The 144,179-nt window shown below is 35.5% G+C and overlaps 10 protein-coding genes across 20 annotated transcripts in view; 4 read left to right on the top strand and 6 right to left on the bottom strand.

The window, feature by feature from the left end:
• Positions 1–10,050, bottom strand: part of LOC123315073 (ribosomal protein S6 kinase 2 beta) — a 17,002-nt gene extending 6,952 nt beyond the window's left edge. Inside the window, exons 1-10 of one of the 3 annotated variants that reach the window (XM_044900630.1) lie at positions 9,861–10,037; positions 9,698–9,732; positions 9,098–9,181; positions 8,352–8,675; positions 7,949–8,158; positions 7,632–7,895; positions 7,388–7,578; positions 3,683–3,881; positions 2,969–3,139; positions 2,127–2,303 (exon numbers count right to left, since the gene is read on the bottom strand). In XM_044900630.1, the coding sequence (XP_044756565.1) occupies positions 2,127–2,303; positions 2,969–3,139; positions 3,683–3,881; positions 7,388–7,578; positions 7,632–7,895; positions 7,949–8,158; positions 8,352–8,675; positions 9,098–9,181; positions 9,698–9,732; positions 9,861–9,888 (1,683 nt within the window). In that variant the 5' untranslated portion in view covers positions 9,889–10,037. Of the gene's footprint in view, positions 1–2,126; positions 2,304–2,968; positions 3,140–3,682; positions 3,882–7,387; positions 7,579–7,631; positions 7,896–7,948; positions 8,159–8,351; positions 8,676–8,809; positions 8,834–9,097; positions 9,182–9,697; positions 9,733–9,860 lie in introns of those variants that run through there. The other 2 variants (XM_044900631.1, XM_044900632.1) reach the window with 2 other exon arrangements.
• A 2,777-nt stretch (positions 10,051–12,827) lies between these two features.
• LOC123314796 (oligoribonuclease, mitochondrial) lies at positions 12,828–33,719 on the top strand. 7 transcript variants are annotated; one of them, XR_006537869.1, is made up of 7 exons: positions 12,835–13,062; positions 13,426–13,581; positions 13,638–13,765; positions 13,852–14,049; positions 24,692–24,980; positions 32,339–32,465; positions 32,528–32,683. XR_006537869.1 is itself a non-coding variant. In XM_044900150.1 (6 exons), the coding sequence occupies exons 2-6, from the start codon at positions 13,464–13,466 to the stop codon at positions 28,474–28,476; spliced, it is 753 nt and encodes a 250-aa protein (XP_044756085.1). In that variant the 5' UTR covers positions 12,835–13,062; positions 13,426–13,463; the 3' UTR covers positions 28,477–28,591. The 7 variants fall into 7 exon arrangements, 6 of the variants coding, with proteins under 6 accessions (XP_044756083.1, XP_044756085.1, XP_044756082.1 ...); XM_044900150.1 differs by lacking the exons at positions 32,339–32,465; positions 32,528–32,683 and adding an exon at positions 28,457–28,591; XM_044900149.1 differs by lacking the exons at positions 12,835–13,062; positions 13,426–13,581; positions 13,638–13,765; positions 13,852–14,049 and adding exons at positions 14,063–15,009; positions 32,906–33,719 and having other exon boundaries at positions 32,528–32,607; positions 32,666–32,827.
• A 6,768-nt stretch (positions 33,720–40,487) lies between these two features.
• LOC123314885 (aarF domain-containing kinase 1) lies at positions 40,488–49,214 on the top strand. The gene is made up of 5 exons (XM_044900287.1): positions 40,488–41,069; positions 43,424–43,755; positions 45,338–45,587; positions 47,511–47,689; positions 48,664–49,214. The coding sequence occupies exons 1-5, from the start codon at positions 40,635–40,637 to the stop codon at positions 49,019–49,021; spliced, it is 1,554 nt and encodes a 517-aa protein (XP_044756222.1). The 5' UTR covers positions 40,488–40,634; the 3' UTR covers positions 49,022–49,214.
• A 2,775-nt stretch (positions 49,215–51,989) lies between these two features.
• Positions 51,990–60,811, bottom strand: LOC123314884. Of its 2 annotated transcripts, none has more exons than XM_044900284.1 (9): positions 60,671–60,811; positions 60,344–60,596; positions 60,078–60,265; positions 59,862–60,016; positions 59,462–59,755; positions 58,822–59,044; positions 58,596–58,767; positions 58,245–58,515; positions 51,990–53,148 (listed from the first exon to the last, which is right to left on the bottom strand). In XM_044900284.1, exons 2-9 carry the CDS (start codon positions 60,470–60,472, stop codon positions 52,637–52,639), a joined length of 1,944 nt encoding a protein of 647 aa, XP_044756219.1. In that variant the 5' UTR covers positions 60,473–60,596; positions 60,671–60,811; the 3' UTR covers positions 51,990–52,636. The 2 variants fall into 2 exon arrangements, with proteins under 2 accessions (XP_044756219.1, XP_044756221.1); XM_044900286.1 differs by having other exon boundaries at positions 58,245–58,512.
• A 4,121-nt stretch (positions 60,812–64,932) lies between these two features.
• On the bottom strand, positions 64,933–84,208 carry LOC123315525 (thymosin beta). Of its 2 annotated transcripts, XM_044901252.1 has the most exons (5): positions 84,050–84,208; positions 69,635–69,779; positions 66,657–66,770; positions 65,599–65,712; positions 64,933–65,461 (listed from the first exon to the last, which is right to left on the bottom strand). In XM_044901252.1, exons 2-5 carry the CDS (start codon positions 69,777–69,779, stop codon positions 65,322–65,324), a joined length of 513 nt encoding a protein of 170 aa, XP_044757187.1. In that variant the 5' UTR covers positions 84,050–84,208; the 3' UTR covers positions 64,933–65,321. The 2 variants fall into 2 exon arrangements, with proteins under 2 accessions (XP_044757187.1, XP_044757188.1); XM_044901253.1 differs by lacking the exon at positions 65,599–65,712.
• Positions 84,209–90,021: 5,813 nt separating this feature from the next.
• Positions 90,022–91,942, bottom strand: LOC123315819. Its single transcript, XM_044901684.1, has 2 exons — positions 91,305–91,942; positions 90,022–90,231 (listed from the first exon to the last, which is right to left on the bottom strand). The coding sequence occupies exons 1-2, from the start codon at positions 91,867–91,869 to the stop codon at positions 90,173–90,175; spliced, it is 624 nt and encodes a 207-aa protein (XP_044757619.1). The 5' UTR covers positions 91,870–91,942; the 3' UTR covers positions 90,022–90,172.
• An 8,297-nt stretch (positions 91,943–100,239) lies between these two features.
• On the bottom strand, positions 100,240–103,112 carry LOC123315594 (T-complex protein 1 subunit theta). Its single transcript, XM_044901348.1, has 7 exons — positions 102,951–103,112; positions 102,589–102,865; positions 102,161–102,471; positions 101,776–102,108; positions 100,870–101,088; positions 100,600–100,815; positions 100,240–100,547 (listed from the first exon to the last, which is right to left on the bottom strand). Exons 1-7 carry the CDS (start codon positions 103,008–103,010, stop codon positions 100,329–100,331), a joined length of 1,635 nt encoding a protein of 544 aa, XP_044757283.1. The 5' UTR covers positions 103,011–103,112; the 3' UTR covers positions 100,240–100,328.
• A 6,467-nt stretch (positions 103,113–109,579) lies between these two features.
• On the top strand, positions 109,580–111,171 carry LOC123315977. Its single transcript, XM_044901888.1, has 2 exons — positions 109,580–110,298; positions 110,370–111,171. The coding sequence occupies exons 1-2, from the start codon at positions 109,580–109,582 to the stop codon at positions 111,169–111,171; spliced, it is 1,521 nt and encodes a 506-aa protein (XP_044757823.1).
• Positions 111,172–112,340: 1,169 nt separating this feature from the next.
• On the bottom strand, positions 112,341–115,548 carry LOC123315976. Its single transcript, XM_044901887.1, has 2 exons — positions 115,003–115,548; positions 112,341–112,361 (listed from the first exon to the last, which is right to left on the bottom strand). The coding sequence occupies exons 1-2, from the start codon at positions 115,546–115,548 to the stop codon at positions 112,341–112,343; spliced, it is 567 nt and encodes a 188-aa protein (XP_044757822.1).
• An 8,485-nt stretch (positions 115,549–124,033) lies between these two features.
• LOC123315366 (WD40 repeat-containing protein SMU1) lies at positions 124,034–143,737 on the top strand. The gene is made up of 10 exons (XM_044901031.1): positions 124,034–124,171; positions 124,228–124,294; positions 127,422–127,565; positions 127,621–127,735; positions 127,789–128,207; positions 128,907–129,130; positions 129,299–129,400; positions 129,680–129,863; positions 129,919–130,071; positions 143,395–143,737. The coding sequence occupies exons 1-10, from the start codon at positions 124,146–124,148 to the stop codon at positions 143,491–143,493; spliced, it is 1,533 nt and encodes a 510-aa protein (XP_044756966.1). The 5' UTR covers positions 124,034–124,145; the 3' UTR covers positions 143,494–143,737.
• Positions 143,738–144,179: the final 442 nt, after the last annotated feature.

Genomic DNA, 144,179 nt, shown 5'->3' with positions numbered 1-144,179 from the left:
TTGTGGAAATATTCAGCTGAAATATAAGTCTTTTAGATTCAGATGAAACATTATATAAATTCTCTTACATTGAATATGTTCGCTATCGTCTGACGTATTGTGGATTTTAGAATATCAGGGTATAACTATTTGAATGAGCGGACCTGAATTCTAAATAGCACTTCCTGAAACCCTGTCCTTTTTTTCAATCACTTTCGGTATTTTCGAATTTTCGTAATAAAAATTGATATTAGTTGTGGCAACGGCGTTATGACATTAACGACATTTCATGAGTGCCAATCTAACTTCGTTCTAGTTACAAAAACTTGAGAAAATTATTTCATGGCCAACCGACTGCTAAAATAAATTTGAATGAAGTATAGTTGACATGATTTTAATTTATGGTGAATCCAAACAGAGTGCCAGTGCGGCGGGCAGGTTGTAGAGAAGACGATTTCCGTTAAGAAATCACCCAACTCCTCGGATGTTCATAAACTTGGTGCAGAGATGCAGGGATACTGGACGTTTGCACGAATCCCGGGGAGCAAATGTTGGCAGGCCTGTAACATCGCAAATGACAGAAATCGAGGAGCAGATTCTGGACATAGTTGCGGAACAACCGACAACAAGTACTAGATCCATAGCCAGGGTCGTTGGAGTGAGCCACAGTAGAGTTTAGAAGACACTAAGACAAGAGCAATTGTATCCCTACAATTTCCAGAAAGTTCAAGCATTCCAACCCGAAGAAAAGAATTCTGCCTGTGGCTTTTTAATCACCAATATCTAACAACATCCATTCTATTTACTGACAAAGCCACTTTCACAAGAAATGGAGTAAACAATTTCCTCAATACCCATGTACTTATGGTCTACACAAAATCCCCACGCTATCAGAAGAACAGATTTTCAGCAAAGGTTTTCCTTGAATGTATGGATCAGACTAATTTTTGGAATGCTTATTGGGCCATTTTTTTCTACCACCAAGAATGTCAGATGAAGACTTTCTGCATTTTCTCCAGAACAATTTGCCAGGATTACTAGAAGATGTTCCTCTCAATATTGGGCAGAGAATGTGGTTGTTACTGGATGGTTCGATAATGTGTTCCCGAATAGGTGGATAGAACGTGGTGGATCCATTTCTTGGCCTGCACGCTCCCCAGATCTCAACTCCTGTGATTTCTCCTTTGGGTTCATTTGAAAACATTAGTGTACAGTGACGGTGAGGTGGATAGTGCAGATGAACTAAGACAACGCATTGAAAATGCTTGTGAAATTATTTGTGGGCAAACTGATGTGATAGTTGCTGCATGTAACTATTCGTTATTACTCCGGGCAAGACTTTGTGCCCATCAAACGAATGGTGATCACTTCGAACAATTTCTGTGAAGAATTCGGAGCAATTTTATCGGTTTATGAACTGCCTTATTTTTTTACTTATAAGGCCTTTCCATTGAGGTATTTCAGAAATAATCTCCTAATAAATTTCGAAAAAGAAGATACAAATTTGCTATAAATTCTTGTGCCGAGAGGATTCTGACTGAATCCATATGGAATGATATATCCTAACAGACAGTTACTACGATCCATAGTCGTATTAAGATATTGATGCTTAAGGCTTTTAAATATTTTTTTATATTGAATATTTTATATGAGCAACTGCCGGCGAAATGATCCCTTTCAATGAGTTATACCACCTGTCAAAAAAAGCCTCACCTTAAAAAACACCCAGTATATATGGAGACCATAGACTCAATAATAAGAATAATACATATAATTAGGTCTATGATGAAGATTTTACGCAACACTTGCGCCCCTAGCAGCGAATTCATACGCGATAGCCCATATTGTAAGGCGCTTTGAAAACACAGTATCCAGCCGCCATCAAGACCTACACACATAAATTATTAAATAACATTTAAGCATAGAATTTACAGTTCAAATTTGTGCCTACATTGAACCTATGTAGTTCCAATTTGTTGAAATTTTACTGAATTATCAAAGTTGAGCTGGGTGCAAACTTAAACTCAGCTTAAACTTGAACTGCAAAACTGGACCTTAATCATTGTTTACTGAAACGTTACAAACTGCTGTAAGTGGGGATCCAGAAAAATAGTAAGAGCAAAAAGAAAAAATTTCCAAATATGTACCTGTTTTGCAAATCCCATATCACAGATAGTAACACTTTCAGGAGTACAATCCTCATTGGCAAACAGAATATTGGTTGGTTTGAGGTCTCTATGTACAACCCCATTCTCATGTAGATAGGCAACAGCATTAACAAGATATCTCAATATCGCCGCAGCTTCGATTTCTTGCAGAAAACGCTATAAAAGAATGGTATTTTTTACTAGGCAAAATTCAATTATCCTAAACGTATTTTATGAAAAATTATCTATTTGATCTTTCGGTATTTCACATGACCTGTCGCCAGCGGTAGACAATCTCGATCTAAGTTTATATCTCACTGAGTAGTTATCACTAGGACTTGATGTAATATCGCCCGGACGAGCTGTATTTATATCCCCACCCTAAAGTAGAACAGTAACGAAGCCAGCGTACATTAGTTCCTCCCCTCCACTTCGCAATGGTTTTACTTACGTCTCATCGATAAGGCGCTGTGTATCACAGTAATTTCTCCTCTTCTATGGATATATTATTTTTATGTTCTATTTATAGATCTCGATGGCTTCCATATTCATTCTCTGATAGTAACCCCATGTTGGACAGAACAGAAATAATTTCCAACATAAAGAGTTACTATCCCAGGATGAATATCACAAACATCAAGATCTACAAACATAAAATAATATCAACAGAAGAGAAATAGTGCCTGGCTGACGGTTATCGAAAGTAAAATGAATGCAGAGTGGGGAAGATATACATTCTGCTTACATTATGACAAAATGTTTCTGACATACCTAAGACACAATAACAATAACTCCTAAGTTTCATTTCAAATGTGATAATTGGGATCATAAATCCAACTCACTCTCTTCATCATGTAATCCAATAAATTTCCACCGCGTAATAGCTGAAGTACCATATAAACTTTTCCAGCATCTTCAAAAACTGTTTTCAAGCTAACAATTCCAGGATGATGACCATAACGTAAAAGAATTTCCACCTCTTCTCTACAATCGCACATTGATTTCTGAATAATCTGAAATTTATTTATGGATAACAATAAGAAAGGAAATTAATTTTCCGTGATATTTATAGAGATATTCTTTTTCATGGGACAATTCCCATAACATATTTCACATCAAAGTACAAGTTTTCATCTTAATCAGAGGCGTATTTTGGAAACATTGGGAAATAATTTTTTTGTGAGCCAAGAAGAATCAGCAATTTTTGAGGGAACCATAATAAACCACATTATAAATTTTTTCATTAATTTTTAGAAAAACATATACATTGTGAGTAAATAATAAATCAACAAGTTCTTAATATTCACTATTTTTTAGAAAATCCTTGAACAAGTCAATTTTTATTTTAAATTACGCAACTCTCTTTGGTTCATAAAAGGTTTGCTTGACTTTTCAATTGTTTTCATATGTATCAATCCTCTGGGATTAAAAGCTGTCATATTTAAGATTAAGACAAAACTAACAACCTGGGAATCACGTAGTTTTAGATTATGATAAGTTTTACATTCTATGATTTTCATATTATCACAATCAACAATTAATATTTACCAGCTCACCTTCACTGCATACTGTTGATTTGTTGCATTATGTCTTGCTAATTTACATATGCTGTAACTACCACATCCCAACACGTCCATAAGAGTATAATCATCAAAGAAATTCTTCTCAGTAGTTCTCACAGATTTAGATGGTGTCTCGAATTTTTGTTTCACAACAGTTCCGTTTTCCATTAGGCAGGGAGCAACGAAACTGAAACTGAAGGAAACATTTTCAAAGTTTACAAAATGCTTCCCAAAAAAATTAAGAGAGTAAAAAAAGATTCAAATTTTCAGGTGATTTTCAACAGGTTGTAAGTTTAGGAAAAAAAGACATGCAGCAATTTGAAAAAAATTGTAGCTCCAAGTATCTACTTTTCGGATCTGACACGACTTTTTTTATAATTTCTTTGGCTTAGAAAAATTCTACCCAACCTACATATGAACCATATACAGGGTGGGCAAAATTCGTTGTCTACTGAAGGGATCTCGAGAACTATAGCAGCTAAAAGAAAACGGTTGACATATTCTCGAGCTCTTTTTTCCTTAATATTCCAAATCTGAAAACAGATCCAGCCTAACGGTCATAGATTTTGAGTTATGAACGAAAATTGAGAAATTGTCATTTTCAATGAAGCTGAATAACTCGCTTATTTAAACTAGTATTCGAAATCCGTTGTTACATTCTACAGGCACTTTTTTATGAGGAATTCAAATATGATATTAAGAAATTTTTCTATCCGGTCATTCTCGAGATACAAAAGGGATTTCTGATTTTTCAAATGTAAACTATAGTTGGAAGTTCTTTCATCTTGCTGCAATTTTTTTGCTGATTTCAAAAATGTATCATATGTTGCTTTTCACATGAATGTTACACGAGAAAAAAATTTAATCCTCTTTCCTGCTTTTCGATTCTCTGTTGAATTATAAGTGGGCTGGGTTACCATAGCAACCATTGAATATGCATTATATTTTGTGAACCTGAGCCTCTATGATTGAAATCAGGGATTGCAGAATAAATATTTCGATGATTAATTTGCCATCGTTTGTTCCCGCGATGTTTATCATGCTTATCTTACGATGGTTCACAATTCGAACACTACCATTGACAGAAGTACCTATTTTTCATCATCTTACTTCCTTAAAAATTATAATTATAGATAGCTATCGTATTTTATTTATAATATTACTGACTCTTGAAGTTTATTTCATAAATAGAAAAACGATAATTGAATGAATTTTCTTCTTTAATAATCATACCCTCTTTAAAAGGATATCGATATCGATATATAAAAGAAATAATTATTCCTCAGTCGGTGATTCCTATCGCAGAATGTTGAGTTCGAATAGGATTATGTGCAGTTCACGAACCACAATGCATTTTCAACGGTCGCTATGGTTACGCCAGCCTACTGAAAATTCAACAGTGAATCGAAAAGCTGGAAAAAGTATTAAATTTTTTTTCTTACGTTATATTCATGTGATAAGCGACATATGATACATTTTTGAAATCAGCAAAAAAATTTCAGCAAGATGAAAGAACTTTCAACTATAATTTACATTTGAAATATCAGAAATCCCTGTCGTATCTCGAAAATGACTGGATCACAAAATTTATTGATATCATATTCGAACTCCTCATAAAAAAGTGTCTGTAGAATGTAACAACAGATTTCGAATACGAGTTCAAATAAGCGAGTTATTCAGGTTCATTAAAAATGACAATTTCTCAATTTTCGTTCATAACTCAAAATCAATGAACGTTAGGCTGGATCTGTTTTCAGTTTTGGATTAGTCAGGAAAAAAGAGCTCGAGAATGTGTCGTCCGTTTTCTTCTAGCTGCTATAGTTCTCGAGATCCCCTCAGTAGACAACGAATTTTGCCCACCCTGTACATATAACTTATTTATTTAGCTTGAATTTATTTTTTTCGACACCTAGGCACCTCTTGTTGAGATATTGGTCTTTGAAAGAAAGGATCATTTTGCCTTCAGTCACAGAAGAGCACACAGTCGCAATTAGCCCTGAAAAATTTATAAGTCTGTTCGCACCTTTTTTTTTCTTAATCCTTTCTCTTTCTTTTCTTTTTGTTTTTTCCCTTTTTTCGTCTTTTTGTAGATTCATTCCCGGCAACGGGATACAGCAATGAATAAAAATGAGCATTTTGCCTTCGATTATCAATATCTTGCACAGAATGTTCAAGGTGAGTTTCCGAAAATTGAATAAATTCTATACATACTTTCATCGACAATATCGAGTGAAGCAATAATGTTATATCTTCTTTTTACGATTCAATATACCCCCAAAAACTCTACCAAGTTTCAATTCAATCTAATCAGCCACTTTTTTGTCCCACTGAATTGAATTTTTGAAAAAATTTAAGTACCAAGATTTTCGCCCTGAAAAATCGAAAAATTTTCAGTCGATTTTTTTTTTCAAATTGACTGATGCGGAATTGGGAAAAAGTGCAAGAAGTGTTTTTACATTTTGATAATAATTATGAGCTTTTTAGAGCAAAAATGTTCCTCCTTGAATTTTTTCAAAAATTAAATTGAGTGGGAAAAAAACAACTGATTGGATGGAATTGAAACATTGTAGACTTTTTGGGAGTATATTGAACCGTAAAAGGGAAAACTTAATATTAGTGCTTTCCTCAATATTTATCTTTTTTATTTCATAAAGCCCGTTTTTGTCACTTCTATGGAATTTATCCAAGTTTCTGAAGCCCACCTTGAACTTTCTGTGCGATAACTGGTTGCGAACCAGAGGAGAAATGATCCTTTTCCACGAGATCAATAGCTCCAGAAGAAGTGCTCTTATCTGACTTAAAAAAAAACAGGAATTAAAGCTGAATGAAAAGAATCTAGTTCATATAGAGGTTGAGTCGAAATTATATTTGTGCAACCAGTTGGGAAAAGCATTATTTTTCATAATGAGCATAATTTGAAAAACAGTGTTTTACAACGTGTTTCACACAATTTTTTTTTTGATTTTGAATAGGATGTGGCTATTATCTCACATTGTATACCAAAAACGTCTATAAAAGCATTTCTAGCAGATTCTTTTCAATTCGTGACGAGAATATTTAATTTTTCACTCTGTTACTATGGAAGCAAGTATCTTTTCATCATCAGTTGCGAAATATACGTTTTCAAAACGTCAATTAATTTTTAAAGTGTCACATTATATGTCAAAATTCGAAAAAATATTTTCCAAATCTGTCCACTGAGAAAAAAAAATTACCAAGTGAAAAAAATAAAAAAAAATTAAAAAAAAAATTTGAAGTCAGATCCAAAAACTGAACACTTGGAGGTACAATTTACTGTATGATTTTTTTTTACTGAAAATCACCAAAAAATTGTATTTTTTTTTTCAACAAACCGTTCAATTATGTTTTTCATTACCATATAATTTCTTCTTATGTGAAGCACCCCTTAAAATCTAAATAGTCAAGAAGGTTCATGTCAAAATTGTTTTGTTTTTCTAATAAGCAAGAGCAATTCGAAACCGGTCCTTTGTTTGAAAAACAATAAATTTACCATAAGGATGCTACATCATGTACTTGACTTTTTTTAATTTTTAATGGTGCTCAGAAAGCATTTCTCTGTTGCAAAAGACCTCCGTTCACTTCTCAACTACGACTGATTCAAATTAAGATGGAAAAACATAAAAAAGTGTGAATTTATTGATGTATTGGGCAACAAGCCAAAATCTTGAAAAAACTCACCCTCTAAATAATTCATGGGCATTGGCACTTGCAGGTACACCAGGTGAATCTCTAGGAGTTTTACTGGTAAATTCAGAATCAAAATATGCATCTTCTGGACCACACACTGCTGGTTGAAAAGGAGGCCTAACTTTTTTAGCAAGTAAAGCATCAAAGTCAATTGTGGCAAAAAATTCGTGTTTCTTGAAATCCTGAAATGTGATTTCTTGATTGAGGAGAAAAATTGCCCTCAGTAAAAAATCACCTCTATTCCTCCAGGTCCTGCTCCTAATCTGTTACTTGGATTTCTCTTGAAGAGAACCCTCAACAAGCTTTGAGCTTCCGGACTCAAATTAGCAGGCATGGCCAACTTTGCCCTCAGAATTTGAGTCATAGTATCTTTACGATTTGCTGCTTGAAATGGTAAACTACCAGTAAGCATTTCATACATGAGGACTCCAAATGACCACCAGTCAGCAGCAAAAGAATGTCCTTTTCTATTGACTACCTCTGGAGCCATATACTCCACCTTAAACATTTGGATCCTCATTTTAACTTCCTGACAACCGTTGAAAATATTACCGTTCCACAAAAACTATAAGTTTTTCCTTCTTCTTCTTCTAATGGCATCTTTGACAAACCAAAATCAGTAAGAGCAATGTGCCCATCAGCATCAAGAAGTATATTTTCTGGTTTTAAATCCCTATATATAATTCCAATGGTATGAAGATGGTGCAATGCTAAGGCTAACTCTGCTAAATAAAATTTCACATCCTCCTCAGTGAACATTACCTTAAAAAATAAAATAATAGAACAGAGTTATCTAGAATAAGGAGTTAAGTTTATGCAGTCTCCCTAAGAACTTAAACTAACAAATCAACCTAATTGGCAAATGGCTAGCACATAATCTTGATCTTTCAACAGAGAGTTTCTACATTTCAGATTTCAGGAAGGCTCCATAAGCCTACTGCAAGTAAGTACACACCTCTTTATTCAGTCTTGAGAATAGGTCACCACCTCTAAGAAAATCAAGTATCAAATACAATTTTCCAGTTGTCTGGAAAGCGTAATGAAGTTTAACAATGAAGGGATGCTCAACATCAACTAAGATGTTACGCTCCATTTTTGTTCTATATCTATCTCTAACTCTTAATGTTGCTTTCCGTAGAACTTTCATGGCATATAACATACCAGCATCTGAGCCAACCACTTTACGTACAAGGAAAACTTTTCCAAAGGAACCCTCTCCAAGGACTTTGAGGAGTTCAAACTGACCTGGGTCTGTCTTTTCATGACCATCCCTGATGACCTACAACAAAAACACATCAGTCACTAAAGTTATGCCTACTAGGCTGAAGTATATTTCACAATTTTACTACAAATATTCTGAGCAAATAATAAATTAGACTAAGCATTTTTGACCCTTTTATAATAAATACGCACTAGTTTCATGATCAAATTAAATATTTCAATTATAACATATATTGAATCAAAATGATGTAGCTCCTGGTATGATTAAATTTGATAATGGTCATTAGATTCATCATGTATGAGTAATGCACTGAACAAATATCAAGAATGAGTAAGCACTAGTTTAAACACTTGAAACAAAACTTCATTATCAAAATCAAAATATGTAAGCAGGTAAGTATCTGATTTCTTTCCTGTTAAGAGTTACATCATTTTGATAAGTTGAAAATTAGAAGCATACTATAAAATTCTGAAACCTACCTCCCCAAGTTCAATTTCATGTTCTCCCTCATTACCATGACCCTCATCTGAATTTTGAGCTTCATCTCCTTCTCCAGATTGCGACTACAAAAAATAAATATGACTAATGAAGAAGTCTCACTTGAAATTATTGAAATTACACATTGATTGGAAAAAGCTAGTTAATTTGTTATTGTCAGGTAGACAAGACTGCATTTCCTCTCACAAAATATTTTCCAAATTTATACTTAAAATGAAGAATCAGTCTTGTCTCGAAGTTAGTATGCACTTAAGCTAACTTATTTGTAACGAAGCTGCTGCCAGTCTGTCATGAAAAGTTTGATGGTGCAAAGAATATGCAATATATTTGAATATCTAGAGAATAAACAGTAATTTAGAGCTATCTTTACGATGTCCCAAAAAATTACATGTAGTAAATAATGAATTTTTTTCAACAAGATAAAAAAAAGCTCAATATTAGAGAATGATTTCTCAATTCTAATTCGATAGAAGGAGGAAATTCCACACAGTATGGCAAATTTCAGAGAAATTTTCAGCAGAGCATGCAGTATACTATGGACATTCGCAATATCAATCTCATCCAAGAAAGAAATTACGTACAGATAAAATTCTTATCGTTCTTGAAATTCCAAAAGCTGCAAATAAATAATTCAATTAAGATCATCAGAGGCAATAAACTATCTTCGAATAAAAATAATGCTGGCATAAAGACTTGGAAGAAAATACAAAGAGAATAATCGGCAATCTGTATCTCCTTTATTACCTCCGTTTCGGCGTGTTGAACTTGCCATGGTTCAAATGCATTTGCTAAAGGCATATTAATATTTTTTGATGACCATTAGGTGTTTCCCAATATGATTTCAACTATTAATCGATCTAAAAATTATAAACAAATAGGCAATTTTACAATAAATGTCAGTCAGATGCATAGACGTCTGGAAATCTATGGTCAGATGTCATGTCAACAGCACAGACACATGTCAACAACAGAGAACACAGAACACTAATACAACATCAACGTCCCATCATGGAGGAAAATTACCTCCATCATTTGCCTCCATCCATTTGCCTCCGCCCTCCATGCATGGAGGTAAACGACCTCCATGCCTCCATGCCTCCATGGCTTTTTTTGTAGTATCAGTATTCTTTGGTCCCCGCTAACTTTTCTTGTACGAAAAGTCAAGAAGCTATGGCTTCTTCTAAAAAATATTTTCTGCAAATAAAACAACTGTATTTCCTCAAAGAGGAATCTTTGAGAGTTAATCTTTGATTTCCTAAAGCTTTCATCAGGGGCGGCTCGTGATAGATGTTGAGGCATATGGCCATAGACAAATAATATTATTTGATGTGCCTTGTGCATAGAAAAACTAATCTATTATAATAGAGAGTAATTGAGTAATAGAGAATAGTTATTTCCAAGTGCGGAAAGTGATACTTTTCCACACGAAACTGCCGTTGCCCGAACGATGCAAGCGGGTTCCACGAAACTTTGATTGACCGATCAACTATTTGACAGTCACTCGTTTTCCAAAACGAAAACACTGAAACGTTTTCATTTATAAATATATTGAAAAAGTAGCAATTGAGAATCACATATATATGGATGCGAGAATGATATACTAAATGACCATAAGTGAATTACCGATATATCGATTGAAAACAAATTGACGTTTATTCGCCAATCAAGCATTGATTCCCCGATCGAGCTTTGTGAACCGGGGGAAAATGTCCGATAAATAAGGGAGATTTTCTGAATTTATTGATGAGGAACTTCCCCAATTCCTCATTGAATGAGCCGCCTCTGGCTTTCATACCAGAAAACAGCAAAACAACAGAGAGCTACAAGCCGACGCATGCGGATCGCAAATGGGCGACTTACCGTCACCGTCCCTCCAACAAACGAAACGAAGTCCATAATGGAATTCCTGGAAAACTTCACAAGTTAGTACGTGTAGAATTGCTGCTATTATTGATGCGGCGTTGCCGATAATACAAAAATTTCAGGATATTTCCAAACCTAAGCTAAAAAGCAGAGTAATCTTAGGTTATAGGTTGAAATGTAGATTTATACGCACTACTAATGTAATAATAATATTAAGGTCTTTATTTCATCCAAAACCAATTCAAAAGGAACGAGGACGATATTCACTTCTTGCTTCTTGCACATTGATTTTCGATGAAAAAGCATTTGTCGAGTTCCAGAATCGCATTTTTTCCATCTTTTCCATCTGTTACGTCAATACCGTCCAATCAGAGCGTAGATCTACGTCTATCTACGAATCAGAGCAAAGTCTGCTCGCTCTCTTTCCTCCGAGATGTAATTCTGGAACTCGACTATTCTAGCAGAGACAACCTCTGATTCTAGCATTCATGGAATATCTAAATGATTTATATTAATTGAAGAAAATGAGATTAACCTTATAAAAACATTTCATAATTTAACCTATGGATTTTAATATGTGTTATTTTTGAGTTTGAAATCTTAAGAACCACCACCTCGATTTTATTTTTGCGTCAATTATGTTACGGTTATATGCGTATATTTGATAATATATATCACTTCAATCTATTAAAGCATAAAATAGGCATGTATAGGTATACCAAATTATATTCTCGTGTGAATAAATTAACGTCCAAAGCATAAATAAATACGTGCATAATTTTGAAATTGTTGTCGATTACTCCATTGGTTCTATATATCAAAGATTATAGAGTTAACTCTATAATCTTTGGTCTATATTTCCCTCAAAATGGTAAATAAAAATATCCTGTACCATGAAATGAATATGCTTTTGGCTTTTCGTCTGAAGAAGAACAGCTTATCCACTTTACAGAGAGGATAACACGAATACTCAGAAATCATCCCTACCTGTGCTAACTTGAAGAAAGATAGTCGGAACATGATAACATGACATGAATGGTTTCACTACTCAGTATTACCCGTATTATCAACCAGTGAATAAGTGGTGAACGCAGTGTTTCTTTCCACGTTTCCACAGCTGAAAATTTTCAAAACTGTGCTTTAATTTCACTTCAGGTAACATTTCTTTTAGATATTTTTTCATTTGAAATTTGTAAGAATTCTCTTTTTTTCTTATATACACCCTGTAAATGGATAGTTGCGATTGTTGCGAACAAATTTGAGGAGTGATTCCTTGTCAAAAATATTGTGGGTCTTTCATATATAATTTTCTATCTTACAGTCTGCTAAAGATGGCTATTGAAAATTAATTTTCATTTCATTTCGCAGAAACCAGAAAACTGACAAAAATGAAATTAAGAGAACATTGTATGGGAGCGATAAAAAAGGAACAAAAATAAATAAATAAAATTGGTAGTGACCCTTTATAATGTTATAGCATGATATCTACCTACTAGGTTAATTTAAAAGTTCTTCTTTTAGCAAGAAATTACAAGAAACTTCATTTGATCGAAATGAATTAAGTTATCAAAAATTAATTTTCAAAGGAATAATATGAAAAAGGTAAAAAAATTCTTGCAGAATTAATTTTAGGCGTGGGTTTTTCCACCCCTTGGGGAACACCACCAAATTTTTTTCATTGCCTTCTCGTTCCCGACGCTCCCGTAGAATGTTTGCTGAATTTCATTTCTGCCAGTTTTCCGGTTTCAGGAAAAAATTAATTTCTATTCTATTATGTATTAGAAATTAATACGAGATATTACGGAATTTCCGTTCCTCAGCGTGGCAACGTCGCTCTCATCCATTCAATGATTTTTCAACGGCATGATCGCCTTCGACCAGCCTAACAACCAGTTGTTTAGAATCTTCGGTTAAATTGGTTTGTATTTCTTCAAATCAGTTCTAACAACCATTTACATCTAGTTCAAATAATATATCTGTGATAGTTCAAAAAACCTGTGAACAGTGAAACTGTAATTAAGTATATTAATTTAACGCCTTCCCAAGCTAGCCACGCGGTTGTACATATACATCTGAAATTTAAGTAAGGAATGCTCTTTTCTTATGGTCATAATTAATACTCATCAATATATCCTGAATATGGATATTTCAAGGCTCTAAGCTTTCTGAGTACCTTAGATATTATAAATAACGAGAAGAAAATTCAATATAATCAAAAATTATTAGTATTCAGATTCCATCAATTTATGCATCATCTGACGAAAAATAGTTATTGAAAGTTTCATGATGCATCTTCTCTTGAAATTATCTATTAAAATTATTATGTAAAAAATTTTATGATAAATTTCTTAGAATATAGAATAACTAATCTATATAATTATGCTGTTCTAATATCAAATTAAATTTATATTCTGATTCTTCACTGATTTCGATTAATTCCTTTCAGATCTTCTTAAACCTTACATTGTACATTTCAATATAAAGATGGATTTCGAGCAGAGGAGAACATCTAATTTTCACTTCTACAAATTAGAAAGTGATACTTCTGGGTTCTCTAATGAAGACACAGAAAGTGTTAACAGCTTTCAAGAAGTTGAGACTGGTAGGCGACTACGATTGGAAGTGTGTTCCTGATGGTTTTTAATTACTTATTTGTAGACTTGGTCAGGGATTCTTCGGATACTGAACACTTTGGTAGCGAGTACGAGGTTGAAATTGAGTATGAGGTGGAAAGCTCATCTGAAGTTGACTTGAACTCTCTACTTGACACTTCTGGAGACTCTGATGTGAGTAATTAGCAAGACATCATGAAATAACTATTTTAATTCCTAAACATCTAGTATAACTAGTGAAATATATTTCTTCTTTATAGATAGAGCAAGATATGTTTATGGCAGCTGCTGCGGCCATTTGTGACAGCTCTTTTGAAAAATGGGTGACAGATGGAGAGGATTCGGACATAACTTCATCTGAAGATACTTCCTTCAATAGGACAGATTTCTGGACTTGTGTGAAATGCAAGTCCCCGAAAAATAATCCCCTCTACCATTACTGCGAGAAATGTTTCCAGGTAGTTATCTGAATGCCTCTCAGATTTGCATGTACTGGTTGGTTATTTTGGGAAATTCTCAAACAAGTTCAAACTTGTTCTGTATATGTGTCATAGTCTTTCTCAAATTTATGATGCAGTTGATAATTAACAAGATAATAGTATGTTATCTTAATTGCTCTTTTATCATCCATTATTCTACTAATTTATTTCTCTTTCATATAAGATAGACTGAATAATTTTTGTCTTGATCAATAGTTTTGTTTCAAATCAATTTCATTGAATTCATTTATGGAAGTTACATATATCGATATAATAATTGAACATCTTTAGTTACAGACTCACTACTTTTTCCTCATTAATGTCTCATTTAAAACATTTTCTATTAAATTACTTTGTCTTCTATACTTTATTTGAAAATTGAGACTTTCAATGTTTTTTCCAAGTACTAGTATCTAGGATTATATTTTTATTATCTGAAGAAAGGTTGATGAAACTCCAATTTTCCAGTAATTTTTCTTCATTACTCGAATTATTAATTTATGATTATCCTCACTTCATTCATCAACAACTTGTGTCTTAGTTGAGATTTAAAGAGCCAATGTCCAATTTCTCCTTCAAATTGCAATTTCCTCTTTAAACAGCATCAAAAACTCAAATATGAATCTAAAATTTTCTTGAAGTACCAACCAGTGCAATATATGGAAGAGTGTGGATGCCCTTGAATAGGCAGAATCATTCTCGATTAGGTATATTGTTAAAAGGCATGCAAATCTGGTGTGCCTAAAAACATTTGTTGAATATAAACTAGTGTTGTGTTGTGTGTAACCAGATTGGGAACATTATTTAAATGTTGATAAAAACGTTGCATATTATTTTCAATTAAGTTTGAAAGGCTCAACAAAGGATCATTTAATAATTGAAATATGACGTGAAAAAGATCTGCTGGCATTTTGTCATTCATGGGTGCGGCTGAAATCGGTAAGATTTTATAATTTTTTTTTTTCATTTATGGAAAGGATCTCAAATGAGTGCTCTCCTCTTCAACTTTGCCTGTTCTTTTACATGCACTTGCTGAGGAAGTACAATTTTGGCTCCTATCTATGAATATTTTCAAAAACAGTGACAGTAATTTATATATTTGTTCATTACTATTTAAGTATTTTTCAATCTATGATTATAAGTATTTAGTGAGGTTGAGGGTTGAATGACTCGAGGGGAATTTGAGGAAAATAATTTTGCTTCTAACCAAGCTTTCACAATATGCTATTAATTCATCAGGGCTTCCTAAAATAACGAAAATTACACATGAATCCACTCAAATACAATTACATTACTCACTATAAAAATGAATTTTGTCGCATATCACCCAGTGATATGCATCTGAGTTAATTTTTATTATGGCATACATGCCTCACTTTTAGGGGGGTTATTTCATTTCCATTACTCACTCTTACTGAAACTGAGGTGAAACATTTCACTAACATTAAGTATATTTGAAAAGAACTTATTACATATTCTTTTATTTCATTTCATTTAAAAAAGTGGACTGGATATATTTGACAACAAACTTCCCTTATCGAAGAGTTCATATACAGGTTGATTCATTAAGGGTGGCGACCAAAATTGATGAAATGCCAATATCTTTGCCAAGAACAGGGGATGTGAGTTTGAAGTATGTGCCTTTTTGTCGTAGGCCAATTGTTCCAACAAATTCCATGGTTAAAACTAGAAATCATAACTTGGAAACCGTTAGAAATAACTGTATAATTGTTTTTAATTAAATTCCTGAAGAGTTTTCGAGTCTTCTGCAGTTTTTTGAATCAACCTACAACCAAAAGACACTTCAAATTGGGCTTTATTTTTATGGTAACATTTTAGGCCTAAATAAGTATAATTTCAGGGCATGCCATTTTAAAAAAATGGATGTACGAGGTCATTTTCTAAAAATCGCAGTGTCTTTTAGGCCTCCTATAGAGTGGTCCAAAGAACTGAAGAAAACTCGAAAACTCTTCGGGAATTCTATAAAAAAGTGGTTTTCAAGATATGATCTCCAGTTAAAACCATCATAACCATGAAATATGTCAGGTAAAATGGCCTACGTCAAAAAGGTAGATAAATTATGACAATTGGGGTACTTTGAAATTGGAATTTCATGTAGATTCATCATATGATATGAAAATTGGGTATGCTCCTGTGAAAAAACAATATGGTATCGTTTTTCACCACATTCGGACCAGCCTATAAAGTTGAAAATAATTTTAGCTGAAGGACTTCGGTCGATTGTCTTTTGGATTGTTCCAATAAAGAACTGTTATATATATAATTTTAGCTTATGCGCTAGGTAGAGTCGGTTCCGCCAAAGTTCTCCTGGTCCAAAATCTCAGTTATTGACCGATCGTGCCCTGTTGACTCACCATAGGTATTTGATTTATGTCATGAAAGATATTTGAGGTTGCGCATTGCGCTCCTGAGAAATAAACAGTTTCTTACTTGCCCACATCAGTAATTTTTTTTCGCCGAATAACTCGAAGAAAACAGCCAATAGAACTACTCAACATAGTTATAGGGAAAGATACATTAAATTAACATAGAATTTGAAAGTACATTCTGAAATGTAAAAAATACATTTGAAATAAACAAGTTGATACATTTCAGGTATCTCATTTATTTCTACAAAATTTCAAATAGATCCAAAATATATTTTTCCCTAATCTTTTAATTAGTACTTCCAGTGGGACATCCTGTACACCTTGAGCACTCTTGAAAAAATTATGTTAAGAAATATTGCTAATGGTAGTGAAATGTTTAATGTAACTTTCAGTAAGAACAAAGTAAGCAAAATGAGTAATTTTCAATTGAATCGGTCAGTTGAAGAATAGTACTAGTCCAAAATTGCTATTAAGAGATAATCCCAAAAAACATTGTAGTTTCTCATTCGTTGATTTTACATTGTTTAAATGTTTGAAACAATGGAAATGGTTGGGTTGTACAGCTGCAAGCATTTTGGCCATCTCAGATGACAATGGCTATTTTTAGACTAGTATTGTTCTTCAACACCCTGTAAATGGATAGTTGCGATTGTTGCGAACAAATTTGAGGAGTGATTCCTTGTCAAAAATATTGTGGGTCTTTCATATATAATTTTCTATCTTACAGTCTGCTAAAGATGGCTATTGAAAATTAATTTTCATTTCATTTCGCAGAAACCAGAAAACTGACAAAAATGAAATTAAGAGAACATTGTATGGGAGCGATAAAAAAGGAACAAAAATAAATAAATAAAATTGGTAGTGACCCTTTATAATGTTATAGCATGATATCTACCTACTAGGTTAATTTAAAAGTTCTTCTTTTAGCAAGAAATTACAAGAAACTTCATTTGATCGAAATGAATTAAGTTATCAAAAATTAATTTTCAAAGGAATAATATGAAAAAGGTAAAAAAATTCTTGCAGAATTAATTTTAGGCGTGGGTTTTTCCACCCCTTGGGGAACACCACCAAATTTTTTTCATTGCCTTCTCGTTCCCGACGCTCCCGTAGAATGTTTGCTGAATTTCATTTCTGCCAGTTTTCCGGTTTCAGGAAAAAATTAATTTCTATTCTATTATGTATTAGAAATTAATACGAGATATTACGGAATTTCCGTTCCTCAGCGTGGCAACGTCGCTCTCATCCATTCAATGATTTTTCAACGGCATGATCGCCTTCGACCAGCCTAACAACCAGTTGTTTAGAATCTTCGGTTAAATTGGTTTGTATTTCTTCAAATCAGTTCTAACAACCATTTACATCTAGTTCAAATAATATATCTGTGATAGTTCAAAAAACCTGTGAACAGTGAAACTGTAATTAAGTATATTAATTTAACGCCTTCCCAAGCTAGCCACGCGGTTGTACATATACATCTGAAATTTAAGTAAGGAATGCTCTTTTCTTATGGTCATAATTAATACTCATCAATATATCCTGAATATGGATATTACTCAACATAGTTATAGGGAAAGATACATTAAATTAACATAGAATTTGAAAGTACATTCTGAAATGTAAAAAATACATTTGAAATAAACAAGTTGATACATTTCAGGTATCTCATTTATTTCTACAAAATTTCAAATAGATCCAAAATATATTTTTCCCTAATCTTTTAATTAGTACTTCCAGTGGGACATCCTGTACACCTTGAGCACTCTTGAAAAAATTATGTTAAGAAATATTGCTAATGGTAGTGAAATGTTTAATGTAACTTTCAGTAAGAACAAAGTAAGCAAAATGAGTAATTTTCAATTGAATCGGTCAGTTGAAGAATAGTACTAGTCCAAAATTGCTATTAAGAGATAATCCCAAAAAACATTGTAGTTTCTCATTCGTTGATTTTACATTGTTTAAATGTTTGAAACAATGGAAATGGTTGGGTTGTACAGCTGCAAGCATTTTGGCCATCTCAGATGACAATGGCTATTTTTAGACTAGTATTGTTCTTCAACTGACCAATTCAATTTGTTTTTTAGAAACCCTGATGAAGCAATAAAAATAACGCGAAAGCTTTCTTAGAACAATGTTTCTTTCCTCGATGTAGCATTAAGTTGTGAAATCCTTAACTTTTCAAGATATTTATTCATTATAATAATTAATGATTATTGAAATGAATAGTTTTCTGTTTGAGCTTGATCATTAGAAATTACCTTGATGTGAATTATGGATAAGAATTAGATGAAATGCTGCTTTCCCCAACTTTTCTGGTTGCAAACTTGAACTTGGGTGGTAGTATTTATTTAATTGTTATTCATTTATATGAACTATGTCTTTTTCTGTTAATACTCTTAAAGATGTATTGATTTTTTGCTTCTTAACAATTTTTAACACATACATATACAAGGAAACTGGAATAGAGGAGAGAACTAATCAAGAAAGAAATTCAATACACACAAGGAATTTAACAATTTGAATTTTTCTGAAGAACAGTTGTTACAGTAGTATTCAAAATCCAGATCAAATTGAGAATTATAAGGCTTGTTCGTAGAGTGGTTTGAAACGGTTGTGAACTGTACAGAGCAAGCGCAAATAGATTTTCGCTACCCTAAAATGGAATTGCGCTTGCTCTGTACAGTTCACAACTGTTTCAAACCACTCTACGAACAAACCTATAATTTTTTATCGAGGGATTCACTCCCTACCATTTGAATTTCATGAATTCCTCTACTGAAGTCGTTAAAAATAATACAGTTACAACGTCAAACTTTCAGAATCGGGTTATCAGGTAAAACTAAGAATTTTTATTGCCACAACCATGTGCCCTAACATACTTCATTAGGATGCAGGGTATTAATGTTTAAAATAAAAATACGTATATGTATTTTTTCAGAAAATATCGATACCATGCATTTCGAAAACGAAGCAGTAATTATGGGAGTAAAAAATTTTATGGTGGCTTTAGGCAGGCTCTCCAAGTACTAAGACCTAATAAGAAACAGACCATTGAAAATGACGATTACGTGTTCGGCATCTGCCAATTAGGTCAGTACTCAGTTCTTGGGGGCCTGCGTAAACCCACAACCCACCATTACTTTTTGCTTTTAAATCAGTCCTGAACTTTCGTAGGTTCAACACTGTAAATCTTCACAGGGCGTCCCATAATAAGTGGTCAGTAATTCACCAGTGTATTCTAGGATGAAAATATTGAGGGAAATTCAATTTCTTATTTATTGTACTTGAAAAACCTACTTTTTTCCTTTTTTCGATCGGATCCACCGTTTTTAAGAAAAACGAGTTTCAAAACGTCTGATCATCAAACGATATCACATTTGGATAATTCTCATCATATTCCGAAATTCAAGTCCTCCGCTCTTAAAACAGATTTTCATGTAATAATTATCCATCTTAGGTTTATATTTGAAAGGAAAGAAACTCTTCTTCAAATACCTCCAAAAACGAGAGATCAGTAATCGGAATAAAAAAGTTATGAATGACTTCATGTCGTAACGTAAAAATCATTCCATCATATTGTCCCTCGTCCCCAGCTAGTGATGGAACTTAATTTTTTCAACAGATTCATCAAAATTCTTCAGTATATAGAATATTACTAAAATACTGATATAGTAATGTTCGTGATATTTCAAATTTCATTTTAGGCCACTACAAATATATGAATAATAATAGGATTTAAAAAATCTGTTCATCAAAATAAAATCATTCCCTCGCCTTGTTAGAAATTTTCGATTTGTGGTCATACTGAATATATCAATATGAACTGAATATAATCCTATAGGAACGCAAAATTCATTGGTGTTATGGTAATTTTTGTTCAACTTTAACGCGGTTTTGTGCAACAGTGTATTCAATTACATACATATTTCGATAGTACATATCTTCACATCATTCCCTCACTGGACGTTAATGAAAGATTAGGTTATTAATAAATATTTTATTCCTTTTCAATGCCTGTTGAAGGGTAGTATTCATAGTTCATAATGCTGTCTCAAGGTCTAGTTATGTATGCATGTTCTCTTTGCTTTCTGGGAATTATTTGTAAACATAATCAGTGTGAAAAACCTTAACATCCTATGGAAACTTGTGTGCTCAAGCTTTTTTTGTTTTAAATTGCATATATTCTGCGAACCTCATATAGACAGGTATTTCTGGTATGAAAAAACATTTTTGTAAAACTGAAATTTCAGGTGAAATCCAAACTGAAATTTCGTAATTTGATGAGAAATACCCATTTATTTCAGGATATTACTAAATGAAATTCACCCAAGGGTTTTACCTTAAAAAGGCTGTAGCTCCGTATAGGAATATTTTTTCATTCAAATTTGATTGAATTTCCCCCAATATTTTTTATCGTTGAAGGAAGCGAACCCAGAGTGATATTGAATTGATGTTGCCGATACTTGATGAAAATCCTTAATTGAAATATAAACACTTTTCTATACCATAACTTACAGTTTCATCCATGATTAAAATAATGGATAACACTATAAGGCAAGCTGATTCTTTTTATTCTCCTTATTCTTCTAAACAATAATCTTCACCAACGTTACTTCAGCATTTATTCTTAAGGGGAAGTTATACCTCGAGGATCTATATCCATTCAAAAACGGCATTCACTAGTTCCTATTTACACCTGCAATTTCTTAGGTGAAGCCTTGTTTTTTTTTTTAATTGAAGTTAAAGGACGTCTTTATGTCACCCCGTCTCTTTTTTTCCAATTTAGTTGTTTTTTTATGAGAAAAAAAAACTTCAGTGTCAATAAAACTTGTTTTTCTACAAGCGTGCGCGTTCAACCTTTTTCCCGCACGCATTCTAAGTTGCAGAGAGTCACTTTCCCAAAAGGTGCGGGAAAAACGCCTGCTATTTCTTTCCCGCACGCATTTGCGTGCGGGAATGGATTAGCAGGGGTTTTTCCCGCACGCAAATATTATAGAGTAAATTAAATGCTATCATGTTTCTATGCACAGAACGTCAACGATGAGAAACCCATAGTAACGACATGCAGAATTACGTCTGTCATTATATATGAAAATCAAATGAGATATGATCTGTTTCGTGAAATGGATACATTTATATATTTCAAGCGCTTGTAGAAAAAATATTGTTCCTAACTCTTGCGGAAAGTGTCTTGCCCGCACTTGATAGGAAAATAACTATTTCACAGGTTTTTCGACATATTTCGATAAAAATAACGACGGGGTTACATCGGCGATCCAATTGTTTATATATTGCAAAGATTTTCATAGCGATATATGCCAAAATTACGCTGAAATTCAGGAATAACTGAAAATTATTCAATATTCCTAATACACTGTGCAAAAAATTAACGCACATTCTGAAAATCTTATTATATATATAATATATATATATATATATATAACTTATTTTTTATGTTCTCTCGGGAAGGTTTTGAACGAAACAAGACACATTAAATGGAAGAAAAATTCAGGATTTCACCGAATCTTATGTGAAAGAAGAGAAATGAACAATTTTCAAAATACTAAAATGCTGATAAGTGATTTAATACTTGGTTTTTCCACCCCTTGCGTTAATTACAGCTCGGCAACGACGGTTCATACTCAAAATGAGTGATCTTAAAATGTTGTGATCTAATCCTTCCCAGATTTCTCCGAGTTGGATTCCTAAGTCATTAAGAGTAGCTGGATGATTTTCTGAACTTCTCAGCCTTCTATTGAGGTTGTCCCAAACCTGATCAATCGTATTGAGATCTGGACTTCTTGCTGGCCATTCCATTCGAGAGACTTCAACCTCTTCAAGGTACTCCTGAACGATGCGCGCACGATGGGGTCTGGCATTATCGTCCATAAAAATGAAATTTTCACCAATGTATGGGGCAAATGGCACTACATGCTCTTCAAGAATGTTCCTTATATACTTATACTCATCTGTGAAGAGAACTCTTTCCCAATCGGCCTCTTCCCAATGGATATGCTCTCTCGCAAAATCCAAACGCGCCCTTCGATTGGCTGGGCCAAGAGCTGGGCCTCTTGCCGCGACACGAGGCCTTGAATCATATTCTCTGAGGCGATTTCTTATTGTCTGAGTGCTAATTTACACCTCATGAGTTTGCTCAAGCTGAATTTGAAGGAGGCGAGCGGTTGCAAACCGTTGTCTCAACGAAGAAACTCTCAAGTAACGTTCTTGAATGGCAGTTGTTACCCGTGGTCTACCCTGTCCTGGTCTTCGGACATTCAAACCTTTCTACAATTCTTGTGTATGTCCACCCTTCTGCTCGCAAAACTACCGCTTGGGCACATTCCTCTTGGGTCAAATTGCGTGTTTCGCGTTGCATAGCGATCGAGTGTAGAAATCAAACGAAAGAAAAACTATTAATCACTAGAATTGATCGAGAACAACTGATTTTAGAATGGAGACAATACATTCAAAATCTGATAATATAATCTTTTTTTATTCCTGCTGGGAAAAAACATCTGTATTGAAGAAAACCGTTGAAAGTGGATAACATATGCATGCATAATTCTGATAAAAATAATTATCATTGAGAACACCTTCAATTGTAGAATAAATTTGAGATTTCCATAATGTGCGTTAATTTTTTTGGGCGGTGTATCTCTCACGTGGTAATTTCTACTTTTCAACTGACTCGGTAAGTAATTCAGGCTATTGCTCAAAGATGTGATACATTCTCGTATTTGTAGTAGCATCCTTAAAGCGACCAATGTCGATCGTCTTGATCTCGAATCGTATGTACTACTTCCCCTTAAGAAGTCAAAGATCGTCAAGACTTTAGGATGTGAAATAAATTTACATCAATGAAGTACAGTGAACAAATTTCAATATAGGAGCAATTTATGTCACATCCTAAAATGATCTATTCTTTGACTTCTTAAGAATAAATGAGCTTTGATAAAGTCACGAATACTGTCGAAACTTTGGTGAAGATTATTGTTTAGAAGAATAAGGAGATTAAAAAATAACCCACTTGCCTGGTAGTGTTTTTCAATTCTTTTCTATACCTTTGTTGATGAAGCATATAGAAGGCGCGCTAGAATGACGTAACGTGTGGCAAGACCCGAGTTATTCGGAGTACTTCTTTTCTGGTGTTGCGCCTCCTTTCCATATTCTTGGATCAAGCCTTTTTCTGCTAGCTATGCCAATGCGTGCTAGGGTAAGAGGGACGTAGCGTGTCCCGAATACTGGCGAATACTTCCAATCTCATATTGCGCCTGCTTTATGTATATTGTAGTTGAGACACAACCTTCAAACTTTCATAGCCTACTTAACGATGATTATTCTTGGACACTCGTGAAAATCGGATGTCAAAAATAATATGTACATAAATTTTTCAATTTGTTATCCATCTAAACTTTTTGCAACGTCATTTTTATCATCTGATAGATCAATTCTCCCGCTAAGAAAAAGTAAATTATTCGAATATTATTTCAAGACTTGATCACTCTAAAGTGTAGTAAATATTCATATTGTATCTGGATATAGACTTCTTCATTAAATATTCTGAGGTTTAGCATATGATCAGGTGGTATAAAAAATGAACTTAAAACACATTAACTATTTTCACAAATGTTTCACACGACACGTGTTTCGCTATATAGCTAGGTGAAGGTGAACTCGTTTAGTGCAGTTCACTTTACCTTCACCCACCTGAAGCTGCTCGTGCGTTGGCGAAACACGTGTCGTGGTTTAAAAGCTCATTTTTGTGAAAATCGGATAATCTTTTTTAAGTTCAATTATGTATTTGCAACTTGAATATATATCTTCTTGGTCCAGATTCTTTATTTTTCTAGTCATATTTATTGAGGCCCCCTTCTGTTAAATACAAAACGAAATATTTAAAAATGACGGAGTTTCCTATTGTATAGAAAAAGCTTTATATAAATTTTTTTTCAATTATTTTATAGAATTCAAATTATTATTATTATTTTTTCTTTTTGTCCTCTTGATTATCTCACATAAAACCAGCAGATCAAATTTGGATTTTCATATTGAATGAATAATACTACATTCATTTGAAATTGGGAATTTACTGAAGATGGAAAATGTACAGAAGTACATTCATACAAATATCATGAGCGATGATGGACTTTAGCAGAAATGAATAAATGTGCTCATTAGGGCCATAATTAAACTAATGAACAATTATACTTATTTTGTTGTTTGATCTACAGGATAGAAAAACATTGTTTCCGCCAAGACCGAGACCAAAGAAGCCGAAGAAAAGTAAGACCACTGAACCGCCTGTTGAGTTAGATGCCCTACGTTCTTGCCTGAAAGGTTTGTCCCAAGACTCCGGGATAGGAAGCAGCCAGGAATGTCCTCCGCTAGGATTGGACAAGATTGTAATACCGCATCATCTCACAGGAAATGCACCTGATTCATCCTCAACCACCATCTCAAAGGAAGAAGTTATTCCCATTAGTCAACAAATTCCTGATGATAACGATAAACCATCAACAAGTAAGCAAGTAACTTTAAATGATATAGTTAAGAGCAATTCCAGTCGAAAACGTCAAATGTCAGAAAGTAGCATATCTGATTATGAAACGAAGAGACCCAGATGGAGGGACATAAAAAAATCGCCTATAAGAGATCGATCTTCAAACAGTTTAACAGGGTCGCCGCCGAGAAAAAGAAAATCTTCTTCTTGCGAACGAGTATTGTCGATCAAAAAAACTAAGTACTCCGATCAACATGAATCACCATCTTGTTTGATATCTGAATCAGAAGATGAAATATTAGAACCTCAGAAAACTATTTCTACTAATGGTAATTCTGCGTCTCAGGAATCTATTGATGTTTGTGGTAAAACTTCAGATCTTGGTTCGGAAATAAGTTCAGGTTCTGGAATATTTGATAAGACAGAAGAACTTCATACTCCATTGGTGGATTCCAAAGAAATGTGCATTTTTTGTAATACTACACCAATAAATGCTGGATTTCTACATGGAAATATTGCCCATAGGTGTTGCTGTTACAAATGTGCGAAAAGAACATGGAAAGCAATAAAAAGATGTCCAATGTGTAATCGAAAAGTTAACAAAGTAATAAGAGTTTATTGAAAAAAAAAATGTAATATTATCTAGGTGTATAGAAAAAATTATTATTTATTTGGTAGTTAGCTTGAATAATTTATATTAAAAAAAATTGATTTAAATGAAGAGTGTGTTGCCAAAGATAATTCTCCAAGTACAATAATATAAATCAGATGCATTGGCTCCATTAATGCTTGTTTTAAAAACAAAATGTTGATACAATTCAAATAGTCTATATGTTTGTGTTAATTTTATGAGGCCGGTATAATTTCAGACTACAATGTGCAATTATATGTCTTTTCAGATATACGTAACTATAAACCTTCATTTGTAATAAGAGTCCTTAATTGTTATTCAAAGAATAACATATTTAAAGAATCAAATTGTCAAGGCATACAAATTCTCTCATTTTTTTTAAATGTCCCAGAATGAATTCTGTTTTGCCATAACCCATAACTTTTTTTAAAACGAATGGAGCTCATGCATTTCATTTATTTTTTTTTTTTTTCCAATTTTCTGTCACTCTTTCATTTAGCATTTGAAAATTATATATTAATATATGAATTTTTCTCGAATAATTGAGGGACAAATATTTTTAGTTGGTTTGAATCGGACAGTTTGAAAGTAATAAAATATTTTTAATTTTCATTTTATTGTTTCATTTGATATTCAGTGAATCATAACATGGAATATAGCAATTCAAAGTTGATGTATTTCAAAGTATGACGTCGAAATTACATTGATCAATATATTTTTTTGGCTTCTTTTGTCTTAACAAAAAGGGTCTTTGATTGAATTTCATGAATTCATTTTGGTTGTTTTCTGTTTCATTATTTAATTTCGAACAAAATTGATATTTGACAAAAATTTAAATAATTGTATTGTATATGTCGCACTTGAATGTATGAACATAGTTATAGGTTGGTTTTCGATCAACCTTAATTACCTGTGAAAATTGGACACTTGTTGGATACCCTGAGCACACTTGGAATTTTCTTGCATCAAGAGCAACCTTGAATGCGGTATTTGCCATTAGTTACAATATTTTCTGAGGAAGTTCGTATTTGTATGGTTGTCACTATAAATGCTTATGAAAGTTTGTGTTTCTTCTTCCACAGGTATATGTCTATTTTACCCTCCATCATTTCTACTCATAAGATCTGGGATTAATAAAATCAAAAACATCAATGGATATTGTTTAAAATATAAAAATATGTTTCTTGAAAAGAATGGGTTGAGAAAGAGTGGTGTTCTATTCGTACTTTATAACTTATCATCATAATCATTATATTTAAGATTATTACATCAGGTTTCACAAAACTTTGATACAATTTTGTGGTCGTTTGGTTTCCAGAATGAAATCACAACTTTTACATTCCTTAATATCAATAGAAGTTGAAAGATTTCCTAGACAGAGGATCTGGAGCAATTTTTTTTGGTTGGATTCAAAGATTTGCGGATTCCCGAATATTGATTTATATATACAGGGTCTGTAGTTGGTGGTTGAAGCGTCTGCTTAGTATCACAAGGTACTGAGCTAGATCCCGGGCTAGAGAAGAAATATTCTAGTCTATACTGGTACGGTCCATCATTCACTGTTGAGTTAAAATTAACAGTGCTGTTCCTAAGGTGGCGTAAGGACACAGTACAAAGCCTACACAGAACAGAACTGGTTCTCCAAACTCGTACCAACTCACAAAGCTTCCGAGGTGTACTTCGGTACCTAGGGGGAAGCAGGATAATATAATAGGTAAAATGAGATGGAAGTTTTTCCATTGGCAGCTTCAGTAAAAAGTAATTTTTAGTTGTGGTTAGAAAACTGATCTCGCAAATGAGATCTGATCGAGTGAAGGATATCTACAATTAGTACAATTTCCTAATACCTTCACATATCAAATTTTTTGAGAGGACAACATGCATAAAATTGGGGAATTCTTCAGACAACATTGCTAGTCTTTTTGTGGAATATATTCAAAACTTCGCATTTCAAATGCGTCGTTTCAACTTTTTCCCTAAAGAACTTATTTTCAAGTAAAAAACAAATAGAATAGAATATCTTTATTTTCCATCGACCAAAATTTAGGTAGAGAGAAAAGTGTAAAGGGATCAATTAGATTTAGGATGTAGGTACCTAGTTCTCCAGATCAAAGCTTTGCTGCAAAAAATTCTTCAAGCTATAAAAGGATTGATTAACTGAGCTTTCTCCAGTAATGAACGATAACAGAAATATTTCGTATATCGGCTTAGTGGTACCATAAACTTTTATAGTCATTATTATGAGGAAAGAATTGTGGATTTTCGAGATTCGATGTAAAGGTATTGAGATGAAACTAGCAATCTTCAAGTTTGAACTTGCATCTGAGGTATTAACTCGAATTGAGGATAATTCCCCATTGTGAATTTATCCTAAATAATGCCAACCTTGTGACAGAAAACATCTCTTGGCTAACAGAATTCTGGTAAGTTAGAGGGTTGATTTTAGGAGGAAGAGAGCGAGAATTCACATTAGGACTAGAATTTCGATAATCAATCAAAAAAATTTGGTGAGTATTGTGGGGTAAAAAAGTGTAAGACGAACTCGCTTCTTCATTGTTGTGTGAGAGTGATGAGTATTAAGTTGACCGTCTATGACTTTGTTCGCGTTCACACTTGGGACGGTTTCGGATCATAGTTGCATGAACAACAGTGGTCTGGGAAGGTACATGCAAGTTCACGTTGAATAAATGAATTTGAGAATGTTTTGGACCGATCTTGGACATTCCGAAAAGAAAACTCGAACAGGCCTCATGTAAGTGTGAGGAGGTGATCTGGAATACAAAAGTTTCGATTCTTTATGATGCAAGAATCTGTCTAGTTGAAGACTCATAGATATGAATATTTATAGAGGCTTTTCCTTTTCAGACGCACCAAGAACAAAGTAACAAGACATGTTTGTGTGTGATAAGGACAACAGCTAATGTATTTGTTCACTACTTCAATATCAATTTTGGAGGATGGTGTTCAATACAACGATGTCGATTATATACTCTTCTTGCAAGCAAGTCACTGGTTATCGTTGGTATTGAACAGCGACCAGCTGTATTCAAGCGCTTTTGGTCATTATTGGTTTTAATCACATTACGTCATGAACTAGCCCTTTTACACCATCATTTTAGTTACCATACTCGAGAACTGGCTTAAACTTCTGTTTATTGAAATGAGATTAGAAATTGTAAAGGGCCACGAGAGGGAGTCAAGGGACACAACCAAGGTCAAAATCACCAATAACCGCGGTAATTACAGGTTAGTCTCTTGAAATCGATTTAGGTTCCGCCATGCCGAAAAAGTCTCGGCAAATTTGCAAATTCACAGTTTGAAAAAACTGTGAAACATCTCAATGTAATTAATCTATAGATTGTTTTGTTAGACGGATGGGGATGTTGTTTGCTTGAGGACTTTCTGGTTCATTTTTAGTCTAGGTTCATGAATTCAAGATGACGAACTACAACTTCGACAGTGATGAAGCGATACGATACAATATTAAGTTGGTGTATAGGGAGTTTGGGGGAAGGACATTGTGTTTTCTTTGGCAATATTTTTATTTGATATCAGTATAGCGGCTCATCAATAAACGTTATAAGAAATAAAGAACGAATTGATCTCCACCTACTATATATTAGATCAGAGAGGTGTTGTTACTCTCGGTACTTTTCTGAAATCACTGTTCATCTTAATGTGAATTCTAATTCACACTTAACTGAATGAGCGATTTGGTTGTATTGGTATTTATAAAGTTGTATAATCCTAGGGCTGCTAAGAAAATTGGACTTTAACTTCCAGATAAATAAATGTTAAAGGCGGCTACAGACGGCATGGCAAGCCTTGGCAAACGTCCGCTCGTTCCAACGTTTGCGCATCGTGTGTATGCAAAACATATGGCAAGGCAAAGCCAACGTTGGCACATCAAATAAAAGGGACTTTTGTTGTCGAGACTCGACAGTGGACTTTATCACCGTACACACGACACTGGAGTCATATTTTAAATTATAAGGTGTTTTAACAATTTCTATCTGGCTTGAATGGTTTGTGGTAGGTATACCTTATTAGGGAAGTTCGTAATTTTTGGTGTGTTGTGAAGTATGTCGCGTCGTCGTGCATGGTTATAATACTGCGGTGGATTTAATCAAGAAGATAAAACTATATCTTCTTGGATTCAAGATTCAATTATGTCTCTTTGTGTCAATTGTTATTGTTTTTTTTTAAGCGAAAATGACTGAAAACTGGAGCAATGATACCATTATAAATTTCCTTAATTTGTACGAAAAGTACCCCATTATTTAGGATCCACAAAACGTCAATCATAGAATTTTGCTGTCCGAGGCATGGGCCATGGGCTGCTATATGTAATGCAATGTCCGTTACATGTACAATTGAACCATTAAAGAAGCACGCTTGTTCAACTTTCGCCTTCTCACTTGGCTCGAAAATACTGGCAAGATGTCGTGTGTATGGACGTGGTGCACGAATATCGAGAATATACCAACGTTTCCACAAACGTTCGTTCAAACGCTGGCAATGACTTGCCATGCCGTCTGTAGTCGCCTTTAGAAGGAGCACCTTAAGCATGCATTACCTCCAAAATCCAATCAATTTGCGATAGCATTGATAAAATTTGGCGGATTCAAATGGAATTTAAGTACCTATAGAAGAAACTTTTCGGATGAACTTAATCCTTTAGTCATAAAAAAGCTCACTGATTCTCCTTATATAGTGGTGGAGATAAAATAAGGGAGGTCTTTCATAAAATTACTTCTAGCTTTTGAGTAGGTAAGTGATCTCATTGAATATTAATCGAGGAGATACATTTTTGAAAGTGATACGGAGCACTGCTAATCTCTAGTAAAAAAAAGATTTTGTGATGAAGGCATTATTCTAACTGGGTCACGGCCTGATTATCTCGAAAAACATAAATGGTCTGGATTATTTTTTGAATTTAGATAATTTAATTTGACACAAGAATTGATGAGTATGAAACTGAGATACTCACAATGGTAAAAGTCTTTTTGACTTTATTGCTGACGAATGTCAATCGTTTATCGAGATAAGCATGGAGAGACTCAGTTAAAATGCATATCACAAGGGTAACTCGTTTTTACAAAAATTATGAGGAGTCTATTTATTTCACTGAAATTCCATTTAGATCATTACTCAAAAATTAGAAGTAATTTCATACAAGCCTCCCCCTCTATTATCTCCGTCACTGAATACATCTATTTATTTTCGGTATATCCAAAAACGCACAAGTACTAAATTCCATTCGATCCGCCAAATTTTGAAAAAAATTCGCAAAACGTTTTGAACAGTGAGCGGCTTGCAAAAATGAAATTTAATATTAAATACTAAAATGACCTTAAGATTTTGGCTTTGAAATATCAGTGAATCCATATATGACGATATATGACCATAAGTTATAAATTCGATGGGGGATCCAAAAATGTGGTAATTAATGGAGCACCCCGAATAACATGCTGAAAGTTAATTGACTGAAAAATTTTTATGCATACTTTTCCATATATGAAGGTTAAGAAAGAATGACCCTGTACATCATCAGAAAAATGGCAGACATCTGAGGCATCTCGAATTATTCATAAAACTGATAAAAACATCTCTGTTTTAAGTGCTTTATTATGTATTCAAATTCAAACCCAACAAGTAGGGATTGGAGAAAAATTCCTGCGGCAGGGACAATGAGACGGAAGGAGTTTTTTAGATCTGGCGCAAAAAGTCTAGCATCGGCAACGTCCTATTTCTTTATCTACTTAATAAATTTGATCTAGTCATCTTCGCCGTATGAATTTATTGCTATTATATTTCATTTTAAATTGCTCATAAGTTAAAATATAGAACAAAACTCAATTGCTTTTATAATCAAATCTGAAAGTTGGGATTAAGCTGAAAACTCCTATGCTTAGATCCGAGCGTTTCTTCACATTAGCTCCGTTAGACTTATCTACTGTTGTTCATTGTTATCTAGGGGAGGCCAGCGGCTGTAGACTAGACTATCCCAGGCGCCACAAAAGGCAGAAACAAACATAGATTACTCTGTAATCTGTGGAAATAAAATTGTTTCTGCCATAAGGTGCCTTTTGTGTAGGAATTAATGCATGAAAAGAGTAAATTGATACTCTTTGGTGTAAGCTATGGAGGGTAGTGTAGGTTAATGAAAATGGGAAGGGCCACGGGAAGTCATTTTTGCCCTCGGTGACCTGTAGACGTGAAGACCAGGAGATATAGACGAGTATGGATATCTCTGCTCTGTTGTAGACTTATGTGAACAAACCCTAGAGACGGAACTCTGTCTCTGACTGACCTCAAAAAAAGGTTTAAGAAAAACGCAATCTCTACGAGGAGGCTCTGCCACCTCAAGAATTTGGTTAAGAACAGGTTTTTTTTATTGGAGGTCTTTGAAGGAATATTCTCCTCTGATCGAGTAAACAAATACTACGAAATCATTCAAGTTCAATTATGTTTGAATTAAAACCTCTCTTTGCCTGTAGAAAGTAATAAAAAATGAAAAAGGTTTTCCAACATTTGACTCAAGAGAGAGCCTATTAGTAGTTAAGAAAAATAACTCCGTGAATTCAAGCAAAGAGTGTGCTTCTTAGCATTTTAGCTAGGTTAGAATTTAGCAAGGTTAGGTTAAACCAGTTTGTACTTTTGCTTGCAGTGTTCTCTGATTTTTTCTATTCACTATTAAAATTCAAAGGTAAGATTTTTTATGTATTTAAAGAAATCTTGTTTCAGGTTCATCCTATAATCTGGTATGTTATTGAGATTCACCTCAGTTGGCAACTTTTTAAAATGTTGAAACTAGTTGGTAGATTAAATTTGTTGGAACTTGGAAAATGTGGAACAACTTGTTGGAGAAGATGTATGTGAATTGTATAATTTCTGGGATAATTAGCTATTAATTCATTAATTGTTTCGTTACAGTTTTGAGTAAATCGGAAATGACTACTCCCATACCAAATCTCGATTTAGGAATGGAAAGGATTGTATGGATTGATATGGAAGTAAGTGAGCATTAATCCATTCATTAGTGATTTATATTTTCATAATTTTTTTTTGTAGATGACTGGTTTAGATATCGAAAAAGACAAGATTATGGAGGTAGCCTGCTTAGTCACTGATTCCCAGCTGAATATAATAGCTGAAGGTCCAGATCTAGTTATTAATCAACCAAAAAATATATTGGATAATATGAATGAATGGTGTAAAATTCAACATGGCAAGGTGAGTTGATTCTTCAAATTAACTTAAAATAACAAAATATTCAATTCTGATGAACTTTGCACTTTTTTCTCTTCAAAGACAGGACTCACAGAAGCTTGTTTGGCGTCTTCCATTTCAATAGCAGAGGCTGAAAAAAAGTTACTTGATTTTGTGAAAGAGTATACTACCCCTAAATCATGTCCATTAGGAGGCAATAGTGTGTATATGGATCGGTTATTTCTACGAAAATTTATGAAAAATGTTGACGAACACCTACATTATAGAATTATTGATGTTTCAACAGTAAAAGAACTTTGTCGTAGGTGGAATCTTGAAATATATAAATCTCAACCAAAAAAAGGCTTTAGTCACAGGGCATCTGATGATATCAAGGAAAGCATAGAAGAATTGAAGTTTTATAAGGAACATTTCTTCAAAATTTTGCAGAATTAGTATCAACATCAGATTCATAAGCCTCTGAGCAAGAAAATCAGATTTATAGAAAACTTGATGTGTATATCATTTGTTGATGAGTATATTTGGTTCTTTTCATAATTAACAACAGATTTTGCATGTATCTATATCAAAAACTGTTTGTTACAATTTTCATATGAAGGAATGGTAACTTATTCCATAATCCATCAACTTGGACTGTATATTTGAAATTTTCATGTTTTGGTTAATGTTTGGATGAAAGGCTGCAATAGTGGATATATAAGTTGGCACTGGCCAGTATAAACTAGCCTCAAAATCTGAAATTTTCAAGTTTTTTAGACTCCAGTGAATTCCTGCTATTTAAGGGATTGGTCTAAAAGTTACCTTCCAGCATAAACAAGCTCTTAACACTCAGGGATTTTAATAGATATTATTTGTCAAATGAACACTTCAAACACTATTAAAGAATTGAAATTTTCTTCTTTTCATTATTCCATAACTATTAAGTTTACAGGTTTTAATTCATTCAGACAAGCTTCTAAAATGTCTGAGTTCTCAAAAAAGGGAAGTGGCCACTTCGAATGACACATTGAATTCGTTAATCATGTCCATATTTCAGACATTGATCATGTCCTTCCTCGGGACTACAAAAATTAAGAAACAATATCTAAATTGTACATGTGTAACATTTACAGTTAACTAAGCTGGAAATAAGTTGACCAAACAAATAAATCATCATAGTTTCGAACAACAACAAAACCAAATATTCTTAAGTTACTTAACTCTTTGATTATCTTATCTTTGTTTCGAGAAGTATACTTTGCTTTGTTGTTGTCTATTGTGCATCTACGTTTTTTTTTGTACTATTTTACAGCAAAGAGTTGTTACTTTTTGTTTACAGATAATAAGTAGAACTAATTCCCAGTAGTTCACACAGATAAAGAGGACAAGTAACTGCCAATTCACAATGATGTTAATGGTAATGTTAACGTGAGCTACAATATAAACGCTTAAATAATAATAAATAATAGAGCTACTACGATACTGTTCACATCAATGTTAATTTCAAGCGTAATGTTAATGGTAATGATAAATAGTTCTTGAATTTATTATTATTTAAGCGTTAACATCGTAGCTCACTTTTAACATTACCATTGCCATTAACATCATTGTGAATTGGCAGTAAGATAGATCTAAATGCACATTATTCCAAAGAGGAAGGAGTTAATCTTTGATTATTCTGTCATCTGTTTCTGTGTTAATGTTAGGTTAATGTCTGTGCCTGCAGTACACATCAAATTGTACGAGGATTCGAGGTTAGAGATTCAAGCAGGGAGGTTATTAATTTTCCCTAAGTGTTTCCCTATAACTTTTGAGTGTTTTCGCTGTGGGGTGAGTGTTTTAAAAAACTCAATTGACTTGATATTAAATTTGAGATATTATTTCTGTTGATCGGGGCAATATAAAAGTAATTTCATAAGAGGTTGAAAATGAGTAACCAAGATCCGGGGATATGTCCCCGGATTGAGGATTCAATTACACCAAAGTCTCAAAAAACCTTTGAAAACTTGAGAGATGGTAGTAATTTGTCATTTGCAGATCTCACATTATTAAATAATGAAATCCAATTATTAAAAAAACAGGCCATAGACAATAATGATGAGGAACTGTTATCACAGATCGAATCATTGAGTCAATCCATTACATCTTCAAAAAAAGTTAACAAACAATTCACATACGCGGTATCCGATAAGGGACCGTTTACTGTATTTGTTCAGGCTAAAGCAGGCAATGTGGGTAGCATTGATCCACTATCCTTAGGTAAATTGTTCTTTGAAAATAACGATTTCAATTACAATATAAAAAATATTTCTAGAAAGGGTAGAAATAGAGTCGGAATAGATTTTGGTACAGCTAGTGAGGCAAATTCGTTTACCGAACATAATAACTTAAATGATTTTGATGTATTTATCCCATCGTATTTAGTAACAAGTATGGGAGTAATCTCAGATATTTCAACAAATTTCACGGAAGAGGAAATAATAAAATATGCGAGCGCAAATACGGAGATCTTAAATGTTAGGAGATTGAAAAGACGGGTAGTTAGAGATAATAAAGCAGTATACATAGAATCAAAATCATGTGTTATCACTTTTAGAGGAAGAAACCTTCCAAATTACATAACACTTTTTCATAACATAATAAACGTTGAACAGTATGTAAGTCCAGTAATACAATGTTACAATTGCTTACGATACGGCCATACTGCGAAGCAGTGTAGAGGAAATAAAAGGTGTAGAAATTGTGGAAACAATCACGATGAAATAGATTGTGAAACAACGGAACCTAGCTGCATTTATTGTATGCAGAACCATTCAGCGGTAGACAGAACGTGTTCAGAATATGGAAGACAGAAAAAGATTAAAGAAGCTATGGCGGTTCACAAGTACACATACTACGAAGCAAACAATTTATACAAAAACAATAGAAGAAGCTTAGACCTAAGCCTAAGAGAATTTCCAGTTCTACCAAAGGAGAACAGAAGTAGAAAACATACAGAATACAACACAAAAATACCGGCAACTATAACCAGACAAACGTACTCACAAAAACTCAAAGAGAAAAATGACAAATCTGATCAGGAGAACAACATAAGAAGGATAACCACATACTCACAGAGGAAAAGACCACAACCACAAATACCAGGATATAACCATGAGGAGCATAAGAAATGTATTATAGATACAACACAGAAAAAGGGCCAAACAATTCAGGAATGGGAAAGAACCAGAAGACAAACAGAAAATGAAGACAATATTTGGACGGACCATGAACCACTCAAGGAGGGAAAAATATTAAATAGAACAAAGGAGAGCAATTTAAGAGTGACATACAAAGAGTGCCAAGATAACATACATCAAGAAGTAACAAACAAAAACATACATATCCTACAAGACTATAAACTAGTTCAAACCGCAGCCTTAGTACATAATCAAGACACAGAAGAAATAGAAAGTTACGATCCAGATTTTGAAATGAACAGTAGTTCATTGGATGGAAATTTGTAAAAATGTAGTAACAAATTATTGTATACTCTCATAAATATACTCTAATACATAAAATATAGAAATACCACAGCATATATTATAATTTCAACAGAATATTGAATTAATTTAAGTTTAAATAAAAAAAAAAAAAAAAAAATGTGAATATAATGACGAAACCAAATTATTAAATCTATTATAAATAACATAAGGACATAAATGACAAATAACTTATAAAGATAAGAACATAAATAATATCACAGAAATGGCCAATAATCTCAAGATTATGCAATGGAATATTAGATCCTTAAGTTCAAATTACAACGATTTGTCCAAATTAATTTCGGAATCCAATCAGGATATTATAATGTTGACAGAGACCCTCCTCAAAGAAGAGAACATTATAAATTTGAAGAAGTTTAGGATAGTAAGACGTGACAGAGAAGACGGTTGGGGAGGAATAGCAGCTCTAATCAAGGACTCAATTGAATTCCAGGTTGTAGAATTAGACGAGCACATATTATCAGCAAAATCACAAACCCTAGCTATCAAAGTGGCTAATATCCACATAGTCAATGTTTATAATCCTCCGGACCAAAAATTGAACCTACACAAATTAACAACCTTAATAAGTCAATTCGATGGAGATTTCATAATATTAGGCGACTTCAACTCTCAAAGTCCCATGTGGGGTTCGGGCACGTTTAATCATAATGGTAAAGTGGTAGAAAATATGCTAATAAACAACAAAAATATCATCTTGTTAAATGATGGATCACCCACTAGATATACTAAGCCAGGGATTAATAAAAGTGCACCAGACATAACTCTCAGTTCGGAAAACATAGCGAATAAGTGCTCTTGGAGGGTAAATTATGATCCTGGATTGAGTGATCATTTTCCTATAGATATATCCGTAGATACGAATTCAAATTTCACACAACACCAATTTTGGACCACCAGAAAATTTAATACACGGAAGGCAGACTGGGGTAAATATAGTGAGATTATGATATCATATTTGGATGAATTTACAGTGGATACAATTAACGAGTTTGAAAATATGGTGGAGAAATGCGCTCAGGAGGCTATACCTATAAAAAAAAAGACGGACAACAATAAATATAGAGTAATATGGTGGGACGAAGAACTTACCGAAATGGTAAAAAAGAAAAAGGAAATTTTTCGCAAGTATATGAAAGAATCTACAAGAGAGAATTACATATTGGCAAATCAAATAAGAGCTAAAGTAAAAATTACAATGAAAAAGAAAAAAATGGCAGCGTTTGAAAAATTCAGTGAGAATTTAACATTGAAAGATGGCAAGAAGGCATGGAGGACAATTCACAAATTCGGAAAAAGGAAGAACACACCCGAGATCGAACACCCGTCCCACGAAACTTTAGTAGAATTAATGGAAAAACTAGCCCCCCTACAGGATAATACGACAATTATCAGAACCATTGGAAATGACGTGGAAACACAACCTTTCAGTATACACGAAGTGAATATGGCTTTGAAAATGAGTAAAGACACAGCGCCTGGCATAAACGGTTTAACGTACCCTATTTATAGAAACCTACCATACCAAGCCAAGCAAAAACTGGTTGATATTGTGAACGAATTGTTGGAAGAACCAGCTGGAATTCAGGAAATCATGAAAGTTCTGATAATACCCTTTGTTAAACAAGGACGCAATGTCAATGACATAGCAGGAATTAGACCAATAGGCTTGGCACCCTGCCTGGTTAAAATCATCGAAACCCTTATTAAAAACAGAGTTGAGAAGAATCTAGAATCGCTATTAGAGTCAAACAGATTGATTTTCGGGTTTCGTAGGGGCAAATCTATATATGATAGCCTAATATATATGATCACCTGTTTATATAATTCATTCGCCAGGGGAAAATACACTATAGTCGTGTTTCTGGATATCAAATCTGCTTATGATAATGTGAACACGAACATACTGATAGAAGACATGATACAGGCAGGAATACCAATGAAACTGGTGATGCTAATGGAAGCGATCCTAAAAGAGAGACAGTTGTATATAAGAGACAATAAACAGGGCAAAATGCTGGGACCATGGAAAACTAGTAAGGGCTTAATACAGGGTTCGAAAATCAGTGCACCATTGTTCAATTTTTACGTGAGGAATATGTCAGAATGTGCGGAGGAAGATGTGGACGTTGGACAGTATGCGGACGATGTATACCTGATGATCACAGGTTCAGATTTGGGATCCATGTATGAAAAGATGCAAAGAACTTTGGATCGGACAAATTTCTGGCTCCGAAACCGACACCTTACATTGTCGACGGAGAAAAGTGCAGCGATGATATTTGCAAAGAAACATATACCAGGATTACCGTGGTTCACAGTTAATAATATACCTATTCGATGGAAAAGAGAATACAAATATCTAGGAGTAACCTTGGATAGAAAACTCGCATGGAAACAACATGCAGAGATGATGTGTTCAAAAGCGCTCAGAGGAATCAACCTGATAAGATGTTTGTGCAGAACATGGTGGGGAGCTCATCCCAGAGTACTTCTAACAATATACAAGTCCCTAGTTAGACCATATTTAGATTTTGGAGCAGTTTTGTATGGTGGATGTTCAAAGGCAATACTCCACAGCTTGGATAGAATGCAATACACGGCACTGAGAACAATATGTGGATTAATGAGATCAACACCAATCAATGTCCTTTTGGCGGAAAGTGGCGAATTTCCCCTGGAGAGTAGAAGAATAGAGATGGCACAAAATTTTCTATGCAAATCCTTCAGGATACGGAACAACCCAATTTTGGAAGAAATAGAGAGACTAGCACCCTTGAGAGGCTTTTGGAACAATAGGTACACACCAGCCTTTTTGAAAGCATATCAAAATGTGGCACATGAATCCCAATGGATATACAAATCCAAAATGTTACCCTTTTTTGAAATAAATTTCACAGAACACGTCCAGCCAGCAAACTGCCTCGTTTTGGAATTGGAAAAAAATACAACAACACCAATAAAGTTCAAAAACATCAAAAATGAACAATTCTTAGGATACAACTGTATATATACGGACGCTTCTGTGGACCCACAAACACATTCAGTTGGCATAGGAATATATTCGGACACTTTGGACATCAACTATAAGGCCAAACTTCCTGACCATTGGACGATATTTTCAGCAGAGATGATGGCGATCTGTAAGGCCGTCCTCTTTATTATAAAAAGAAAGGTGAAACATGCAGTGATTTTCTCGGATTCGCTAAGTGCGATTACAAGGTTGTCCCGGTGGACCATGTCATCCAATTTAGACATACTATCGGTGAATACGAAAAAATATCTATATAAAGCACATTTAATGAACTTGAACATCACCTGTGTGTGGATACCAGGTCATGCAGGAATTGAGGGCAATGAGAGAGCAGACATATTGGCAAATCAGGGAAGAGAGGAAAATTCCAGATTCCTCAAATATACAGGAGAGCAAAATGATATTAGATGCCTATTGAAACATAAATTGACACACCAGTGGATAAGGGAATGGAAGGAAATAGGAATGAGAAAGGCAAAAACATACACGCACATGCGAAATAGGGATAAAAACCCCACACAGAGATATTTCCTCTTTAGATCTGAACTTTCTAGAAAGAGAATAACAACTATGTTGCGACTGAGATCCAATCATTGCCTGACCCCTGAACACTTACATAAAATCAAAGTCAACAATAATCCGAATTGTCAGTGTGGAGAACTTGGAAATATCACACACATATTGTTTAATTGTCAACTAAACCGCCAAAATTGTGATATCCTATATGATAAATTAGTTACTTTAAAACTAGCTCAACCCATCAACGTGAATGAGGTGATATTTAGCCGATCAATAGAAGTAATAGAAACAATTACAGAATTTTTGAGAGCTTCGAAAATAAAATTGTAGTCAATTGAGTTGGGAAAAAAAAAAAAAAAAAAAAAAAAAAAAAAAAAAAAAATCCATCTATATGTTTAATATAACTAACATTTCCAAAAGATTAATTACCTTGTGTATGTTTTAGTTTGTATCACTGTGTAAAACCCATCCCTTCCCTTCGAGTATTGGGGCGGGAAGTAATAAGAGACTGGGTACATAACCTCGGTTGAGCCCAAAATCCCTAATCGGGATCCTGAAGGAAGAAGAAGAAGAAATTGTACGAGAAAATGATAAATTTCTTTGGATAAATTATTAGAAAGTTTTGGCTTGAATTTAGAGAAACTTTGTGCAATCGAATGTACTAATAGAAAATAAAAGTTGGTAGGAAAGGTGTATGTGCTCGATATAATTGATATTTATACTATCAATAGATATGTTATCCCAAAAATTAAAATGCATCTCAAAGTATTCCTTGATAGCAGGAACTTTGGTGACTACAACTTATAGTCTCCATGAAAATAGCTACGATATAAACTCTATAGGTATTGTTAGATTGACAAGAGCAGCAGTAACTGTTTTTAAAATTGGAACAACTTACAAAAATGAGTTATATGGATCTGGTCTTGAGAAAGGAAGTCCCCAATATAATAAACTTAAATCTGATATACATAAAAAAAGTGCTGAAAAACTTTTAGAACTATGTTGTACCAATAAAGGAGTTTATATTAAAGTTGGTCAGCACATTGCCACATTAGATTATATTTTACCTAGTGAGTTCGTCAAAACAATGAAAGTTTTGTATAGCCATGCTCCGAAAAATGACCTGAAGGATGTCTACAAAGTATTGAAGCAAGATTTGAAGAAAAATGTGAGTAAATGCAGTTTTCCATTTTCTCAAGCTATTGTAAACAAGTGTCTGGCAGAATCCCTACCAATTGTGCATTCTTGGAGCTTTTACTAAGAACCTAGAACCACAGCCCTACAAATGAATCAAATTGGAAATGTACATAAATTCATATATCCATTATGTTTACTTAGTTTAATAAAATAAATGTAGTATATCTAAATGTGCCTAAAGCTTGCAAACTTCCTGCCAGGGTGTCTCTGAGGTCTGATTGGGGGTGAGTCTTCTGGCAGAGAGATTAATAAATTCACTGTAATTTTCTTCTGAACTGTTTACTATTTGTTTTTCATTTTCTATATGATTAACGTTGTTATCATTGGGCTTGTTCATAGAGTGATTCACAATGGTTGTGAATTGTACTGACCAAGCACAGATGGTTTTTGCTGTCCTAAAATGGAACGGCTCTTTACGTTTGACAACCATTGTAAACAACCCTGTAGTCAAGCTGCGATTAAATCTCTCGCAGCAGACAAATGCAACTCGGCACAGGTATTTGAATGCAGATGTAAACTCTCCAAATTGGGAAGTTTAAGCAGACTGCAACTGGTTTGGGTACCTGGACACTCTGGCTTCAAAGGCAACGAATTATCGGATGCTCTAGCCAGAGAAAGCGCAACATTAGCGCTTATTGGCCCGGAACCAAGTATAGGAATCTCCAATTCTTTAATCAGGGAACGGAACAATAGCTGGATAAGGCAAAAGGTCCTGGAGTACTGGCGCAACCGTCCTGGACTGCGTCACTCGCACAGGGCTATTTCAGTGCCTCCCAGCCCATACACCAGTCGTTGGCTATTTTTTAGAACCAATCTGAGATCTATCATAGCGATTTTCACAGGACATTGTAGACTCAGAGCCCATCTTAAAAACTCAGCATCGTGAATGACCCGCTCTGCAGACTCAAGAATCACTCCCCTTCCGACATTATCGCCTTTTTGAGTAGGATGGGACTGGAGGGAGAGATCTAGCTCTTTGAGCTTGCCTGTGTGCTACAATAGACCGCTTGGTCGCAGTGGCAGGTTTGGTTTATCCGTCCAACACACCCAGCAATCAGTAATCAGTAAACCACCCTGTGAACAAACTTATTGTTATTAAAATGACGTGGCTTTAGTTTTCAAATGGCGAATTTCCTTCTTTAGTTTGAGTTCTTAGGATCTTCATTTGTTTTTTATTTTTTAGTTTTTACTATGGTTTATGGACCCTTTCTAATAACTTAGATCCAAGAAAAATGCTGACGGAGATTGGCAGATGGCCACTGGCACTGTTAGCACTTGCTTAGGTTATTGTTGTCAGGAAGGCTTTGTCAACCCACCATTCATTTTATGATCATTATTAGGTCTTGGTTCTTAGGAAGGCTATATGAACACAATATACAATAAGCATTAAATTATGAAAAAGTTTCAACCAAAGCATTTATTGCTTCAGATGAAAGGCCTTTTCAGTCATTGGCTGGGGCCCACCGGGTGCGCCTCGGGAGTGTAACGCTCCTAATTTAGACCGTTCCAGTAAGCAGAGTGTCAAGCCTCGGGTTTCCTCCACCTCTGTCCTGAATTCTGGGGCTTTACGCTCTCACAGCATAGGACCTCGTGATTCGTCATATTTACTGAGGTTAGGTGTAATTTTACAGTTTAGCTTAGCGCGTCCCCGAGATACCGAGGGCTCTGGGTTTTCCCGCACCTGACTGGAAATATATGTATACATATGTCCCAATATCCTGGGTTTTCCCCCTCGGCGGTGTATGCATTAGGAGAGGGCTAAAATGTGTCTCCAGGAGAGGCGTTTTCGCGGTTTTTCGATCACAGCTCATGGAACTGAAATTTTCAAAAAAATGATTAATATGAAAGTTGTAGAGCATCAAACTCTGCTTATAATGAGACCAGGTGCATATATTTAGGAGTATCCTTTCTCGAATAGGTATTCGTTTTTATGATAAAAGTGAAGGACAACTCTTGTAACCCAAATTCAAAACTTTGGATTTAAATGGCCAGTCCACACAGGAAGGGCGAGTGACGTCACACTTTTTCAAATTCTTGGCTGGGATTCGAACCCGGACCTTTTGTGTTGCAAAATAGATAGATAGATACCTACGTTAACGATGCGGTTTCTCAAGCAAAAATGGAGAAAAAAATCGTAGAAAAATATGATGTCCCCAACATCTCAAGAGTTCGGTCAAGGGCAGTCGCCCTTGCGGAAAGAGATGCTTTATTTCCATTTGGAAAATAACTATTTCAAACTTGAAAATTCAAAATGGTCGAAAATGGTCAATACTTTTATAACTGTTTTCAAGATTTTGTTCTAAAATTTTGCTTTCAAATTATCAGCCTGAGGAAATTTTCGAGTCATTTGATCCTGAGCCTTTAGGAACAGCTTCTTTGGCTCAAGTTCACAAGGCGGTCTTGAAAGATGGGAGATGTGTTGCAGTCAAAGTACAACATCCTTATGTTCAAGGAAATGCTAAAGTTGACCTGAAAACAATGGAGTATTTGGTGAAACTAATGAGTTATGCGTTCCCGGAATTCAGATTCCAGTGGTTGGTGGATGAGACAAAAAAAAATATACCTCAAGAACTGAATTTCGAACAGGAAGGAAAAAACGCAGAAAAAATTGATAGTCTCTTCAAAAATACTGAGTGGTTACGTGTTCCAAGAATTCTGTAAGTATCTACATATTCTTAAAAATATTGATAGCGTTATTAATTTTATTGCAAGATTTACTGAACATTTCCAACACTCAGTCCCAGTGGTACAGTGTACACTTCAAGTTCAAGCTGAGTTTAGGTTTGAACCCAGCTCAACTTTAACAATTCCTACAAATTTGAAAGGTTGATTTAGGTTCAATGTTGAAGTGGGCTCGAATATGATTTGGGGTTCAGTTGGATAAAATTGAATGCATTTGAAAGAAATATCTATACTATGTATAGGGTAAAATAAAATTAATGGGTGAACTTCGAGGTATTTTTGGGGTGAACATTTTAAGAAAGATCGCGTTGTGTTAACGGATCTAAAATTTTTTTTTACTAGGAAAAATTATTATGACGTTTGCCTTGCACTTTCACACTCCTATCCTTAGGAGCACTCACTTATCCCAGATATCTCAGATAACAAAAGGATTAAGCTCTGTTGGAGCCCTTTCCTGGTTTTTGGGCTCATGGTGGTCGGATAAGGGCTGCTTCTCGGCTCCCTGATGTCGATCGGGTTTAGTTTCCTCTTCGTCCCGTTGGTGTCCTTTCTATTCCTGATCTCCCCGCACTTCTTGTCTTCTTTTCCATGTTCTTCTGCACTTCCCATGTATTTGTATACCGTTCATATTATTTTGAAATAATATGTTTTTATTAAAAAAAATATCTAAAATATTTAAAGGTATTTATTCCCACAAATTGAAAATTTCTGGATTTGAGATCGGCACTAACACCTTAGAAGAAAGTAATACAATAATTCAATTCACTATATTCACAAATATCGCCATAGTCGAAGAAAATCTATCATAACTTTACTTTCACGCTATGTTTGTTTACAAATCGCAGTGTCCTCATCGTAGTTGGAATCTTCAAAAGATATTCTCGTCCAACTTAAGTTGCTTCAAATTCTCAGTTAGTTTCTTCGAAATCAGGCTTGTTGATGAAATGACAATAAGGATGGTCTTGATATCTTTCAAATTCTAGTAGGTTGTTGTTATTTGGACTCACTACTTCGATTAATGGTGTTTTTTTCTCATATTTTTTTCAATAATATGAGGTCAGGTATATTGTGTGTTATTTTCTGGTCTGTGCGATCCCAGTAGAGTTTGTGCTCAGCAAACTCGGGGAAGGGCGAGCGTGATCGGAGAACATGCTCCGTCTCGACCCGAACAGAAAAGGGAATACTCAGAGATCGAAATCGAACGCGATTGAAGTACACTTGACGTGCTCAGAGTCGAAAAGTCGCTAAGCCGGACTCAACCAATGTGGTTTCTGACGTAAGATATTCATTTTCTCTTTTTGAACTGACCACTAAAACGATTGATTCATCTGGGTCTGATTGATCCGTCTAGGTCTACTGTTTGATCCCTAGATACATTACGTATCTCCTTCCTTTTCCGCACCTCCCTTGAGTACCGCCTACTATTTTTCCTCTCGTTATATTGAGAAGACGACATTTTTCGAGTGTAGTATAGTAGTTTCTTCTTGCTCTGCTGACTCTGCTGATCCATTCTTAAATCCAAAAAATTCCAATTAGTGCAAATAAAATTCATTTCAGCTGGGAACTGACCACTTCAAGAGTTTTAACAATGGAATTTGTAGAAGGGGGTCAAGTAAACGACTTGGATTACATACATAAAAATAAGATTGATCCTTACGACATCACAGATAAGCTTGGAAAATTGTATTCACAAATGATCTTCAAGCATGGGTTTGTGCACAGTGATCCGCATCCTGGGAATATATTGATATCCAAATCAGAGAGAGGTGACTGCAATTTGACTCTTCTAGACCATGGTTTATATGCGGTAAGTCAAAAACTAATTTATTCTCATTATATTACAATACTCATTTGAAAAACGACAACCAAAAATGAATTCGAATTTTTTTTTTCAAGTAACGGCTGCTTTTTTATAAAACTTTTTTGTTGAGATCATGAGATCGCTTCAAAACGCCCGCGCTGAAATACACATATGTAATAGAGTTGGCATTGATGATACACATATGGAACCTTAAAGAAAACTAGTTTGCCTTCAATTTTCTATCGTTGAAGGAACAAAAAATATTGGTTTGCAAGTCAAGCAAGATGAGGCGAAATTATTGCATTATTTTCATTTTTGTTTGTTTCTCTGTTATGGATAGTTTGGACGCTATAATCGTTCTTGCGAACTGCTGCAATTAGTGAAAATCGTTCTGCATTGTGAGTCTATCTGAACTTTCAAACGATTTTCTTCTTAAAAGGTTAATTCTGTGAATTTTTTAACCCTTTCAGGTCCAAATTAGAAAATTTCATTCAAAATAAACTTATATTTTTAGGTCGAGAATACATGAAATTCAATATATTTCATTGAATATCTATTTGCTATTTTTTTCTAAATGGTGGTTTCTACATGTAACCACCAGGACTCAACTTACAATAGAAGTAGAATATTATCATTTCTTGTGGAAGGCAAGAAAACGGTTTTTTTTGTCACTTAAGCAAAGACCAACTTTACACGTTGTACAGCGACATTTTGCAGAACTTTTGCAACCCTCTATGAGAGGCCGCCTTTGACGTACCACTGTTGCAACTGTTTTGAGATGTAACCATATGGACTCATGAAATAAATATTATTAGAGGTGGTTTCATAGTGAAACCACTGGGAACGAAAGGGTTACAGAGTTGCATTCAGTCAAAGTATCCAATTTTTCGAATTTCATAGATATTCTTAATTGTTCTATATCGAATTTGTACTCGAAAACAGTGCAATATACGGGGAAATGTGAAGAATATCCAATTTCCAAAATGGTCAAATATTTATCAGTGAGCGTTCAACTTACATTCAAGAGTTGAGTTCTTTGAATTTCTGATATGTTTATGGTATCTAATGCTCATAATGAAAAAACTGGAAGATTTGGTTGGAATTTTGTGTGCGGAGAAGATTAATCACATCAATGAAAAACTATATTTCGAAAATTATTCCATTTGATGAAACTGTTCGTTAGATATAACTGAAAATTAATTTTTTCGAGAATTTTCAACAGCCTGTATCTTTTCAACCGAGCCGAATTGGAAAAAACGGTAAAAGAAAAAAGTTTTTCTTCTGACCTTAAGAATCTTCTGTTAAAATATATGCATAAATGTACCAACCGTGTATATTCGTAACCATGTATGAAAAAATAAATCAAATAAAATATGAGGCGAATTTGGAAGATCGGTGAGAAAATATAGTTCAATTTGAAATTTCAAAGTTGAAACTCTTCCCTCTTCCCTCCTTAACGCCTTTGTCATAAATAAGTCGGTGCAAAAGGAAATAAGTCAGGTAAATAATGATCTGGGGAGATGATCATTTTTTTGCAGTACTTTTGTTCATACTATTCACCCCCATTTCAAAATATTCAGGTATGACTTAATGGAATCGATCAGTTAGTGCCCATTCACAATAAACCTAAGGTGCCTACAGATTACTGTCAGGTCAGAACAATTTGAACGCTCCCTGGCAAAATCGTATGTTAGATATTTGAATCATGCTCATTATGACGTGGTCCCACGTCACGTAAGAGTAATCTGTAGGCACCTTAACTCATTCGTAACTCAAACGCAACACAAACGTAACTTTTAAAATCTAGTGTGATCTATAGTGATGAATTTTTAGGGTATTTGAAGCGGAACAGTTATTTTCTTTTCTTCCTATAATTCAAGTTTTGAATTTGCAAAATTCTTTCGAAGTGAGATATTGATATGTTTTCAGGTTCTGAGTGACGAATTTCGATATAACTATGCAAATTTTTGGTTGAGTATTCTCGATAGAAATAGGCACACTATGAGGTTGCATAGTAAGCAGTTGGGAATCGATGGAGACCTTTATGGAATGTTTGCTTGTATGGTGACCGGTCGGTCTTGGGAGAGCATCAATAGAGGAATAGTAACGTGAGTATTTCTGAAGATATTTTAAATAAATTATATATTGAATGCACTGTTAGGTCAGGAAACGAAACTGAATTACTTTGTTAGAAGCAATGATTGAATGATTGTTTTTTACAAATTAAATACCCACGAAGGTGTTTGTTTTTGCGGGTATTAACTTACAAGTGTGTACTCATACAGAAAAAAATTGTTCTGACGGATTTCTTCTTATGTTACATATAGTTCAGAAAGTAGTTCTATCTCAAAGCAACTGGACAATAGATAATTGCGCAGTAATGGAAATACAGTAGTAATTGATGGTGTTCATTTCGTATATGAAATGTATGCAGGATGTTTCTGGAAGACATGCTAATATTCAAGGGGGCGATTCTTGGATCCATTAAAAAAAGTACTTCATATCAATAAATGTCACTAACGTGTCAACTTTTGAGATATAAGGTCGTTGAATTTCTAATGTGGTATAATTTTTGGCACTTGAAAGTTTTTTTTACCTTAAGTAGAAGAATAAAAATAGTTTACATTTTTCTCAACATTTAACAAATTCAATAGCTTGAAAGAAATAAAAAACATCATACAACAGTCGCTTAAGTGATTCTACCCTGAATAAAACAAGCAAAAACCGTGCGTCGATCGAATTCAAATAAAAGGATCGAATCATATTTGCTCAGGAACGAATAAGATTCCCAAGAATAATTTCATTTTAATATAAAGAAGTAGTGTCCCCATTCTTTCTCTAAAAATCGTTAATGCAAAACCCGTAATGAAGCTACTGGCAAAAATAAAAATTTTGTTTTTATCTACATCAGAAAATTAATCTTGAAGTATTGAAGATATATAACAAAGATACCTAAAATATTATCACATCACTGTAGTTATAAAAATCACCACCTTTAATCTTTCAATCTACGTTGCAGCGATTTTTATGAAAGTATTGATTTAATTAACTGAAATTTTTCAAAGAAATCCAAACCTTTCAGAGATGGAGTTCCTTCTAAAGGAGAAATGGATTTCGTGAAACAAAATTTATCGTTGATTCTACCTCAAATGTCCACCGTTCTAGACAGTGTGAATAGGCAGATGATTTTGATTTTCAAAACTAACGACCTGATTAGGGGTATTGAGCATACTTTGAAAACATCAAAGAAAATGAGGGCCTTCAAAGTGATGTCCGAATGTTGTGTGAACTCTGTGTATGACCAGAAGAAAGTGAATTGTTCTTCTAGGTTGGAAAAATTGAAGATTCAACTAGCACAATTCTGGGCGCTATTGAGATTGAAAGTGTACTACACATACCTCCAACTTTCGAATTTTAATCTGAGATTATCTTTACATTGATGTTTTTTTAATTGTCAAAATATATTGTGTTCAAAGGTTTCATGAATATTATATTACAATTATATTTATATCTATAGAGAATTTAATTCTGAAATTGTTGACTTTATTTTTTTAATTATTTATTGATATTTTTATTCAAAAATATACTGCGTGTGCATATTGTTGATCAATAAAGAAACATCATAAGTTAAAACTGCTCCATCATTTCCTACAATTAATTGGCCTTGTTCAAAGATACAATCAATTCAAGATTCCTAGTGCACTAATGCTGATGACTGATATGCAAGAGAACTTCGTAACATATTACCATATCGTAAACAAGTGTGAACAACTTATTAAATCGTAACAATACCTGTGCAATTTCAATTAATAACATACCATAACAAGAAAAAAATTAATGCTTTTATCCGAACAACACTTCGTTGAAAATCCAAAATTGAGGAGAGCAAGGGCAGTTGTAGAAACAGGTGAGTGCGATTGAGCAATTTGTAATTTTTGGCACTATCATTGCTTTATGTTCTTCCCAAGTTCCTGCTCATATGATATGTTTTGCTACACTGAATCTCTTAATGTGAACATATACATATCGTTAATGCTTAACAAAAAATGTTGCATGCAGCTTATATACTAGCTTTATCTTCTTTTTACGGGGCGATGATATGATAACGAAGTTGTGCAGCTTTACCATGCTGACATAAGAATTTGACTTTCCTTTGAACAACTCAGAACTATGTATCCATTATAGTGTTTGTGCTAAAATAGTCATTGTTTCTTAACATCACCCAAAATTATAGAAATAACTGCAGAAGATATTTTCATAAAATTCAATTTCACTGCGTTATCCAGGATGATGAGAAAATCCGAAATATTTTCAAGTTTCCGTCACCTCCGGTTGTAACAAGTAGCTATCAATGATGTGATTTCGATCACCGATATTCGGAAGATTTCCAGAGAGCAAAGATCTTGGATAATTTTTAATCTTTGCCAGAGATATTTGAGCTTTTAGACAAATATTCTCTAAACTATGCGAAGATTGTTATAGCGTCTTTTCCTTCAACGTTAGAATCATGAACTGTTATTGAAGCCGTTTTTTCCTGTAATGTTAATGAAAAAATGTTACGCGGACTTTTTAGCAAAAACTATCAATTACATACTTCAAATGGGAACGCATACTTTTTGTTATCGAAATATGATTCTACCCATAAAAATCAATAAATAATGGCCCATCACTCCCATCCAAAGATATTACACATATGTGATATCTTTGGTCCCATCAACCATATGTCTAAAACCAACTATTATCGAGATATGCAAGAAATAACACTTTGCTTTTTATCATCAGAGAGAATGACACGTTAATTTCTTTGCATAAAAAATTATTTCAATGATGGTGATAACATCTGAGGAATCAATAGGAAAATACATTTAGAGGATATGCTCAAAGTTCTGATCGTTTATGTCTTAGGAATTTGTTGACGCATCGGAGACATGCTTCGTTCGTTGCTTTCCTTATCTTATCAGGGCGAAGAGATCTGCAAAGGTGTTTTGATTAGTGAATAAATTTATTGAGGTGTTTTCAAATTCAGAGCTAAGCTAAATGCATTTGTTTCTCGTTGTTTGCAGTACTCTTTATCAGTAAGAAAAGTTACATACCTAGACCATATTTTTATCCTCCGCCCTCCCCAAATATACTATTCCAAGGGAGTGAGATCGGGTGAATGTCAGAAAAGAGCCAGCAAGATATTATATACATAACTGTGAAGGTGCAGCATCTTGTTGGAGCCATAAGTTCTTTTAATATTTTTCCACTAGCATTAGTGGCTCAATTCTTTGAGTCAATATATCTTACACAACCTTCAAGTTAACTGTTATCAATTCAAATTATTCCGTAAATATAAACATCAAGAAATGTGTCTTTTTTTATAGTACAAAAATCAATAAGGGCAGGTCTCTGTAAAGTGTTTGTTAAGTTGTAGTTAGCATTCTTCGGAAATAGCTATTCGTTGGTCCAAATGACGCAGTAAAACAGGTTTTGTACTGAATTGCTTCACAAAACTATATTTTTCGCGAAATCAGTTTTTTTCAAACGTTCTTAATCTAAATTATTTGCAAGGATCCAACTTATGTTTTTTTCAGAATACTTCTAATGCTAGAATAACATAGTCCTAGATCTCTCTCACAATTTAGAAAATTTTCCGGATTCGCATCAAAAGGTGACAAAACTTTAATTTCGTTATTTTCGTCAACCATAACATTTCTCTCTTCCTAGGAGTTTTGTTATGGAAGGAACCGTTATTCATTGTTCCATTAATGGTCCAATTTAAGGGTCTCCGTCGGTCGGGAAATATCTCAATGAATAGTCTATTTTTGTTCTATCAACAACTCTATTAGGCCAGGCGCAAATAGAAATGCATGTTGGTGAGGTGACGCAGCTTTTTCCTGCGCTGCACGTACTATTTGACACGTCACTGTCACGCTTTATTTGCGCAGTCTTGTTCTTTTCTATCATTTACAAAAACTCACGCTGCGTCACCTCACCAACCTGCGTTTCTATTTGCGCCTGGCCTTACACTCGCATGTCGAAACTTCAATAAACGGTGAGCTCAAATGAGAGTGAAAATGAATTTGGCAGATGTAAACTTCTAATCTTTAATATTTCCAATATTGAATTATTCGATAATTCAATGATTAGAACTGAAAGCTCTACTCACCTTAGAAACCTTTTATTTGTTAAATATCTTGAAAATGATCAATTTTGGCAAATGGTTGATGTGTTTTATTGCTTTTTAGCAATAATGCAATAAAAGTTATGGTCCCCATTTAAAATGAGTTTTTGATCAAAATAAAATCACAATTCGGCATTAATTGTGAATTCTTGGTGAAATTCATCAAGATTACAGTGAAAAACATACAAAATGCATTGAATAACACAGTTCCTGAAATTTTTTATCTCTACGAATAAGAAGACTTTAAATTTCTCAGATATATTTTTTCAGTATGTCTGATTTTAATCAAGTTCTTCAGTATAAAATAAATATAAAGTAAATTAACATTCTCGTAAAAAATAATAACAAGAAATATCACATCATTGTAATACATTCTAGGATTTTCAATATTTAACACTTAAAACAATGAACAAATATAAAGGACACAAAATAATAATATAACAAATTTCCTCTACTTTGAATGATTCAACTGAAAATAATTCTAAAAAAATAAACGTTTTCTCCTGAATAACATTGAGATTAATTTCATTTCTTAAATATTTAATGGAAGGAACTATAAACATGAGTAACAAAATGATGACTATCACAATACTAGGAATAAGTATCTTTAACTTTCAAAATTAAATTATTGCTAACTGAAGGAACAGTTTTTCAACTAGAAAAATGATTTCCTATCAAGTTATAATCCATAATAATAATTTCATATATAAATTCAGATAGCAAATCATTCTTGAATTATGAACTCTTTTTTTCAACTGTTCAAGTTTATAATCTATTTGATAGATTAATTCATGTAAAAATATAATTTGTATAAAAATAGCATCAAAATTTTAAATGAGGGTTTTTAGCAATTGGAAGTTGCTCAATATAATTAATATTAAGTTATAGCCTACTGATGCTTAGCAACAGTTTGAGTAGGAAAAATGAATCCCTGGGCATTCACCCCAACTGGATACCAAGCTGCATTAGGGGTAGAAGGGTAAGAGTATTGCTCAGGTACTATATAGGGTACTTCTACAGAAGGAGTATACATGTGTAAAGGAGTTGTTGGTACTATTATTTCTGCTGTAGGACTGTATATAACTGGAGTGCCTGGTGGTACCGGAATAATAGGTGAATACATTCCCATTTGAGGATTGACTCTAGGTACAGATGAACAAACTACGGGTTGTTCCAGAGATGTATAGTCAGAATTTTCATGATAAGATACATATTGCGCGTTTGTTTCAGTTGTTTGTGATTTTTGAGTCGGCGTTGTTTCTTTGTTATTATTCACATCCAAAGTTACTTGTGGATGAGGAGAAGTGGGGCTTTGTTGGGATTCTGGCATTTGTGTCCATGGCTGGTATGCATAGTGATATGGGTCCACTGGATAGTTGTAGATTGGTGACTGGTTTACATCTACAATCAAACCCCCACTTGAATTTTGTATAATTTGCACTCGTTAAGGCGAAAAATTCACCCAAAGTAGGAAAGAAATAAGTAAAATTAAAAACAATTCATCTCAAAGGTACATTAATATCTCACTATTTCAAACTCGCAGCTTGGATCGCGTATTATTATATTGTAAAACGCTAGTGTATACACGGTGAGTCCTTTACTCGTATAGATATTTTTACAGTAGATTCTTGATGTCAAAAGAAACACTTTTTTCCTTTACCATTCTTTCCGAATCGACTCGGTTTCAAAGATATACGGGCTGTAAAAAAAAAGATCCGCAGATGTGTAGTGTCAAAGATTTAGCTATTTATTCTGAAGGTTTGTTCTTCCAGGGGTGGCACACCTCATTATGAAAAATTAAAATGGCTCTATCTTTTTATCAGGGCCGATTCGGAAAGAAAGTATAGGAAACAGTGTTTCTTTTGCTGTTAAAATATGTATTTGTACGAATCAAAGACTCACCCTGTATACAGAGTGGATTCCTAAACTGAAAACAAAGAGGAAATACCATAATTCAGTTCCCGCTTGTTTTCTAGATGAAGGTGGTCCAATCAGATTGCAGGAATATCAAATGGCCAATCAGATTGAGATGTAAGCGAACACAACAACAGAATTGGCCGGTCTCGTGCTCAATCGTCACCGTGTTTGTTTGACAATGACAAAGACAGATTACCCGATATTGATCATAGAAATCTGAAATACTACTACCCTGTGGAAACAATATCAATTTCAAAGGGTAGTCTGTAATATTTCAGATTTCTATTATCATTCTCGATTCGGTTGATCTGTCTGCTAAGTTAATTTGAAAACTTGACATGAAGCGAAAAGGTCCCTTATAATCCCTCTAAAAGAACTTTTAGAGTTCAATGATAATCCCCGCTCACTTTAAGCTAGCCATTCAAGGTTAAAGAAACTCGATTCTTCAAAACACAGTGGAGTGAAATCTCTTAGGATAAAACCTCTTTGATGAAACTCCAGATCATCTGATGACAGAATTGCTTTTACTAGCCAACGCCAAGAATGTTTTGGACGAGAATCTTGCAGGACCGAGGAAGCCATTCCAGATACTAAAGTTCATTATGGAACTGTACGGCGAGCTCTAGACGAAGCGGCGAAAACGGCTCTGTTGGGGGGCACAATAAATTTTAAGTTCGCAGTACAAGGCAACCCCCTTTTAAATCAAGAATCTTTCACACTGAGAGATAATGAAAATGAAAGCGGCATTTGTTCGACAAACACATAGGTCAAAATGTCAATTTCTGCATAAAAAGTAAAGCACTTTTCTACACTCGATTTTAGTATTCATTTGCTGATTGAATTTACACCTGCGTAGAGGAGGTGTAGTTTACCTACATCTCCTTTTGACTATGTGTAGATAAACTACACCTCCTCTACCCTGGTGTAAATCAAATCGAGTGTAGAAAAGTGCTACACTTTTTATGCAAACGAGAGGACCTTTTATTCGTTTTAGATGAACTATTGTTGTCAACAAATTTTTCCAACCTCTAGTTAATTTTGCTTGGGCGGACCTCAAATTTATTTTATCTTGTGGCAACCTATATTTTTTATAAATTATTTCGTTTAGACGTTTTTGCCTTTCTTCGAAATTATCGACAGATTTCGAGGTTTTAGCATAACAGATATTTTCATCTTATATATTTAACTCATATTATCTTACATATTTATGAAGTACAATTGATTTGGGTCAATAGTGACTTTCTCAAGTCACTAAAAAATCCACCTGACATATACAGAACGATTAAAAAATTGAAAATAAGACTGCCCTTTTTCGCAAAACATCAATTTTTCCGAAAAACTATTGGAGTTAGACATAGGAAACACTTGATAGACTTTTTAGATCTTCCGGAGGCGTTCTGAAAAATTTATAATGATAATATACAGGGGGTTGCATTGTAAAGAAGGAAGATTTTTCATTCACAATGTTTGTTAAGCTGTTTTCTCTACCCTGTATATCTCATGTCGATTTTTGATATGACAATTGTGAGAGTCGCTATCGAACCGACATAACAATTCTAATGGGATTCTGCACAACTTCATATTTCCAGATAATATGAGTGGAGAATATTTGGGTGAAAATACCTGTTATGCTGAAAATCTCGAAAAATGTCGATAACTTCGTAAAAAAAGAGCAAATATGAAATGTCCACTATTTTGGGTGTGTAAACAGAAAGATTCATAAAAAATGTAGGTTGCCATATGAAAACCAAATTAAAGTTCCGCCAGGAAAAATTGAACACCCTGTGTGACTGAAATTTATTTATCTCGTACCGCTAGGCAATAAAAAAGAAATTCGAAATTTTATCTGTCTGCTAAGACGAGATACGAGGCGAGAGCGCACTTATTGCAGGACTCTGTATATATCACGAAAAATATATCATCGATGTATGGAAGGTTCATGTTCATGCTGATTGCGATAAATCAGCAGGCGATACATTAGGAACACTTTTCTCACCAGTTCAACTCACAGCTATAAATATGACCTCAACTGAAGAACGAGTTTTACAGGCTTTTTTATGTATCAAGATGAAAAATAAAAAAAGAAAATTTTGGGTAAATCCCTACAATTTAGCAAACTTGCAGTATAGCCCTTCTCTTGTTTTTGGAGAACTCTCACACCATGAATTTAAATTAAGGGAGTATTATCGAAAGGATACCAAAAGTTTTCGGACTATAGTGACCCTTAAAAAAACATCATTTCTGGAACATACTTCCTCTTCTTTTTTTGATATCATTAAATCATACAGGGTAAGCTTGTGAAAACGAAAGAGATGGGTAAAAGGTGGAATGAACTTTTTTGGAAAAAAAAAGGCTTGAACATGTCGATTTTTGATTCGAGGGGGACTTCTCAGATCAAATTCACAACTGTATCGTTTCAGCCCCTAGTGTTACAACACCATGACGCTTTACCTCTGGTGATCAGACCAGTGATCACCTGTGGCTATGTCGCCTGGTGGTCCTGCACAGAACGCGCTCAAACCCAAAACAAACTTTCGAAACTCCAGAGGACGGCATGCCTCACTGTGTCCATGGAGATGCTATTAGACCTCCCTCCCATTCACATTTTTGTTCAGGGAGGGGCAAAACTAGCAACCCACAGGCTCCACCAACTTACCGTAAATGAGCCTAATAAACTCATTTGCGTGCCCAATTGTCTTGCAGTCCAATTGGAGGCAGATGAGGTGATGGGCATGAGGACTGATCAGATAATCACAAGAACCAGCACGGATGGAACCTTCAGTTCTCTGATTCCAAACAGATACGAATATGGCTCCGTCACAAGGAATTCTATTTACAAGGACCTTGCTGGTTTACTGATGGCTCCAGAACCAGTCAGGGATCTGGAGCCGGAGTCTACAGTCGTAGACCGCTGACTGAACTCAGTGCCTGTCTGGGAAAGTCGGCGACAGCATTTCAGGCAGAAATCTTCGCCATTGATCCGTGCGCCAACCATTTGCTCAACATGGGTTGGGCGGGTAGGTCAATAAAAATCCTAACGGATAGTCAAGCTGCGATTAAATCTCTTGCAGCAGACAAATGCAACTCGGCACAGGTATTTGAATGAAGATCTAAACTCTCCAAATTGGGAAGTCTAAACAGACTGGCAACTGCTTTGGGCACCTGGACACTCTGGCTTCCGAGGCAACGAAGTATAGGATGCTCTAGCCCGAGAAGGCGCAACATCAGGGAACGGAACAACAGCTGGATAAAGCATAAGGACCTGGAGTACTGGCGCAACCGTCCTGGACTGCGTCACTCGCACAGGGCTATTTCAGTGCCTCCCAGCCCATAGTCGTTAGCTAGGATTTTCTAGAACCAATCTGAGAACTATAATGGCGGTTTCACAGGAAATTGTAGACTCAGAGCCCATCTTAAAAAACTTAGCATCGTCAATGACCCGCTCTGCAGACTCTGCATAGAGGAGGACGAAACGATTGAACACATCCTCTGTGACTGCCCGGCGGCAGACAGAGTCAGACTTGGAATATTTGGTTCTCCGAAGATGGTCCTAGAGGAACTCAAGAATCACTCATCTCCTTTTTGAGTGGGATGGGACTGGAGGGAGAGATCTAGCTCTAGCTTGCCTTTGTGCTACAATAGACCGCTTGGTCGCAGTGGCATGTTTGGGTTATCCGTCCAACACACCCAGCACTCAGTAAAATTAGTTACAACACCAATCGCTAAATTTTGAATAGGAAAGATAGAGGAAGTGATACCCCACTTGAAAGGGCTATCTATTTAGAGTTCAGCATATTTAATTTTTTATCGTTTTCGAAATATTCACATTTACATTTGAAACAATATTGTTGTTTAAGTAAATCAATCGAAATTTACTCATTTATTCTGGTATTTTGATGATGAATCTCCTATACAATTCTCGCACTTGTTTTTGTTGAAAAATAAAGAAATGACTTCTTTCTGCCAATGAATAAACCATTTTTACGAATTATTACTAAATGAAAGAAGCAAACAGTAATAATTTGATGTCTGGTGTATGGCAGTCAACGATTATCATCGAAAGCACAGAATAAATTGGTGAAAATTTGATTGATACAAACAGCATGCTTAACAAAATTACCAGTATTGTACAAATTATAAATTTGAAAATCTTGAAAACGAATGGATTGAAAGAAAAAAATTGAATATGATGAACTCAAAATAAAAATACCTTTCAAATGAGATATTACTTACTCCATCTCCCCTATTCAAAGTATGGGGGTTGGAGTTGTAACACAAAGGGTTGAAGTGATATGGTCCTCAATTCAACCTTAGAAGTTGCTCCCTTGAATCAAAAATCTACGAGGCAGGCCATTTTCTAGAAAAAAACCATTCCGTTTGTTATCTTTCCTGTTTCGTTCTCAAAAGCCCATCCTGTATAATGATTAAACTTATAAGCATGCCCATATGAAATATAAGATAAGCTCCGGTGTCGCCTGACTGTGAACTTTTTTTTTTATTGCAAACATACAGACTTTTGCATTTGGAATATTAGTAAGGAAAATAATTATTGAGACAATATTCTTTTGATTTTTACTCACCACAATAATGCATCCCATTTGGAGTTGTAGCAACAGGCGTCATAACTGGACGAACATTAAAATTGAATACACCAGGACTAACAGGAGTAGGAGGCCAACTAAATGGTTCTTGAATCACAGGTGTCATCATACCTGGATAAGAATAATAAGGTGCTTCCCACTGATATCTTTGAGGAGTATTACACTGTGCATCTTGATTGATAAGATCTAAATTGGCTTCGTTTATAACATCCTGATTTTCTTCTTGTGCATTTTGAGGACTTTGCATCTGCTATGAAAAAATGGAAAACCTCTGAATGTATAGAACCAATTCAATACATTTTTTGAAATAGAGGTGTTCTTGATACTCACCAGAGGCGCTCCAACATAAGCAGTTACATTATGTTCTAAAGAATCTGAACCCGGATTACTGGATGGACTTTCATTTTTTATTTGGTTTTTATCCTTTTTTCTCCTATGGGACTTGATTTTATCCAACGAAAGTATGGTAGTTGTAGCAGATATATTTAAATTTTTTGAGAACCTTCAGAATAAGAATTTTCAACTTTTTATCAAATAATTTTTTATTCTTACTCACCTGTAAGGCAGTGGCCATGGTTTAGCATCGTTTTCAGGTGATAAGTCACTGTAATTTACAACTTTTTTCTGTGCAAGCTTCGTTATATAAACAACACATTTATTTTCATTTTTTATTATGTCTTGAATATAACAATCATAAGTTTCATCTTTATCGTTGAATAAGCATCTTGTCCCAAGTATCAATTTATCATCTCCATAGTACCAATCACCCAGCCTCATTTCTGATCAAATGAGTTTAATTATTGGAAAAAATAGATTAGCCAATATTTATGTAAAATATCGAGGCAAAGTAAATAAAATAAGTTAAATATTTTTTATTAGTTGAGTACTTTTTTCTCAGTTTTAATATAAATTCAGATGGAGAAATAATAGAAGTGCCTGGAAGTAAAAGGGTTTAAGTCCACATATTTTAAAAAACGATCCAAGTGCAGAATATGATGCCTAAAAGATCGAACTATTATTTCATATGTAAAATACAAAGATATTAATATATAATTCTCAAACTCAATCCTGGATTTTTGGACTGCAAATTAACTTTAAAGCCAATTATTTCAGAACTACAAAATTGCACTTGAACCCTTTCACTTTCCAGCCCCTCAATTGCAGTTCAACAGTTCGATTTCATCTCTACAGCTTACCTCTCCTTACTTCAGTCCATGAATCATATTCAATGTTTCGATAAATTGAGGGATCAAGTGCTTTTGCAACTTTGAAGGGAAATGGTGCTATATTCAATGGTAAACTAACAACACTTTCCTTATGATCATCAAGATCCTTCTCCCCTTCTGCTTCCTCATGTTCCTGTAGTTTCTCATCTAACAACAAATCAGCCTGAGTTGTAATATAAGTTTTATCATAAAGCATGCCCTGTACTATGTCATCTACATTTTGTATATCAAATACATTTTCGTACAAGAGTTTATAAACGATTGCTAAAAAAAGAGAACAGAATTTCCTTACAAGAAATTGAATCATTTACTTGATCCATAACAAGAAATAATGATCATAAGAGATGAGTGAAAGTGTTCAAAAACTTACATTGACAAAAACCAGCAGTAACTATATGTTCTCGTTGATAAACTGCATCATAATGATCTTCGTTCATTAAACACAATAATATCACTTTAGTATTTCCTTTTTTGATGATATGGTCGGCCTGCTGACGAGATGCATCGAAGATTGTGATATTACATCTAAAAAGTAAAAAGAGAATTAATCCCACAACAAAATTGGTCACTTCATTACCAAACTTACTTATATTTTCTAGACAACATTTGAATTTCTAAATTGCCACATATAATCATATGTTTTTCTAATTTTTCGATGTGGTCAACTAATTCTTCTTTTGTTTCAACAAATTCCAGAAATTCATCTAAATTCTTTTTAGCATAATTAATGCAGTCAATTCTCACCCTTTCATGATATATTTGAATGTTGAATAGCTGTGAAGAAAATTTTCCCAGTCAGCAATATGTTTTTTTTTTTAAATAAGATACCTTTTTCAATGAAATTTCAGATACCTGTTCAGATACAGCTCTAAATAAGCAAGTTTCATCGTATGCAACATTTTTTCTATAATAACCCAAAGCTTCGAGCCAGTTGTCGACAGCACCAGGATTTCGGCCTTTTTTACTCAATTTTTGTGCCATAGTACTTTGATTTTAACGAGAAAAAACGTGACACTGTAGAACTATACACGTTGTCGGTACTTTTCTTCGATGTAATATGGGCGGTTTTAATTAATTTTAAAGAGTTTATTTCTCACAGTCACACCTAAAATATATACGTATTGATGAGAATTCAACACTTTTAATTGAAACGTTTCAGAATAAATCAAAACTACGTACCGCCAAAAACCATCAGGAACACAGACAGACAACCGCTCCTCCACAACGAAGATACTTCTTCTGTTTCTGAATAAATAAATTTTGCAACTTCGTTTATTGGTTCAATGCGGCGGCATTCAAAAAAGGGATGTATTCGTTGATTATGAGGCGCGTTATTCGAATTTGTAAACATTGAACGCGTGCGAGATAACTTTCTGTAAATGAGTGAGAATAATCTTGAGTGTACTTATATGTAGGAATTGTATTTCTTGGCTTGAAGATGTAACAGTATCCTCAGTAATTCTAATCTATTAAATAAAAAACTAATTCACCGGATCAAAAAGAAAAGGATCTGGAAAACTGTTTGATTCCTTTATATGTACAAAGGATGCCCAAATCATATTCTAATATGAAATTATTACTTTACATCTGGATGCCTAAACGGAGGAATATAATTAAGTTAAACTGCTTTTAAGAAAGTATGATAAAACTAACAGATTTCCCTTTATAAACTAATAATGGTTTATGCTTATGCCAAGAAGATATAGCAATTGCTATATTATGCTATCTTTGGTTCATGCTGCTCCAAAAGCAAATGAAATTTGTGATTTTAATATTACCACTCTCGTGCACCCATTTTCCCTCATTTCAGTTTCGAAAGTGGCACACTAGCGGGGGAAAGTGATTTTCTTTCCTGCTATTGGCGGAAGCAGGTGATTTCCCGCCCGAGTGCGGGAAAATTATATTTCAAAAACTGCAATGGGTTAAAGAAAATGGAGAAAAAATTTAGTAGAAAAAATAGTGTTCCGAATTCATTCGTAAAATGTCTATCCCGCAATCAAATACTTGCCCGAACCCAGCTTTGCGTCGACCGTCGCGTGCGGGATGATATTTTCCCGTACTTCTTATGAAAATAACTATTTTTTGCTCTCGTGTGTTTTTATCTACTTTTCCGCACAAGGCTATTGACGGAAAGTGATTTTTCCGGCACTAGTGCGGGAAGGTGATATTGCAGAAAATTAAATGATTGAAGGAAAATGGAAGAAAATGTGTACCTATAGGTATTTTAAATATAATCATGTTTTTTTTTCAATTTCTTAATGATTGCAATCCAATGACACAAAACTCCGACATAATTCACATTAAAATCAAAATAATGGTGCCGCTTCATGTTGGATAGTATCGTTTTTTGCAGGCCTACTAAGATTACTAAGAACGAGAACGAGAAGGAAGATGTCAATCTAATAGTTGGGGAGCCGAAGAGGGAAATTCGGGATTTACTCGAGCCTGTCAGATTGATATAAGGGGAGATACCTTGGAACCTGTAGAGTACCTCTACCAAAAATTAGACCTGTATATAGGGGGGAATTGTCTAGGACAGCCTGTCAGAATAGTAAAAAAAAACGATCATTGTATACATACTCGAGAGTGTCAGATTAAGATATATATATGTGGTTAATTACATGTTGAAAAGTATATGTTTTCTTAAGCTGACAATTTAAGCGTGACGAAAATGTGTGTGAGGCAAAAAAAAAACGTCACGTGTACATTCTCGAGCGCGGTGGCGTTTTTTCTTATTTTGAAGCTAATGATGCAAGAGTAACGGAAAAAATATAATCTGACAGTTTTAGCAAGCCGAAACAATAAAAATTGGCCATAAAAGTCACAAAAATCAGTTTTGTAGAGCATGATATTTTTTTCAAATTTTGTCATAAGCAATTTTTGCTACGTTCAAACGTTTTTGAGATATATGGCGATTAATGCGAGGTGTTTAGCGATACATGCTGAAGCGAAAATTCAATCGTTGGAAAATAGTACATTCTTAGGGTGACCGGCCACCGAATGCGAAGTTGAGCGAAGCTGAGCGTTTTCAATGCTAATATAATTGGCAAGCTACGAATCGAGTGACGTAGCTTGTCATTTAGTATTAAAAACGCTCAACTTCGTATTCGGTGGCCGGTCACCCTTAGGTTCAGTCAGAGACAACACTAAAATGTTCGTGACTAATTTCGAAATTGTCATCATAGAAATACCTTGTCATTTTGACAATTGTAGATTAGACTGGGATTCTACATTGATCTTGCCCTTTCGCATGTGTGGCTAGGCTAAGCTCCTCGCCCTTATCGCCCTCCAACTCGAGAACGGTTAAGAGTATGTAAAATTGCTTCAGACAAAAGTTTGTGCATAATTTTATTATCTACAACTTTCATAATGAATACAAAAACGATTAGAGGTACAGGCAGGGGAATATTCGAAAAAAAGCATTTTTATCATCTTCAAAGAGTCAGATTAAGAAAACCCTCCCTGATTAGTGTCAGATTAATGGGTCAACACGTCTACAACACCGATATTAACCATCTGTATGAAAATCTGACACGCTCATGTATGTACAAGTAACGATTTTTTTAATATTTTCAAAGGACTGCTGTGACCTTCCGTCACAGAGGATAGATCGATAGATAGACAACAAGGGAGCGCACATTAGTTCTGTTCCAAACTTCCTGGCGAAGATTATAGCACCAGCTAATACTAAAGTAGATCGACTCACATGTGCTTAATTTATTACGACAAGATCAACACCTGTACTGATTATAAGATGTACCACTTTCCAACCACAAAACCGTGGTCGGAGTGTCGCAGCTAACGCAAGTTGAGGTCTTTTCACCACATCCTTATGTCCACCATGCGATTGCCTGCAGGCATCGTCCAAATAGGATATCAACATCGCAGAGAACATCTCTGCGATCAACATACACTATCAGTCAACCGCCTGCAGTCGGACGTACAGAACTGCAGATTCTTGCCTGATGATGAACACTATGAGTCCAGAGTACTCCAGAGCCTGCAGGCCAACTGACAGTGTCTGGTAGGAAGCATCTGAGATCACGATCCGATACATCTGTACATGTCGGCAGCCTGACGATTATCTTCAGTTAAACTGATAGTGTATGGGACGCATTTTGAGAGTGGTTGCGTTGCAAAGTGGTACGTGTGAGTTGAGCCTTAGAGTAAACTGATGGCTAAATGGCGCTTCTCTGTGCTGTCTTTTAAGTAGAAGTGCACTCCGGCACGGAAGCTAAGCAGATTGCGTTTTTTTTACCATTCGTAATGAAATTCAAGTCTAGAACGGAATTCGAAATCGATAACATTTCTTGCAAGCTGCGAACTATCACTTCGGCAAGGAATTTCTTGCCGGTTATGGTTCATATGTGGAATGTTATGTTGTGGTCAGTTATTATGTTTAATGCGTACCTATAGATTAATATGCATAGAGATGGATAGTGAACCTGCCTTTATTTCTGGATTTATCCAATTGTACGGGGCCTGCTAGTGGAAAATTGAAAATGAACCTATGCAAACCGGAGATTATCAGATGAAGCCTATGATGAGCTGTTGCAATATTGTGAAATGAGCGTGTCATCATCAGCTAGCGTCGATACGGTGCAAAAAAAATTAACATCAACTTTAGATGCGCTTTCCGCAAAGAATTAATGAGATTTGGAAGTCATGAGTTGGGATCATCGGGAGATGATGCGTACACACCATCACTTAGGTACTTTGACGCGCTACTAAAACTTGAGATTTTCTAAAAATTTGCCAAATATCTCTGCAGTCAACCTTTCGTCAGCAGTGATTGCCTGGCGTAAACTTGTGTCCACTTTTTTGATTCCGGACAAAACCAAAGATAGGAGTTCTTGGAAACCCTTTTCACCCATTCTCAAATAGTTAAATCCTCTTGGTGAGATTGCTCTTAAGTCATTTTTTCGCCCACAACCATCTTCGATAGAAGGTATATGGCGCAAAGTTTTCGACAGAGCATGGTGGAAAACTGCGGATCGCTGGCAGTCCTGCTTTCCTCTAGGTATTAGACTCATAGTGTGCGCTACTGCGCTATCAACAGGCAAGAATCTGCAATTATTTACGTCCGACTACAGGGGGTTGAGTGATAGTGTATGATGCTCTGAGATATTGATCTCCTTCTCCTGTTCAGGTGACGGACTACAGACAATCGCACATTGTATGGGAACCTGAACGTGAGACGTTATTTGTTTCTAATTCTAATTCCGTTTCCTAGAAGGCAATGTCAAAATAAAACTAAAATGTTATTTTAATTGCACGGGAATGGCGAAGCCATAACTGAAGCCAAGTTTTACCCATCTTCCGCTTGGATAAATATTTCGATAGGTCAGTGTTGGGCATAACTGTCTAGATATACCAAACAAAAATATATTTTATCAGCATAAACATGCAATTTTTTTTGGACTGAATGAAATACCAACAAATACAATTTTGATGTTTATTTAAGCACCATCATGCAAAATCAACTTTACATTGAAATTCTACATTCTTAATAAAATAAGATCTTGATAATAAAATATTAGTAGTATCAAAATTTGGAAGTAAAAGCTAATCCTACAATTGCAAATCTTCAGTATTACCTTTATAAATAGATGAATATGTAAAAAAGTATAAAATAATATAAAATTGGCATGAGCTTATAGAGTACATACATAAAAGGAATCAAGAATTATGAATTTATTCCCAGAGTTCTTCCACGAGAATGTGAACTTGCCCATTTATTACTCGTTGCCAATAATTCTCAATTGATTTTATGTGACATATCATCAATTTCAGGAATTTTAAATGACTGACATCAATGAGAACCACAGTCTTATGCACTCTTTTCTTGATCGATAATTTCTTTTGTGGGTAGAGGATTTTTCTCACATGTCTCTGCATGTTTCAATTTGGAGCTATCGAAATTTTCTATTCCAGAAATGAGCTGTCTTTGTCCTTTTTCTAATTGGATAACTGAAAAACAACATATTTTCATTAGACAATATTTTTCAGCAGAAAAGAAGGTTCATTCAACAAAAATCATGCGTTTTAGATTTTCCACAACTGGCAAATGATGGGGTTGTGTTATAACATCAATTTTTTTCACTAACCTTCACTATCAGGCAAGACAACTTTCTCTGTTGTTGTTGTATGTTTCATTGTTGTTTTATCGAAATGTTCTACTCCACCCAAAAGATTCTGATGGGTTTTCTCTTGTAAGACAACTGTCATGCAAAAGCAAGCAAAAATAAATAAAAAGCAAAATAAAACAAAAAAAAAAGGTCTTTGGTTATTACGTTTGCATGCACAGCTTGGAAACGTGCATCTCGTTTAGTTATATAGATCTAATTTCCTGAGGCATAACAGGAATAAACTGATGAAAAAAGGCTTCGGTTTTGACCTGAATTATTGCTTCTCAGAATATTCATCAAGAAAAATCTATACACGACATAAAACATTTCCTAAGCTATAGCCCAAATTTTTTCGAGTTACATATGTGAAAACTTAGAATTGACCATATTCATTTCAAGAAAATGTTTAGACATCAATAAAAAAAAAACAGTTTTTAGTAAGAGTTTTTTCGACTAATCATGCTTTTTTTCCCATATCAAATACTTTCTGGACTATCTGTATATTTTATTTACAGAGAATAAAATTCATATTTGAAATTATGTACTGAAACTTCTTCTGTTTGACTTATTGTCAATTTTTCATCTATTTAAAATGTGGTTTTTGCTTATTTATAACCATTTATTCTGTTATTGTCGAAGTCTCGTATTCTACTTTATAATCCAGAGCCCTAATTGTCGGTTTATAGAGCGAAAAGTTGACCTTAAGGTAGTTTGCTCTTATCTTTTAGAATCTTTTATTTCTAAATTACTTTAATCTTTATATTACACTCAACTCTTACATTACTAAGTTCGCCTCATGATCAAGCAATCATTCACTGCGAGAATTATATGGGATTTGATGTGCACGCATAGAGCCATTCAAGACAATTATTGCTCTCAAAAAAAAAGTTCAAATCCAAGTTCGAATGTTTCGAAAAGCAATAAATCTATCAAGTTTCTTTTGGAATTCTCAGCTGTTGCCGAAATCGACAAGCTAATAACAGTGTTTGACTTATTAATCATGCAATAAGTAATTAATACCTTTGAAATTAACCTACCTTCTTTATCAGGCAGTGGATTCTTTTCCTGAGTTTCTGTATGTTTCAATTTGGTCTTTTCGAAATGTTCAATACCCTGAATTAATGCTTTTTCGTTTTTTTCCGCTGCAACATCTGAAATGGAAATCAAGATCAATGAGGCACAGCAGGAAGATAGTTCTGAAGAGAGTATTTTCAACCACACAATTAGTTCAAACAAAGCATTGTTAATCGCAAAATGTCCGATGTGGATTATTTTAAGAGGGTATTAGACGTAATGGACGTCTGCTAATACTGTTAGCTCATTAGAGTAACAACCACTTCAATTCATTAGCTGTATGTTCGATACCTGATATTTACCTTTCGCGTTAGGTAATACAATCTTCTCTCTAGTATCAGTTTTTTTCAAGGTGGAAGATTTAAAATTTTCTACACTGGCGAAAAGTGCGTTATGACTACGTTCTTGAGCAACATCTGAATGAGAAAATGATGATTAAACATTTGCTAAAAATTTTGCATTTTTGAATTGCAAGCGATGAAAAAAATTTTTGAATTGCAAGCGATGAAAAAAGTGGCATACAACTTTCGTATGCTCTTTTGTCACCAGCCACATAAGAAGTTATAAACTATTAGTAGTATTGATGCATATTTTTTTTTTTTTTTGGAGTAGGCTATGCTATAGCTATGCTATATATATGCTATGCTATGCTATGCTATATATAGATATACAGTCAGCCCCCGAAAGATGACTGCTGAAAAGTCATTTTAAATTTTTTCCATAGAAACCAGAGAACTGACAGAAATGAGATTGAGAAGACATTCTCTGGAAGCGAGAAGGCAATAAAAAAATTTGGTGGAGTTCCCCCATAATTGCAAAAACATCACTAAATTTCTCTGAAACTTTTTAGGGTTTTCACTCCCAATCTCTGAAACAAAATCAATTAAAAAATTAAAATAAACGATTTGCTCCTGCGAAAATTTCTTGCACTGAGTTGTTAGGAGCAAATCGTTTATTTCAATTTTTTAATTGATTTTATTCCAGAAATTGGGAGTGAAAACTCTAATAAGTTTCAGAAAATGCAGAATCCTTCCAGAATGAATTTGTTTCGCAAGAAACCATTTTACTTATTTATATTATACTATTTGAAAATTAATTTTAGATGGCTTGATTGATACTGAACGAATATGGTCTCTTATAATTGCTTTCTAAAAGTAAGGGGTATAGGCTGGAATTATCTTGGAACTTAAATTCATCTAGTAAGCGGATATCATGCTGAAAGAGGAACCACTAACATTTTTTTTATTGCCCAAAGAATGTCTGTTCAATTTCATTTGTAGTTTTCTGTTAAGAAAAAATTAAAAATTGATTTTCAGGTGAAATCTTTAGTAGGTCGTATCTGAGCAGGATCTGCTCAAAAAAATGTATATGAAAGACCCTCACTAAGTATTTTTTGACAAGGAATCACCCCTTAAATCTTTTCGCTAGCTACACCCTATATATTACTCATACAAGGTACACCAAATTTTTTTCGTTGTTGGGGTTGCACCTAAACAATTCCCCGCTAATGTTCAAAGCTACTCCATGAATATTTTGAATAGTAGTGCTCCGCCGGGAAGTAATTCATTTGATTTTGTCTTAATTCTTTCCTTTTTCAAGGATGATAAAACTAGGTTTTTTTCCTGTATTTTCTAATAATAATTAAATAAACAATCAATTAAAAACTTTTGATGATGAAATCGTTACTCTTAAGAAGGAGTTTTTTGTATTGTATTTTTATAATTATTTAAAGAAACTGTTTGACCAAAATTTAATTCCATTATCATAATCACAACAGATAATTGGTGATAACATTATGTAGGTGTCTAATGTCTTTTCCAGTTTTTCACTTTTCTTCAGTGCGGATTAAAATTTTCTCAGGAGCATTCAGAATATAAACGGCTAATTGAGAAAGCGTAGAAATTTTCTGTGCGACCACATTGGTCAATAAGTTCATAGTGTGATTGTAGTTGATGGAAGAAAGAGTGTGAATTAAATATTAAAATCTTTGTTGAAAGGGGGTAATAAAAGTCCGCTCAAAACCAATACTCATAAATTTCTAAGCAGAGTCAGCCGATTTTTTGCAACTTATCCCCTTTAAAGATTCGCCTTTTATGAAATAACTGATTGTGATACACTGATTTCTCAAAGTTGATGAAGTTTCAAGGAATGAAAAACGTAAAAGTAATGAGGAATATGATCCATAAAATCCATTCATTGGGGAACAGCTGTGTTTTTTAACTTTCATACGCCTATCGGCCTACGAATGCATAAATGTTCTACTCCGATGGTGAACATTCGTAAAAGATTTCGACGAAACCCATCTTAAAAACTGCAATAGAATAAACAAATCTTTCTCTTGAAAAGACTAACAAATGATTCATACCATCGTAAATTCCTATCAGAACCTTTTTTCCACTGGCCCTGATATCTATAATCTGCATTCATCAAATTGAAGCAAGATAACTACTGTTTTGAATCATATGGACCTGTCATCTGACATTAAAATGTTTATGTATGAGACTATTGAATAAAGGATTTTTGTTATTTGAAAGCAAGACACACAGTTTTGATTCATTTGCAAAAAATAATATTATCGCATAATAAGTGATGATTTATTTATCGAAGAGGAAATAAAATAGCAATATCTGTTGAGTGATACATTCATCGTCTAGTCCTCCTATCATTTCTATACTTCTACAGCACTCAACATGATGGTTTCACAATCCACTTCCCCCTCCTACCAAAATCTTCGAACTATCGAGCACTAAATAAATAAAATGATTTAAAAATTCTAACTTTATTAATGAGCAAGACCCAAATTGAAACTCGATTATATCGAATCTATTTATTTCGATCTGAAAAATATATTTGTGGTTTTTTACCCCATCATTATTAAATAAAACAATATCCTGTAAAAGTTGAAATATAAACGTTACGCGAGCTAATCATCTTTTCTTACCTTCTGCTGACGGTAATACAATTTTCTCTTGGGTGTCTGCATTCTTCAAATTCGTTGCCTTGAAAGCTTCCAATTCGCTCTTGAGATCACCGGCTACTTTTGGTAAATCTTTCAATGCAGGTGGTGCAGGCATTGGGCAAGACATCTGCAACATGTATATTGTTAATTTACATTTTTTATAAGCGGCCATCGATCCTATAGAAAAGAGACAGATGCTTCTTGTAAATTCTACCAGGACAGGAATCAAAATGTATTGGGAATGTAAGGGACCGAAGAAAATTTTGCACGATTACAAAAAAATTCCAAACTGCTCGTAATATTTCTGTCACTAAATCAAATCACATGCAATTTGATTTGAATTGATGTTAGCCTAGGCTAACATTTTTGTTAGAATTTTTTCAACAATATTCATGGAACATGAACGAGCAAGTAAGAACTTACTAAGTTGAAAAGTGAATGAAACTCCAAGTTACAACAAATGTTGAAGAACTTTTCAAGATCACGTAATCTTCGAACTAATTGGGAGTTATTCTATGCTAAAAATTCAAAACCAAATTTATGATGTAATTAAGAGGTAGACAAGCATGCAATTTAGCACACAACGGTGTTGTACGCTTGGACAACCACGATGATATTAATGGTGTATGAGTAGCATAAATAACAAGTGCTGAAGAAATGTGAAGCTTTGCTATCAGTATATGATTTTTGAATGGTTGAGAATGAGGAGGAAACAAGAGATATGAGGAGGTATAGTAAAAGTTATTTTTGGAAGGATTGACGGAGGGGTTCTCTAATGCAGAAATCCTACCATTGTATCATCAAACATTATAGCAAAACAGGGGAAAACATTGAGCAATCACCCATCTAAGTACTGAACTCCCTCTTCGCTGCTTGTCTTCACGAAGGAAAAAATGTTTTATTTGAAGGTTGGTGCGAAAATAGACCGTCATCTGGCTAGTTGAGTTTTTCTAGATTTTTTTTTTACTTTATATTGACAATTTCCAAAAAATTCTTCGGATCGGTACTATACAACTATCTTTTATTGCAATTCAATTAGATCGGTATTTTCTTATGAGTCCACCATCAATTTTCTAGGAAATATTTTTATCCAAAAAAGTGTGAAATTTTTTTTAAACATAGAAGATATTGAAAATGATATACCTAACAATATATTGCAGTGAGTTAAGCCTATTTCTTTCATTGGGGAAAAAGCTTTAATATATCCTTCAACTGGTAATATTTTTCCTATAGCTAGATTGTAGAAATCTATCCTTACTACATGTAGAACAAAATGTGACGAACAAAATTTTGCGAGTGTATTGTTGGATCAAACGAATCTTTTACTTTACGTTTACGTTCGTAATGGTATTCAAGAAAGAATCTAGACGTTAAACGTGATTCATTACTTCCATTCTCATGTCTTGATTATTATGCCAATTTTGCTTATCTCCAAACACTCCACGTTCTTTGCTGCAGTATTCCTGCTTACCGGAAGTAGATATTCAGCCTGTTAGTGCCTTCTTGATATTCTAGACTTGTTCGGGTCTACTGCATCATACATATATATGTTTATGGATTGAAGAACAAAGGGGGTTTTTGGAATTTTCCTTTATCTCGAAATTATTTGCATTTGCAGAATGCCGGAATGTGAATATATCGAAACTGCTTTTAATTTCTGAACTCCGGGATTTTGAAATTTATCTTAAGAGATAATTCAAGCAGGTGGGTAATGAACATCGGTGAATTATAAAGCAATATAGCTTTAATGGCGAATGCCTTGTGCGGTATATCGACATTTTATTACTTGATGTTATTATGGTTAATTTTTTCCAGTTGACAGATACTTTGTGAAACCGCTGATACAGGAATTTTTCAATTTACCGCATAAAGGGAAATTTAGATTCATTACAAACATATTCAACAGTTGAAGTATCGGAATGAAAAGGGCAATTATTTTTTGGCAATAAAGTTGAATATTTTTCTCCAACCCCTGAGGTGTAACCACATCCAACTTCTGTTTTTCAAATGGAAACATGTACCATGTGTGGGACCGTTGGAAATCTCAAGGAAAATGGAGTTCCACAAATATTCTTGTTTTTATTCATTTTTTTTTCAAGAGAATTTTGTGTTTCTTATGACAACCTCAAAATTAAAAAGAAAAACAAAGATTATGATAGGATTCTGATTTCCGTGAGCTTTCCAAAGAGCCAACCAACACTTGGTGTATGTTTCCATTTGAAAAACGGAAGTTGTATGGGTTGTGGAGAAAAATATCTTATTTCAAAAAAAAAAGTTTCGGAACTCAGTTGTGGCGTTTCAGCTTCTTAATTTCAAGTTATAGGTTGAAAAACTATTAATTTCATTTTTTTCAAGAGACTTTTGTGTTTTTTCGGATAAACATGCACAAAATAAAGAAAACGAAGATTATGGAGGGACTCCATCTTCCGTGAACCTGTTTCCATTCGATAAAGTTGGTTGGGGTTACCGCTAAGGTGTTGAAGAAAAACACTCCATTTTATTGTCTGAAAATAAAGGTAATTGAAAATCAATTGACGGGTTTCAGCGTTTTCATTTTGAGTTATTGGTTGTCTGTGTGTCTATTGTAATAAAATAAATTGTAAAGTATATTTTAATAAAATATGTTCATTTCATTATGATTTGAATGCTATAAATGTATAATTATTGTCCACAAAATGTTTTTAGAATAGTCATAGTATAATTCAGTGAATTTTGTTCAGTATTACATGATATTCTTATGCTTATGTCATAAATAGTAAAAATTCATAACATTTATTGAAAATTTGATCTCAAGTGCGCAAAAGTCACTTTTCTGCACAGAAAAAGGTTTGACGAACGATGTGAAGCGGCGTTCCCATGAGTTTTTGAGTTCGGAAGAGGCACTTTACGCACGTGTTAGAAACTTAATTTTTCCTACGAGCGTTTAAACCTTTTCTGATTTGATGGGGAAAAAAGATATTGGCAGAATGGAGGAACAACCTGACAACATGTGTCTATGTCGACAGGCGCAGAATAATATAAATCAATTACGTACACAAGGTAAGTATTTAAAAATAATAGTCTTTCTTTTTATTTCAAGCTGAACAGTAATATCGAAATGACAATTGAATGACATTGTATATAACATCTACTTTTATAAATATTAATTTTCTCTATATCTGTGATTTTTGAGAATTTGTAACTTTCCGCTCGGCGGCGTGCGAAAAACTGTAAGTTTACGCACGCAAATGCATGTGCATAAATAAGCACTTTTGGATTTTTTCTCGTTTTATACAAATATAATTATATTATAATAATTATTTTTTCTTATTTTTGGTAAAGCTCGAAATTCGAAATTTCACCAGAATTTTGGTTTGAAAACTATTAAAAAATACAAAAATGAATAGTTAAAAAATTGCTATTTGTTTCGCATGATCTATATGTTCAATGGATTCCATCTAATTCGAACAATTTTTTCAGAAAAAAGATCGAAACAGAAAAAGAGAAATAAGTAGGTTCTTTTAAATTTTCACCATAAATTTAGGGTAGAGTTGGGAATTACTAAAAATAGAATAGTTGTTCGTTTCTCTTTCACTCAATTATGGAGATGGAAAAATTTGAAAATTAAAGATTATGCCGCAAATAAGTCGATATAGTTATTTTGAAATTGATAAATCACTCTATGCATAGCCTACTAGAGAACTTCTAGTAGGCTATGCTCTATGTCATCGACATTTTTGCATCCGTCGTATTCTAAAGCGGTGGGAATCAAATTGGAATCTCAATACTCACAATGCCTAAAATGAACCAATTCAGGTTCACAAAAAAGGAAATAGCATTTCATCATTTGAAAATATAATAAAACGAACTTCATACAATATTGAAAAGATTGGTTTTCACAAATAAATTTGGAATTCGCCAATCCGTCAAAACTGAATGATTCACACCATAACACTCCCGATTATTATTTATGTTGAGCAATAATGATAAATGAAAATAATTTCTGTCCGATTGGTATTCCTTTTATGGCTTCAAGTTTGCGCTACTCGTAGAAGTTAATGACATGAAAGTAAACGTCATCAACCTAGTTGGCCAACTTGTCTGAGGACCATATGGTGTTCGGGCTTGGAAGAAACGCAATGTTGAGAACTAACTGTTGGTAATTCAATGAGGTTTCGAGTGCAACAGAAAAATCTGAATATAAATAACACCATGCAGTTGCTAGAGAGAAGAATTGGGTTGAAACGGGTTAATACCCGCAGAAGAAGGCAAGCCTGCCAGATTCTAACTACATAATCCTCTCTGGAATCAGCAGAGAGAGAGTTGATAAATATCTTTTCGCGCACACGAATTTTGAGTCAGCGACAAAAATTGTTTCTGCAGAATAGGGCTTGACTCAGCTCTATTATCTTATGTTGGTAATAGTACATTCGGTAAGATTTTCGGTTGCGTGTTTCAGGTTGGTTGTTATTGGGAATAACACTGACCAGACTCATAGATATGCACTGACCGAAGAATTTACACAAACAAATTAGAAAAATTATTTTATCAATTTTGAATAATAATTATGGATTGATTTTTTGAGTTTCAGATTCCAGTAACTCTTTAGTCAAATACCTACTTTACGTTTCAAATGATGATGAATTGTTTTGAAATCTGTAAATTGACATGAATATATCTGGGACCTTCATAGTTCAAGAATGTATTTTTCTGGATATTTATAATGCAGCACACCCCAATTATTAAAGTTCTCCATCACCCCTTTGATTTACCTTAGTATTTATTTAGTGCATAACTTAAGTAAACATCAATTTCACATTTTGGTTATAGCAATAAAAGCAATAAAATACAATTATAAATATGAAAAAAAGCCAAAATAGTATAAAACAGAATTTCTTCCTCTTTCAACAGTTTACGTGCAATAAATCGGTAGTTCAGAATATTCAAAATAAATAATAAAAATAAAATAATAATTATCATTAAAATTACACCAAGAATTGGCAATAAAATACCAACTTCTAAGATCAAAAAGGTTCCCTCTTGCAATTACCATGCGGATGCTGTATTGGAAAATGATCATCACAAACTGTACTGAGATCGCATGGTTCTCACAGACAGGAAAATAACTTACAATAGGCCTGACCTCATATTGCTGAATAAGGATGAGAAGAGAGCATTATTCATCGACGTGGCGATTCCAAATAATAACAATCTACTAGATAGGCACATTGAAAAGATTTCAATATACAGAAATCTCGAGGAACAAACCAGGAGAAAATGAAAGATATCAAGGCCATCCCTATAGAGAATTTGAGAAAACTTCATGAGGACGAAAATATCTGTAGAGACATGCAGAATGCAGAAAAACTCCATCTACTCCGACAGGAAGTGCGGGTAGGCGGAAAGGGCTCCAACAGGCAACAGAGCTTAATCCTTTTGATATCTGAGATATTTGGGATAATTGAATGTTCCTCTGGAGAGGAGTGTGAAATCCACAGAGCTAAAGTCATTTATTCATTTTAATTCCAAATACTTGCTCATCACATTCTGTAATGGTGAATAAAATGAATAACTTAGGACGCAGGGTACTGCGCAGGCGTGAGAGAATATATGCATCAGTTTCAACAAATTAACAATATGGCGAGAAAAGGCAAAACACATTAGAGAATATAAATGTCACATGATGAAAAAACAATCCTCCGGGCAGGTGTACTTTTTCAGAATTCAATAATTGTCTGCATGCCGTTAATATATTCATTGATATTTATTTCTCAGACATTAATTCCACTACTCAATTAACAAATATGATGGTAGACGAGCAGATTGACAATCATATAATATGGGAGAAAATCAAAATCGTGTATCTCTAGTATCTAATTTTCGATAATAATGTGTATTTCGGCACGGGAAGTGTGCTGAACATAAAATTCAAGTTTATTTCTGGGTCTTTTAAGGTTTGGATCACATTTCAGCGCCTCAGGTAGACTTATGAAAAGTTTTAGACCAAAGTAATGATAGCTTCTTCAACCGACCGACTTGTGCATTAATGGTGTTACAACACATTTTTTGTGGCGTATTCCATAGTATGACTGCAGAATGAAGGTCAACTCATTTTTGTGTTCATATTGAACCGTAGCTACATTTTTGAAGAAAAGCTGCCTCGGGTAGAATACTGACATTTATTGAATAATAGGGGTCGCTAGGATAGTTGTAGCATTCCTGCAGAATACATCTCAAAAAACGCTTATGGATTACTGCGAGGGAACTGCATTACATGATTTCCAATAGGATTAGCAACACTACACATATTTCGGTGATTCAAAATTGCTTCTTCAGGTGGGTAAAGGGTAAAGGTAATACTGAGAGCTTGGTATTACCATTACCTACCTTTAAAAGGTATTTTGATCGCGAAGCACGTTTAGGGGTGAGAAACTCTTTGTAATAATGAAATAGTTTCTTTAGTTTAATCATTGATTTTGGTCAAGTAATTCATTGCCTATATCTTAATACCACAAGGAAAATATGGTTTCCTATCACATCGAATATCATGAAAAGGGTAAGGGATGAAACAAGCATTGATATTTTCCTTACATTATACGAGCGAGGCCGAGTGTATAAGCTACGTTTGACGATAAAAGTAATCTAGTAGGTGGTATGCTTATCAGTGTTTTGGAGTTTAAATGACGAAATAATGTAGAAGAAATGAGTCATTAGACATATCATTCAACACCAACGAAACCTTTACGAGTGATATAGTAGGAATAAAATCTTCCGCCTATTTCAAATATTGAAACTAATTAGGTTATCCACTTCATGGTTGAAAAGTGAACCAACAAAAATTTTTCACCTTGTTCTTTAGTAAACAGTTTATTGATTTGGCTTTGACTGAAAGACTAATCAGTGGATTCCATACAAACCAACCTGAGTCACTGATAATTTCTGTTTACTAAAATGATGTCACCTATAACGGCGTATTTTCTGCTATCAATTTTCCCGACAATATTGTGTGATTGGCATTTATTTTATGCGCCTTAGTGAAAGTGTTGAAAACGTATTCAATCGAAGTAAATACAAACAGTATAGTAAATATTGATATTATTCATTCCAAACCATAAAAAGTTCTTTTGTAGATATCGCAAGATTATGAGAAAAATTTCAAGACCGACTGCAGAAGTCTATACAAGGAGTTTTCAAAGGTTAGGCTTTTTTTGACAGAAGTTAGAAGTCATCAAAATAAATAATTTCACCAAAAATTATGTATACAGAATATTTAAGATGGCTGAGCTACGAAACCTAGAATTTCGACAGAATTTCATTAAATTTCAAGTACGGGACTGTGGAAGGTGACTCCATCATAGGAAAAAATATACCAAACATAAACATATGGCTAGACATCCAAGTCTATCAGATTAATTGCATCAGGGTACTAAAAAAAAAAAGTTGTATCGTACGATTTGGGGTAAAAAGAGTGTAGAAAATTGAGATAGTTTATTGAAAGTGCTATTATTGGTACCCTATTTCACCCCATTTTTACATCGAATATGAGGGGATTCGAACAAAACGAAGATTGTGATGAACATTACATTACTATCCCAGTAATCATTTTCAATTTTTGTTTTCAACTTTGTCATTTTGAATTCAAAGTTTTGTATTGGTGATTTTTTGTCAATCGCTTTATTTTGACCAGTCCTACCTTCTGGAAAAAAAGGCTCACCTTTAAATACACCCTGTATACAATGGCTTAAGCGATGATGGTACTCTTGAATAAACCACTAAGCAAGCATTTTCAGTACAATAGTAGGACATTACAACAATGAAAAGTATTACCTTCACCCACCTGAAGAAGCTATAATGTTATAGCGAACAGGTGTAGTGGTTAAATAACTCATCTTAGTGAAATTCATGTAATTCAATTGCTTTAGGTCGATAGAAAAGAAAATCATCTGTTTCATTCGGACTATATATAATATTATGTATTTGTAGAATAATATGCTTTGATTTGTATTGTTCAAATAAGAGAAGGAATTATAAAATATTAGAGGTTAAAGAAACTATTCTTCTTGTATTCAGAACGTGAGTGATTTTTAGTGTCCCACCACTTCTTCGAAGGTGCGATTACTTGTACTTCTAGATATACAAGGTGAATCAGAAATGTCGAGCAATATTTTTAAAGGTGATAACATCAACAAGACAAGTTGGAACAAAAGGGCCGACCAGTACTTCGGTATCTTGCTTAGGGGTGGTTGAATGTAGCCTACCAAAACATTTGTAGCGTTTGTCTTATGAATGCTCTAAATCTATATTCAGGGCATTACTATATCCTCACAAAAGACCTATTGATAAATCTGTTATTCGAGCTCACCGAAATAACTTATTGGATATGCTACATCGAATCTTTGGTTTTCAAAGGGTTACCTTTTTTAGAATGTTTTGTTATCAGAGAACATACAGGGTCTTTCACGTGTTGGCCTTAGACCATTTTCTTCTGAAATTATCAAATCTTAGGCAGTAATTTATTAAATATCTGACATAAAAATCACAATAATTATATTATAAAATCGAAAACATGCATTCTTTGTAGGATAGCGATTGATATCAGAGATGAAAGAACGCATCCTTTCATATTAATTAATTTTTATCATTGTTGTTTTTATTTCAGATAATTAATCAGTTACTACCCTAAGCAAAAGACACCCAATAATATATAAAACGTAAGTAATTCGAATTCAATAAGTTTGAACATTTCATCTCTATGATAAAAAAGGATAATAAAAATCGTATCAAATTCAGTAACAAAATTTCTAGGTTGCCCGTTGCCATTTAAAAAAAAACTAAACTACACTTCACTCCCATAGAGAATGTATGAAAAAGTGTTCAGTAAATTTGTTTGAGCATTTTTCTACAAAATAATAAACGTCGAAGTTATGAACAGTTTCGGTTACTTTTTCAAGACTCTGTAAAATTTTCTTAACCAGGTCCATTGTATACGAAAAATACGATATGAAAAGAAGGCCCGTTTCATTCTCATCTCTAATCTTTTTCAAGTTATACCAGTTTCGTTGCTTCAGTATTCCTACATCTTCAGACAATACCATCATCTATAATTCAAATTGTGAATCAGGCAGAGGAAATCAACTCGTTTAAATCTTCAATCTTCATTGGGTAAAAACCATAGCAAAGAGACTATAGTAGCCGAATCTTGTTCACATTTGAGTAGCTATATTCTCTTTCGTCCACTCGGGTTTTGACATTAAGTACCCTTCTCTTTTGATCTAGTAGATTTTTAAAAGATTGATTGAAGGGAATTAATTTTACACATTGTACAACTCATCAAATATTCTTTGAAGTGAAACCACAAATGAGAGAATTGAGATTACACTAACGAACCAAACGTACAGTTATCAACAAAATCACGTGTATACTCATATTTCTGAACAATAGAATTTCCCGTTTAGGTGTTATTCAACTATTCAATTCTTTCTCATACTTTCCAAAGAATGAATGAATCAACGTTTCTGGGTATGTTAGTAACTAAATTGACCAAACCGAAATTCATCTAACTACATATGAAAAAACTGAAATAATTGACGCTAAATATTGTTGGTATTACAAAAATTAGATAGGTAATAGGTATAGATTTCATATGATCAATTTTTTTTATGTATGTTTTGATCTCTATGGATGTCATTCTGCTTTTATATTATATTTCGGATTCGCATAAACATGGAATAAACAGTATGAAATGATTTCCAGTTGTAGTTCTTTGGATATAACATGATGCCCGGATTCGAGGTTAACCGATTTCTGGACGTGCTTCAACCACATGATGGCGAAATAACGTACGTCTTAAAATCCACCCTTGTAGAGTTAGAAAACCCTTTGTGATGTCTGTATTAATTTAGTAACCTATTCGATTATTTTATTGAAATTTGGCAGTAATAAATGATAATAATGATATTCATTCAATTGCATCTATTGAATGTGTTCTTTCAGAAAAATTTGCACTAAAGAATTGATATACACGAAATGATGAAATATGTAATATACTATGTAGGTACATAAATGCTAATAAAAATGAAAAATAAATTGCCATAATTTCGTAATGACCTCAAAGTCTTCAGAATCAGAATAACTGTTTCTCTACATTTTTGTTCGAACAGTTAATGAACTTGAAATATGAATTTCCCGGAATACCGAAAACTATGATTACTGTCTCAATAGACCGTTCCTCTGATGAGCTACTAAACAACTACCTAATTCTAAAGTAATGAATGTTTGCAATTCGCAAATTCCACACAGTTTTGAAAACTAAAGAATTTGAGATTTCGAGCCAATAAAGCAAGCTATGTAGCATTTTTTGTCCCAGTTTTACTGCCAGACGACTGAACGACCTTAGTTGATCTGGGACAGTGAACAAGAACCGCTGATAATAATATATGTAATTTCAGTTCAACATCATCATGTTCAGAAAATTGTTCTAGAAGTGTCAAAAAAAAATAAATAACTAACAAACTGGAAGTTTGTTAAAATCATTATTTGCATTTATTCCAGTGTAAAAGAGTTATGTGCACTGCGTTTCACGTAACGAGTCACTCAATGGATGTTGTGATTTATTAATTGAGCAGAATAAAAGAGTGAACTCCCAGTATCAGTATGGTGTAGTATATTTCACTGGCCATCCAAATGTGCTATCAGAAAAACTATCGAGTATGGACTTGATGAATTATTATGGTACAACCATGGAAAAAATGGCAGGTTTCAAAATTAAATATGACTTTAAATTTTTTCATTCAACTTCCGGTTTTCCGGTTACGGTAAATACATAATATTTAAGAAAAATTTAGTTCATATTTGGTGAAAGCTCAATTGAAATATATTAAAATCATGGTGCTTATTGCATATTAACTTCAAGCAATTTCATTCAAAATTGCCCTAAGGAAATTCAAACTAGAAATTCCGAAAATATATCCATGTTGTTTATAATTCAACGAAAAATTGATGAAATGCGTAAAACTTCATACCAATAATACAATAATATTTGATATCAAGTATTCTAGTATTCATAGAACCTAGACAACAAGAATATACCTATTTTCAGAATGCTGATTTTATTCCCTGAGGGTAATTTTGACGAAAATGGATTGGAATAAAAGAAAGATATCCTTTATATTATGTTCGAGTAGAGAATTTAGTGAGCATCCTGAATATAAGAGAAAAAGTTTTCAACGTAAATTGTGCAAATTTTTTTTTGCCGTTTTCGGAAAAATCGTTTGTCAAAATAAGAAAAAAATGGTCGGAAATAATTTGATATCGAAAACCAGTAAAATCTGCAAAAAAAAGATTCTCCCATAAAAGATTTCAACACCTATGTTCGATTTGAGTTTTTCTGATAGAATAGTTGGATAGCACTATCAAGTTGATGGTTAACGTTTTAATTTTATTCAATGAATAAGTCACAAAATCCAGTGACCTGCTTGTCATGTAAAAAACGTAAGCTAATACATATTCACATTTTTCAGTTCATAATTAAGTACATCAAGAGAATTTTTCTAGTTTTTTCTGTTTTATTGACGAATAGTCTATCCTAAAATATAAGAAGAAACTGAATTCAAACACCTGATGTGCAATCATTATGGATAAAGCAATTATGTATTTGTTATCGCATTTCAAAAATATAAACAAAGGAGAAGAGAGATACAAGGTTATTCGTTTGACCCAGAAAGAAGGTAACGAACTTGGTGCAAGTGTGCATTTTCAGTAAGTAAACGTAAATATTTATATCCAAAATGAAGAATGCAAAACTTTCAATTGCATTGTACCATCATATATGCAGTCATGCCATATGTTCAGTCCCTTTTTGTTCCCCGAGAACAAGTTAATTCCTCTCAAGTCTCATTAAAATAGATCGTGATTCTGAGGATGATGTCACTTGGCAGGAATGCTTTCTTTGTACATTCCTATTTTGGTCTAGCCCTAAAATTCCAATCTTGGCCGTGCACCCCAAAAAAATTTTCAACTAAAAATAGTCTGGTGTGGAATTATTTCCATGTCACATGCAATGAATCATGAACAAGGGTAGACGACAATCTGGAGACAGACCATTTTTTATAATGAGACGGAAATATTGTTTTGAAAATTTGAGAATCAGAAAATGAGCTAATACTTCGGTTAATACAAATGGAATATACTCTGAACCTTTTTTTTCTGTTAAATCTAAGGTTTTCGAGGAATGTTTTTAGAATTAATCATCTATCATTTCTTCCAAAAATTAAACTTTGTGAAAAGTGAATCTAAAAGTAGGTAACAATTTGAAAGTAAGACACAGACTTTTTCGATTTTTATATAAGGTACTTAATTTTTTCGAAAAAATGATACAATTTCTGACCATCCCCTTTTCATTTCAACTTCCGCTTTTCCCGAAACGCCAAAATTTCTCTTGTACAATATACTAAGAAAGAAAAAAATTTTTTTATGGAATGTTCAGTCAATTATAGTATACCTACAGAGTAAAAGTATAGTTGCGAAAAAAATTAAGGGGCGATTTTTTGTCAAAAAATAGTATGGGTCTTTCATATATATAAATTAATATTTTTGGCAACACCTGCTTAGATGCAGCTTCCAAAATATGGTACCTAGAAAGCAATCTTTAATTTTCTTCTTAGAAACCAGAAAACTGAGAGAAATGGAATTGAGCACATTCTATGGGAGAAAGAAGGTGAAGGAAATTTTTTTTATGATTTTCCCTTATAATTGCTTGGGATAGAAAAAGCCTCCCTTTAAATTTGTTATGTAGAAATTATAATTCCTTATTTATATACTACTTAAAACTTAATTTTCAATAGATTTATTTTGAACAAATAAGGTATGATTTCTTGCTGAAAGACACGGTTTCTGAGAAAATATAATTCACCAACAGGTACATACGTAGCGTGAGTCGTATAGGCTGAAATTATCTTCGAACTTTTACCTAATTCAGTAGGCGGATGTCATACTCACACTTTAAGGGAACACCTCGCTCCCATAGAATATCTGCTCAATTTCATTTGTCAGTTTTCTGGTTTTTAAGAAAAAATTAAGAATTGCTTTTCATGTGCCATATTTAGGGGGCTGTATCTATGCAGGTAATGTTCAAACAATAATTTATAAGAAAGATTCACACTACTTTTTACAAGGAATCACCCCTTCATTCACAGCCTGTATAAATATGCATAATGGTAGTTTTTTCAAATAAGACCATCTATGAGCTGGAATACTCCGCAGTTTCATTTATGTAGTATTTTATCATATTCGAAATCGAAAATTGAGGTAGGTATTAAACTCGGTATCAAATGATTCATGATTTATGTTTTTATATACCTAACGGATTTCCTGCTGCTGTATTTGGTATTCACTGTTTCACGTGTGTTATATTGTCGGCATTATAATTTTTTAATTCAAAAAAACTGTACATAATGTTCATACATAAAAGCACACCACTCATTAGTCTCTTCGCTCCCAAAAAATATGTAGAATGCTCAGCAACCATAAAGATCTAACGATTATTTATAATTAGGAGGTTTGTTAATTAATTCACCTAAAACGATTTGGCTTATTCGTGAGTGGTTCAAAGACCTCATCCTAATGAGGTTTTCAACCGACACTTATTCATTTCTCAGCTAATAAAAAAAATTATTTCATTTGGATTTTTGTGGAAAATCGTTCAACCATAGGAAAACCTATTTGGTGAGATATTTGACGAGATAACTTTTTGCGTATTTTATTCTGTTCGTCACAATTACTAAATTCGATATTTATTGATATATACCTATTTCCGGAGATTATTATGTACTTATAGTATATAAGTACATATATATCGTTCAATTTCTTTAGTCCGAAGGCAACGACTTAGATTCGTGTCAGGAATTGGTAAGTGAAAAGATAAAGTACATAGTAGAAAAAGAAAATATTTCAATATCAATGCTCCCAATAAAATTGTTATTATATACACTTTTTTTAGGGATTATCGCACGTTTCGTATTATTTTTTACGCTTTCATACATACAGGCATCTGCCGGCTTTCTCAATGAAATTGACAATTCATTTGTAATTCCGATTCTTGTAGTTTCATAAAAGGAAACAGCGGTTTGTCTTTGCGTTCTCATAACGGATTCCTTTTTGCGTCAATAAAAACTGTAAAGGATATTGCGACAGCGGAGATGACTCATTGCCCAAAAGTATCAGTGTCTCCCAAACAAAGACTTGATCGATTAAATTACAGACAAATGCATGAGCCACGAAGGGATGGGTGGAAACAATAAATTCAATAAAATAGAGGCCGCACCCTATAGACATTTGGTATAATCTCCGATTCTTCCTTTGACATTTATTCCAGGTCCAAAACATCACCAGTAGTGAAGATGTTCTATTACTTTTACTTACCTTTATTGATATGAGGTGTATATAAAATTCGTATAGATGAGGTAAAGTAACTGTTCACTGAAGAACCGGCTAAATAACTAGTAACAGCTGACGATGACACCCAGACTGTACTAACGTTGCACTTGATATGGGCAAAATTCGAACTGCGCTGAAAGAGTTCTCCTAACTAAAGCCACGTAGAATCGAAGAGGGATAACATGGTATGGTTTCAGGACGAGTATCTTCTACGATCTTCCATCCACGTTAGACGCCTTGGATATTAATACAAAAAAATTTCTTTCAATTCAATGGCTCCAACATTTCGCAGACCCCTCCAGATTTTTTGATTGGGATCTTACACCCACCTTCATTATATCATAGACAAACTATATGATTATATTCTGTACAGATGTTGGAGGTTTAAACGGCATCTAAATGGAAGATTGTAGATCGTTTAAATTTGTTGTCAACACTTCAACCCTGAATCTATATTTTTTGTTCGAAAGAATCTGAATATTTAGATCAGAAATAAATTCAAATGTTGAGTTATAAGCTTACTGTGCAGGTCAGAATTATAAATATCTTCATCTTCCCACATGTCCGAAACCTCTTATTAGATTAGACTCATTATAATCATCGTTTTTTTCTACATTATTTCCGAAATATGCACTATCCAAATATTGGGTTTTATTTTAGGATACCAAACCAAGGCACTATTTGCTTATGCCTCTTTTGTATTCACTTACGGGATTTCCAAGGGGCGAGTTTACTCTTTCTGCATTAATTTTTTGTAAACAGTATTTTCAGATGATACGTATCGAAATAGTGTTTTTCTTACAAAAAGATTTTCTCTACAAATTAGCTAAATAAAAATCAACCTTCCAGTAATTCAATACATATATGTTCGTCTTATAAGAGTAAAACCATTGTTTAAGGACATTAGTTGTCCTTATACAGAGTGTCCCTAAAATAATGCAAAAAAATTTGGTCACAAATTCTCAATTCTTCTTATTTTTTATTCTTTTTATTTTTATATTGTTGAAAAAAAGTACATTTGTCCCACATCATGAATTCATAAAAGAGATATATGAATTTATGATACACTAAGCAACAAAATAATAGCTTTAATTGTTCTCCCGCCTAAGTGAAACATATGGATTTACAATCTTGGTAGCTGACTAGCTGTTATACAAACGTACAGTAAATAAATATTCAGAGTTAGCGCTTGCATGTGTTTTTAAATTTTTTATGTATGTATCCATCAATTTGAAGAACACAAATTAATATCTACAAATTATAACATTCATAATGATATAAATGGTGGACATGTATAGTACAAAAGATTTATTTATCTATTGTAAACTCTAATTTTGAAATAGTTTTAATTATAACAGATTTCAATTTTTGAAGTGAAAGGGCAATCTGTTATAATAAGAATTTATTTCCAACAGGTAAAAAAAAAACTAGTTACAGGAAATGTGAAAAAAACTAAATTTAGTTATGTTATGAACTTTCTGCATACGTAACACAACAGATCCTGAGAATTTATGCAGGTGCGTGACATTTTTGAACCTTAAATATATTGCGGTTCGACTGCATTCGTTTCGAAATTTTGTTTTTTTTATAAATTCTCGGAATGAAAATGTAACTATGAAGAATTCTGGAAAGTAATTTATTCATAAGTATTATTATATTTTTGATGTAATATGAGAGATACCTACCTAAAAAAAACAATAAAAATCATTTGAATGGGAGGTTTGTTGGCAAGAGATCACTATAGGATTTTATTTCAGTGTACGATGAAGTGTATATGGAATCGAGTAAATATCCGAAAAGTATGATTTTATGAAATTTTGAAAGCAAGTAGGTACAAGACACATAACGTATCTGCTACTATATAGGTATTTTCTTACTCCTACTTCCGTTTTCCGATAAAAAACTTTCAACATTTTCAATTTAAATGGACAACCTAAATTTTTGCAGTTTTTAAAAGACTTTTTATTTCGAATCCGTGTATTATATTATGCCGAAATCGGAAATGATTTGACAAAACGAGAACTAAATAAGTTCAAAGTTAAAGAATGGTTCAATTTATTTACTACAGAGACTAAAGAACGAAAACCTGCATTTTCAGATAATTATTTGTATTAATACAATGAAGTAAGAAATAAGCGAGTACTATCCACTATCTAGTTGGTAATTGTTGCTAAACTAATTGACAGAAATAAATTGTACCTACGATTAAGAATAGTTAATTTGAGCGAAAGAGATCGTATTGAAATATTAATGATGATCGGTTATGCTGATACTGATAGAAATTACGAAAAAGTGGATAATATCCTTTATAAAATCTGAAAATCATCTTCAACGTTTACAACAATCCAACGTTTCAATAGGATTGGGGTGGTTAAAAGTTTGCCTAAAACTGGAAGACGGTGGAACTTAACGAACGAACTTTGAACAAAACGTTTCCTTTGATCCAGCCTACAACAAATTTTTACCACACTATACAGGGTGTTTCCTCATAGAATGTCAATATTTATAGGGGTGATTTTTGGTACCATTTTAAGAGAAAAACTTCATATGAACAATATGAACATATGTCCTAAACGTCTTGAGATACAGGGTGGTAATGTTTTCAAAAATAAATCATTTATTATTAATATCTACAATACAACCTCAGATATTAAACTTGTCATACATGTACTATGAATCAAGAGGCGTTTAGGACATATGTTCATATGAAGTTTTTTCCTAAAATGGGCCCAAAAATCACCCCCATGAATATTGACATTCACTAAGGAAACACCCTGTATATGGACTAATATCGACGTTGTGTAGGAAACTGTGAAGCAATTAATTTTTGATTTCTCGTTTTTTCAAATTATTTCCAAGAAACTTTGTGGGTAGGTATGAACCCGAAATGCAAAAATCTTTCGAAATCTACAAAAATATACAGTGCGTCCCATTTAAATTGAAAGAGTTAAGAAATTACATCAAATGAGTTATATATGTCATTTTATTTGCCTGCAAAATTTCATAATTATGGTCCTTAACCTTTTGAAAAGAGAACTTCGTTCCATACTTTACACCAAAATCAATTATAGAACTGAAGAAACATCGGTGGAATCACTATAATCACCTTCCTGAAACTTATAATGGTTATTTTTAACATGTGAAACACTATAGTGTAGGTACCTCTGTTTCAGATGTTAAGATAGAAAACCCATAATAAGTTTAAGGAAAAATTATATTTTCGAAATTAGTTAATAGTTAATCACACATTCTACAGAAATAAAGACCAATAAACACTTTTTTTTAACCTTTATGTTAACAACATGTGAAAGGACCAAGGATCGGACGTCACTCCTCCTGCAGAAAAAATGATTAATACGTCGGGCACACTTCTAACTTCAGACAACGCCGTCTGTTGTTGGATTTGCCTTGCTCTGAAGTTGGGGAGGAATGGTGACTCATAGTGGATTCGACGACTGCAAGATAATTGGATTTCGGATATGTTTTCACAGTGCGTATATTCATTCTAGCTATCACCATTTCGAAGAAATTATTATTCGCCTCTTCAAATTCGCGGAAACTGAAATGTGACCCTTCATCTCTGATCTTTCAACCCCGAATAGTCATTCAAGTGGTATTCATGCACCATACAATTCCTTCAGCAATCAATTTAATATGTAGTCTGGGTTCTGTTGGGGTCTGAAAGGGGTTGGGTTGACTGAGCTAGTCCTTAAAAAAAGTGAACGAAATTTTATCTTTATCGAATTTGGTGGTCACTCAACACAGAAGAGGTGGAGCATTCTTCTGCTATAAGATGGGATTGTGAAAAGAAAAATCATTAAATTGGAACTTTTTCGAACACGAGCGTCACGAGCGATATCATTCACGTCTTCCAGTTCTCTCATTATGACCATTACCTACCATAAAAATACCAAAAATTCAGAGATTCTTGAAACTAATAAGTTGGTCGTTATCTAATGATCTTATGAATATTTGAAGGTTTTTTGAAATAAAAGTATTCTTCATATTTTCTCGTACAATTTTCCAGTAATATATGATGTTTATTAAAAAGTATCTGTGAAATTTGAAAAATTAGGTACTTTGGCTGAATAAAACACTGTTTAAAAGATCCAGAGATGTGTAGTGTCACAGATTCAGCTAGTTATTCTGGAGGTAATTTTGTTTTTCCAGGGGTGGCACAGCTCACTATGAAAAATAAAAATAGCTATATTTTTTGTATCACGACCGAATCGGAAAAAATGGTATAGGAAAAGAGTGTTTCTTTTGACCACAAGACTGTTAAAATATTTGTACGAGACAAAGACTCATTAAGATGCCATTAAAATGCAGGACTTGATTCTTTATCTGAAAAAACTATAATAATATTTCTATTCTTTCTCAAAGAAACATGTGGCCAAGCCAAATATAGTGTCATAAATGGGATCTTTTCCACGGTTTTATTCACAAAAAATTGGAAATGCACGATATATATATCAATCCTTAAATCTCATTGGGTTGCGTTCACAAACTTACTCCCAGAGTATGACCATACTCAACTTTGTGAACGCAACTATTTGAACATATATGCTTGCGGGATCGACTACAAAAAGCTTTTTGGATTCTCATTAACAACCTCCACATAGACTTCAAGAACTCATACAGCAACTCTGGAGAGAAATTGATCAAATAAGGCTTCTTCAACAATCTGATATTTGATCGAAAGTATGCAGAGGCTTTTTCAGGCTTTGGTTGATGTTTGAGGAGGCCATCCTTCTTCACTGAAGTTGAATTTGTAAATGTTTTGCGTGAACTGATTTTGTACTACAAACACTAAAGATAAATTTTCATCCAAAAATGTGAAACTTAAGAAATGGGCAAGGAATGAGTTATGTAGATACATAAGCGAGTTAGTCTTATACGTATATAGTATATACAGGGTGTCCCAAAACTAGTGTATCAAACGTCACACACCACACGATAGAATAGACCAAATACTATCGAATGACACCAACATTTGTTCAGCGAAAATGCACCGTTTCCAAAAAACCTCACAAAATTGCCGATTTTCGAACTATTTTTTTAATCACAGAGCCAATTTATGAATTTTCTTTCAATGACATTAAAAATCCATCTGAGATATACAAAGTGAAAAGTACAGCCTGCCAAATATTGTAAATAAAGAACTGGACAATCATCCTTATTTCCAATGTTAAGCTCTGTGTACATTATACTATTCATAAGAAGCGCCTTGGGAAGGCTATAAAATTCATTAAGATTTCCAAAGTTTCATTTCATTGTATGTGTATGTATTCGGTTTTCTTCAATGTCCTTTCTTCATACTTTCAATAAGTACTATATTTGACTCGATAAATGTGTGAAAAATGGTTCATCCCATCAATTACCTCGACTCGGTCCTTTAATACGTTATTTTCAAATGGTGCCTTCTGGACCAAATCTAATAAGCAATGGTTGAGTGAAAAACGATAAATACCTCTGTTCAAACCACGGATATATTGTCTAAGCAGTCGTTTGAAAGCATTAATTAGCGAAGGAATTTATTAATGAAAGATAACCTCATTATAAGGGGTCTTTAACCGTAAAACTTCGATAAATAGTTATTGAGAAAAATTTCTGCAGCAACAACCGGAAAATTGAACTGATAATGTCATTTTGCTATTAGTCTTATTATTGTTTTGAAGTGCTATCTGCAGATAAATGTTTATTATTGTTTATGTTGCGTTTTTGAAATGAATCATGCAGAGACTTCACATAGGAAACGTTTCCCCCTCTTCAACCGACGAGTTCAAACCCGTCTCGGACTTAAGTTGAAAGATTCTGAGAGATTTTATTGCTTTGAAAATATTCTTATTATTTTAATATATGCTAATGATCATTTCATTAATCCTAATGAATATATATTGTTAGAAATGAAACTCAAGAATTCCAAACTTAATCATTTATTTTCATAAACACAAGAAATATCGAGCGGCTTGTACATCCGAGCACGAAGGGATCTTCAAATCGAATTGCCTGAGTACCACAGCTTCAAATCTCGGCTGTCGTTTATGTTTACTCAGCGCTTATCCCCTTTGACCGGCAGCGGCTCACCATATTCGTGTATTCGATTTCTTACACGGCCTTCCTGACAACTGCGACGCTCTCGACGCATTTTTCTCCAGAAGACCTATCTGTGAAAAAGAAATATTATTTTTTCTTTCACCTGGCTCAACCACTCACGGGACTGAGACCCAGAGACTTACAATTCAGTGATAATCTCGATCATCACTCTGCTCTTATCAAATTATACTCGTAAATACCTCAGCTATCAATCAGCTGTACCACTTGCTGGTCAGAGTCTCACATAATCAAAATTATATCTGTAATGACCTCAGCCATTACCCTGCTCTATCACTTACGTTACATAGACAGACAAATATCGAAATTACATCTGTAAAGCCATCAGTCATCTCTCAGCTCTACCACTAACGGGACAGAGACTGACAAAAATCAAAATTATACCTGTAATGACCTCAGCCATCACTCAGCTCTACCACTCATGGGACAAAGACTGACAAAAATCGAAATTATACCTGTAATGACCTCAGCCATCACTCAGCTCTACCAATAAGGGTACAGAGACTGACAAACATCAATCAAAATTATACCTGTAATGACCTCGGCCATCACCCAGCTCTACCACTAACGGGACAGAGACTGACAAAAATCAAAATTATACCTGTAATGACCTCAGCCATCACTCAGCTCTACCAATAAGGGTACAGAGACTGACAAACATCAATCAAAATTATACCTGTAATGACCTCGGCCATCACTCAGCTCTACCACTAAGGGTACAGAGACTGACAAAAATCAAGATCATACCTGTAATGACCTCGGCCATCACCCAGCTCTACCACTAAGGGTACAGAGACTGACAAAATCAAAATTGTACCTGTAATGACCTCAGCCATCACTAAGCTCTACCACTAACGGGACAGAGACTGACAAAATCAAAATTGTACTTGTAATGACCTCAGCCATCACTCAGCTCTACCACTAACGGGACAGAGACTGACAAAAATCAAAATTGTACCTGTAATGACCTCAGCCATCACTCAGCTCTACCACTAACGGGACAGAGACTGACAAAAATTAAAATTTTACCAATTGTAGCTGTAATGACCTCGGCCATTACTCAGCTCTACCACTAACGGGACAGAGACTGACAATGCAATAACAGCATTAATGTTTCTACACTAACCTTCTCTTTCAACTGAGTCACTTTCTGACTCCAGAAAATCCAATACTTCATTCATGTCAACATTCAAAGCCCATTGTATAGGCCACCGTCTGAGCTGCTCCTTGGCTGCTTTCGTCACGATGTTCGTGCCAACCTTCTTAATTTCATAGCGTCCATTATCCAGGCAGTTCACCACCTCGTATGGACCCAGAAACTCATAATCGCTTTTACTAATGTGCATCTGAGAATCACGGTGCATCAGCACAAAGTCACCAGGCGAGTACTGAACGTTATCTCTTCTTCTCTTATTAACATCGTTCAGATCACGTGTCGAGGACAATTTTTCTGCTACTCGCTGTCTATCCAAATCTCGGTTTCTTATTGAAGACAGATCCTTTGACACATTTTTCAATAACGCCTGTATCAATGGTGTCGAACTTTGGATTCCCAGGAGTAATTGCAGTGGAGTCAAATTAGTTGATTTCTGCACAGTTGTGTTAAGAACAAGCTGGATTTTCCATAAACCACTCGGCCATTCTGCCTTTACTCGAGTTTCAATTCTCAATAAATTCCTAATGGTTCTCATATAGCGTTCCACCTGTCCATTTCCTCTGTGTATGTCTGGCGTAACATAATGATGCTCGATATTCCAATTCTCCAGATACCTTGGAAAAGTTGTATTCTTGAACGTGGTAGCGGCATCCATTATAACTCGTTTAGGGGTTCCAAATAATGATAACACAGTTTCTAATTTTTCACGAGTTTCTGCGGTGGTCACACTTTTCATTTGCATCAAAATGCAATATTTCGTAAAACTATCAACGATAACCAAAATGTGCTTGTAACCGTCAGTAGACACAGGTAATGGTCCTAAACAATCCAAATGTAAGGTGTGAAATGGTTCTTTGGGAATCTCTACTGGATGTACAAAACCTTGTAGTGGTCCTGTTCTTGTCTTTTTTACTGCACATATTACACAATGCCTAACATAACATTTGATGAAGTGTCTCATTCGTGGAAACCAAAAATTTTCAGCTATCGACTGGTAAGTTTTGTCATCGCCGATATGACACTGCTCGTCATGGAAGATACGGAGTAACCCTAAGCGACTTTGTCTAGGAACAAACCACTGCAGATTCATTGTTCCATCTGGGTTATGGTGCTTGTGGTACAACATTCCATCCTTTTCAGTGTATTGGTTAGAGTCGAGATCTCCATTCCTTAGCTGTTCCAACATGTTTTGAACTTCCTCGTTTCCCTTCTGTTCAATGTAAGCCCAGTTATTATGCGAAACTCGGCGTATTGTGTTTACAGGATTTCTACTAAGATAATCCACATGTGGAAGATTTCTTCCTTTACGGTACTTTATCTCAAAATCGAAATCTTGAAGGTAAACCCACCAGCGGGCTATTCGAGGAATAAGATCCTTTTTAGTAGCTGTTGCCTTAACGGAATTGCAATCTGTGACTATGGTGAATTTGATCCCAAGCAAATAAGTTCGAAAGTGTTTGAGTGCTTGCACTATTGCCAGAGTTTCTAACTCGTATGAGTGATACTTCGATTCACTGTCTGTTGTCCTTTTACTAAAGTAAGCTACAACCTTTGGCTGGTTTTCATGTTTTTGTATAAGTATGGCACCATATCCAATACTGCTAGCATCGGTGTGCAGCTCTGTGGGTGCTTCTGGATCATAAACGACGAGCAGAGGCCTTGATGTCAGATGATCAATGACATATTTTCTTGCTTCCTCCTGCTCTTCTCCCCATTGAAAGGGAATTCCTTGTTTCGTCAGGCGAGTTATACATGCCGTTTTACTAGCGAATTCTGGGACAAATTTCCTGAAATATCCTGCTAGACCCATAAATTGACGAATTTGCTTGACATTTGTTGGAATTGGCGACTTCATTAGCGCTTCGACCTTGGCTTTCCCTGGTCTTACACCTTCACCTGATATTTCTCTCCCAAGGTATTCTAAGCTTGGTTGCAGGAAGTGGCATTTTTTTATGTTCAGAGAGAAACCAGCAGAACTAAGTGCTTCCAGGACGCGTCTTAAGTTGGTAAGACCTTCTTCCGGGGTGGCACTAGGAATGAGAATATCGTCCACATAAACTAATGCAATAGTATCTTTCAAATTTCCAAGGGCTCGATTGACAGCCTTCTGGAATACAGCCGGTGCATTGGTTAGACCGAAGGGCATACGAAGGTATTCGAAATGACCATCAGGTGTCACAAAAGCAGTCTTCGGAATGGATTCTTCATGTATCGGTATTTGGTGGAAACCGGAAGCCATATCCAAAGATGTGAAATAACATCCTTTTCCTAACCTATCCAACTGATCCTCAATTAATGGCATGGGAAATCGATCTTTAATAGTAATTCGATTAAGTTCACGATAGTCGACGCACATTCTGAAGGATGTATCCTTTTTTCTCACTAATAGTATTGGACTTGCAAAGGGTGATTCACTAGGACGTATAATGTTGTTCGCCATCAAATCGTTGGTGATTTCACGAACAGCTTCCCTTTCGGTAGCGGATAGTCGATAAGGATTACGAGCAACTACAGTATCTTCTGATAGGCGTATCTGAAGACTCACATTGTTTACCGCGCCTACTTTATTTCCAGTTGTTATCATGCCACTAAAATCTCGTAGAATAATTTGGAGATCATCCAGGTACTCAGCAGGTACATCAATCTCAGTTATTTCAGAATCGAAACTCTCAGAAACCCGGTTGATTCCAGGCAACTCACGACGTACGATGCGCGATCCTTGATGATCCGTAATGGTAACAAGACTCTGATCTTCGAAAATATTACGTCCAATCAAAACATCGTAATCAAGACTCTTGGCAGATACAAAAACGTAAGTAACTGGGATATTCACATCAGAGATGTTTGTGGAACCAATAAATTTCTTTGTCGCTTCAATGGTTACGTTACTAAGTCCTTTCAAAATTATATTACATCCGGTTACTTTATTTTGGAATAAATGAGTGTACTTGTCTGAAATAAGGGAAAGGTCAGCCCCAGTATCAATTAAGGCCCAAAATTGATGACCATCGATGAAAATCTTTGTTGATCCGGCAGGTTTCCCTGTGGAACACAAGTTGATATTACGACGTTTTTCGATGGCAGCTTTCGTAAAACAATTTGAAATATTGTGACCCTTCTTAGCACACAAACTACAACTCTCGTGATTTTGAGATGTATAATACTAGGAACACCTTGGTCATTTACAGGGAAACTTTTGTTATCTGGTTGAAATTTGTTGTCTTTAACACGACAATTTGCTTGAACATGTCCCATTTTACCAGTACATTGGTAACACTTCTTAGAAATTTTGAAACTGCTTCCTTTCTTGTCGGAAAAAGGATATTTTCTTTTGAGAGATGACTCATAACCAATCATTCGTTGCTGTCCATCGTTATAGCGTGAAGGTTTAACGAACTATGACAAGAAAACTAACAACTCGGAAATAGTGCCACAGTTAGCATTCATTGCGGCATTTCGTATCTCAAGCTCCGAAATTCCATAAACAATCAATTCTACTCGATCTGATAAAGCTGACTTCTCATGCACATAAGTTTCATAAGTGTTTACACAAGCACTTGAGAATTTAACTGCCTCTTCCAACATACGGCCAAGATTCCTTTTCGGAGGAAATGCTTCGATGAAATCGATACGGAAAGTAGCCCAGTCTCTGTTGTCGGGATTCCAACGTTCAAACCATCTTTTCGCTTCATTCAATAAAAATCGGCCAATCCTTGCCAAGGTTTGAACATCAGACCACCCTACTTCATGCTTAATAGTCTCAACATAACTCACCCATTTATTCGATTCATTAATTTCGGGTTTGAAATACGGTAAATCTACCTGTTCACCAGATCTCTGCGATTGTAGAACTTTGACTAACTCCGCCAGTAAGCTTTGAGTCGAATCGCCATCCGATGATGCCATTTTTTTTTTCACTTGTCTTGTAAACACACAGTCCAGGATAAAATTTCAGGATACGACGTAATAACCACTCAGTATTAGTAAATGTCCATAAAAGCTCGAAAGCAGTCTTAGTAATTATCGTTTTTGTACCAATACAACAACACAAGTCACAAAATAACAGTTCACTATGAACGATAGGCACAATCCCACTTCTGATGTTAGAAATGAAACTCAAGAATTCCAAACTTAATCATTTATTTTCGTAAACACAAGAAATATCGAGCGGCTTGTACATCCGAGCACGAAGGGATCTTCAAATCGAATTGCCTGAGTACCACAGCTTCAAATCTCGGCTGTCGTTTATGTTTACTCAGCGCTTATCCCCTTTGACCGGCAGCGGCTCACCATATTCGTGTATTCGATTTCTTACAATATTTTGTGGAAATTGGATTGTGTGATGAAAATACACAAAATGTCCGTTTAATTACTTTTTTTCTGATCGAACCAATATTGAGCTATATCGCCTTAGTTACCATGTGTCATAACACACTCATATTTCCCTAGGGAAATATGGAATGTCAGTTCATATTTCCCTAGGGAAATATGAAACGTCAAATCATATTTCTTTCAAAACGTCAAATCATATTTTATTTCTTTATTTAGTAACAAAATGGAAACTGCAATTGTTGAAATTTCCACTGAAAGTTTTTCCACCAGATACAAAGGAAGAAGAAATATCTTGTTCATAATTATTCGTCGACGAGACTACAGTTTTCTTGAGAACATTCCGTGCAGCAGCAGTCTCGGACGATTCTCCCAAAACGGTCTTCAAAGACTGTGATGCTGCAGATGGCTCTCCCTCCACACCTGCTATCATCTTCGCTACCTTATTTTTGTGCAGCATACTGTCAGCCAGATAGCCTTCTGCAACAGACGAACTTTTCCAACCACCATGTCTCTTGAGTGTTGTCATTGAGGCTCCCGCATCGGCAACCAAAGTCGCGGATGTTCGTCTTCCACAATGGCCTGTATACATTTTCGGATTATCTAATCCCAACCATTCAGCAACCTTACTCGGAATTTTTCCGAAGGTATTTTTGCCGACAGGCTGAAGAGTACACTTCTTATCTCTATAAGCTACGAAGAATTCAATTATAGTGAATATTCTGTTTATATCATTCTTAGTTTTTGAGACTTTAATTATGATTACCGACCCACGATCTTCGATATCTGAAGATAGCATATTCACCAGCTCTTGTGTTCTGCAGGCGCCAAAGATTTCCATTATTAAAACAACCTTCAAAATTGTTAATGTAAAAATCTTATAAACAGAGGAAATCAAAATTAAACTTTTACCTTATACATCGTCATTAGGAGCTTCACTCAAGAATGTCTTGAGCTGCTCCCGGGACAACACTGCTGATTTTTTAGGAACGTATCCTTTATTTTTGTTCTTAACAAATGCTTCGACTTCATCGAATAATTTGACATCAGTTTTTTCCTTCAAATGTAGCATTGATCTTAACATCGATAGTTTCGGCCATAACGTGTTTGGTGAATATTTCTGCGACTGGGGATCGAATGAATTAATCATACATCAAGAATAACAAGAATCAGAGCAACATACCAAATCTTGGAAATAGGCTAACAAAATATTATCGCTCACACCGTCCACCAAATTTTTTCTTTTCCACTCCTGAAAGCAATCGTACTCTCTACTGTAGGCAGCTTGAGATTTGGCCGGAACCAAAGATTCACGGGCTTTTGCCGATTGAATTTCGACGTAGTTCGACATTATTTCAATAATTTTATTTCTGACAAGACGTCAAAATGAAACCAGTCAACCATGATTTTCAGAAACATGGCCCATAGCAACGTTAAAAATTTAATTATTACAAAAATATACAATCTAACAATGATTTCCCCATAACAGATTATTTCAATCAGAAAAAAACTATTGATTACACCACGGGAAATATGAATATATTTCCCTCGGTTGTCTATACATCCCGAGGGCGGAGCCCGAGACTTTGACAACCTCGGGAAATATACTGTTCATATTTCCCTAGTTGTAATAATAGCTATTTATTTTGTTGAAAAATGTACAAACTTCTCTAAACCGATACGCACTCTACGTAATCTGCTATGGTGGGTTTAGGCAGAGTTTCTATAAGAATTAATGGTGAGTTTATACAGAGTTGATAAAAATTAATATCCAAAAAAGGTATACTAAATCTAATTGGGAGATAACGTGCACGTGTTTGCTATCTGCCTATGCGATTATGGTCCTTTTCTTAGATATTAGTTCTTAGGGACCATGCATAAACTCACATTATATAAGACCTAAGAAAGGAACAATCTCATAGAAAGATGACGTTCAAGTGATTGCATAGCCGTCGGCTAATTAGACCCTTCCTTAGGAACTCTCTCGTTAACTGTGTTATTATATACAGAGTATATTATCGTTTTCTGGAATAAAAAGATTGAATGTAAAATCTAACATAACACAGAATTACATTACAGATACATCAGGGATGGTGCGTTATAGGCGTACCCATTGCACCCCTGTCTGCATGTTTATACCAAATAGGCAAATCAGTAGATTATGCTCTTCACTCGGTGGTTAACTGCATTGAGGACGGACTACATCACAAATAATGGACACTGGCTATATTCCTGGATATAGAAGGTGCATTCAACAACACTGTTTTGGCAGGATGCAAGCTGCGTTGTCCAAACATGGCGTGGAACCGACACTTTGTCGTTGGTCGAGGTCTCTGCTGAGGGATCGCGGCATAATTGCTCGGCTAGGCAGCTCGACAATCCGGGGCTCACCGGAAAGGGGATGTCAGCATGCAGGGTGGTGTTTTATCACCTCTACTGTGGAATCTTGCCCTGAACGGGCTCTTGATCGAGTTGGCGAGGGCTGAGTTCATTGTTATGGCCTATGCGGATGACCTTGTCCTACTGATCAGGGGTAAGGTAAACAGTATCATCTTCGATCTGATGCAGAATGATCTGCGGATGATTGAACGATGGTGCTTAAAGAACGAACTCTCGGTCACAGATTACAGAGATCTGTCTCTGTAATCTGTAATCTCTGTAATCTGTGCTCTCGGTTAATCCTGGTAAAACGGAGATGGTTCTTTATACTAGGAGAGAGTGTCCCACAACATCAAGCTTCTGCACTGGTATACTGTAGTGGTGAGGCCTATATCCTAACCTACGCATCTCTGGTGTGGTGGACTCCCATGGGGAATAATTGCAGCCGCACCATTATGACTAGATGTCAGAGGAACGCATGCCTAACCATCACGGGCGCTCTGAGATATACCCCTACGGCAGCCATGGAGTGTCTGCTGGGCTTACCTCCTTCACACCTTGTAGTTACAGAGGTGGCTATGGAGACAGCTCTTAGAGTTTGGGAACAGTTACAATGTCGCGATAGAGGACTGTTCAGGGGGCACGCGAGGGCTCTCAAGATGGTGAAGGATGCCAACGCATCCCTTTTCTATAGGAAAGGACCGCGCGGTCACCAGCTTCTACTTCGCCGAACCCTACAGGGTAATTGTTCCTGACAGAGACTTATGGTCTACACCAAACAGGCATCTTGTATCTGAAGGTCCCACTTGGTTCACCGATGGCTCTGTGATGCCACAGGGACTGGAGTGGGAATAGTGGGACCTCGTTTCAATCTGTCCATACCCCTAGGCAAGGATTGTTCCATTCCATAGTGCAGGCTGAACTGTATGCTGTTCTGGCCTGCACAGTGGAGAATATCCGCAGAGGGTACTCCGGTAAACACATCTATATATGTTTGAACAGTCAGGGAACCCTGAAATCCCTTTCTGAGGAAAGGGTTAACTCACACCTAGTAGAGGAATGCAGGGAGGCTCTGATAACATTGTGAAAGTAATCTGGTGTCCGGCGCACGCAGTACTTCCGGGAAACGAGAAGGCAGACATACTTGATAAAGTGGGAGCCCTCTCAGCTTTTGTTGGTACCACAGAATACACCCATACTTGACTTACTTTATGGTTGGTACGGGACCGGCGCTGCCTATCTGTCGTACATCTGTCAAGAACTTCTTTAATAGATGGCTACAAAGAAAATTTTCCTCTTGGTTGAGTTCGAAATCAACGTCGAATCATCGCCCGGTGTGCGTCCGACGTCAGAAACGCTTGTTCTATTGGTTGTCGGATCGTTAAGTCCCGTTAAAGAACGCGTTGGGCAACGTTCGACGTTGATTCCGAACACAACCCTGAATGGAGCATGAGAAGTGGTCTCAGGCAGTCGAGGCTTCTCATTGAGAGACCGTCTTCTGTATCTGAGGTGAAAAAACTCTTGGCTCTTGAGATGAAACAACTGAGTCTATCGACTGGAGCATTGACTGGCCATTTGTTTAATAAACACTTAAATAGAATGGGACTGACTGGCTGTTCCTTGTGCCGCTGTTGCAGGAGCACTGATGAAACGGTTGAACATATTCTGTTCATCTGCAGCAACCTTGAATAGTTAAGGATGACACACCTGGGAAACACAACACCCACAATTCCTATGTTGAGAGGGACTCCTCTCTGTTGACTTGTGGCGTTTTTGTCAGCGTGTCTCAGGGTTTGTGTCTCTCCAACTACAAGCGGACGAACAATGGGTCACTAGGCCTCAGTTCAGCCCAGTGAGGCACCGCATGTAGAAGAAGAGGAAAAAAAGATTGAATGTAAAATCTATCATAACACGGAAAAATTACATTATTTTCTTTCTTTTGAGATGATGTTAATATTCATTATTACATCATCTTTACTCAAGATGCCAACGAGATCCCCGAGGCGTATGGCGTGAATGGACTCTTCAAAGTGTGCTTAAATTTAAAACTCCAAATTGTTCTTTCCGCAAAAGAAAAATATATACAGATATAGAGAATACATTCTTCGAAGTTTCTGATTTATTTAATCTACGGTTTTGTACTTATTCATATTCAAGGTACATAAGGGAAGCTGACAAGTGGAAATGATAATAAACATTATAGGTCAGTCAAATTTCATTAATTTATTAGTTAATTAAAAAAGTTAAATTAAGCACAAATGATACTGATTAATATGAAAAAACATTTCAGTCATCATCATTATCACCTCCTCCCTGCCTTGGTTTAGGTCCACCTGCCCTCTTGGCCATGATGATTTGATCCACTCGAAGTATTGTTGTAGCAGCTCCAACTGCATATTTTAATCCCCAATATTTGCAAGTGTAAAGATCTAGGATGTTTTTGTCCAAGACATCGCAGGTTGAGTTATCAGATTCGATATCCACACCAACATTTTTTTCTCCATTCTACAAGTCACATGTCAGTACGAGACTAATTGTAAAATAAGATTATGCTTACTTTGTGGGCGGCCAACAGTTTTTCTAATACAACTGTAGACCTTAAACCACTGTTTTCTGCTAATGCCTTTGGGAAGGTTTCCAGAGCGTTAGCGAATTTCCTAACAGCGTACTGCTCAAGTCCTGGAAGAGTATCAGCATATTCTGATAGCTGACAAGCCAATTCAACTTCTACAGCACCAGCTCCTGGTACAAGTCTGCCATCCCTTGACAAACACTAAAAATTAAAAAATTTTCATTTTCCTATATGGATGATTTTCATTTATATTACTTTGTATGTGTTAACACCATCATCAATAGCTCTTTCGATGTCATCCATGTAACTGTCTGTGGCACCTCTGATAACAATGGTAGAAATCCTAGCATCCTTTCCTTCTGATTTGAAAACAACAGTTGGAGTATCACCAAGCTCTTCAACATATACCAAATCACAATATCCTAGTTCTTGTGGAGAAGGTGGTGTTATTCTAGGTAGAACTGTTCCTCCAACCTATTTGAATAATGAATGGCTAACATTAAAGAGCATTTTTCTCTATTCTTATGAAAAAATCCTATTCTTGAGATAAAATAATGATAAGTGTATTCTAGTGAATGGATAATTATTATTACTAGTTGGCCAATAGATCTATCAAACCTGTAGATACACCCATTTGATAACACTTTTTTTTGGCCAATGCAACATATTCAATTGAAATAAATTTACTAAAGCCAATAAAATCTGCTAGAATTGAAAAAAAAAATAAGTTTGGAGTTTCACATCTATCAGTGCATGAAGCCCTGATGCCCCGGAAATAGGGTTGGTCACTTGAAAGCTCTTATCGCTATAGGGAATGCTACATGAAATGAAACTAGATTTTGATAATAAATTCCAAAATGCAATAATAAATTGGATGTTTCATTTCAAACAAATCGAGTCGATATCCATTTTCAATATTACAGGAAATCATAAATCCTTGCGAATATTTTAAAAAGGAAAGAGGACAAGTCTAATATCTTTAACAAAATTCAAACAAATCCATATACATTTTTTCTTAATCTTCTAATTGGCATTAGATTTTGAATTGAAAATAAGAGCTAAAAACTCAACACATGAATTTCCAATAGTAACAGGATTTGATGTAAAAAGAAAGATATCTGCACTATTTAAAAGATCATACATATCATAAAGAACACTTACAGATTTACTAAGTCTTCTGAGGTCAAACTTGGAGTTCAATCTGACAGCCATGAGACCATATTTGTTGACATAATGTAATGCCATATCGCCGAATTTAGCTCCGGACACAATAACTTTTGCTCCAGTATCAGCGATAGCTTTTATTTGCAGTTCCAGTAAATTTTCTTCTCCTCTACTGAAACTAGTCAATTCCTCAGCAGTTTTAATGAGAACAGTTCCTTTAGTCTCAGTTTGCATAATATCAACAGGACAACTGTACAAAGCAATTTTGCCTTTTTCTACTTTTGTTACCTCTCCTTCAATCTGCTTTTTGAAGACCATGCCCCTAAGAACCTGATGAAAAGTTTAGGTTATAAATATTCCAGGAATAATTATTGAAATTTACCTGAGAACTGAAGAGACCAGAGCCCGGAATTTTGCACACACGGACGTTATCAACATTGAAAGTTGTATCTCCACTTATGATAGAATCACAAGCCTTTATTATCAGATCTGCCAAAAACTCTTCATTTCCATACTGTTTTGATTGAACGGAAGTTAGAATTCCCTTCTTCATATTTTCAACATCAAGATTATTTTTGACTTCTTTGCATACAAGTTTTGGTAAAATCTCTAAGCATTTGTCCAATGCTAATTCATATCCATCAGCAATTTCAGTCGGTGTTACTCCAAGACGAATAAGTTCTTCAGAGCATTCTATAAATTAATATGAAAATTTCTCTCAAGATAAATGGGACGATATCTATTGCATATTTATAATATTGGAGAACAAATTTAATAAATTTAAAATGATGAGTGAAAAACTGCACCCACCCAATAATGATCCTGCTAGAATTATAACGAAGTTAGTCCCATCTCCAACTTCAGAATCTTGCATTTCAGAACCAAGGATCATCAACTTTGCAGCTGGATGTTCCACATCTAATTCTCTAATGATAGTAGCGGCATCGCTAGTAACGAACATTTTCTCTAAATGGTTGATGACCATTTTGTTCATTCCATTTGGCCCATAGGCAGATTGAACAGAATGAGAAAATTCTTTGCATGCTCCAATATTCCTTATAACAGCTTCTTCTAAACCAGAATAGTACTGAAATAGATTTCGAATAAATCATATCCACTCCTAGGTTAGCCACATGTTTTCCGAGATTGATTTTTTCGTTAAATTTACTCACCCTTGCACCTTCCTTCAACATCTGGGAGAAGCCAGGAGCTTTGGGTACATGAAGAGCCATGGTTTTTGTTTAATTATTTATTATTTTAATTCAAATCAATAAAATTTCAAATCCAATTGAAGTAATTAGCGCACACAATAGCAAATAGGAATATAGGAAATATGTCAACGGGTGTCATGAGTGTCATGTGTCATGTGTAGAAAACATAATTTTTATTTTATGACAAATTTTTACAAATCTTCTCTTATATAATGAGTGAGAATATTAATAATGTATGATTATGAGTATTAACACATCGTTCAATAGGATCAAAATATGAATTTTCCCCTTCGGCAGATAAAAATTTCTATCATAGACTACTAATTCATATTTCTCTGTGACTACTGGATCAGCGGTGTGAAGTTGGCTGACAGAATCCATTGAACTAAAGTTCTTTAGTTCAATGACAGAATCCCGAAGATGCCCGAAGCGCAGATGGCCGCCAGTGGCGTACGCCTATTCTTATTAGAGTCGAAAAGTCGCTTCTGCATTCTGCAATACGGAATGAGATTAGCAGTTGAAAGAATATCAATATTTTATGTTAGGTAAATATAAATTTGATAATTCGAACAATTCGTTGGAAAAATAAATTTGTTCGATATATTCTCCTATTCTTCTCTCTATAACTTCTGAGTTTTAACGACTGTCAAAATGAGATTTTCACTCAGATGATGGTTGAATATTCAGGATTCATATTCCGAAAAAAATTTTCTTGCACCCCTTGAAGACTACCCTTTTTCGATGCTTTTCCGTATAAAACTCCGATTTGCCGCTATGAAGCGCGAATATTTTTCTTCACACCTTCTATGTTTTAACGACTGTCAAAATGAGATTTTCACTCAGATGATGGTAACTATTCAGGATTGATATTCCGTAAAAAACTTTTCTTGCACCCCTTGCAGACTACCCTTTTTCGACCCTTTTCCGTATAAAACACCGAATTGGCGCTATAAAGCGCGAATTTTTCCCTCCATAACTTCTATGTTTTCACGACTGTCAAAATGAGATTTTCACTCAGATGATGGTTGACTATTCAGGATTCATATTCCGTGAAAAACTTTTCTTGCACCCCTTGCAGACTACCCTTTTTCGACCCTTTTCCGTATAAAACACCGAATTGGCGCTATAAAGCGCGAATTTTTCTCTCCATAAAGCTACATTCACAATCAATTCACGGGCCGAAGTGCACTTCGGCACGGAAGCTTGGCAGATGGAGTTCTACGTTACCATTCACAATGAAATTCAAGACAAAATTTCTTGCAAGTTGCAAACTATCACTTCGGCAAGGAATTTCGTGCCGGCTATAGATGATGCTGATGCTTATGTTTTGATCAGTTACATTTTTGATTCATTTGAGTATTTGGTTCCAAGATTATTGCGAATGGTAAATTTCGTGCCGAAGTGCACTTCGGCCCGCGAATTGATTGTGAATGCAGCTTTACTTCTATGTTCTTACGATTATTTTGGAAACGGTACATTTTCGTTGAACTAATGTTGGTGTCATTCGATAATATTTGGTCTACTCTATCGTGGTGTGACGTTTGGTTCAATGGTTTTGAGACACCCTGAATACAGGGTGATTCAGAACTCGAGGCGAAAAATTGAGGAACGTAAACAGGCTACAAGCTAATTTATTTTCTGTTCTCCAATTGTTGGAGAAATTGCGAGATCTGCAAGCTCAATGTTTAGCAGCAAAATCAAATCGATAACCAATTGTTATCGATCTGAAATTTTCATCAAAATCGTTATTTTCAGATGGTCGGCAAATGCAGAATTTAACATGTTATTTAAAAAACTTCTTGCATAAGGCAATTTATTGAACGACCAGACAGAATTGTCCAGTTCAGCTGTTCGGTTGTATTCCCATAGCAATAAAAAATTATTTGAACCACCCCATTTTGCTCATTTCCCTCGTTTTTTTAATAGGTATTTCACCACCAATATTCTAATACCTCTTGTCTGAAAACAATTTTTTTCATTCTAATTCCTATGAAATATTTCATAGAAATCCTCATTTGAATGTTTTCAGAAATATGATTACCTGACTATAGTGACAGACTAGGAACCCAGTAATCGTTGAAAAGGGAAGTGATTCGATTCGATTAACCCTATTTAAAAAAAAAACGCATTCAATGGAAATCCGCAGTAGGTTCAAATGGGAGCCTAAAGTGGGCCTGAATCATGCTATTGTCATATATTTCTGCTAAATGTTCCTTTAGCTTCTGGGTTTTGCTACCTTAACTACTTCATTTTTTATTTCATGTTCGATTATCCAATATTCCAGGCGAGGAACTCTCTCCTGTGAATATTATCAAACGGTATACGAGATTATTAATTGTAATGACGTTTCATTTTTTTTCAAAAATGAACCCCCATTTTAGAGTGAATTTTCTTGTTTTCCTTTCTTAGTTTTAAATAATAATGTTTTTTCTTTTCGAGTTCTTGACAGAATACTGATTCCTTTTCCGTTTCATTTCCGATTTTATTTATTTTTTTTATTATAGGTTTGCCGCTTCGACAGCTAGGTCATTAGCGGTGTTGGAACTGTTACATGTATGACTTAGGGGACTATTTACAATTAAATTTTCACATTGATAGACTTTATAAAAGCTAAAGTATTGAGGATATCCGTTGTGTTGATCTTAAGAGCTTCTTCCATCTTGATGTTCACATTGAAATGATTCCTTTGGGTCTGGTACATGCTGCATTCTGTTATAATGTGCCGGATGGTGATATTGGTGTTGCATGTAGTACATATTGGGGCGTTATCCTTTGCTAGGAGGTGTTGATGAGATACAAGGCTATGTCCGATTCGGAGTCGTCTTATGGTCACTAAGTCTCTTCTATGTTGGGTGATAGGATTTAGGTTGGATATAGTTGGGTCGATGAGTGCAAGTTTGGACCTTTGATGTTGCCAAATATTTTTCCATTTTTTCTTTATAAAGGTTTTGTAGGTGTTACTCATATCGTAATTGGTCAACATATCAATTTCCTCTACTGAAGAGATTGCTTCTTTTGCTGCCTGATCAGCTTTCTCATTTCCATCTATGCCACTATGTGAAGGAACCCAAACTATTTGGCAGCTATTCTGTCTGGAGTACAAGGATGTCAATAGATCTGTTATCTTAGTCACCATTGTGTTACTCGAGTAGAGCTCTTGAATTGCTTGAATAGCACTTAATGAATCTGTACACACGACAGAGTGGGCAATGTTTTGTTCCTCAATATGTTCCAGTGCTTTCGAGATGGCTACTAATTCTGCTGTGAATATGGAACATTCTGTTGGAAGTCTGAATTTTTTTGTATGTGACTGTGTGAGGAAGGCGCATCCAACTCCTTCAGCTGACTTGGAGGCATCGGTGTATACTATTACTTCATCTTCATGTTTGGCCATTAATTCATTGAATTTTCCTTGAATAATGAGAGGGTGTATGTTCGTTTTTCTATATAGTGTAAGTGAAGTGTTTGTATCAGCCCTTTTGTGAGACCATGGCTTCTGCATCCGTATTGAGTAGCCTTAACGTCGTACAAAACTCAGCACTACGATTAGCTTCAGGAGCCTTTATCACAAGTCCCACTGACAGCCTCTGCAGGGAAATGGGTGAGATGCCACTCCATCTTCGAAGACAGATGCTCCAATTAACTTACGCATCTAGGATCTCGGCTGATGAACAAAATCCTATTCAAAACCAAATTTATAGAGACAAAAACCAGCAGATCTACTCAGATCGAAGAAACCTTAAGTCTCCTCTATACCACCAGGTGAATCATGTCCTGGCGGATTTTAGAATTTCCGATTTGATTGATTTTTAATTCCAATTCAGGATTCAGGCATCGTTGAAAACTATGAACATTAAAGACCGTTTTTATGCCATTTTTAGTTCTGAAAAACGATGTCGCACCGTATAAAACATCCTGAATTGGAAGATAACCGAGTTTTTGTTCGCCAGCACAGATAAGCCGAAGTTAAGACGTCTTCATCGACGCAAAATTGACCGATTTTCGACAGCCGGAACACATCTGATTTCCGCACCCCCTCTGTGGTCTCTGATGTCCCCCCGCCAAAACATTTCGCATAATTCGCCGCCCGAGTCAAATTGATTAGAAGTTTTCACCGACGAACTTTCACGTGACTTTCCGATTGCTTTACAATTTTTGCTTTATTTTATTTACGGGGTAGTTTTAGAATCAGTTATTTTTATTTCGTTTTGTTTTTTTTTGGGGAATTATAAGAAGTGTTTCGTTGAGTTTGAAGTGCCACCGTTTAGAATCCAGAGGTAAGACTCATAGATTAATAAAACAGGAGATAGAGCATCTCGACAAAAACGCGTTCACAAAATACTGCCATATATATGAATTTGGATTTCTTGGGTGGGGGAACTGGACAGGGGCGGATTCAGAACTAGTCACACTATGAATATTTCAGGTAGTCGGCATGTCGGCAATAATTTTATATCGAATGGAAATATGTTTCAATGCAAAGATTTCGAGTATTTTTCTTATGACAACTAATCAAAGGGATGTAGAACTAATAATACCAAAACACCTGATGTAAAAAAGAATTTATTTTGAATACAATGTTACCATACACAAATAGTCAATATGACCCTAACCTACATACAGATTATTTGAAATTTTATTCACTAAGTACAAACTGAACCAAAAATTACTTTAATGAAAAAAATTCCCTTTAGAATGGTTAATTCTCAATTCAATAGAAGTGGAAGCAGCTGAAGTTTATGGAATTTGTATAATGAGAATAGAGTTTGTTCATTGGAGAAATCCTCAAGTCTTCCGTACAGATTTTGCGGAATGAAACAGTAATGTAATACTATAAACATGAACCAATGATTGTGAAATAGAAAATGATTTCTTATTGTATAGAGTAACTCATAAAAGAATTCCTCAATTCTAGATGAAGCATCAAAATTTTTTTTACGGGCAGTTTTAAGTTGAATTAAGTTATATTGCATATAAACTAAAGAGCAGTGTTTTTCAGCAAATCAAATACCTAGTTCAACAACCTGCTTCCCCCTTCAAATTTTTATACCACCTCGAAATTGCTTTTTGGTGTTGAAGTGCATAATGATCAAGAGTTATTTTACGAAACTGTATTAAGCTTTAACTCAATAATAATGTAACTTGTAAGCAAATTGTTCGAGACCATTGCCATATTTATGTATTTTATGCATGCAGCTGTCTTCGAAGAAATTTTTCATTACGTATTTGCCTCAGCTTTCCAAACTTTCATCTTGAATTTTTCTTTCCAATGAATTGGGAACTGCTTGTAGGGCAGCAACTACTGACGACTCACTCGTAATCTTAAATCGGTTTTCTGACGCCAATTAGCTGTTTTTTAATTTCTGTTCTCCGCTTGTCTCCTGCAAAAATTTTTCAACTGAAGTTTTACTTCGAAATATGAGGTATCCTGATAACAGACATTTTCATTTAATAACTCATAAAAATAATGGGAATATCCGAGCTCTAATTGAATGGTCATTATTGTAATCATAATTAAAGTAGTAGCATGATTTTTACATTGAAATACATTTTAGAAATAAAGGAAACTTTTTTGATTTTCAAAAAAAGTTCCAAACATGACCTCTGCTCATTTTTATGGATTTTCATTCCTAAGACGAGTTCCATTTGCATAGCAGTTTATAAGGAATTTTGTATACCTCCCTGGGTAGGTATGTATCTCACTTAGAGTCCGACCGAACTTTCGGTTTCGTTTTCGGTTTCGGCCTAGTTTCGGCCAAAAAAACAGGTTTCGGCTCAGTTTCGTTTCGGCCAAAATCCAGCCGAAAGTAGAGCCGTAACCGAAACTGAGTTCGGTGCAGCTGCGCTGCTAAGGGTTATCCATAGAATTGTTACTCTTTCGTTATTCATCGCGTATGCGCTCATTGTGATTGTCCTCGCTGGATGATATCGAATCATTTGCGTGACTGGTGTAGGAAATGTAATAATTTCCTCGAAAATAAATTCACATGCCGAATTCCTACAACAAATTCGACGAGAAAATCAAGACGGAGAAACATAGGAAACCACTCCTCCTTCGTCGTACAATTTCATTGGTGCAGAGAAAATGTTCCCAAATGGTATAAAAAGAACCCATATGGAAAGCAAAGATCATTCATTCATTCAGATTCAGACTCAGCGATCGAGACAGACGACCACCAGCTAAGAAAATTACGCATACCGCTTCCGCATTCCAAGCCTGCACACAAAAGGTTTTTCTCAAAACCACTCCAGCTACTCGAAGACGTGCGGTCCCAACAAATCTGTTAACAGTGTTAACAATTATCAGGGCGACACTTGACCTGCATCCCGAGCCTGCATTCCGGACGTCAACAGTGACCGCACATTAGGGCGAAACAAATTCGTTTTCGTTAAAACGACATCGCATATATTCTACTCTTCAGGGCAACCCTCATAAAAGTTGGGTTGAATAAAAACTGTGATATTCTGTGGGAATATTTTATTTCACTTCCCTTTTCCCTGAAAATACTAACGATAGTTCCAGCTCAACAGACTATTCAACCCACAAATTGGTGACCCCGACGTGATCGAAAAAGAAGCCCCGAAGAAAAATGGAACAAGAAGCAGCCCAAGTCTCAAGAGTCGCCGTTCGGATGCCAGAGTTTGTAGCCACCGATCCCGAATTATGGTTTGCCATGGCTGAAGGAAGCTTTCTTTGCTCCGGAGTGACACAAGACCGGACTAAGTTTGGCTACATCGTAGGAGCCCTGCCAGCAAAATTTGCCGCCGAGGTGAAGGACATAATCATGAACCCACCTACCGACGGGGCCTACGAGAAATTGAAGATGGAGCTGGTGCGACGTCTGAGTGCCTCCCAAGAAGAGAAGACCCGCCGCCTACTGGAAAGAGAGGAAATTGGAGATCGTAAGCCGTCACAATTCCTTCGACATTTACAGGGACTCGCAGATCCAACCGTCCCAGATGCCCGGATAAAATCCCTGTGGATGAGCCGGCTACCCAAGTGTGTCCAGGTGTCATTGGCCATCATCAAGGACACAAATCTCGAAGACTTGGCAACCCATGCGGACAATATAATGGAAGCCTCCCGACCTATCGTCCACCAGATAGCAGAGACAACCAACATAGAGGCCATCATCGATAGGAAGCTGGAGCAGATGTTCTTAGGACTGAACCTGGAGATAGCAACCCTGCGAGCAGAGCTGGCAGCACACCACCGAGAGCGACCCGAGAGAGATGGGAGCCGAGGTCGTTCCCACAACCGTCGAAGAAGCCAGAGTCGCAGACGATCGCCAACTGATGGAAAGTGCTGGTACCATACGAGATTTGGAGCCAGGTCCACGAAGTGCGTGCAGCCCTGCAACTACACCTCGGGAAACGAAGGGGGCCTTCACTAGAAGCGGCCAGTGATCCCAGCCCAACGACGCGCCGCTTGTTCATTACGGATCAGGACTCCAAGTTGCAGTTCCTGGTCGACACTGGAGCAGACCTGTGCGTCTTCCCACGCAGCGCAGTCACTGGCAGACGAGAGAAGTACGACTACGTCCTTTCAGCAGCCAATGGGACACCCATTGCCACGTATGGTACAACCACCCTCACGCTGAACCTAGGACTACGCAGAGATTTCACATGGAGGTTCGTCATAGCAGACGTATCAAAACCCATCATCGGCGTCGACTTCTTGAGTTTCTACAACCTGCTAGTGGACGTGAGGAACCGAAGACTTTTGGACGGAACCACCCAACTCACTACCCAAGGAGAAGTGGCTGAGTGCTCCATCCCAGAAGTCAAGACTGTCATCGGATCCTCCAGGTATCATGATCTACTAACGCATTTTCCAGAGATCACCAGACCTGCAGGAGCCCCAGGACGCATCAGGCACAACACGAGGCATCACATCAAAACGATGCCCGGACCACCAGTAGCTTCGAGACCACGACGTTTGGCACCAGATGAGTACAAGGCAGCCAAAAAGGAGTTCGAAGCCATGCTACGACTAGGAATCGCCCGTCCATCCAAGAGTCCATGGTCATCCCCACTGCATCTCGCACCAAAGAAGGGTTCTGAAGAATGGAGACCGTGTGGAGACTACCGTGCCCTAAACGCCCGGACTGTCCCCGATCAGTATCCCGTGAGAAACATCCAGGACTGTTGTGTTCTGATGAGTTACCCAAAAAGGGAATGAATAATTAAACGTGATTATTACGTTTATTTAAAATTAAGACTGTCGCATACAATATGTTTCTTGGAATACAATATTAAGACTGGCGGTAATGCCAGATGCAGTTTGATTAGTATCTACATAATATCAAAACATGCGCAGGAATTCGGAAGATATAACAATTCCTCCCCTGCAAATATAGATTTTACAATTCAGTACATATTCAAAATCGACAACAATCTCAAATAAATGTTTATACATTATTCAGGTACATCAATATATATTTACATTGTGATGACTATTAAATATCAACCATTATTTACCTGAAACGATCACTCGAATTATTTCATAAAGCATGTTCAAATCACAATTCATGAGAATCAATTATAATCACAAACATACCTACTTAGAAGTACATTATTTTCATTTATACATTTTTTTAATTCGTGATGATCGTCTCAGTCGATCATTATTGGATGAATAAGTAGGGTCATGTTTATTAATATCACAGCTGATTGAATTATTAACATTGAATTTGAGCATTTGATCTAAATGTCTTTTATAAATCAAACCTGTATCTGTTTTGATACGAAAAGTAACTGGAGACAATTGATCTATTATTATTCCTTTCACACGTTTATTTCGTGCAGAACTTGAGAAATCATCAACCATCACAATATCTCCCACCGCAAAATTTCTTTCCTTACTTGTTGAATTATTAACCGAAGTTTTGAACTGATACATATCGACATTATCTAAATGATTAGGTTTCAACAAATCGAATCTTGTTTTTATTTCTCTACCATACATTAGAAAACTCGGAGATCTACCTGTTGACGAATGTTCAACTCTTCTATAATCAAAAAGAAATAAATCAATCGCGTACTTTAGATTTCTACCACTTTTTACAATTTTTCCTACTTTGTCTTTAAAAGTTCCGACAAAATTTTCCGCAGCACCATTAGATGCTGGGTGTCTAGGAGGTGAAATCGTATGAGCTATATTATTGATAGATAAAAAATTCTCAAAACTTTTGTTGGTGAATTGAGGACCACCATCTGTCACAATGTGATTACATAATCCAAATCTGACAAATAAATCTTTAAAATAATCTATAATTCTCTCAGATTTAGTGTTCATGCCAAAATCATAAATTTCCGGCCACTTACTATAAGCGTCTATTACAATTAAGATCATTCGTCCAAACCAAGGTCCTAAAAAATCAACGTGAATACGAGACCATGCTCTATTTGGATACGGCCAATGTGCACTCGAAATTTTCGTTGGATTTTTTCTATTAGAAACACAAATTTCGCAACTTGTACTTATTTCTTCAATCTCAGAATCAAGATTTGGCCACCAAAAATAAGAACGAGCCAACTGTTTCATTTTACATATACCTAAATGTGACGCATGCAGCTCTTTCAAAATTTCAGATTGAAGAGATTTAGGAATTATTATTCTGATTCCCCAAAATAAGCAACCCTGATCTAAATTCAGTTCATTTCTTCTAAAATAGAATTTTTTCTCAAAATCACACAACTCTTTACTATCAGACGGCCAACTACTTGAAATGAATTGTACAATTTTCTTCAACTTATCATCTTTCCTTGTCTCTTGCTTTATACGTTTAAAATTTACGCAAGGCATACCCTCTGATATGTAATTAATAACTGAGAATTCCGAATCAAAAACTTGGGTTTTATCCTCAATTGGAAGTCTCGATAAAGCATCACAATTACCATTTGCTGATGTTTTGATAATTTCAATTTTATATTTAAATGAGCACAAAAAGTAAGCCCATCTTTGCAGTCGGTTTTGGATCATATTTCCTCCATTTTTATTAGAACCGAAAATAAATTTTAATGGTTCATGATCTGATTTTAAAATGATCTCGTTACCACAAATATATTGATAGAACTTTTTGAAACCAAAAATTATTGCCGCTGCTTCTTTGTCGATGATAGCCCTATAACGTTCATTAAATGGAATAATTTTTGATGCGAATGCTATGGGACGCTCAGAACCATCCGAATACCTATGAGACAAAATTGCGGAAAGTCCAAAATCCGAAGCATCACATGCTAAAACTAATTGTTCTTCAGGATTATATAACGTCAAAACTTTCGGAGATGCCAACTCACTTTTAATCCAAAAAAATGCATCATCGCATTCTTTTGTCCAATTCCAACCTGTGTTATTTTTCAAAAGTTCATAAAGGCATTTCAGTTTTTGAGCCCGATTACATAAATATGAATCATAATAGTTAATTAAACCAAGAAAAGCTTTCAATTGCTTCGGATTTTGTGGTTGTGGTACTTCCAGAATTGCTTTTGTTTTTGTCGGTGACGGATGCAAGCCTTTTTCGTTTAATAAAAAACCCAAAATTTCAACTTCACTTCGGAAAAAATCACACTTTTGTGCATTCACTTTCAACCCGGCATTTTCAAGCCTACTGAAAATTTGATTCAAAATATTCAGATGTTCTTCATCACTTCTGCCAGTGCAATATATGTTATCTATATAAACTTTAACAAATGGAATGCCTTTGAGAATATCGCAAAGAATTTCCTGACATTCACCTGGGCTCGATGCTATTCCTTCAGGAAGTTTTTTATATCTGAAAAGACCATCTTCTGTAATTATTGTTAAAGCATCACACGACATTTCATCAACAGGAAATTGCATAAAAGCATGTGCTAAATCGATTTGCGACCATTTCTTACCATATTGAAGATTTGAAAATATTTCTTCTTTACTAGGAACCGGTGCTCTCTTAATAATCAAAGATGGGTTGACCGTTACTTTAAAATTACCACAGATACGAACTGACCCATTTGATTTTAGAACAGGTACTATGGGTGTTGCCCACTCACTTACTTTTACAGGTTCCAGGTTACCTAAACTAATTAAACGATTAATTTCATCGGAAACTTTAGATTTTAAAGCAAACGGTACTTTATAAGGTTTAAGTTGAATCGGCTTACTACCTTCTTTAAATTTCAATTGAATTTTTCTTCCTGTATATTCACCTTGACCTTCAGAAAATAATGACGGAAATTTCTCTTTCATAGATATCATAATAGAATTATGATCAAAATATAAGAATACAGAATTCTCACTTGAATTGAAATGAACAGGCCAAAAATTGAATTTTTTTAACCAGCATCGTCCAATCAAAGAAGGACCTGAGCCTGGTAAAACATAACACTTCAAATATGAAATTTTCAGATCATTCAATTCACATATCATATTATTCATAACCCCTAGTGGTTTTAAATTCTGTTTACCATAAGTCATCAAAGTTAAATCTGATTTATCTAATTTTTCTCCAGGAAAAATTGAATTTTTCGTGTATTCTGAAATTGCTGTGATATATGACCCCGTGTCTACCAACATTTTAATCGGTACTGAATTGAGTTTCAAATTTAAAAAAATTGGATCTGCGATTACATCATTATTCTTTACCGAATTTATATTGAAAAAATCATAATCATAATTTTCTTCTTCAGCAGAAACAGAATCAATAGTTTCCTCTAATAAATGAACATTATTAGGTTTAACCTTTCCATTGAATTTCTGATTTTCATTTTGTTTTTTCCAACAAGCGGATACTAAATGACCTTTGATATTACAAAATGTACATTTTTGAAATCTATATCTACACCGATTTGCGTAATGATTATTTTTAAGGCCACAGCAAAAACAAGAAAATTCATTTTCATTGGTGTATGAATTATTACTTGATGTTTTAATACCACCTTCGCGTCTGTCATGCTTCGGTCTTGATAACTTCGCTCCTCTTTTGAATTGTTTATTTGGCTGCTGCCGTCGACTACTGCGAAGAAAATTCACATTCACATCACCATTACCATCTCTCCTCGGCGAAGAATTGCGCACCGCATCCCTTTCTGCAGATTCGCGTGCTACGGCGATTTTCACTGCGCCGTTGAAATCCAGTTTTTCTTGACGGAAAAGTTCCACTTTTACGTTTTGATCCCTGATGCCATTCACAAATTGATCTCGAAGTGACGTATCCAAATTCTCGAAATTACAATTGACTGATAAACGTTTCAATCGGACAATGAAGTCGTTCACAGGTTCATTTGGAGCTTGTCTTGTAGAATTAAACTTGTTTCTTTCGGAGATTTCGGAAGGTTTTGGTTGAAGATGATTGGAAACCAATTTTATAATTTCATCATATTTGAGGTCTTTTGGTTTTACAGGTGAAGCTAAGGATCTGATTAGGGAATAAGAATTCACGCATACTTTTGTTAGCAGCTCTGCGACCTGTTTAGTAGGATCTACATCGTTTGCCATGAAGTACAATTCTAAACGTTCGATGAAGGTGTCCCAGTCATCCTGATGCAATTGAAATTCAATTTTACAGTTTGATGCCATTTTGGGTTTACTCACTGAACACTTGGGTTCGTCACAAATGTCTTTCGAATACGTCAAGGAAACCGGCTCTGATGAAACTTGCGTGGTACACGAATACAGCTGCGCACTTTTCAACAGTTCCTTTTGCAAATTATCTAAGTCCGAATGTTCCTTGAATTCAATCCCGAGTACAGAAAAATGTTCTCTAATTGAAGATTTAGTCAAGTTCTTCACCCAACATAAATCACTTAACGATTTTGATCGAGCAATGTCAGTCAAACACTCGCGTAAAGCGTCTACTTTCCACGTGTCGGTTACTTTTTCACGAAGCACGAGTAATTGTTCCAATAATTCCACTTTTGTTAAACGATATACCCATGAAACGCCAATTTTCAGAATCCTCGTCGCCACATTGTTGTGTTCTGATGAGTTACCCAAAAAGGGAATGAATAATTAAACGTGATTATTACGTTTATTTAAAATTAAGACTGTCGCATACAATATGTTTCTTGGAATACAATATTAAGACTGGCGGTAATGCCAGATGCAGTTTGATTAGTATCTACATAATATCAAAACATGCGCAGGAATTCGGAAGATATAACAAGGACTACGCCCACATCCTCCAGGGGAAGAAAATTTTCTCAACCCTCGATCTAGTGAGGGCATACAACCAGATTCCCTTGGCCGAAGAAGATGTTCCCAAGACCGCCATCACGACGCCATTCGGACTGTTCGAGTTCCCAGTCATGACGTTTGGACTACGGAACGCAGCACAGACTTTCCAGAGATTCATCGATGAGGTTCTACAAGGACTGGACTTCTGCTTCAGCTACATTGATGACGTACTGATCGCCTCATCGTCCGAAGAGGAACACATGGAACATCTTCGGATCATCTTCGAGAGGTTCCGCAACTACTCCATCGTCCTCAACCCAGCCAAGTGTATCTTTGGACAACCAGAAGTAAAGTTCCTTGGTAACCTCGTCTCTACCGATGGAACAAGACCACTGCCAGACAGAATCCAAGACATACTGGGGTACAGTCAACCTACAACCGCCAAAGACCTTCGAAGATTAATGGGTATGATAAACTTCTATCGTCGTTTCATACCCCGAGCATCACAGACACTTGCACCTCTCCACGACCTGCTTGTGCCAAAACTGAAAGGAAAGGCGAAGATCTCATGGACCCCAGAAGCCACTGCAGCCTTTGAAGAAGATGCTAGCTTCAGCCACCTTGCTTGCGCATCCCAAGGACGCCGCTCCTCTAGCCTTAGTAACCGACGCGTCAGGCACTGCAGTAGGAGCTACTCTACAACAGTTGGTCAACAGCGAATGGCAACCACTGGCATTCTTCTCCAAGAAACTGTCACCACCAGAGACTCGTTATGGAGCATACGACCGTGAACTGCTAGCCATGTACCTAGCCATCAAACACTTCAGACACATGGTAGAGGCCCGAAACTTTACCATTTTCACGGATCACAAGCCATTGACGTATGCCTTCAAGCAGAAGCCAGAGAAGTGCTCGCCCAGACAGTTCCGCCATCTGGATTATATCTCGCAATTCTCCACCGACATACGCTACGTACCAGGATTACAGAATGTCGTCGCTGATGCCCTTTCAAGAGTGGACGAAGTGACTCCAACCTTGGACTATGCAGCATTGGCCACATCCCAAAAAGATGACGACGAACTGCAGAGATATCTTCAAGGTGACACAGGATTGCTGCTACGGAAGATGAAACCACATGGGTCAGAAATCGCTGTGTACTGTGATACAGCCACACCTCAGGCACGTCCATTTCTCACCAAACCATTCCGCAGAGCAGCCTTCGATACCATTCACAGACTGGCACATCCCGGAGTGAATGCATCCATCAAAATGGTCAAACAACGTTTCGTATGGCCTTCAATCAACGCAGACTGCAGAAAATGGTCCCGCAGCTGTATAGAGTGTCAGCGAGCCAAAGTCACTCGCCACGTCAATGCTCCACTAGGTACTTTCATGCCACCAACACGTCGATTCGACCACGTGCACATGGACATCATCACCATGCCACACTCTGAGGGCTACCGATACTGCCTCACTTGCGTCGACCGATTCACTAGATGGCCAGAAGCCATCCCACTCCAAAACCAGGAGGCATCCACCATCGCCAGAGAATTTTACACAAACTGGATAGCGAGGTTCGGTACTCCACTTCGGATCACCACTGATCAAGGAAGACAATTCGAGTCGACCCTGTTCAACGAATTGAATAAGTTGACTGGCACGAATCACATCCGTACTACCGCCTATCACCCAGCAGCAAACGGCATGGTGGAGAGAATCCATCGACAACTTAAGGCAGCAATAAAATGCCACAAGAACGACCGATGGACCGAAACACTCCCAACTGTTCTCCTCGGAATGCGAGCAGCCTGGCGAGAAGACCTAAAAGCAACGGCAGCAGAACTGGTATATGGAGAGCCACTCAGATTGCCTGGATAGTTCCTGGATTCCAGAAGTACGGATGACAGCGAGAACACATCCGACTTCATAGTGAACCTGAGGCAACAAATGCGAGAAATAAGGCCCACTGACGGAAACCACCACGTAGAGCGGACCAGCTTTATATTCAAGGACTTGGAAACTTCACCTTACGTGTTCGTCCGGCATGATGGCCCGAAGAAAGGCCTGCAAAACCCCTACGACGGACCATACGAAGTGTTGAGTCGAAGTCCAAAATACTTCGTAATAAAAATAAACGGCAAGGAAACGACAGTGACAATCGACAGGTTAAAGCCAGCCTACGTCATCGCGGACGACGATAAGAAGAACCAGCCAATGCAAGAACACCCTGTAGAACCCGATAGAGACGATCAAACTCCAGACCAGGAAAGAACAACTACTAGATCCGGCAGAAGAGTTCATTTTCCCAAGAGATTTCTACAATATGTTTCGTAACTTCGTCACTGGTGGGGGAGTGTGTAGGAAATGTAATAATTTCCTCGAAAATAAATTCACATGCCGAATTCCTACAACAAATTCGACGAGAAAATCAAGACGGAGAAACATAGGAAACCACTCCTCCTTCGTCGTACAATTTCATTGGTGCAGAGAAAATGTTCCGAAAATGGTATAAAAAGAACCCATATGGAAAGCAAAGATCATTCATTCATTCAGATTCAGACTCAGCGATCGAGACAGACGACCACCAGCTATGAAAATTACGCATATCGCTTCCGCATTCCAAGCCTGCACACAAAAGGTTTTTCTCAAAACCACTCCAGCCACTCGAAGACGTGCGGTCCCATCTGTTAACAATTATCAGGGCGACACTTGACCTGCATCCCGAGCCTGCATTCCGGACGTCAACAGTGACCGCACATTAGGGCGAAACAAATTCGTTTTTGTTAAAACGACATCGCATATATTTTACTCTTCAGGGCAACCCTCATAAAAGTTGGGTTGAATAAAAACTGTGATATTCTGTGGGAATATTTTATTTCACTTCCCTTTTCCCTGAAAACACTAACGATAGTTCCAGCTCAACAGACTATTCAGCCCACACTGGTATTGGCGCAGCGAACTTTCGAACTTTGCATTAGTGCTGTTTGCTGTTAAATTTCGTTACGGCTATCATGACCTATAAATTACAACATTATCTCGAAACGATAGAAGAAGACGAAGACAAAAGTCTTATTTTCTATTGGTTTCATTCACATCATGTATATGGAATAAAATCTAAAATATCATTCACGTTGTCGTCAAAAGCGGATTTGCAACTCGCTAGCCTGTTGAATTTAGTCAAATTATTTTCACCTAATCTGTTTTTGTCACGAATAGCCGCCCTATCAGGCCTACTTTTGGCCTTAAGGCAAATCCGCCACTGGTTGTCGTTAAATAACGTTGAATAAAGATCTCTACAGCTTTTTTGATCGGCATTCTGAGTTAACTTTGGTTCATTGACAAGATAGTCATCAAAATGAGCAAAATTTAGAAGATATTCTCTTTTCCTAAAGTTGAAAGAATATTTTTTGTCTCGTACAATTAAAAATATTGAGAAAAGATATTTCTGTTTGCATTCTTCATTTCATGTTTTCCACTAGTGTGTGTAATTCGAAGTTTAATGAAATTGGAAAGATATGGAAGGAATTACTCATTTCATTTCGACATTTTCTTAAAACCTCAAATTGTTCACTGGATTCAAAAAATAATACTATGTTTATTTATTTATATGATCTGGAAGGCGAGCTGTAAAGGGCGCGATGAAAACAGCTCTGTTAGGGGGCACAATAGACCTTAAGGTCGCAGTGAACTGTAACCCCTTCTCACTATATACTATATACTATATATATATTTATTTATATTGATTATCAGTTTTAGGATCAGATTATCGAGATTATTATTATGTAACTGAAAAATAATGACTGATTATGATGAATTTTCTTCCACGGAAACATGGCATTATTGAAGTTTCGGTTTCGGTTTCGGCCGTAAAAACTAGTTTCGGTCGGACTGAGATTGTCTTATCCTTGAACTACAAGAAGCTTTCATTTCTGCAAATCCAGAACTGGCATTCGTGTTTCTTGATATTGTTCCCATTTTCCTTCCATTTTCCTCTAAAACTCCAGTATTGATAACAGGTTTGGCACAGTATTGGCTATAATTACAACATTATTGAAGCAATTAAAATCTCGTTCTATTGTTCATCTCGAAACCAGGAAGAATGTTCATACAAAAAAGCATGATATAATAAGAAAAAGAGAATCTACTATAAATTTCAAGTTCACCACAAAACTAGAAGTAGTCAGAAATCTCTTGCAAAATACCAAACAAAGTGATAATCAGACAATAAAGCGAGTTAAATAAGTGGTAAACTACCTATCTTACCTCACTCGGGATGGCATCTTTTTTCAAATTTACGGTAAAAGTCGATTACCCTCATTATACTAAAGTCTGGAGTATAAATTACAAGAGAAGTGTAAATTGTTTTCAAGACCCAGTGCAACTCTCCACTGCTGTCGTCTGGTTTTATTTCTGGGAAATCTAAAATTGAAATCAATTATTTGATTGTATAAACTCAACATTTCAATCCCATTATTAGATGGGATTCAAACAAAATTCGACCCTGGCGTCCCCTAACTCCCTCCCCTGATTTCATAAAGTCGTGAACTCAAACAAGAATAAAAAATCAAAAACTTACCAGAATAAATAAATCGCTTTCCTCTTTCGTGTATAAATTGCACTTCTATTTCAAACACACGCTTTTACGGCACATCGCTGCTTATTTTCCAAAATATTACGACGTGAATGATTGAAATAATATTTTGACAATTACAAGTACACACGCCGTCTTAGAAGCGATCTGGAGGGGAATGCAAGCGAAAATTCAGTTCATTGGTGGTTGCATGGAGTGGGAATAATTTGAAAAATGAACAGTCTGGAAAATAGCTTATGATCCATCTATTTAATCTATGGTAAGACTACACTCCGTACTTTTACTGGGAATCTCAGTTTCAATCCCCCTAATCCTTACCCCATTCTGGGAGTACAAATTCCGGTCGGCGTGCAAACCCATTGGAAGGCGAAAACCAGAGTGGTAAACCCCTATTTCACCCTTTTCCCTTCATCCTTTTTGGGTTTCTCTCTGCTGTGAGTACGATTTCTGTCAGAGTGCAAACCCATGGAAGCAGAAAGCAGAGGAGAGAATCAATTCCCTGCCCCATACTTTGTTCTCCCCATACCTGCAATCCTGTAATTTTGAGACTGAGCCCCGTCTCTGTTCCGTGTATGTCTTGGTCACAGATTACAGAGTAGAGTGGTCTTGGTTCTGACTGGCGAACGAATCCTTACCAGCCGTGATACGCTTGAGATCTGATACCAAAGAGGAACCTTCCTCTTTGCTGATACCCATTTTTCTTTTCCGTTTTATTCACTCCGTGAACTTACCACAGTTGTATTAACTTATTTAGTGCGTAAAGTAGTCTGTATTATTTAACTCATCGTGTTACGCTTATCACTCAGCTGAATTAATAATAGTGTTGTTGTGTTCCTTATTACGAGTCAACGAATAAATTTGTGAACTTCGATTTTGACTTTCATTGTTTATCGCTAACACCCCAGATAATCTGACATTACCTTAACGCCGAACCTTGTCTTCGACTTGAAGCTACCAGGGTAGGTTTACTATTTTCCCTTCAAAGAATAGCTGGCGCTCGAGATACCGGAGAAAAGGGCGTTACATAATGCATAATTTGAAAATAAAATCTCTTTTCATGATTTAAGCACTGTGAACATTTTCAAGTTAATTGATTGAATCTACTTCACACAATTTCTCCAATTAATGTACTCCAATTTTATTGCAGGTGCTTGAGTTCCTAAGTGTCATGAAGCAGATTATGTATGTTAGTACCAGTAGGGTATAAAGAAGTTCAGAAAAGAGTTGAATTATTTCGAAATATCTACTCGAACGTACAACAATATAAAATGAGGATATTCTATATATTATTTTCACTACGAGTATAATTTTAGAACCAAAAAAAATTTGGAAATGTTTCTAATTTTTATCATCGAAAAAATTCATACTTTAAACTAGATAGTAAGAAGTTTCAAAAAAGTTTCATCATTCATCAAGTAGTCCCCTTTCAGGAAAAAAAATTGAACAATATGTTTTTATTTTATTTCTGCAGACTTAAAATAGAAGAGGACGGAGGGGAGGTAGGGGAAGAAGGGGAGGTAGAGGAAGAAGGGGAGGTAGAGGAAGAGGAGGAAGGAGAGACTTAAAATAGAAGAGGACGGAGAGGAGGTAGGGAAGAAGGGGAGGTAGAGGAAGAAGGGGAGGTAGAGGAAAAGGAGGAAGGAGAGACTTAAAATAGAAGTGGACGGAGAGGAGGTAGGGGAAGAAGGGGAGGTAGAGGAAGAAGGGGAGGTAGAGGAAAAGGAGGAAGGAGAGACTTAAAATAGAAGAGGACGGAGAGGAGGTGGGGGAAGAAGGGGAGGTAGAGGAAGAGGAGGAAGGAGAGGTCGAGGACTACCTCCTCCTACAGGTGGATAACCTGTAAGTGTTTCACCTACTCCAGGAGCAGATCATGACCCAGCACGAAGCGAGGACAGACCGGCGGCGGATGCAGCTGCTTCTCAACAACCACCACCACCGCAAGAGGAGAGACCGGCGGTGGATGCAGCAGAGCAACCACCACCACCAAAAAATGAATAAAAAATATTCCGGCATTCGATTTTCCTTAATGATACCTATCTCTTTGCCCTATTTTACCAACTAAAAATTTAAATTTCAAATTGTCTAACCTGAGATGGTTTGACATTAGTCCTGTACCCTTTGTACAGGCATATTATACAGTTTATTTTGTAAAGTAGCACCAATAAATTATCTTATATCTTATCTTATCTTATTCCATCTTTTTGAAGCTAGCGAATAATAATTTCGATAATTCAGTAAATTTCATCTGGTGCTTTTCATATCATACCCAAAATTATTCTCTGCTTTATTCAAAAGCAGTTCTTTAGAGGCACGCCTCTTTTATTTTTTGGCAGCGAAGTTGATTTTATATTAAACAGTAGTACTTCAGTAGTCCGGGCAGATTTCATTGCCCGGACTATTGAGGCGTAAAGTAAAGAAGTTCAAGGGTGAAGGTTTGAAGATACTGTTAAAATGCGCCAATTCGGTGTTTCATACGAAAAAGGGTCGAAAAAGGGTTGTTTTCAAGGGGTGCAAGAAAAGTTTTTTACGAAATATACTGAATAGTCAACTATCATCTGAGTGAAAATCTCATTTTGACAGTCGTAAAAACATAGAAGGTGTGAAGAAAAATATTCGCGCTTCATAGCGTCAAATCGGAGTTTTATACGGAAAAGGGTAGTCTGCAAAAGGTGCAAGAAAAGTTTTTCACGGAATATGAATTCTGAATAGTCAACCACCATCTGAGTGAAAATCGCATTTTGACAGTCGTTAAAACGTTATAGAGAGAAGAATTTGCGCTTTATATTTATAGCGCCAAATAGGAGTTTTATACGGAAAAGGGTCGAAAAAGGATAGTCTGCAAGGGGTGCAAAAAATTTTTTCACAGAATATGAATCCTGAATAGTCTACAGTCATTTGTGTGAAAATCTTATTTCGACAGTCGTTTAAACTTAGAAGTTATATAGAAAAAACTTCGCGCCTAGACGATTTCAGTTCAATTTATCGAAAAATTATATCGAACAATTTTATTTTTCCAACGAATTGTTCGAATTATCAAATTTATATATACCGAACATCAAATATTTATATTCTTTCAACAGCTAATCTCATTCCGTATTGCAGAAGCGACTTTTCGGCGATAATAAGAGAAGCGTACGCCACTGCCGGCCATCGCCACTTCGATTCTCTGTTCGATTCGATGTTCTGTGACTTCGGGCATCTTCGGGATTCTGTCAGCCAACTTCACACCGCTCTACTGGATCTCTTGTCAAAATCGAGGCACAGATTACAGAGAATCTGTAATATGCGAAACGAGGTCAGAGACAAACTCTGATTGAGGTTATGTTTGAATTAACCAAACAAACAGAAAAAGTTTTTCTGATCGTAGATTTATTTTGACTGATAATTTTTTCGTAATATTTAAGAGAAAATGTCTATTGAAATAGAATCAGCAGAGTGAGTTGAAACATAACATTATCTGAACTCAATTATTGATCCATATTTTTTTGCAGTGTTATTCGTTTGATACAACAGTATTTAAAGGAATCCAACCTTTATAGAACACTACACACTCTTCAGGTGAATATTGAGAAAGAAATATTCAATAGGCAAAACATAAGACACTTTTCTGAATGACTTTAGAGATGCACAACCGTTTTTATTCACCACAAAATGTTATTGGTCAATATCTAGCGAAAAATTCACAAACATTCTGATGATTTGTTATCCAAAGTCCATACTTACTAGAACAGCAATTCTGATAATCTTAAACTATATGGGAATATATTGAATGCAAGCACAGGCTAGGAAGTTATAAAGTAACTTCCAAGCTACATAATATAGTAGACCATGATTCAGTTTGATTTCATCACACAATCTCCAGAACAGAGAGGGTAGCATCTGTCCATACTCCTAGTTTGCTAAAACTGCATTTTTCTATCAAAATCGAAGTCAAAATGCATCAGAGAAGAAATATTTCTTTTAACTACAGTAACGAAGCTGATGGAAATTAAGGAATTAAAGTAGATGCCTAACGACATACAATGATAATCACATTTCACTAATCAGATTTCCATCAGCATTGATAAGAAGTCAGAATGAACTTTTCCAGAGCCCCTTCTCATAGGCACTGTTGGGGGCATGGAGCAATTGGATACATGTCATCATCTTTATTCCAAGGTTGCGTTCACAAACTTACTCAGAGCAAGCTCTGAGTAAGCTCTGATTACCCGAAGCGTTCACAAAAGTACTTTTAGTTCCTCAGAGTATGCTCTCTGAGCATGACCATACTCATACTCTACTCTCGGAGTAAGTTTATGAACACACCCCAGGAATTGTAAAAAGGGTATTGAATTGAATTGTTGCCTGTTAGGTGTCGTTGGAAGATTTCATATGACTTTTTAACCCTTGCCAGCATTCAATATATTCTGTTAATTTCATGCCTTTTATGTCTGTCCATAGAAGTTGTAGCAAATTTATGTGGAGCAGGGTAAATTTCACCTTGCTTTTCCATTTTGAAGGAATATTTAAAGAATGGAGAATACTTCCAGAGATCCGATAGATTTAGGTCAGAGTTTCTCAACCTTATTCTACCCACAGCCTCCTTCAAAATTTTTTATTTAAAAACAGCTATTGCTGTAGTTATATTCAAACTTCTAGGTTATATCAAGAAGATTTAGAAAGGAAGCACAATAAGAGATTGGGTCATTAGGGTATCTTTAGTGTGCTATAGCTATCATGAAATTAAGTCACGCCTTACTCACCAGTACAAGTATCTTCAGAACTTCTAATTAGTTAATCATTAGATTAACAACTTTTTCTCTTAAAAGTTGAAGTTATTTTAAATTGTCTTCTTCATAACAATATCCATTGTCTATGCTATGCCACTGCTAATATGGAACCCAGTTCTGTCAGTTGAGCTCGACCTCACCACTCAATATGTCATTACCCTACAAATCAGCTTTGAACAGAATTGCACCTCCTTTTATATCTTTTTCGGTAATATTATTTCATAGTTGTTGTAATGCAGGACATGACTCTTATCCTAGTTCTGGGATGAAAATGAAAGAAGAAAGAAAAATGATTTGATGGGAGCAATTAAATTGCTTATTTTAGTTATGTATTTTTATTGACATTCATAAGGAAGAGACGAATTTAGGACGTAACTAAAGTGGAAGTTGGATATGTTTCATTCTAAGGAATTTGTTTATATCAAGCTCAGTTTTTCTGAAAAGCAACAGTAAGTCTACACAGACACATTACATGAAGATTAGCCATTTTTCAGTTACCATTTGTTACAGAACAGAATTTATGTTCGCTAAATAAGAAGAAGAGAACGTTTAACAATCAATAGGAATCTCAGAAATGATCTGTTTATCAAAAAAACTCGAAGTTGATAATCCTAATTGTTTTTGGCAAAAACTGCAATTCGATGGCTAGAAAGATAACCTACTTATAGTATACCTACTAATTATAATCTAGGGACGCAAAATCCATATTATGATAGTATTTCGAATATGGGACCATTTTCGTTGAAAATTATCAATTGAGGAATTAAGCATATTATGAATGCATACTGCTATCAGAGTCTCTGCTGCTATATTCGCTATGAGATTTAGGAAATTTAATTGGGTTGGTTCCCGTTTCTCTGTCAGATGTCGCTACTGATATCCGCTATTGAAATGAAATAAAAGGAGCCGGCAATCCATTATGGTTGCGTTCACAAACTTACTCTGAGTAAGCTCTGATTCACGAAGCGTTCACAAACGTACTTTTAGTTCCTCAGAGTATGCTCTCTGAGCATACTTTTAGTTCCTCAGAGTATTCTCTCTGAGCATAGCCATACTCATACTCTACTCTCGGAGTAAGTTTGTGAACACACCCTATAATTTCAATTTCGTTGACGAAGGAGTTTTGTTGCTCTGACGATTTCAAATATGACCGAAACCATGGTCAGTATCTAATCTTTGTTGACGCAATGAAATTTCTGGAATACTTTGAGCGTAGTTTGTTGTAACGTAATGTTGTAAAACTCTGAAATGGTGTTGTCACTCAACCCACATTCCTAATTCAAACTTTTTATTAATATTTTGACAGTTTGAGGTACTTAGGACTATAGCTCCGTCCCTATTCTATGTAATAGATTACAATTTGGACTATGTCTAGTCAATAAATGAAACACTAAAAATTTTGTTTGTAAATAACCATATTATATACAGGATCCACGAAAACATAGATCTATTATCAAAACAGAAATTCATCAAAATCTTCATTTTTTTAAACACATTTTTTTTTCTCTTAATTATTTGAAACAACTAAAAGCGAACAAAAAATGTTTCAATAATGAACAGAAAAACTCGATAACCGTTGAGAATTCAGACATAATTGTGTTATCAAACTCATTTTCAAATTTAACAAGGAATTCGGAAATGTAAAAATATATAGGGTGTTCCACTTAAAATAACGAAGTTGACAGCTCTGAAGAAGAAACGAAACACTTTGTATAGTTTTAAATAATTTTAGGAGATGCTCCTACTCAAAAAAAGGGAAAGTTTTATTCGAAACTCCTTTTTGTAAAGTTAATAGAATTAGAGTAATCGACCGCTGCCCCATGGCGCGGACACCCTGTATATAAACAGATGGTTCCTTGAGAAATTTACATATTGGAAATGATTAAAATATATTAGTTGTAGAAAAAATTTTCTAGGAAGAAACTGGAGTTACTCTTAATACAGTGGATAGCGTTGATGGCTTTTGTGCAGATATTAATAATGGACACTGGGATACCGTATTGAAGGCAATACAGTCCTTGAAGTTACCAGATAAAAAACTTATCGATTTATATGAACAAGTTAGTATGGCTGCATATTGCCATAACTTGAACTAACTGAAAAATTAAATTTCAGATTGTTTTGGAATTGATTGAATTGCGTGAACTAGGTGCCGCACGATCATTATTGCGACAGACAGATCCAATGATTATGCTGAAACAAAATGAACCAGAGAGATATATTCACTTGGGTAAGTAAGATGTTATACATTTACTGAATTTTAATTCATTTTTTACTTTTCAGAAAATCTGCTTGCTAGGTCATACTTTGATCCACGCGAAGCTTATGCAGATGGAAGTAGCAAAGAAAAACGTAGGGCAGCTATAGCTCATGCTCTTTCTGGAGAAGTATCAGTGGTTCCATCATCTCGACTTTTGGCATTATTGGGCCAGGCATTGAAATGGCAGCAACACCAAGGTCTGCTGCCCCCTGGAACCACAATTGATTTATTCAGAGGAAAGGCAGCCATAAGAGATCAGGAAGACGAACAATTTCCTACGCAAATGGCAAAACAAATCAAGTTCGGTCAAAAATCCCATGTTGAATGTGCTAGGTTCTCCCCTGATGGTCAATATCTAATTACGGGTAGCGTGGATGGTATCATAGAAGTTTGGAATTTCACAACAGGGAAAATAAGAAAAGATCTCAAATATCAAGCACAAGTAAGTGTATTTATTGGAGTTGAATGATCATTTATGTGCCATGAAAGTTTTTCTACTTCAATCAGTCGAAAGACCCAAATTGTAGCTTTTGTATAAAAGCAAGATGCATTAGTTGAGCTCTAGTAGTATTCGAGAAAGATCCTGGATGGCGATTTTCGTTTTTTGGAGTCTACTTGTCTAGAATGTGAACTGCAAAAGTTAAGATCTATATAGTTTCGCGATTGAACCACCATTCAAAGCACTATTTCCAGTCAGAAGATGATAGCTCTAAAACATGCTTCATCTCACTTTATCTTTTATTAATAAAAACAAGAAGAAATTGGGTGCCAAGTTGGGCTGATGACAGTGATGTCCTATCAATTCGATTTTTTTCTTGTTTATTATGATGTGTGTTAGCTTGTATTGGTGATGCAAAATCATTCGTCGTTTGGAATTGGTTTCTCTCGATCGACCGATGGTTAAGCTGAGATGATTTTCCAGAGGTACAGTTGCCATATGACCGGTTTTAATGAAGAAATATGCCACCTTTTGCTTTTTAATGCTTCGAGAATGAGTAACTCTGTTAGAGAATTTTGGTGAAATTCCCCAAAAAACCTCAAATAAATGCATAAAATTAAATTACATCCAAAGTCCGAATTTCCTCCCCATTTTGTTAAAAATTTTAGGAACCCCCATAAAAACAAGAATATTTTTTTCTAGGATAATTATATGGTAATGGAACATGCTGTTCTCTGTTTAGCCTTTTCAAGAGACAGCGAAATGCTGGTTTCTGGATCACAAACAGGTGGTATTAAAGTGTGGAGAATCAGTTCAGGACAGTGTTTGAGAAAAATTGAAAAAGCGCATAGTAAAGGTATAACCTGCCTACAATTTTCACGAGACAACAGCCAAGTACTGAGTGCATCATTTGACCATTCTATCAGGTGAATTATAAGTTTTTCAATGTATAGCAGCTAACTAAAAATAATTTCAATGATTGGTGAATAGAGGATAAACTTCGAATTGTACTCAAGAAATAAGCCCTACTCAAGAAGTGTGTGTTCAACACAAAGTAAGTTCTGTCTGGTATCACTTGAAATTTGTTATTTCAGGCTGCATGGACTGAAATCAGGAAAAACTTTAAAGGAATTCAGAGGACATTCATCGTTTGTGAATGAAGTTATATTTACTCAAGATGGACATAATGTATTGAGGTGAGTGATATTTGAAAGGAAACATAACTTGCATCTCAAAAGCTTTTGAAACTTATTAAAAAAAAAATTTAAACTGAATTAGATGATTTTCACTTCGATTTAACCACAACAGGAGTTGCGCTATCGAAATTGCATCTTCTGATGGGTTAAACTATATATATGTGCAGTTGTCAACAAAGTTATCGTAGTGTGAATCATGTTTTTAGTTTAATTATGGATTTTAATCAAGTATCAGCCACATTAGTTCACTATAACTTATTCATTCCTATATCATAACAGCGCCTCTTCAGATGGGTCAGTTAAAGTTTGGAATCTAAAAACAACAGAGTGTATAAGTACATTCAAATCATTTGGAGCCGGTGATACAACTGTGAACAACATACACAATTTTGCCAAGAATCCAGAACATTTTGTTGTTTGTAACAGAAGTAACACAGCTGTTATTATGAATCTTCAAGGACAAGTAAGATTTTGCATCTTAGATGAATAGTTTATAATACTCAGCCTTATATTTTCAGATTGTGAGATCCTTTGCTAGTGGTAAAAGGGAAGGTGGTGACTTTGTTTGTTCCACTGTATCTCCAAGAGGCGACTGGATATATTGTGTTGGAGAAGATATGGTATTGTATTGTTTCTCCACAAATTCTGGAAAACTTGAGAGGACACTGAATGTGAGTATAGTAAATCAGTTGTTTAAATCTGAGGCCATTAATTCATTTCGCGCTACCGAAAGCTTACCGACCACCTTTATTGATAGCGCTTCCTAATCTGCTCCGTAAGCATAAACCGAGAACGCCGGTCTCGCACCGACAGAGGAGTGCACAGCATAGGGCGCACGGAGCGTAGTTTTATATATATGTAGTTGGGGAGCCGACGATGCTAAATCGGGATTGAGTCCGAGCGTCGTGGGCACCTAGTGGATTTTGAAGAATAGATGGTAGAAAGAAAAAAAGGTTCTATGATGTATGCACTTTCAGCGGTGAGGAAAGCGTCTGTAGGTTCTCAAAGATCGTCAGGTCTACATACTCGAGCGTGTCAGATTAGGGTACTGTATATCGTCGCCTTGGACGTGAATGGGTCTAATCCACTCAATATAAATTTCGAGTAAAACACATTTGAACTTTTTTCGCTCTAGAAAATCATTAACGCCTAGCTCACGACTAGAACTATAGAATTCAAGTCTCAGCTTGTCAAATTTGGGTTACTACTTTTGACTCCTATTGAATATTTCAAATCAGCCCTGTAGAAAACAGTAGTGGAACGGTCCAAGCCGCTAGGTTCTATGCACTTAAAAAATTTGTTCCTTAGATCTTTTAGCAATTTTGTTAGAACTCGACCAATAAGCTACAAATCGATTGAATGTCTTCACTACTACAAAATTTGAGCTTTTTTGAAGTTGTCTACAGTTCTAACTCAGAAAACCTAAAATTGTGGATTAGACCCATTCCCGTCCAAGGCGACGGTATGCCCTACGTGTCTCTGATAATAAATTCATGTTAATCTTACAGTTTGTGTGGTGAGGCTGGCCGTACGGAAGAGTTAAAAATAGTAGAAGAAAATGTTTTTCGAGCGTGTCAAGTTTTTAGAGGAAATGTTAATTGGATCCAAAGGGAGCTACTTTTCAAGGGACTGACAATTCGAATGTGACGCAAGGTCACAGCGGTTGTTTGAAAATGCAAAAAAAATCGTTACTTGTACTCTGTGTGACTCTATCAAACACAGTGGCGACAATTGGAAATTTAGCAAGAATATGGCGGCTTAGAAGCACAGATTTCAATGCTATGATCCCTAATTCGGAATGCGGATTGGCTCACATCACGTCACCTGACCAAATCCGTCATATTCTTGCTAAAACGATGAAAAATGAGACCACAATTGTCGCCACTGTCTCGTTAGAGTCACTGTACTTTTGTACATACTCGAGAGGGTCAGATTTTCATACAGATGGTTAATCTCGGTTGTGACCCATTAATCTGACCCTAATCAGGGGGGGGTTTTCTTAATCTGACAGTTTAAAGATGATTGTTCAAAAATCTGGGTGTTGAGATTTTTGGCAATTACTTAAAAGTGGACTGTTACCAAATGATTGAGTTGGAGATGGTAAAATAAAATCTTTATTGTATATCAAACACGTCACATAATAAATAGACACTCGCATGAAGTAAAATTATATACAACATCTAAACAGAGTGAACCTATTTACAAGTATTGAGAAGTTATTGAGAGAATTTGAGAGTAATGTTTCAATGAGAAAATCAACGTTGTATTTGCTTGAGAGAAAGAGCAGGTTGAGTGAATTTCATGTATCGAGTAACAAGATCAATTATTATGTGTTTGATAAGAATTGAGAGAAGTGAGATAGATCTACATCAAAACGTGTTTATGTATTTTGAGTTGCATAATAATTGAGCTTGATAGTTATGAATTGATGTGAGTGTTATCATGCAAGCACAACGTTTACAGTGATAGAGTTTACGATTTCATAAACTGTCTCGCTATCAGAAAAACAGAAGGTTGCAGTGACAACTTGAGAAGTTAGAGATATGTAATGTAGTGAGACAGGTGTAATGAGACAGAGTGAGAGAGATGATTACCAACGCTTACAGGAATAGCAAATCTATTAGAAAAGCAGAAGGTGTTTTATGAGAGTACATAAATTGAGGTGAGTTGTGTTACAAATGCAATGTAGAGAAATGAAATATTGTAAACGTAGAAAGAATTAATGAATAGTATTCATGATTGAGATGAAACAAGAAAAGCAGTTCATAACGTTAGATAAAAGAAATAAGGTATCATAAGTTTCAGGTGATAGAGACATGCAAAGTTTATAATAAATTATACTTATTGAGTTGAAATCAGGTTGGACCTCCTCGAGCGTTATCACAAACCAGTCTGTCCAAGAGAGTTAATTGAGTGTATTCCTTTGTTCGGAGTTCTGAGTGTATTGAGATGGATCTCGATCTGGTCTATGAGAAGCCTTCGAAGTGTCCAACTTGAGCGTAGAGGTACCTGAAACTTAAGAGGCCTGAGAAGTCTGATCGTAAGAGGTGTAAAACTAATCAAAGGTGACATGTATGCAAAATGGGAGTGAATACAACTATATAAGCTTCTACTAGAGTGGTGTGAAATGTGAACTTGGTGCTAAAATTAGAGAAATTAAAATGTGAGTGGTCTTCGAGGTGATGTGATTGTAAGCGAATGAAATATCGATGCATTTTGAGGAGGTTGAGACAGTTAAGCACATTGAGCACGTGGTTGATTGAGAGATTTAGAGAAAATTGAGAAAATATACATGCAACTATGATAGAGAGATGTAGAGCAGAATATTTCAAATGTAATTGTGAGAAAATGCATAGCGATGGAGTGAATGTTGAGAGGAAAATTATGTAGAATGATATTCTAACGTGACACATGCAAAAAATGATTACATTTTTTGTTGAGTGAAAAAAGTACTGTACCTTTTGAGATGTTAATTGATTGATTGTTATAATATAAAATAATATTATTAGATTTGAGCTGACTGAGAAAGTTGAGAGTGCACTAAAAAATCACGTTAAGAATTCACACCAAGTTCCAATTCACTTGAGCGAACGAAGAATCTAGAGAGAATTGAATCGAATTGAGCAGATTAAACAGGTTCCACCGGTTTTTTCGAACAGCTGATTTACAGCGATTTTAAGGTTACGTTCACAGAAACATGTAACGATAAACGTAGTCACTGAGTTGATAGAGTTGGGTTAAAAATTACTCCAATTTTTAACATTCCGGCCGCCATAATTAACGGAGTTGATTATAATCGAGTAGATCTTCGTAAATAATCCATTGTGAGGAAGTTGAGGTAATCCATCACTCCAGTGTCTGAGCTACTCAATCCACCCATAACTGGAGTGAAAAGACTGCTTTCAATCCTCAGAGTGTGGAGGAATGGATGAGATGGCTGCACTTGAGATGTGGGTAGTTGTGCCATGAGTTGTTGAGAGCGGTGCCACAGTGCCTTGCATGTAGAGTTGTTTGGTGAGTTTCATCTATAACCAAAGAAGTAAATTGAGAGTGTCGAGGAAGAATAATTGGATGCTTGCTATCTGGGTCGAGTTGAGAATGGGAAATTCGTCCGCCTACACGAATTACACCATTGTTGTCGAGGAATGCAGTAAGTCTACTGAATACATGTGAAGAGAGAAGTGGAGTGTGTGATTGAAGAGCCTTGAGTTCATGTGGAAAGTAGACTTTTTGAGTTGCCTTTATCCAGAAAATTCGAGATGCTTCCAAGTCAGTTGAAGTCAGGTGTGTGAGGTGTGCTGGATCCAGCTTGCGTTGGAGTCGTGCGAGAATCTTTGAACAAATAGAGGTGATTCTTAACAATTTATTCAAATTGGAATACCTGTAGATGAGATCCCATAAGTAGTCTGACGTAGTGGAGGTGAGTATGGAGATGACTGGTCTTGCTTCTGATTCATGGTCGATTGTCGGTGCCGGCTGACGATTTGGCCATGAATCTTCTGACTTGGAAAGCCATGGTGGTCCCGTCCACCATAGCGAGTGGTTGCGAAGTTGAGATGAAGTTAACCCTCGTGATGCACAGTCAGCAGGATTGTCTTTGCCGGAAATATACCTCCAATGGGCCCTTGGAGTTAGATCTTGGATTGTTGCAACTCTGTTCCGTACAAAGTCCTTCCAACGTGAAGGGTGAGTGTTGATCCAAGCTAGAGTGATTGAGGAGTCCGTCCATAGAGTGGTTGAGTGAATGTTGAGAGCTAAAACATTATGCGCATAATTAACGAGTCGAGAGAGGAGAAGAGCAGCTGATAATTCGAGTCTCGGGATTGTGAGTGGTTTTAAAGGCGATACTTTGGTTTTGGAGCAAAGCATTGTAACTTTGCATTCCTTGGACGGAGTTCGAACGAGAAGGTAGAGAACGGCTGAAATGGCGAGTTGAGATGCATCAGAGAAGCCGTGGAGTTGGATGAAAGAACCCTCTTGAGTGTTAATCCATCTTGGAATTGTGATGCTGGCCAGCTTGGAGAGATCTTCACTGATGTCGTACCATTTCTGTTGGAGTAGTTGAGGTAGAGGTTCGTCCCATGATAACTTTTGGAGCCATAATTCCTGCAACAACATTTTAGCCCTAATCGTAACAGGGGAGACTAAACCGAGTGGATCAAATATTTTTGCAATATGAGATAGAACTGATCGCTTGGTGATCAAAGACCCAGATAGATTGGAGCTGACTTTAAAAGTGAAATAGTCTTCTTGAGGGTACCAGATTAGACCTAACACTTTAGTTGAGTGAGAACCTTCATCGAATGAGATTGGAGTGGGTGTTGATTCTTCCTCTTGAGTGACGTGAGAGAGACTTGAGACGTTTGACTGCCATTTTGCTAGCGGAAGGCCGGCCGCCATGCAAAGGTTCTGGAGTTGTTTGGCAATTTCGAGAAGTTGATGTTCAGTATCTGCTCCACCACAAATATCATCAACATAACGACCTTTCGTTAATGGAGGAATGGCTAGTGGAAAGTTGTGACCCTCATCTTTGAGAAGTTGGAGAAGAACTCTGATTGCCAAAAATGGAGCTGATCTAGTTCCGTATGTGACTGTTGTGAGATGGTATGTCTTTACGTTGTTATTTGAGTCGAGCCAAAGGATGCTTTGAAGATCCCAATCATCAGGATGAACAAGAATCTGTCTGTACATCTTTGTGATATCTGTAGAGAAGACAAATTTAAATTTACGCACCCACATAAGAACATCAATCACGTCGAGTTGTAGTTTCGCTCCGGTGTGCATAATATCGTTGAGAGAAATGCCAGTCGAGGTGGGGCTGGAGCCGTTGAAGACTACTCGCAGTTTCGTTGTAGAGCTGTCTGTTTTGAGAACACCATGATGAGGAAGAAAATATCTTGAGTTGACCTTTTCTGACGAGACTGGTTGCATGTGCTGGAGGAGTTCATATTCATCGAGAAATTGGTGGTAGAGCAGAGAGTAGCCAGGATCCTTGTCGAATTTCCGAATCAAGGCTTGCAGACATCGGAAGGCTCGTTGTCTGGAAGAACCTAAGACGTCAATAGATGATTTCAATGGTAATCTTACCATGTATTTCCCTGAGGAGAGCCTAGAGTGAGTGGAGACAAAGTGGTTTTCACATTCTTGCTCGTCAGAGGTAAGATGTGAGGTAGACGTTGGTTGAATTTCTTCCTGTTCCCAAAACTTAGTGAGGAGATGATGAAGGTCTTCATCTTGAACAGTATGAAACATTGGAGATTGGATTGGAAGGCGTTCCTGTTCTTGACACACAGGTCCTAGGATTAGCCAGCCGAAGATTGAGAGTTGCGCGATTGGAGATGATGGAGGGCCTTTTTTCATCTGAGGAAGAACAACTGAGCCATATACATCAGCACCCAAAATGATGTCGACGGCTCTTGAGATGTGGTATTCTGGATCAGCTAACTTGAGATGCTGGAGATGTAGAGATTGTTGAAAACATGTACAGAAGGAAGGCAAATTAGAGAAAGATGATGAAAGAATGTGAGCATCAATATTTATGGTTTGATGGTCATACGTCGACTTGAGAGTGAGGGCGAGAGATCCCTGTGTCTTAGAAGTCTTTCCATGAATTCCCACAATTACAACATGCGACTTCCTTCTAGAGATGTTGAGTTTTCTGGCTAGATCTTGAGAGATGAAGGTCTTGCAGTTGTTCTTGAGTGTGTGACAGGTCTTGTACAGTCCATGTTGAGACGTTGGACAGCTTGGAGAAGATGTCCTTCATGAGTTGTAGTCTACTCATTTGAGTAGCGACTTTCAATTTGAGGTTGGTGGGAAGACCAGCCGAGCGAGTTTGAGGTCCCACATCAGGCTGCGAAGATGTGGAAGATCTGGATGATCGAGTAGGAGGGACCTGGAGTTGAGCGTCATCCTCTTTTGGAGATGGAGAAGATCTTCCCGACTTTTGAGACATGACCTTTTTTGAGATGAATGTGATGTGAATGAATGATTATTCCAACTCAACCATCCGGCCCGAAGGACCAAATGTTCAAAAATCTGGGTGTTGAGATTTTTGGCAATTACTTAAAAGTGGACTGTTACCAAATGATTGAGTTGGAGATGGTAAAATAAAATCTTTATTGTATATCAAACACGTCACATAATAAATAGACACTCGCATGAAGTAAAATTATATACAACATCTAAACAGAGTGAACCTATTTACAAGTATTGAGAAGTTATTGAGAGAATTTGAGAGTAATGTTTCAATGAGAAAATCAACGTTGTATTTGCTTGAGAGAAAGAGCAGGTTGAGTGAATTTCATGTATCGAGTAACAAGATCAATTATTATGTGTTTGATAAGAATTGAGAGAAGTGAGATAGATCTACATCAAAACGTGTTTATGTATTTTGAGTTGCATAATAATTGAGCTTGATAGTTATGAATTGATGTGAGTGTTATCATGCAAGCACAACGTTTACAGTGATAGAGTTTACGATTTCATAAACTGTCTCGCTATCAGAAAAACAGAAGGTTGCAGTGACAACTTGAGAAGTTAGAGATATGTAATGTAGTGAGACAGGTGTAATGAGACAGAGTGAGAGAGATGATTACCAACGCTTACAGGAATAGCAAATCTATTAGAAAAGCAGAAGGTGTTTTATGAGAGTACATAAATTGAGGTGAGTTGTGTTACAAATGCAATGTAGAGAAATGAAATATTGTAAACGTAGAAAGAATTAATGAATAGTATTCATGATTGAGATGAAACAAGAAAAGCAGTTCATAACGTTAGATAAAAGAAATAAGGTATCATAAGTTTCAGGTGATAGAGACATGCAAAGTTTATAATAAATTATACTTATTGAGTTGAAATCAGGTTGGACCTCCTCGAGCGTTATCACAAACCAGTCTGTCCAAGAGAGTTAATTGAGTGTATTCCTTTGTTCGGAGTTCTGAGTGTATTGAGATGGATCTCGATCTGGTCTATGAGAAGCCTTCGAAGTGTCCAACTTGAGCGTAGAGGTACCTGAAACTTAAGAGGCCTGAGAAGTCTGATCGTAAGAGGTGTAAAACTAATCAAAGGTGACATGTATGCAAAATGGGAGTGAATACAACTATATAAGCTTCTACTAGAGTGGTGTGAAATGTGAACTTGGTGCTAAAATTAGAGAAATTAAAATGTGAGTGGTCTTCGAGGTGATGTGATTGTAAGCGAATGAAATATCGATGCATTTTGAGGAGGTTGAGACAGTTAAGCACATTGAGCACGTGGTTGATTGAGAGATTTAGAGAAAATTGAGAAAATATACATGCAACTATGATAGAGAGATGTAGAGCAGAATATTTCAAATGTAATTGTGAGAAAATGCATAGCGATGGAGTGAATGTTGAGAGGAAAATTATGTAGAATGATATTCTAACGTGACACATGCAAAAAATGATTACATTTTTTGTTGAGTGAAAAAAGTACTGTACCTTTTGAGATGTTAATTGATTGATTGTTATAATATAAAATAATATTATTAGATTTGAGCTGACTGAGAAAGTTGAGAGTGCACTAAAAAATCACGTTAAGAATTCACACCAAGTTCCAATTCACTTGAGCGAACGAAGAATCTAGAGAGAATTGAATCGAATTGAGCAGATTAAACAGGTTCCACCGGTTTTTTCGAACAGCTGATTTACAGCGATTTTAAGGTTACGTTCACAGAAACATGTAACGATAAACGTAGTCACTGAGTTGATAGAGTTGGGTTAAAAATTACTCCAATTTTTAACAATGATGGTAAAGAATGTTTTAAAAGATCTCCCTTTCTGTACCTGTAATCGTTTCTGTATTCATTATGAAAGTTCTAGATAATAAAATTCTATACAACTTTTGTCTGAAGCAATTTTACATACTCTTAACCGTTTTCGAGTTAGAGGACGATAAGGACGAGGAGCTTATTCACACATGCGAAAGGCCAAGGTCAATGTAGAAACCCAGTCTAATGTACATTCATCGCCATATATCTCGAAAACGTTCAAACGTAGAAAAAATTGCTTCGGACAAAATTTGTAGAAAATGTTATGCTCTACAACTTTTATAATGAATGCGAAAACCATTTGAAGCCCAGGAGGGGAGATAATTCAAAAAAAGTGATTATTGTAACCTGTATGGCCAATTTTTATCGTTTCGGCTTGTTGAAACTGTCAGAATATATTTTTCCGTTATTTTTCAAAACAAGAAGAAAAGCCACTGCGCTCGAGAATGTACACGTGACGCTTTTTGTTGCAAGTTTGGCGCGCTCCCACACATTTTCGTCACGCTTGAATTGTCAGATTAAGAGTATGTATGCGTTTAAAGATGTAATTAACCACATACATATATCTTAATCTGACACGCTCTAGTAAATCCCGAATTTTCCTCTTGGGCTCCCCAACTAATAGGCATCATCCTATCCTATGTACAGGCATAAAGAATGGACGTTTTTCAAATGCAAAACGAAGGATAATAATGAATGATGTGTCGTTCATCTTTGCACTTTTTCACCGTACTAATGAGGGCCGAAAGCCCGAAACACGGTTAACATTTCTTAGAGGGTTACGTCCGTTAAATTTCTTCTATTTGATTCTCTAACGGTTAGTATTCTCCCCCTGTAAGGACGAGAGAGGTGGGGGAGGGTGCTGTTCGAATCGTGGGTTCCTAGCAGTAGGGTACGAGAAGGGTCAAGGAATTATTTCATTTTCAATCCCGGCTTATAAGTCGCAGACGTCATTTCTTCGAGGTTATGAACACGACAAAACACACACACAGTTGAGCAATGTCACATAGAGAACTCCGATTTGTTAAAATCAGCTAAGTGATCGTTGCCGTGGGGCACAGTAGCTTTTCACTCCATTGATTCGCATGCTGTTTTGGTCGAGTATTGTATGTTGTGCCTGTTCTTAGAAGAAATGTTCTTCTCGACGTTTGATTAGAGTGATTAGACTATAACTTTCTCAGAATTCCTTTTTTACAATGATAATAAAAAGTTTTTTCCCACGACAACGAACCGTCAGCTGATTTTTTCGATCGGAAAAGGAACCGGAAAAGCATCGTCAGGAATTTTGTTGACGAAAGGCGTTCTGGTAAATGACGAAAAGTAAATTGTGCTTTATGTGTTTGAAATAATTTCACTTTGAAAATAGCATGATGATTATACACTGCGCAAAAATATAACGCACATTCTGAAAATCTCAATTTGAAAGTTCACTCTACATTGACTTCATAACTTATTTTTTATGTTCTCTCGGGAAGGTTTTGAACGAAACAAGACACATTAAATGGAAGAAAAATTCAGGATTTCACCGAATCTTATGTGAAAGAAGAGAAATGAACAATTTTCAAAATACTGAAATGCTGATAGGTGATTTAATACTTGGTATTTCCACCCCTTGCGTTAATTACAGCTCGGCATCGACGGTTTATACTCAAAATGAGTGATCTTAAAATGTTCTGATCTAATCCTTCCCAGACTTCTCCGAGTTGGATTCCTAAGTCATTAAGAGTAGCTGGATGATTTTCTGAACTTCTCAGCCTTCTATTGAGGTTGTCCCAAACCTGCTCAATCGGATTGAGATCTGGACTTCTTGCTGGCCATTCCATTCGAGAGACTTCAAGCTCTTCAAGGTACTCCTGAACGATGCGCGCACGATGGGGTCTGGCATTATCGTCCATAAAAATGAAATTTTCACCAATGTATGGGGCAAATGGCACTACATGCTCTTCAAGAATGTTCCTTATATACTTATCAGCATTCATAGCCCCATTATCAACGACCACTAGGTCTGTGCGAGCAGTCAAAGATATTCCACCCCATACCATAATCGATTTTCCCCCGAAACCAGTAGTATTCAGGAAATTGCACTGAACATATCTTTCATGTGGACGTCTGTATACAAGGGAACATCGATCACAATGGTAGAGGCAGAATCTAGACTCATCTGTGAAGAGAACTCTTTCCCAATCGGCCTCTTCCCAATGGATATGCTCTCTCGCAAAATCCAAACGCGCCCTTCGATGGGCTGGGGTAAGAGCTGGGCCTCTTGCCGCGACTTCATGAGTTTGCTCAAGCTGAATTTGAAGGAGGCGAGCGGTTGCAAACCCTTTTTTCAACGAAGAAACTCTCAAGTAACGTTCTTGAATGGCAGTTGTTACCCGTGGTCTACCCTGTCCTGGTCTTCGGACATTCATACCTATCTCCCTGAATCGCTGCAACATTCTGGACACACTTGTATGGGAAACTCCAAACCTTTCTGCAATTCTTGTGTATGTCCACCCTTCTTCTCGCAAAACTACCTCTTAGGCACATTCCTCTTGGGTGAAATTGCGTGTTTCGCGTTGCATAGCGATAGAGTGTAGAAAATCAAACGAAAGAAAAACTATTGATCACTAGAATTGATCGAGAACAACTGATTTTAGAATGGAGCCAATACATTCAAAATCTGATGATATCATCTTTTTTTATTCCTGCTGGGAAAAAACATCTGTATTGAAGAAAACCGTTGAAAGTGAATAACATATGCATGCATAATTCTGATAAAAATAATTATCATGGAGAACACCTTCAGTTGTAGAATAAATTTGAGATTTCCATAATGTGCATTTTTTTGCGCAGTGTATTTTCAAAATTCAAATGATTGATATTATTATCTGATGATTATCATGTTATTAAACGAAATTTGATTTCTGTTTCAAAACCTACCAAAAACTGAACTTCGCTTTCCATAATATTGATAAAAGAATATAAAAGTAAGAAGAAATATGCAAAAACTCTGGAAAAGATATTGTCCGTGACTTCCGACTTACCATACAGAATATTTTAGCAAAAACTGTTCATGCTATATCAGTTTGGAGGAAAAATCAGTCCGCGAAAATTATGTATGGGATTGCAATGATGGACATCTTGCTGAAATCTGTTTATGATAAAACCAAGTTCCATCTGAAAAATCATTTTTTAATTTGAGAAAAGAAATTGTAGGTTTTATTAGGCTATTTTCATCATTGTGGATCCTTCTCTCTAAATAGATGGATCAGAGGCGGTGGATCTCACCATTCCATGGCCTGCCAGATTCATAGAATTAAATAGTATAGGTTAATTTGTATTCAAGGAGGAATCTGAAATCTCCAGTTTTCCTTTGTAATTTGTTGTAGTTTTTGTTATGGTTATCTTCCGAGTTTTTCTTATTGTATTAATATTATGTAGATATAACAATTTAGTGATGGTTGATAGATTTTTAGAAAAATGATTAGATATTGCATGAATCGACTGAATAGTCAACATCTGTATTAATATAAGAGAGAATAGTTTGAAACAATTTCTTCTTCGAATTATGAGTGCCTGAATAACTTTTTTAAAGTAATAACAGAATAATGCCTGAATACGACTGGCGAATGCTTACCGAAACTTTATAGTGAATGTTCCAAACTGATGGAAATAGCTGAATCAATCATACAATAAATTTACCATTGTTTCACGTCGATTAAGCTGAAGAAATCCAATAATGTTTAACTCCAAAGAAAGTCGCCAATTTTTTGATGAAATTGCAATACCGAATATCTATAAGTATACAGATTCTCGCCGATCAGTAGGTACACCAGTACTTAAACTGAGTTTTCTCGGAGAAAATAATTCAATCATTTGCAATGTGCTTGAAATTACAAATTACATGACTAATTATACGATGTCATTAGTTATATCTCTTCAATTTTCAAAAGAAAGGTATATTCAAATCTGTTTCATAATAGCTATCATTATTGTACCTCGAACACGACACGAATAAGTTGAATCCGAAAGTATAAGTGATAACTCCGACTTATAACTCGGGATCTCGAGTTCCCGGGAGATCTATAATAAGGCAGTATTGAAAATCAAATAATTCCTTGGCCCTTCTACGCCTTGTTAGTAGGGATGGCTGATAGCATGATAGCTAAATTTCATTTGAACAGGGGCGGATTGTTCTTGTGACAGAGACGTGGTTATTCCAAAATTCTTCAATGTTATATATGCCCCATTGTACTGTACTAGTTAGCATTTCATGAAGTGAGTTTGCACATTGGGCACAGGGAATAGAGTTCACGCAATAAGGGCTACCGTTTTTGTGCTTATCAGTTGGCGCCACTTTAGTGTTGGGTCCTCAACATTGACAAACTACTCCAAGATTAGTTTGTTTATGATGATGTGAGACTTATCTATTCACATATCATAATATTGAAGAAATAGAATATAGGATTTGACGTCACTTGAGGGGCAAACAAATATTCTATGGCAATTGCAAATTATACGAGTCAAAATTGTCGATAATATTGTAATTTTTCTCTCAAACCGTACTTTCAGATCACCACTGACGGATAAATAATTTTTGCTGAACATTTTCTCAAAAAATGCATAAGAATTGATAAAAACTACTTGATACACAAAAACATGAACTTAACCAACACTCGTGTGCACGTCAGCGGTCCTATCAAAGTCTGCGAAAAAATGCCCTATTGAAATATTTGGTTACAAACCGATATCTTGTTCGTAAATCAATTCCTGCCAACGATTTGGCTATACTTTTTTCCACATTATAGAACGCGTATTTTATCAGTATTGCTGTAACAGATATATGGAGGACATAGACTCATTAATAATAGTATTATTGAGTATATGCTGGAGACATACTCATGCTACACTAGCGCCTCTAGCGGAGAATTCATATGCAATTGTCCTTGCATGGCTTAGCGCTACCCCTTTCTGTCAACGAATGAAATTTTTTTTAGATAACACATTAAATGACGTTTCAAGACAACAATTAACCCTCCCTCACTTTCTCTAATGAGAAGCGTCGACGACTTCTTTTGCTCATTTTGTTGAATAAAAACTATTTGTTGTCTTGACAATCCATTTTTGCATGGATTGTCATGATTCAAATAAATTTGAAATCTTAGAACACACGTTCTAAGTTTGAAATAGTATCGTAAATATCTGAATTATTTTCTTTCAGATTCATGAGAAAGATGTCATAGGAATAGCACATCACCCACATCAAAACTTGATATGTTCGTATAGTGAAGATGGACTTGTTCGTTTATGGAAACCGTAAATGGATTCTCGATTTCAGGAGAAAGTTTTTTAGTTCGTTCATTTTGAGTTGAATGTGTAATATATTTTTATCAGTTACAGTCGAATTACGAAATAAAGGTAAATTCGAAATTCATAATAACTGAATGGACTATGTTGATTGCATCTTCGTATAACCTAACACTTGAGTCCTATTTTGTACATTCTTTTATAATTTGATTTCGACTTCCTGAAGACTTTTGAAAAATATATGTATTGGAATCTGATCCTCTCTTTTGTTTTCTTTGAAATTCTCATTATTGAACAATGGAATTTAGTTATTAAAAAAATACTGTGAATTATCTGCATGTTTGACGTCTTTGTCAGCTATTAGTCTAGCCAGGATGTGATCATAAAAGGTTTGTTCGTAGAGTGGTTCACAACTGTTGTGAACCACTCTACGAACAAGCCTATAGATCGTAGGTACTAGGTACAGTGTCGTCTTCGTTCTGAATGCCGCATTAATAAATAATGAAACGGGTTGTCCGAACGTTTGGCGTTCTGCTTTTCGATCTCTGGCTTTCGGCGTATATCCATACGGGAATTTTGTAATAAAATTTTCACCGCCCCACACCAAGCATCTGCAGCTGCCACGACCTAACCTTCAGGTCATTATAGAACTGCTGATAGATCTCTGTCGGTTGCGAAAGCATCTCTGTGACTGTAACT

The sequence above is a fragment of the Coccinella septempunctata genome, chromosome 6 (genome assembly GCF_907165205.1).
Source record: "Coccinella septempunctata chromosome 6, icCocSept1.1, whole genome shotgun sequence".
Classification (NCBI taxonomy): domain Eukaryota; kingdom Metazoa; phylum Arthropoda; class Insecta; order Coleoptera; family Coccinellidae; genus Coccinella; species Coccinella septempunctata.
This window is presented reverse-complemented; position numbering and strand designations above follow the sequence as displayed.

Excerpts from the sequence above, each read along its gene's own strand:
- LOC123314884 (XM_044900284.1), bottom strand. The coding sequence starts at position 60,472 with ATGGCACAAAAATTGAGTAAAAAAGGCCGAAATCCTGGTGCTGTCGAC. Across the intron at positions 60,017-60,077 it reads ATGTTGTCTAGAAAATATAA|ATGTAATATCACAATCTTCG; the intron begins GTAAGTTTGGTA and ends TTTACTTTTTAG. Across the intron at positions 59,045-59,461 it reads ATGGACTGAAGTAAGGAGAG|AAATGAGGCTGGGTGATTGG; the intron begins GTAAGCTGTAGA and ends TCATTTGATCAG.
- LOC123315525 (XM_044901252.1), bottom strand. The coding sequence starts at position 69,779 with ATGTCTTGCCCAATGCCTGCACCACCTGCATTGAAAGATTTACCAAAA. Across the intron at positions 66,771-69,634 it reads TGTATTACCGTCAGCAGAAG|ATGTTGCAGCGGAAAAAAAC; the intron begins GTAAGAAAAGAT and ends TTTCCATTTCAG. Across the intron at positions 65,462-65,598 it reads TGTCTTGCCTGATAGTGAAG|TTATCCAATTAGAAAAAGGA; the intron begins GTTAGTGAAAAA and ends GTTGTTTTTCAG.
- LOC123314796 (XM_044900148.1), top strand. The coding sequence starts at position 13,464 with ATGGATTTCGAGCAGAGGAGAACATCTAATTTTCACTTCTACAAATTA. Across the intron at positions 13,582-13,637 it reads CTTTCAAGAAGTTGAGACTG|ACTTGGTCAGGGATTCTTCG; the intron begins GTAGGCGACTAC and ends ACTTATTTGTAG. Across the intron at positions 13,766-13,851 it reads ACACTTCTGGAGACTCTGAT|ATAGAGCAAGATATGTTTAT; the intron begins GTGAGTAATTAG and ends TCTTCTTTATAG.
- LOC123315366 (XM_044901031.1), top strand. The coding sequence starts at position 124,146 with ATGTCTATTGAAATAGAATCAGCAGA. Across the intron at positions 124,295-127,421 it reads GAACACTACACACTCTTCAG|GAAGAAACTGGAGTTACTCT; the intron begins GTGAATATTGAG and ends AAAATTTTCTAG. Across the intron at positions 127,736-127,788 it reads AGAGAGATATATTCACTTGG|AAAATCTGCTTGCTAGGTCA; the intron begins GTAAGTAAGATG and ends TTTACTTTTCAG.
- LOC123315819 (XM_044901684.1), bottom strand. The coding sequence starts at position 91,869 with ATGAGAACCATTAGGAATTTATTGAGAATTGAAACTCGAGTAAAGGCA. Across the intron at positions 90,232-91,304 it reads TGACTCAGTTGAAAGAGAAG|ATAGGTCTTCTGGAGAAAAA; the intron begins GTTAGTGTAGAA and ends TCTTTTTCACAG.
- LOC123314885 (XM_044900287.1), top strand. The coding sequence starts at position 40,635 with ATGTTATCCCAAAAATTAAAATGCATCTCAAAGTATTCCTTGATAGCA. Across the intron at positions 41,070-43,423 it reads AGCAAGATTTGAAGAAAAAT|CCTGAGGAAATTTTCGAGTC; the intron begins GTGAGTAAATGC and ends TCAAATTATCAG. Across the intron at positions 43,756-45,337 it reads TTACGTGTTCCAAGAATTCT|CTGGGAACTGACCACTTCAA; the intron begins GTAAGTATCTAC and ends AATTCATTTCAG.
- LOC123315976 (XM_044901887.1), bottom strand. The coding sequence starts at position 115,548 with ATGGCATCAAACTGTAAAATTGAATTTCAATTGCATCAGGATGACTGG. Across the intron at positions 112,362-115,002 it reads ATGGTAATGGTGATGTGAAT|GACCTTGGTTTGGACGAATG; the intron begins GTGAATTTTCTT and ends TTGATTTTTTAG.
- LOC123315977 (XM_044901888.1), top strand. The coding sequence starts at position 109,580 with ATGGAACAAGAAGCAGCCCAAGTCTCAAGAGTCGCCGTTCGGATGCCA. Across the intron at positions 110,299-110,369 it reads CCAACTGATGGAAAGTGCTG|GGGGCCTTCACTAGAAGCGG; the intron begins GTACCATACGAG and ends CGGGAAACGAAG.
- LOC123315594 (XM_044901348.1), bottom strand. The coding sequence starts at position 103,010 with ATGGCTCTTCATGTACCCAAAGCTCCTGGCTTCTCCCAGATGTTGAAG. Across the intron at positions 102,866-102,950 it reads TGTTGAAGGAAGGTGCAAGG|TACTATTCTGGTTTAGAAGA; the intron begins GTGAGTAAATTT and ends AATCTATTTCAG. Across the intron at positions 102,472-102,588 it reads TCTAGCAGGATCATTATTGG|AATGCTCTGAAGAACTTATT; the intron begins GTGGGTGCAGTT and ends ATTAATTTATAG.